At 43.5% G+C, this 144,179-nt stretch overlaps 1 protein-coding gene across 2 annotated transcripts; it reads left to right on the forward strand.

Moving 5' to 3' along the window:
* The first annotated feature begins 26,174 nt into the window (after positions 1-26,174).
* On the forward strand, positions 26,175-95,440 carry fgf7 (fibroblast growth factor 7). Of its 2 annotated transcripts, XM_041175347.1 has the most exons (4): positions 26,175-26,346; positions 27,333-27,548; positions 87,758-87,861; positions 94,539-95,440. In XM_041175347.1, the coding sequence occupies exons 1-4, from the start codon at positions 26,304-26,306 to the stop codon at positions 94,731-94,733; spliced, it is 558 nt and encodes a 185-aa protein (XP_041031281.1). In that variant the 5' UTR covers positions 26,175-26,303; the 3' UTR covers positions 94,734-95,440. The 2 variants fall into 2 exon arrangements, with proteins under 2 accessions (XP_041031281.1, XP_041031280.1); XM_041175346.1 differs by lacking the exon at positions 26,175-26,346 and having other exon boundaries at positions 27,260-27,548.
* The last annotated feature ends 48,739 nt before the right edge of the window (positions 95,441-144,179 follow it).

Genomic DNA, 144,179 nt, shown 5'->3' on the forward strand with positions numbered 1-144,179 from the left:
TGAAGTTCAATGTGGAGAAGTGTGAGGTGATGTATTTTGGTAGAAAGAACATGGACAGACAATATAAAATAAGGGGTGGAATTTTGAAGGGAGTGCAGGAGCAGAACGACTTGGGTGTATATGTATATAGATCATTGAAGGTGGCAGGACAGGTGGAGAGAGCAGTTAATAAAGCATATAGTATCCTGGGCTTTATTAATAGAGGCATAGAGTACAAGAGCAGGGAGGTTATGCTGAATTTATGTAAGCCCTTGTTAGACCTCAGCTGGAATATTGTGTACAGTTCTGGGCACCATATTATAGGGAGGATGTGAACACATTGGACAGAGTGCAGAAGAGGTTTACAAAAATGGTTCCTGGAATGAGAAACTTCAGCTATGAGAATAGATTGGAGAGGTTGGGACTGTTTTCCTTAGAAAGGAGAAGGCTGAGAGGAGACTTGATCGAAGTTTTCAAAATCATTAGGGGGCTGTACCGAGTAGATAGAGAGAAGCTGTTCCCACTCGTAAAAGGATAAAGAACAAGAGGGCACAGATTTAAAGTGATTTGCAAAAGAAGCAAATGTGACATGAGAAAAAACTTTTTCATACAACGAGTGGTTAGGGTCAGGAATGCATTGCCTGGAAGTGTGGTGGAGGCAGGTTCAATCGAGGCATTCAAGAGGGCATTAGATGATAATTTGATTAAAAACAAAGTGCAGGGGTATGGGGAAAAGGCAGGGCAGTGGCATTAGGACATAATGCTCATTGGAGAGCTGGTCCAGACACGACGGCTGAATGGCCTCCTTCTGTGCCATTAAGATACTGTGATCCTGAAGTCAGAAGATCCACTTCCTGGAAGATCCAGAAGAGAGAAGATGGCCCTCCTGGAAGATCCTGAAGTTAGAAGATCCACATTGTAGATGCTCCACTCACCCACTGCTGCATGTGATGTTCCAGAGTCCTGTTGTTGGAGGGCTCTGTCTTCCTTTTTGATCTCTGTGAGGTGCCCCAGGCCTTCTTACAGATAAATCCAACATTTGCATGCCATGCTGCTCCAGATGTATTCTGGATCAGCGTGAAATCCGGTTGGTGATGCAGATGATTGGGTGGCAGGGGGATGATTCCGGTTGGGCCTTCATCTGCATCCCATTAACAGGTTGCAAAATGGTTTCATGCCAGTCTCTGGAGGGAATGGCGGCCCACGTGGGAGTGCACGTTCATGCATCATTTTACCGACTTTTTGCCTCCTGCCGCATTGCCTCCCCCCAGCCCGCCATTAAACCCGCTGGGGGGGCCTGGAAAATTCCGCCCATAGGAAACTACAATGGAACCTTTGATTCAAATTATTACATCAAAAGTTTAGATTCAGCCACAGGAACATACACTTCATCTTTAGTAGTTGTTATGTAGCATGCCGCCATTCAATGAAATAAACAGATTTACTCAGAGGTTAAGAATCCTAGAACAACAATGAGCAGCTCATTTACAGAAACAAGGGGCTGGATTTGATACTCCCTGATGGAGGGTTTGAAGGTCGATAGGGGGAGGGGTGTAAAGTCCAGTGGGTGGCCTTACTGCCTCCTATCCTCCTACTCCAACCTGTCTGAAGTTTTATGGGGGTGGGGGAGGTGATGAAAGGCCTGCCCGCCCTGGGCCCTATTGAGGCCTTTAATTAGTGGACGCTTAAAGACCTCATTCTGCTATCGGCGGTATTTTATCCATGGAAGAGTGAGGCCCACGCCATGCAGGAAGCCTGGCAACTTTAGCTGCGTAGGCTGCGGTTGGGCAAAGGGGGAGGGACCACCCCTTGTGAGCCAACGGAGGCTCCCACCAAAGGTCACCTCTCTCTTTAACCTCCCCCTGGTCTCCTGAACATGGCCCCTTACCTCCCTCACTGAGACCTCCGATCCTGAACTTACTTGGGCTCTATGGCATGCTGGGACTCGCTGTAGTCCCAGCAGTGGCCACTGCTCCTGCTCAGAGGTGCCGTGCCAAATTTTGAGGTGCTGGAGCTCTAAGAAAATATGTTGGACATATCATTTCTAAATCTCCTATTGTTTTCCTATGCATTAATCATTTGAGTCCCTAAACGTCAATAAAACCACGCTTTTTAAGTGAAAAATATTAGTGCCGGTAGGCATTTTATTTCGAACCATGTGGTGTTTTCAATCATTAGTCTTTAGCATAGCTAGAATTTCATTATGCAACAGTTTAATTATTTAATTCAAGCCTTTTAAAAACATGAATTACAGAAAACTTTACTTACTTCTGACTAGGGGATGGGATGGAGAGGAGCCACTGCATTTCTTGATTTATTTTAATAACCTCAGCCTGGGTGTACAGGGCACAATTTCAAAATTTGAAGATGATGCAAGACTTGGAAGTATTGTGAACTGGGAGGAGGATCGTGATAGACTTTAAGAGGATGTAGACAGGCTGGTAGAATGGGCGGACACGTGGCTGGTGAAATTTAATGTAGAGAAGTGTGAAGTGATACATTTTGGTCAGAAGAATGAGGAGAGGTAACATAAAATAGAGGGTACAATTATAAAGGAAATGAAGTAGCACAGGGCCCTGGGCATGTGTATAAAACATTGAAGGTGGCAGGGCAGGTTGAGAAAGCAGTTTATAAATTATACTGAATGCTAGGCTTTATAAATAGGGCACAGAGTACAAAAGCAAGTAAGTTATGGACCTTCCTGGGCAGGATTTCTCCCTCGTCGGGGAGAGGGGGGGGTGTGGGGTGGGCCCAGGAGCAGCTGTGAAATGGACCACCAACTGTGATCGGGCCCTGATCGCAATTTCACGTTGGCTGGCCAATTAACGACCAGCTAAAATGCTCAGCGCTGCTGGGGTTGGGGGGGGGGCGGGAGGAGTGCGAGCGCTTAAGTCTGCACATGCGCGGTGGAGCGCGCACTGAAAGCTCCCTGAAGGCACAGAGTTTCCTCAGGTAGCTGAAGAATTTTAAATACAAAAATAAACATTTTACAAATGATACAAACATGTCCCTACATGTGACTCAGTCACATGAAAGGGGGACATGTAAAAACTGATGTTAAAAATCTTTTTTTGGCTTTTTTTAGTCACCGTTGGAAACCTCATCCCACCTGTGGATCAGGTTTCGTTAAAAAATGCAAAGGCCGCCTGGCCTATTCCCCTGCCCACCAACTGAATGGTTGACCGAGCAGCGAGAAATATGAATCAATTAATTGCTTAAGAGATTAATTGTTGGCTGGGGAGCCGCCACCTCTCGCGTGCATCTGCCAACCGAAAGATCGCGAGAGTGCGCGATGATGTCAGGACGCTCGCCCGATGTCATCGTGCACTATTTCACTCCTGTTCGGGTCGGGCACATGCCCCCCCACCCCCCCAGCCTCCCGTGGGATGAAAACTTCTGCTCTGTAAGAAAACTGGTTCAGCCTCAATGAGAAAGATGTGAAGGCTTTAGAAAGGGCGCAGAAAATATTTACGAGAACGGTTCCAAGGATGAGATGTTTCAGTTATGTGGATAGATTGGCAAAGTTGGGGCTTTTCTCCTTGGAGAAGAAAAGCTCGAGAGGAGATTTCTGCCTCACTTACAAAATCTCGATGGGTCTGGATAGAATAAATGGAGAGAAACTGCTCCCTTCGGCAGAAGTCGAGAACCCTAAGGTGATTTAAAAAAGAACCAAAATCAACATGAGGAAAAACTTCTTTATGCAACAAGTGGTTTGGATCTGGAATGCACTGCCTGCACTGGTGGAGACAGATTCAACTGCGGTTTACAAAAGGGAACTGGATAATTATCTGATGAAAAAAGATTTTACAGAGCTACAGGAAAAAGGTGGAGGGGTCGGACTAGCCGAGTTGCTGTCACAGGGAGCTGACACAGACAATGGGCGGAATTTTCCATTCATGAAACTAAGTGTTGTGGTGGGCAGTTTTGGCAGCATGTCCAGAATAGCGGGAGCTCGTGTCCGATTCATTAATTATGCAAAGGCGCATATCAGTCCAAATCATCTGGCGGGGCGAGAGCTGATTCGTCCACCTGCCGTCAGCTGGCGGGATCAAAGATTCGGGCGCCATATTTAAAGGCAAGTCCAACACACAATCTTACTCCCTCCAGCTGACCAGAGATGGCTGGCAGCCAGAAGTGGAAGGCCGAGAGCATGAGGAAGAAGGCAGCAGACCGTGTCATGCACCAGGACCTCCAGGCCTTGATCAGAGAGGTGCAGGCACAAAGGCATGTGCTCTACCCTGGGAGGCTGCAGGAGGCACAGCAGCCTCACTGGGTGGCCGTCACAGAGCAGTTCAGTGTGGCTGGAAACTGCGCCCGAAATGCCACCAGTGCAGGAAGGGGATGCATGATCTCATCCGCTCCACCAGGGTAAGTCATCGTTCAACTCCCCCCAATATCAAACTATCATCTTGACATCATGGACTCAAGGGCTGCTCTCTTCAGGGATCTCATGTAGCCATTACCAGGTGACACATATCAATGCTTATTCTCTCATTGAGACTTTCACATCACCACCATCCCATCTATCATGTTGTTCACACTCCATCCTCTGGTCCTTCTGGGGAGTGCTCACCACACAGGGGATACATCTCACCCAACCTCTGCCCCATCCCTTCTCATCACATGCCTTTCTTTCTCTTCATACAGGCTAAGTTAGTGCACAACTGGCATGAGAGGTCGCAGACCAGGAGAGGGACAGCCAACATCATTGCCCTCAGTGAGTTTGAGGAGGCTGCAGCCGAGTTGGCTGGGGAGAACAGGGGCCGCTCCTGTGGGGAGGGGGAGATTGGCCTCTCCCACCAACCTGGTACAAATCACAACTCCATCACCTCGTCAAATCCTGACATTCGCAGTGAGTCACATGTAGTCTCATCCAGCTCATGCTCATTAACTGAAACTCTACTTTCTATTTCCTAGCCACCAGCAAATTGAGGCCCCAAAGCCAGTCCAGCACCAGTGTGAGCCCATAGACTTCATTCAAAGTGTAAGCTCCGGAAGAGCCATTACGGCACTCATATGCACCGTCCACCAGCTCAGACATACATTTCGGAGGGGGCACAGCTGTAGATTAGGTTTGGGCTCACTTCTTGGGGAATACCTAACTGACACGTACCCGCAACAGTAGGAGGCAGGGACAGCCAAGTCTCCAGCACTTGGAGGACTACTGGAGACCATCCACCAACTCAGTCTGAGTCAGATGATGAGCCTCTGGAAGCGGCCGCCAAATCAATGCTGGAGATGCAATGACAGGCGGTGGAACATCAGGCAGAGATTTGACAGTCACTCGGCAGACTAGTGCGAACGATGGACGAATCCGTCCACATTCTATCTGATATCATGGCTCTGACATATCAGCACCTTGAGGTCACCCAGGAAGGCTTGCAACTACCATGGAGACCTCGGTCCAGCAGGTCTTGCCAGTTTTGTGCTCAGACCTGCACTCCATGGCCACACATCCTGGTGGGCACTAGCAAGATGTAGGTGACAAGGCACCTTGATCTCCTTCCAGGTGCACCATCTCCTGCAGGAGTCAGGGTAGGACCTTCAGGCACCCACAGGGAGAATGACTGTCAGCTGGACATCCTGGGGGCCTTCTCTCAGGACACTCCAAGGATGTGCAGCCGCTCACAGCCCCCTCTGCCTGTGACCCCATCCACTCCAGCTTCTCAGGCCACCAAGGGCGCTTCTGCCCTAGAGCAGGAGACCCTTATCAGGCTGAGGCCTTCAAGGCCTCAGGTCACCAGGGGATGTTCGCCAAGGTCATTACAGACATCAGGACATAGCAGTCAGCAGGCTGACTCCAGCTCTGCTGTGGATGTCAGGGCTGCACCCAGGCGTAGTGGTAGAGTTAGAAAAGTTAAGACAAATTGATGTCACTCTTGGGTCATGGGTGTGCTAAACATGTAAATACATTGCACTTTTGATGGCCATATGAATGTTCTTGTGAACTGAAGGCGCTCTGATTTTGTACTTTGGAATCCTCTTATTTCGAGGTTTAGACTTCCTCCCACTCTGTGATAGTGTCTCACTGTGAGGTTCACATTCCTGTGATGTAAACCTCAGTTGAACTAGTCTCCGCACCCTTTTGTGATATCAGAGAGATGTGTTTAAATCTTTATTGGAAGTGTATAATGTAAGCATTCCTCAAGGAACACCATTGAATGAGGGCAGCTCATCAGCAATGAATGGCATTTATGTCTCCTCAGTGGTAGTAGCAGAAGAAAAGACATGCACAGGAGGAGGAGATTTCTAGGCATGTCCACATCTCAGTCACAGCAATGTTTGCATCATTAGATGGCAGTGAAGGCTTCAAGTCTTCTCTTGCATTGCTCTTGTTCCAAAATGGACTCTCAGTTCCCAGAGTGAGCTAATAGGGCCCCACAGATCAAAGTAAAGACCATGGTCTGGCGATTCATGAGGCCAGAACATGCAAGTGTGAATGCGGGACTCGTTCTCGCTGCAAATGGGTGGACAAAAGCTGAGTTGAAAGAAAATGGCATTGAGGGCTCGGAGAGATGTAGCCATATTCCCTCACTTAACTTTACACTTCTTGGAACCTGTCAGCAATTAACGTATCATGGGCATGTCTCACACGTCTTCCTTCCTCCATGGCGTGATCACACACATACTGACCCTCAGCCGCCTCCTGAGATTCCTGGGCCTCTGGATCTTCATCCTCCGATGAGCTCTCATCCTCCTCCAGCTCATCCTCTGGCAGGGGTTCACCACTTTGCATTTCCAGATTGCGAGGAGCGCAACACACTGCGATGACGCGGGAAACTCTGTCAGGAGTCTATTGGAGTGAGCCACCTGAGAGGTCCAAGCATCTGAAAAGCATCTTCAGAAGCCCTATAGTCTTCTCTATAAAGGCGCATGTGGAGCTGTGAGCAGCGTTGTATCTTTCTTTGCAACAACTCTGAGGGCGATGCACCGATGTCATCAGCGAGCATTTCAGTGGGTACCCCTTATCCCCAAGCAGCCATCCCTGCAGATGTAATAGTCCCTCGAAAATCTCAGGCACCCGGGAGTGACTCAGGATGTAGGCGTCATTGGCAACTCCCAGGTACCGTGCACAAACGTGCAGTATGTGCTTTCGGTGATCACACACCAGTTATATGTTGATGGAATGATAGCCCTTGTGGTTTATAAACATTAGGGGCTGCTGCCATGGAGCCCGTATAGCCACATGGGTGCAGTCTGTTGCTCCCTGCACACTTGGGAAGCCTGAGATGGCGGCGAAGCCGGTGAATCTCGCAGCCTGGCTATCTTCATCTAGAGCAAACTTGACATATTGAGTGGCCTTTCTGTAAAGGGCATCTGTGACCTCCTTTATGCATCGGTGTGTTGAGGACTGAGAGATGCCACACAGATCCCCTGTTGATCCTTGGAAAGAACCAGAGGCCAAGAAATGGAGTGCTGCGGTCACTACAAAGCCACTGACAGGGGATACCCTCCAACTCCACAAGGTGTCAGGTCTTCATGAAGAATGTGGCATATGTGATGTACCAGAGCTCAGGACAAGCGCAGATGTACACAGCATTGCATCTCACTCATTTGTAAATAGGAGACTCTTCTACGATAAACCCTAGGTCTGGCGAGTCACCTCCATTGTCTGGGTTTCTCCTCCTGACCCTCCTGTTCATGCTCTGGCTCCACTTGACCATGTCCCTCCTGCTGCAGCTGTGTGCGGAGCTGGTTTTCCCTCCTTCACTTCCTCCATTGCTTTAGGACCCTGACAAAGGCAGCATTGAGCCCTGGATCCATGTCTGCTTTTGCCTTCTATCTGAAAGGAAACATTAATGATTCAAGGGGCAAGAAAGTGAAGCTCAGGAAATGACACATTTGGAACCTGTTTCTCCTGACCTACTTGCATGGTGGTTGATGCCGCCTTGTCTCTGAGACACTAGTACACACATCGAGGTGACCAGGTATGTAACAGCTTCAGTCCTGCATGGGATGCTAAAATTTCAGTGAGATGAGTGACCCAATCTAACTGTGTGCTCCAAACTCTGATGTGGCATATTAATGACCAATCAGTTGCTCATGGTCAATGAGTAGATGCCGTTTGGCCCATAAGAATGTCAAATCTGGTGAACACATGACAGGCCTTCATTGATGGAAAGCCATATATGATACAACTGTGCCTCCTTCACTATTGCCTGCATTCACAAATTTTACATTTCCTATGTGTGACTCTTGAGATGCAGCGAAGCCATTGAGTTTTGAGTAGCCCTTTAACAGTGCTAATAAAGCCATTGGCTTTCATCGCAAGGAGGTCTTCCTCCTTTCTTTCTAAGCAGACTCCTGCTTACTCTTGTGGTAACAAAAGGTTAAAAGGCAACCCCAGAAATGCCCCCCTCATGTTCGCCCTACCCCTTCACCGCCATTCCACAGCTTTCCCTCCCCGTTGCCTCCCTCGTGTTCATTAACCCCACAGTGGAGTTCCTCAAGAACAATGTAGGCAGAGAGCAGGAGCAGTCCAACTCTACAACCCCAGCAGAGTGGCATTCATCACAAGACTGGAGGCAGTATTACGGCAGGTAGGCTATGTATGTTCCAGTCACCTCAAAGTTACCAGTGAACTGAGGTCCGACTTGTGCACACCACCCCTTTTCAAACAGTTTTGAGGCTGACATAATTTCCCGCTGGCATGACACAACATTGGAAGGTGTGACGAGATTCTGGCGAGCAGCTGTTTTAATAAGCATTCATGACACGTTAATGAATGCAATTGGTGTTCACACCACTAGCTGGTGGGATAACTGACCCGCCATAAACCCACCTTCGGGAGAATTGCAAGCTGTTTTTACGATGGCGGATCTACAACTTTTTGCCTGCCGCTGGATTCTCCACTCCTGCACGCCACAAAACCCACTGCGGGCAGGATGGGAAAATTCTGCCCAATGTGTTCTTCTGTGCTGTAACCAATCTATGATTCTTGTGTAGATACATTCAAAGAACTTGATAAACACACGAGGAAGAAAGAAGCTGAAGGTTACCCTGATAGTGTGATCAAGAAGGGTGGGAGGAGGCTTGTGTGGAACATAACACCAGCATGGATGAGGTGGGCCAAAAGGCCTGTTCCTGTGTTGTAAATTCCATGTAAAGCTGCCAACAGGGATTACAAGCACTATGCTGAGTTTCGCACCCTCAAGCCATCACTGCCAAGGAATTACTGTTCAGTAGGCAAATGCAGCAGGGTGTTTGTGGATATTGATGCTGCTTTAGATCCAGGGAACCTTGAGCTTCAAAGGCCTTGAAATGCATGTTTACAAGAAAGCTATGTGCAGGGAGTTGTAAGGTCTGTAGTTTTTTTTTACAGTCAGGGAGCTGTGCAGGAAGATTACTGCTGTTGCTGCTGCTGCACAGTGACTCAGAGACATTCAGCAGCAGCAGCATGAGTCCTGGGACCCTGGGCCTGACCTTCCCTCCGCCACGTCTTAACCTCTCCAGGCTCCAGGTTCACAGCCACACCGCGAGCTCCAGACATTCTGATCAACTCCTGCCTGAACTCAAACTCCAAGAACTCATGCCAAACCTGCCCTTGTGCCCCACATAAAACACAGGTAGAATTCACTCAACATGGTCCCTGCACCGGCTGCCTCTGCGTCATAGGTCACGCAGTTGCAAGAGGGTTTCCCTCCAGTTTCAATTATTGCTATCAATGAGCCAAATCCCCCTGCTTGTGTTACTCTGGAAACAAGTAGCTTCAATATTGGAGGCAGTGAGGATTAAATTTAGTCAGACAATTAATGGAAGGATTTTACTGAGATCAGTGGAAAGAAAAATCAAGTGGGGTGTATAGGTGCCAGAGCAGCACTCTGGTACACCCTGGCAGCACTGCCCCCCTGCTCGTGCTGGCATTGCTGGGACTACAGAGCCGTCAGCCAATCCGATTGGCCGGCAAATTTCTAAGGCAAGACTGCCTCCTAAGATAGGGGCAAAATCTCACCTTAAAGCAATTAATGCTGCTCCCAGTGTTAAATTGCTGCAGGGCAGCCATCGGGATAATGGGGCAGGTCTTCCCCATCAACCTTTTAGTTGGGTGGGTGAGTGGGGGTGGGGGTGGTGGTGAGGGCGGCGTGGTGGTGTGCAGGGATCACAGCACCCCCTTAAATCCAGCCCAATATTTTTATTGATTGAAAGTTTTTAAAATGTGCACATAATTTCTGCTGTTTCTATGCCTGTCAATTTCTTAATTTACCATACAAACAGGAGGTCTGGGGAAAATTAATGAGGTTTATTCACACAAAGGGGTCATTGTGCCTTTAGGCTCTAAAATAGCTCTAATACTGTAAACTTTGATCACTTATAATTTAGATTTTTCTCCCTATGAAATCTTTGATGTGCCAATACATGAAATACTTAAAACTAAGATTTAAAGTAATGACATTGACCAAAAGATCTAAAAGGAAAGACAATTTAAAAATATAGCTAAAAATCAAATTGTTTAGGGTATTGATAAAAATTTAAAGATTCAACAAGCAATGTTATCAATCTTTCCTAATCCCCTTTCGTTCCCTTTCTTTATTTCACTTTCTATCATGTTGTGCATTGACATAAGTATTCTAAGTTATACTTCCTGATTCAATCTCAGCATGCCTCTGTAAGGTGATTGGTTAGGAAACACAGATGCTTGCCCTGATCACACAGGTCCCAGGTTCCACGTAGAGTGTAAAAGCAAAATACCACGGATGCTGGAAGTCTGAAACAAAAACAGAAAACGCTCGAAAAGCTCAGCAGGTCTAGCAGCATCTGTGGAGAGAGAAACAGAGTTAATTTTTGAGTCCGTATGACCCTTCAGAGCTCAAGAGAAGTGGAAATGTGATGAGATTTATACTGTTTAAGAGGGGTGGAGCAGGTGAAGCTGGATAGAAGGCCAGCGATATGTGGGGACAAAGAAGAGATTGACAAAGACGTCATGAACTAAAGGACAAAGGGAGTGTTAACAGTAGTAGTAAGGGCTATAAAAGGTGCTGATAGTGGCATAAACCTAAGAAAGCAGAATGTGATAATAGCAGAATAAGGGTAGCATTGTGTGGTGGGGACAGAGGAGGTCTGTCCCGATGATGCCACTTTCCAAAACGGCGCTTCTGACATGTCTTCCTTCTTCTTTAACCGAGGTTTCCCCTTCACTGTGGTTGACAGGGCCCTCAACTGTGTCAGACCTATCTCCCGCGCCTCTACCCTCACACCCTCCCCTCCGTCCCAGAACTATGATAGGGTCCCCCTTGTTCTTACTTTTCACCCCACACACCTCCGCATTCAAAAGATCATCCTGTGCCATTTCCGCCAACTCCAGCATGATGCCACCACCAAACACATCTTTATCTCACTACCCCTTTGTCAGCATTCCATAGGGATCATTCCCTCCGGGACACCCTGGTCCACTCCTTTATTACCCCCAACACCTCATCCCCTTCTCACAGCACCTTCCTATGCAATCACCTGCCCCTTTACCTCCTCCCTCCTTACCATCCAAGGGCCCAAACACTCCTTTCAGGTGAAGCAGCAATTCACTTGCACCTCTTTCAATTCAGTCTACTGCATTTGCTGCTCCAATGTGGTCTCCTCTACACTGGGGAGACCAAATGCAGACTGGGTGACCATTTTGCGGAACACCTCTGGTCTGTCTGCAATCATGACTCAGACCTTCCAGTCGCTTGCCATTTTAACACACCACCCTGCTCTCATGCCCACATGTCCGTCCTTGGCCTGCTGCAACGTTCCAGTGAAGCCCAACGTAAACTGGAGGAACAGCACCTCATCTTCCAATTAGGCACTTGATAGTCTTCCAGACTTAACATTGAGTTCAACAACTTCAGATCATGAACTCTCTTCTCTATCCTCACCCCTTTTTTAAATCCCCTTTTTTCTACATTTTTATTTTTATCAACTAATTTTTATTTTTATTCATTAAACCATTGTTTTATCCCCTTTTTTATCCCCTCTTCTATCCCATTTTCTATCCTTTTCCCCACTCCTGCCCCCTCCCCCCACCCCATCCCCAGAAAGGCCTTCTGTTACTTGTTCCACGTTGTTCTTTCATGCAATGCTACCCTTGTTCTGTTATCATATTTTGCTTTCTTACCTTTACGCCACTATCAGCACCTTTATTTTAGCCCTTATCACTACCATTAACACTCCTTTTGTCCTTTAGTTCATAACATCTTTGTCAATCTCTCCTTTGTCCCCACCTATTGCTGGGCTTCATCTGCTCCATCCCCCCATAAACAGTATAAATCTCATCACATTTCCACTTCTCTTCAGCTCTGAAGAAGGGTCATGTGGACTTGAAACGTTAACTTTGTTTCTCTCTCCACAGATGCTGCTAGGCCTGCTGAGCTTTTCCAGCATTTTCTGTCCATGTAGAGGGTGCTGTGTTGAAATCACCTTCTAATCACAGCAAGTTTGCAAAACCTCATAGAAAGCGTGTAGGCATATAAGTATAATGAATGGTTGGGACTGTTCATTCACCCCTAACTGCAAAATCTGGACCATTATTTATTGTTAAATAAAAGTATTTAACAATTTGGCATGCACTCATGCTGCAAAGTTGGGAGATACGAAACTGAGAAGCTATCGTGCTATCATTGGTAGGAGGGTGTAATTAGAATGGTAAATTTACATAGGTAGTCATACTTTATATGTGACAGCTAAGAATTTGCTAATGGAAAAAAGTGACAATCAAAAGTAAGGCGTTATAAACAAGAAATGAGCACAAATAGCAGATTTTTAACATTTTACAGGTATAAAATAATACTTCTGTTTTTGACAACCCTTGTACTTTGCATCATTATTTCATTGTAAATCAAAATATTAGCAGCTTTAGCTTGTAAATCTTTGCTTTGTGCACTAAGATTTTGATGGCTGATGTATTAAAGCTACTAAACAGATTACTACTATGGGTTTTTATAGTCCAGCAGGTTTACACTTTACCAAGAGGAGTATGGAAAAGGTACAGATTCCGAAGCTTTGGAGCCATTCATAGGAATTGCTTTTAGGCCATTGCAAGTGTACATTTTTCAAAAGGCAAATATATTATCTTAAAGGTGCCATGTCCTGCATATGGCATAGTGGTTATGTTTCTGGACTAGTAATGCAGAGATATGAGTTCAAATCTTGCAATGAAATGTGTTATATTGGATATTGGGTAGTTAATTGGCTAATTCTAATAGTTTAGTATGCTAATCACATACTGTGTGATACATCATAGCCAAGTGGTTATGGTACTGGGTTTGTAACCCCAAGATCAAGAGTTCAAATCTCACAATGGGAAACTATGAAACAGTGTAACTTCATCTGAAACAGATGGAAACGTGTTTGTACTCGAAAGAGTTACATCATCAAATGAAATGATGCAATATCTCATAATTTTGATCTCTTGTACAGCCTCGTGGAAGATGTAAGCCAGAGCAGTAAGATGTGTTCCAATAAAGCTCCTGTTTCCTATATCTGTAGACTGATTAAATATCTTTTATTAGTCTAACAATACCAAGAATATTATATGGTAGCAGTGCATGAAAAATAGTGATGGAGAAGTCTACCATTGCCTGAAAGTTTTGAGAAGGTTGCAGGCCTCAGCCAAGCAGAAGAATGGCGAAAATGTTATTGGCGATTTGCCAGATATTGCACCATGTCGGGCTTCGCTGGAAAGGTGAGTAGTGAGTAGGTTAGTATGCTGCGATGACTGTACAGATGATATCCTTGTCACGCAGGCTAACGATCAGGAGAAAGCCTTGAACAATAAAGTAATCAAAGCATTTGATTCATACGTCAATTTGAAAAAAATACAATTGTTGAGAGGGCTGAATTAAACAAATGCACTCAATGTCATGGGGAAAGTGTTGCTGCATTCATAAATGACCTGTATAGACTTTGAATATGGCTGCTTGAAAGATGAACTGATCAGAGACGAAATCATTGTGGAAGTGTTGGAAGATGCCTTTTCTGACAACTTGCAGTCAAGAGATGATCTAACTTAATTAGCAAAGGCAATCCAATTGAACAGACAAGCTGAGGTCAGGAAACAGAATTGATGTGGTTCAAGGTGACAGGGAGAGCCCCACTCAAAAGCAGCTGACTCAGAAGAGTATGTCAAATATAAAAAAGGAAAAGCTGTCGTAAAAAAGCAGGAGCAACAGGAAGGGCAACCCAATCTAACTGCAACTGATGTGATGGGAAAAACACAGGTGTGAAATCTGCCCTGCCAGAGAGGCTGAATGCCATTGATGTGGAAAGATGGGCCACTTCTGCTGTGTGCCGTAGCAAGAAGCCTGTACAGAATATGCACAAAGGCAAGCCTTTGAAAGGTGGCAAGGTCTATGAGGTAGATGATATCCACGATATTGAGTTGCCTTTCCTTGGAGAGATCCAGAAACTAAGTGGAAGCTACTGGAGTGTCGATATCCTAGTAGAAGGAAACTAGATGCACTCTAAGTTAGACCTGGGTGCAGCAAGTTCGGTTCTTTCTGATGCTGAGCCACGGGTTGGAGAGAAGCTCTTTTCAGCCATCATGCAAAAAACTATACTGGCCAGGAAGGATAGAACTCAAGGTTATAGGAGGACTGAAGACAACCTTCCAATATCTAAAGAAAGAAATCACAGTAACATGTATGTGATTCAGAAGCAGAAGTTGCTCACTTTTAGGCAGGAAGGCCTGTACCAACTTGCATCTGATTTGCAGAGTAGAGGGACTGGAATATGCTGACCAAATCAGCTCAAAAACTTCAGAGCTGAATTCCCACAGCTGCTTGCAGGACTATGAAAGCTGAGGACTGTATACCATGTAACTCGTTGTCTAAAAATGAAGCCAGCGTGTTTGTTTACTACCGGAAAAAATCTTCATCCACTCTTGCCAAAGTAAAGAGGGAAATTATTAACTCTATATTGAAGCAGGGGGCTATTTCACCAGTGACAGAACCAACAAGCTGGTGTTCAGGGATGGTCCTGGTGCCAAGACTCAATGGATCGATCAGAATTTGTGTTGACCTTACACAGCTGAACAAAGCATTTGAACGTGAAGTTCATTCTATGCAGTTTGTGGTCAAGAGCTTAGCTAAATTGGGAAAAAGTTCAACCTTCACAAAGCTAGATGCGAATAATGTTTTTTGGCAACTAGCCCTCGATGAAGAGTCGAAGTTGCTCACAACCTTCATTACTCTGTTTTGGTGGTTTTGCTTCAATAGACTACCCTTTGGCATCACGTCAGTGCTAGCAATCTTACAGAGGACAATATCAAGCATCCTAGGAGGACTAGATTCTATCATATGTCACATGGATGATACCCTGATCCATGGATCCACTCAGACAAAACATGACTCCAGGCTGTGAGCTGTGCTGCGATGCCTAGAGGAAGTAGGACTTACACTCAACAACAAATGCAAATTCTCCCAACAGATTGTCAAGTTCCTTGGCGTACTGTGGATGCATCTGGTTTGAGAGTTGATCCACAGAAGACAAGTGCAATCAAGGAGTTTCTAGCTTCTCAGAACGTGACTGAGCTCCAGGGGTTCATGAGTATTGTAAATCAATTCGGAAAGTTCCTGCCCAACCTAGCTGTAGTCAATGAGTCATTACATTAGCTGTTACAACAGGACAATACATGGTGCTGGGAGGATCCACAATAGAGGTCTTCTGAAAATCAAACCAAAGAGATGCTGATATCACCTGATATTTTAGCTCACTATGACCCAGAACTACCCACTATCATTGCTGCAAATGTATCTTTTACAGGACTGGGAGCAGTACATTTTCAGATACAGACAAATGGAAAGTGCTTATCAGTTTACTATACATCCCACGCACTGACAGAGACTGAACAAAGATATGCAGTGATAGAGAAAATTGCTACATGGGCTTGCGAGAAATTAACAGATTATGTTCTTAGTCTCCACTTGAAGATAGAGACTAATCACAAACTCTTAGTGACACTCTTAAATTCTAAGGAGCTAGCAAAAATGCCTCTATGATTGCAACAATTGAGACTGAGGATGATGTGATTTGATGCAAATAGAGTATGTTCTGTAAAAGCAGCAGAATACACCAGATGCTTTGTCCTGCATTCCAGTGACAAAGCCCAGCAAAGTGATGTAGACCTTGTTGAAGAGGTAGAAATCTTTGCATCGACAACAACCACAACTCTACCAGCAACAAACCAGCAACTAAATGAAATCAGAGATGCATAGAAATCTGATGAAGACTGTGCTCAGGTCAGACAGTACTGCGTCAAAAGGATGGCAAATCTATATGCCTACAATCCCATTCCCAAACAGGACCACGAACAGAGAGGACACCTCAGTATACTTGACGATTTACTCATCTATGATGAAAGGGTGGTCATTCTGAGAGTTCTCAGACTCAACATACTACAATGATTGCACCAAAGACATTTGGGCATCACAAAATAATTCCACCATAGTACCCAGGGAATTTAAATTCAACTAAATAAATAAATGTGGAATAAAAAGCTGGTATCAGGAATGGTGATGTTGCAACTACTGGATTGTAATAAACAGCTACCTGGTTCATTAATGTTCTTTAGAAAAGGAAATCTGCTATGTTCACCCATTCTGGCATATGTGTCTTCAGACATACAGCAATATGGTTGACTCTTAATTTCACCCTGAATTGGCCTAGAAAGCCAGTCAGCTGTCAAGAAGGTGACTCACCACCATCTTCACAGGTCATTTAGAGATGGGCCGTAAAATGCTGCCCTTGATAGCAATGTTCACATCCCGTGAATGGATAAGAAGAATCAATATTCTCTTAAGTTTTATTGAAACTTCATGAACATTTAACATAAATGATATGATTGATATGTGTTTACAAAAAAAATCCCACTGAAGCCTTACCTTTGAGTGAAGCATACAGGTTGATTCTCAAAATTGCATTCCTAGTTCCAAATATTCTTCATGACATACTGGATCATAATTGAATTTAACATTGCTCTAAAAATGAAAATTAAAACTTTTTCCTTTCACTTTTGTGATTTGTATCCTTCTCTGGAATATCTGGCTCATCCAACTGGTGGTCTAATTCTAAGTTTGTTGCATGGAACTTGGAGCCAACATTGAATTTGACAATGTTGTAACAAACTGGTTAAAAATCCAGAAAATTAACACGTTCAGGAAGAAGAAAATAAACCAATGAGGAAGGCCCTTAGCCAATGAGAAGGAAGAAAATGGTTAACATGTAGAAAACAATGTTGACAAATATTGGTGGCAGACTCTACGGTAAGGAACTGGAGTCATACTCCACCGTGCTGAGCCCTGACGATGAGAAAAACTCCTAAAGGAGCTGTCAAACTATAACCTTAGGGCGGAATTGTCCCAGATTTGCACCAAGTGTGGTAGCGGGTGGGAAAAAGAACTTTTTTCCGGTGGGTTTTTGTGTCGTATTGTCCCAATCCCACCTCATTAATCATGTATTCCCAGGAAACACGCCGCTTTGATGGCGATCAGGCTCTTGATTGCCCAGCACGCCGTCACCTCGCCACTTCATCATGCCGGGCGCCATATTTAAAGTGCAGTTGCATGCACACTTCTCAGTGCTTTCAGCCCAGGACTGCTGCCCAGAAGTCATGGCCCAGAAAAGCAAGAAGACTGCAGCCCTTCAGTTTAGTGATGCATCCCTCAAAAGTCGTTTGGACACTAGGGAGGCTTGTCGTGATGTCCTCTAGCCCCACACTGGTCATAGGAGGGCCAGGCAACATCACCAATCCAGCTTCAGAGGTGGTGGTAGCGGCGGTCAGTGCCAATGCCCTGCAAAAGGGGACAGCCACCCAGTGCTGTAAGACGATGAATGGCCTCCTCCATTCAGCCGGGGTAAGTTACTCTTCTCATCACTTCCAACTCACACAATCACAAACCCATAACACATCCACAGGGATCTCACTCACTGCCAGTTCAAGGGACATCACCATTCACTCTCTCGCGCACACCTTCATTGTTCTCATCCCGTCCATGGGACCACTCACCACCCATGCATTCCAGGCATACCTATCATCTGGCCTGGTAAGTGTCCCTCCCACTTACACTCTCACCATCTGTATGCTGGCACACAACAAGAGGGGGAGGTCGCAGACTGGTGGTGGAATGCCTGAAATCAAGATCCTCATGGACTTTGAAAATAGAGTCTTCTAACTGGCCGGTGATGCTGGGATGGGCCCTGTGCTGGCAGTGATGTCAGGGGTGCTCTACCAAGTAAGGATCCAGCAGTGCAATATCCATCAGAAAACCATGCTATGAGTCACTTCCCCGTTCCATGATCCTCTGCCATGCACTAAATATCACTCCTTGCTCTCGCTTGTAGACAGCCAACGGAGTGCACAACAAAGGGCCTCCAATCAAGCCCCAGAGAAACCTCTGAAAAGGAACCTGAAGGCACCTTCACTGAAGACCGATCACAGCGCTCACCCACGCCCTCCACCAATGGAGACCCCCCCCACCAGCGCAGAGACACACACCTCTGTGGGTCCTAGCTTTAGAGTAGCCATGGGATCATAATCCGGTGAGCACATAACACTGTCTGATCCACAGCTGGCGGCAGCAGGGACTTCCCAGGTGTCTGGCACTTGGAGGACTGCTGGAGACCAGAAATCTGCCGAGTCAGATGACGAGCGTCTGGACTCGGTCATATCTCAGTTGTTGGAGCTGCAAAAGCAAGCCTGGGAACATCAGGAAGGGATGTCCACTGCACTCTTCAGATTGAAGGCACGATGCAGGAGTCTACCTGCCTTCAGGCTGAGGTGGTGATAGTGCTGGCATGCCAATGCACTGAGACCAGCACTGGAAGGATGAGGGCCGCCATGGGGAACTTGGTCCAGGACATCAGTCCTGCACTACTGCGCGTGCTGAACTACATTGCTGATGCCATAGTTGGTCTCCAACAGTGTGTATGCGAGAGGGGTGTGGGGCAGCTCGATGTCACTCCAGCTTCCCCTTCTCTTCAAGGAGAAAGCCAAGAGCTGTCGGGCACCCATAGGGAGGAGGACCAGCAGCATGACACCCTGGGGCTATCCACCCAGGTGACTTCAAGAATGTCCATCTGAATCACCTCTTCCTGTGACCCCAGCAGCTCCAGCGTTTCAGGCCGAGGAGAGTGCCACTGCCATACAATGGGACCCAGAAAGCAGGCTGAGGCCCTCCAGACCTTGGCCTTCCAGAGGACGCCTGCCATGGTCTATGGAGTGTCCTCACTGCATGTCATCATCATCCTCCTGGAATCGAACGACTGTTAGGGCCTCCACTATGTCCCCATGACAAGAACCTTATCACAGTGGATATGTGCACTGCCATCAGCCAGACTGGAGTCAAACCTTCACAGATGCAATTCCAAGATCCACAGTGTCTCCTCACAGCATGTTGTCATCATCCTCCACAAATCTAGCAGCTATGAGTGCCTCCTGGCACGCCTCCCTCATCTGGTCAGTGCACTTGCCTCATTGCCTTCATTGGCACCTTTGAGGACCTTCTCACCCTCATCTCCATTGACAAACTCTTCATTGGAGGCGACTTGCAGCTCCTCCATCTCCTCCTCAGCCAGCTCCTCTCCCCAGTGCAGTGCCAGGTTGTAAAGGGCACAACAGGCGACCAGGGTATGTGACACCCTCTGCGGACTGTATTGTAGGGCTCCACGAGACCGGTCCAGGCATTTTCAGCATCCCGATAGTTTGTTCCACCAAGTTGTAAGTTGCGGCATGAGCCTCATTATATCCTCATTCTGCTGCAGTCTGAGGCTGCCACATGGGTGCCATTAGCCACATCCTCTGTGGGTAGCCCTTGTCCCCAAGGAGCCAACCCTGCATCCTCTGTGGACCTTGGAAGACATCAGGGATCCGGGACCTGCTAAGGATGTAGGAGTTGTGGACACTCCCTGGGAACTGTGTGCAGACCTGCAGAATCTGGTTGTGGTGGTCGCACACCAGCTGAACATTCAGCGAGTGGAAGCTCTTGTGGTTGACATAGTTGACTGCTTGTTACCATGGAGATCTGAGTGCCATGTGAGTGCAATCGATGGCACCCTGCACCTGTGGTAAAACTGAACTCTGGGCTTTCCTGATCCCAGGCAAAATGCACAAAGTTGTGTGCCTTCGTGAAGATGACCTCATGGATGCATTTGTGGTGGAGGCTTGCGATATCCCACATAGGTCTCCTGTGGAGCCCTGAAAGGAACCACTGGTGTAAAAATTGAGTGCCACAGTCACTTTCATGGCCATGGGCATTGGATGCCCTCCATGCCCTCACGGCGCCAAATTCTGCAGCAGCTGGCCGGTGTGACCAACCAGTTCCCTAGACATGTGCAATCTTCAGCAACACTGGTTCTCATCCATCTGCAGGAATGAATGGTGGCACCTGTAGACCCTGGGTCTAGCTAGGTGCCACGCAGCAATGGCTCGATGTGGCTCTTCAGCGGCGTGTGCGGGACCCCAGCCACCCCTTCTTCCTGAGGGTGCTGCTCCTCCCTCTACCCAGTCAGGCGCCTCCGTTGCTCTCTTCTCCTGCGTCTCCACCCTCTGTAAGCCACAAGGCACACAGCTAGTTCACCTAGCTCCTTCCTTCTGATGTACTTCTGAAGGATTAAAAAGAGAGAGATGTGTGTGTTAGCTTGGGTGTACTAAGAACCTCTCTTGACTAAGTCTAAAGGCCCCTTGATGCTTTCCAGAGAGCGTTGGCCACCAATTAGATGGCCAGAGTTTAGTGCGCTGTATGGCTGCCCGAAACCCCATCCAACTGCGCCCCCCTCCACCTGACCGATTGGTGGCAGCTTTGCCCACTGGACTGCATGTTGTGCTCTCAGTTCAGGCGCAGGCATTCTCCTAACCCACACTGCAAGGCTGCATTGTTAGCTTGAGCCACGGGGGAGACTGGTCCAAAACTGAATGATGACATTGTGAGGGACTATGAGTATCTCCACCAGTGACTGCTCCATGGCCAGCTTTAGCAAGGAGATTATACAACATGCCCAGTCGTCCAACTGTTCTGCAGTCCACTAAAATGCTCATTAGCTTGCAGTCTGTGTCCGAGGGGTGAAATGTTCAGGAGCATTTGGTGGCACTTGCATGCCTTTGAGTTGCTTGAGTGGGCATATAAGTTAGAGGCCCAACTCTCAGCATGTCAGTGTACTGTGTCTGAACTGTCTCAGCTGCAGGGGAATGGTCACTTTATACAAGGTTTCCTCCTCCCACCCCCCATCCCACATGAGCTTGTGCTCTACCATCAACCGCTGGGCAGCTCTTGCCACCACCCCCCCCCCCCCAAGTCGCCTTGACCGTAGTGCTGCCCTTGCCCTCCCCAAATTGCCTCGACCCTAGTGCAGCCCTGCCCTGCCAACACGCCAATACCACAGTACAGCCCTTGCCCCCACAACTCACCTCAACCACAGTGCAGCCTTTGCTCCCCACCGCACTCCCCTGACTTGCCTCCACCTTGAAGTCCAACAGGTGACCCTGGCGAGTGCTGCGCAACCTTACTGCACACACCTCCGAGTTCCCCTCAAAGTGCAGCTCGCCAAGTGCATGTCTTATATATGCTGTTGTGAAACATGTTGCCGTGCAATCACGCCAACATGCTCGGATGATCCAGGGTGGGGGGATGATTCCGACGGGCTAGGCTTATATTGATATGCAGATGTATTATAGATGTGATTGGCTCCGCGCCTGCTCCCGCCCAGCCTGCCCGCCATAGGAAAAATTCTCCCCCAGGTTTCACGACGTTGTGAAGTGGGTTTTTGGCCTTCTTGCCATATTGTCTGCCCACGCTGCCGAATGTGCCTGAGGCCAGTGGGCACAGAAAATTCTGCCCTCCATGTACACTGTAATCAGATGGAATTTGACTCTGCAATCGTACTGGAACATGTGCGTTGATGTGTAATTGACACTACTTGACATTGACAGGAAAGTAATAGACTATAGACCGTGATGCATTATTAATTTCTAAAAAAGAACAGGAATTACAAAGATATATGCTATGAGCATTGATTCTCCACAAATTAGCATCACAAAGGAAAGAAAGTCCCTTCCTATCATAAACCTTCACAATCAACTTAATGGTGACAGTGAAATTACTTGATTTCTACATTATTATAAATTATTCCTGCTGCCACAATTTATGGTTGTTAACTAACTTCATAGAGGACCTGTTAATGACATAATTTATGGCCCTGCAATGGCACTCAACCTAAGGAGGCCCAGAAAGGGAATTATGAAGCTCCAGATTTTTACTCCAGCAAATAGTGAATAGTTCCTAGAGGCTTTTAAAACTTGTTATCTGTTATGGCACTAATTTTGTGCATTTCTTGCCATCCACATACATTTTTGCATCGCAGGACAAAAAGTTTAAGGATACAAAACTGTTTTGATAGTCAGAAGGGGAGTCATTTATTCAAAAGCAATTACATAGAGTTCTTTCAGAAAATAACATTTTGGGATACAACATTCGAGGTAATTTGAGACGTTATATGTGTTAAGTGTAGCTTAAGAGGAAAAAGTTGACTTTGGACATATGTTTCCCCAAAGCTCTTGATCACTTAGATGTTCCTCAAGCCTGCATCTAATTGATAGAGATTGATTGCCGTGATTAGTCAAATAACTACATTGTCATGTATAATGGGTCTACCAGAATGGTATAAGGCAAACTAGATGCACCTTGGTCTTTTACCATCTAACATATGTGTCCCTACGAAAGCAGTACAATAATGTATCCACTCGGTGTTCCACTGTTTCTGGTCATGATGGATGGGATGGTTGGTTCTATAGTTCATCGGTCAAGAATGTTTGTACATTTAACACACCTACCCTTCCATTTGATCATTAATTTCTTAAGGATCAATACAATACCAATTCCCAAACACACCTGAGTTAGTGTTCCCTTCTTATTTTTAAAATTTTTTTCAGAACAGGCTTCTCAGGCTACTATTTGTCACTCTTAATATTTTTTCCCCTTTTATTTTCTACTCTGTTGGCTTCTGGGTCTGTATTTTCAATTCTGTAAGGCTTGGCTTACTGTAGTAGTGATCTAAGTGTAGATCCTCTGTTCATTTCTCCATGTCTTGCAGTCCTGCACTACCTTTGCAGTTGCTTGTAAGAGTCACCCATTTTCAACTCCAATGAGTAATGGGCAATATGACTAGGGAAAATAATACATTAAATAAAAACAGAAAATACTGGAAAAACTTAGCAGATCTGGCAGCATCTGTGGAGAGAGAAACAAAGTTAACGTTTCGAGTTTGTATGACACTTCTTCAGACCCTTCTTTCTGTTTTTATTTCCGATTTCCAGCATCTGCAGTATTTTGCTTTTAAAAAATACATGAGGTGGTTTCCTGTTGTCTTCCTCATGTGTACTTAAAGGAACAAGTCCTTCGAGGTTCTAGTTCTTCTGCAATCACCAAAAATTCGTTGTTTCTGGGCCATTGGCCAAATTTCATAACCTATGAGCAAGGGACCCTTAGCTGGGCCAGGGGTGACTCACAAAGTGTGGGGATGACTGTGCTACTCTAGCATATTATCAAGAGAAAAACAGAAAATGCTGGAAAACTCAGCAGGTCTGGCAACATCTGGGGAGAGAAACAGAGTTAATGTTTTGAGTCCATGTGACACTTCTTCAGAACTAAAGGGAAGTAGAAATGTGATGGATTTTATACAGTTTAAGTAGGAGCAGATGGAGCAAGATAGAATGTTAGGGATAGGTGGGAGCTAAGGAGACATTTGACAAAGATGTCAAGGACACAGAACAAATGGAGTGTTAATGGGAGCATTAAAGACTACAGGAGGTGCTAATAGTGGCATAAAGGTAAGATAGCAGAATGTGTTAATAGCAGAACAAGGCTCAGTACTCTGTGAAAGCACAACATAAAAACAAGTGACAGATGGCTCTATGGGAGGGGTGGGGGAGGGGGGGGGTTGGAGGAAAAGGATTAAACAAGTAAAAAATAATAATAAAAAACAAATAATTGGATTTTAAAAAGGGTAAAGATGGAGGAGAGAGTTCATGGTCTGAAGTTGTTGAACTCGATGTTAAATCCATTTGGGTGTACAGAAAGAGCGCTGTGATATGTCAAAAATAAAAAAAAACTCTCAAGCTCCTCTTTAAAGGTAAAAAAATTGTAAAGGACAGATCTTAAAAAAAATTCATGTTTGTTGTCTTTTTCCTTATCCAACGTGAAGCACTCAGGCACTGTGCAATATTTGGTGTGTGGTAGCTCAGTGAAGAACCTTGAAAATTCGTCCATTGACTATAGCTGAGTATGAATGTCAATCAGGTGGAAATGAAAGAATATTAGTCCAACATTCAACTATTGGACTGAAAAACATCAATTGTAAGCAGCTAGGTTAAAGAGTACTTAAAATCTTTTAATAGGTTTTGGGAATTCAAAGTCCTCTCTCAAAGAAGGTTATTTTGCAGACTGCTAACTGTTCTACTTAATTCTCCTATTAATAATGTTATAGATTTCAATATTTTAAAAATAAACTTTAGGTCTTTTGCGTCATTACAGCAATAGTTATGTAGTATTTACAACCTGAGATTTGGAGGTGCCACATTCACATAAAGGAAAAATGATGGGTGGAGTGTGAAGTTGTCAAAGAAAATAAAGCTATGTGATATATTAGAAATTAAACAAAGAGTCTAGTGGATTCTGAAACTATGACACCACAGTGTTAGACAGTCCATCAGGAACCATGAATTTTGTTCCCAGTCCTGACAAAAAAAATCACACTCAGATTTCCCCTACAGGGCATGTTTACTGGGTTGGGTTGTTCAAAGAAAGGAGGGAAAATGCGACAGAAAGGGGTCGCTTACCACATTGCTTATAACTACCTTCTAGTAGGTCATGATGGTGTCCCTTGAGATGTTTATGGGCTAGTACACGTCAATTTCTCAATTCAAAGCTCTTCCCCGGGGGAAGAGATAGAAAAATAGGTTAAAATTAAAAATTTTTCACGTGTCAAGTAATGAAATATAATGGAGATAAAAACATTGTGCTAGTCTGTTGGAAACTCTATCTTTTCATAACTATGTAAAACAGGTACTTTTATTAGGCACAACGTGCATGCCAATCTGTTTTCCCAATCATCAATAATTTAGCCTGTTTTTAAAACATTGTATTAATTTGATTAAATGTGCAAAATGAAGAGAAGACTTCATTTTATAAGCATGATTGGGAATTTTACATATTTCAAGTGTATAAAATAACACTTATTAAGAGCAACTTGTCATATTTTAGAAACAATCTGTAGATACTTTTGGTCTTACCAGGAGCCATATATCCATCAAATGAACAGAACACTTCAATGCAATGAACAGTTCCAGGCATTCATTCTTTCGAGGAAAGCCTATAATTCATTTATGACTGCAGCATTTATGAGTTACGGGTCTTTCACATTCATAAAAGAATGCCCATAACTTACTGATACCACTGAGGTAGCCTCTGTTATCGAAATTTCATATTGTTGATGGTCAATCAAAATGATTATAGAACTTTCCCTCAATTTGCAGGATCAATCCAAGTGGTAATAATTGTGCACCTTTAAAAGGTTTTGAACTCAGAAAAAGCAAGCAAAACTTTTTCTCACCAATACCAGAAACCTCCCCACTGAAGTTCATAATTAGGTATTATACAAACTAGTTTCATAGTGCTGATTACAATAAATAGCAAGGTGATATAACTTCCTCAGCTGCTAATTCACTTGGTGGAGCAAAATATTTCACAATTAATGTGGCAAGGCAAACAATAATTGGCCAATTAAAGATTTTCAATTGTTTTAACACAGAAGTTAAATTTTATGCATTTCAACATATTGCAGCCCTTAGTGCTGAGATAACATAAAATTCCCAAAAGCACACTTGAGTATGAAGGAAGACTTTTATTTCTACATACTGTAGATTCATTCTTGAATCTTGTTTGTTCCCCAGATGGGAATATATCTGGAGGAACAGAGCACATTTTTCTACCATGATTGGACCAGATCTGAATTACTGAGCAGAGAATAAAGAATTGTGATATCGTGTGGAAATAAGAAAGACCACTGTGAGTTCATAGCTCCCTCTGATGACCATGTGGACATCTAACAAAGGGAACCTCACTTTTTCTTTGTTCGTGTATTCAACTGACAGCTGACTGGCTAAGATCTAATTACTTCCAAGTGAGGTCAGGGAAAGGCATTTATCGAACAGAACTGCACAACAACAGGCTCAAGATGCCCAGAAAATCCCTCTCGTGTTAACACTTGATTTATGGAAACAATTATGATTCTGTTGGAATCTTCCTGGACCAGGAAATAGTCCACAACGTTGCACAAGCTGATGATGTGAGGGGGGAAAAACAATGCATTTCTTCCATGCACAGTTTGTCTTCAACAAAAACAAAAGTAAGTTTTATACACAAATTGTCTGCTATTATGTTATTTATGCAAAAATATTTTGCCATTAGAATTTTTTGAATTATGCTGGCTCGGATCAAACATGTGTAGTTGACATTGAGGTAGTTCTGAATGTTTCCAGCCGGTCTAGACGTCGAAACAAGAATTCTGTGTGGGAAACATGGGGAGTTCCATGGAAAACATTTGGTTCACCACATAAAAAGAGCGGTGATTACTAATGAATGAATGCATACAAGATGACAAGTGTACAGAAGCTTAGGGAATTGATTATGCAACAGTGCTTAACAGAGTAGTTAAAACAGCAGTGGAGTGCTAGCATGGAACACACACCATGCTACAAACATCACACTTTTTAATCATACAGTAAAATACTGAAACTGCAGCATATAGCAGTTATTGGAAATACAAACTACCTACTGTACTTTTTTGGCTTTATGTTTTTTTAACTAGAAACTGGCAACCAACTAGAACTTTAAAAAAAAACTTTGGAATACACCTCCAAGCTTGTTGCTATGGTTGTAATTTATTTGTAACAGCTGACTGTAATAGCTTGTTAAAGTTAAGTGATACTTCTGCTTGCAGCTTTATTATCGTCAAAGCTCTCTGTACAAAAGGAAGATTCTAATAGCAAGGAAGATCAAGACATTCAAGACCACTGCAAACTGATTTGTTTATAGTGCAAATTGACAGTGCATCAGTTCTCTGAAGAAACCCTGGCTCAGCACCATAAACTTTCTCAGGAAAGCTTACACACATTCTAAACTGCTACTTCCACAAATAAAAAGAGACCCAAGGTCACGGAGTCCAGGCAGAAGCTGAGACCCCAAACTAGCAGCATCCGTCTGATTCATACTTTAAATTGCAGTATGTTGTTCATGAGAACCCAGAGCAGTGCACTATAATGCGCAAATGGATGCAAACATGGATCCTGCCAACTCTGTTGTACAGACTATACTTTCATTGTATCCTTCTAGCAGGGAGTGTGTCTTTTGCTTGCAATGACATGACTCCAGACCAACTAGCTGGAAGCGTGAACTGTTCCTCCAGTCCTGAGCGGCATACCAGAAGTTATGACTACATGGAAGGTGGAGATGTAAGAATAAGGAAACTTTTCTGTCGAACACAGTTTTATCTGAGGATTGATAAAAAGGGCAAAATCAAAGGCACAGCTAATCCCAGCTGCAATTACTGTAAGTAACATTTTAAATAGCCTGGAATGTTACATTGTAAAGGGTTTTAGCATACTCGATGAGTGCATAATTTTAAGTTTACTGGGTCTTATACAGCAAACTGAGAATCTACCCAAAATAATTTATGTACGCTTGAAACATCTGGTGTTCGTTTTTTAAATGTGTAGCTCTTAGCGATATGTAACCAGCATATTTTAGTTCTGCTAATGTATTAAGTTGACAGCTGGTAAACGTTTACAAAAATTATCCCTTTTATTCAAACTGACAAGGAACAGAGATATCAGATAACACTTTAGGCCAAAGTAAAAATCATTAGTGTTATCTGTTTTTCATGTAAGTTGACATTTGAAAAGTAGATTACTGGGAAAGTGGAGCTCTGTGACATTTCCTTACTTCAGCCTGTACAGCTTCGAATGCTAGATCTCCTTAGCGGGAAATTTAAAACAATTTGTACACCAATGCATTGTACCTATATAACTTCAAAAGAGTAGGTCATAACTTATTAGGTACCCTGAATACATTCCATCCAAAATAATTTTATTTTACTCAAATTAAATCAGCGGTCAGAAGTGGCTGTACCAACTGGGAATATGGCTTAAATAACTATTTCTAAACATTATTCTGACATTATTTATAGATGGTAAGCAAATTCTGATTTCTGAGATGGTCACAAAGGCAACATGCCTCAACCATGTCAAAAATACCTCAGTTAAAAAGTGAGTTATTTCTTCCTATTTAATGTTACAATGTTTAAAACTCTCATAAAAGACAATCAGGGGTTATTACTACAATATGTGCAGTACTACCCATTCAGCAGCAAGGAGGTGGTGTGGTTATATGAAAATATAGTTATGTGTCTAAAGACTGTAACTTTTATAATGCCTTACAAGCAAAATGTAACAACTCAAGAGCTCCCATACTGTAATTCATGACCCAGGAGCATTAACCTTTTGTCAAAATTGTCAATACAATAACTGCATCTAAATAATTACTTAAAACGAAGCAACATGATAAACAATGTGACAGTTAATGAAATGTTGCACATTTGCTAGAAGAAAAGAGTGAATATGGGATAATGAGAAAATAAAGCAAAACTGGCCCAGGAATGGACAACATTGATATAGAAAGATGAAATATAAAAGAGGTAAATAAAATAACAGTCCAAGTTCCCCTTGTCCATCACAATACAGAAAAAAATTAAAATTGAAGATTGATAAAATAACCGATTTTTCTTAAAGGGATTTTAAACTAGCCTGTGACAAATCTTTATTAATTTGTGACCCTTGCACTTCTGTCCCATGATATTACAGAATTACAGATTGTTCAATATTTTTGTAACCCTTTACCTTATTACTCTTCTTTCCCCCAGCTAACTTCTTGCATCTGGCCACTTTTGCCAGGCAAGTGGTTGGTTAAATCCATGAAAACTTCGTGTACGTTGTCAGTTCCTTATTCAATCCACTAGGAGACATGATTGAGTATAGCAGGTTAACAAACGCTTCTTCCTCAGCACATTGTTTCCTCTGTTCATTAGACTAAAACACAAAAAAGTCAAACCTGAAAAGAATTGCAAATATTCGATTTTCTGTCTTAGTTGAAAGTCCAGCAAACATCAGCCAAAAATAATTAGCTCTGTCCAACTTAAGTTCATTGTCATTGGAAATTATTTTTAAATTTTGCTCTGCGCCATTGGCAAAAGTAACACTACTAAATTTGCTGAAATTGATGGTTCAGAATCAGTATTGAACTCAGCTGAAAAATAAAGTGGTGCAGCATCACAAACACTGCACAGGTTGCAATGTAATAGCAACTGGATCTCATCAACAATTCTCTGTAGTTACAAATGTCATCAGCATTTGGAGGCTGGTGAGCAGTTCATGTACTGTATGTGGTTTAATTACATATTTGCTCTGCTTTTCTGGCATTCAGATCTGATGAAAGCAGGCATTGTGCTCGTTTCACACACATTACAGCTCTCCCTCATGGCCTATTAGGTAAAGCCATCATTTAGTGTAGCACTAAGCTACAGAGACCTGTGGAGAACCTAGGTTAGATCAATGGTGTATATTAAGTGAGCTGATCTCAGCCAGATCAGTAACAGGGTTGTTAGAATTAGCTTCAGTGCTTATGCTAAGCAAAGAGAAAATCATCAAGAGTTCCTTATTCCGATTCCTAGCCTATGTCTTCTTCTGGAAAGGAAATATTTCTGGCATTGTTTGAGGAATGATCAGCTTTGATGTCTCCTATTAAGACAGCTATACCAAAGGCACGATTTTAACTCTGAGAGTGAACAGGTTTAATTGGGTTAAAAGCTCACCTGAACTGAGCACACATGAAAAACGGTCACTGTGACAAGGAATTGAAGGGCTGCTTGTGGCATATAACTATACTCCAGAAAGACTCTGTCCATTAAATGGGAGGGGAGAGGTAGAAAATCAGCTTAAACTTTTAAAAAATTTGCATTGCTTAGTGCAGTATAACTGGCAGCTACAAGGTTAATTGTATTGCAGTTATTAGGCCCCCTGAAATTATTTCTATTTTCAGTGCAGTGAGATATCCATCAAGCAATAGTCATATCAACAATGTATGTAAGATATAATCATATCAGATGATCAAACTTACAAAAGTCAATTCACTTAGCAGGTGTCTTCAATTTAGAAAGGGAAATATTATTTGAGTTTCTGGATTTAAAGAAATACATTTGCTGCATATGTTTAATGCTGCAACAAACTTTAAAAGAAGAATGCTTGTAGTAAACATTACATACTTGGTTCCTATTCAGGTTTGCAGGCCTTCACATAAATGTTGTTCTCCATTTTAGATGAACAACAACAGGACATAATCAGCAGCAATTGCAGGAAGGAAAAACTGTATTGGGTTACCAGTGCATAAGTCATAGGTTTCCCAATGGCTAATTGGCTCTCCAGTGTGTAGAAAGGAATCATGAATACTGTACTTGAATGTCTGTCTCTAATAGAGTTCCAGGTGTCAATATTGTTTTAGTGAGAAAGCCAGGAACAGGAGATGTAGTGTGAAAGATATGTCCAAGTGGCATTTATTATAGGCTGTTTGGATTGACACAGAAGGCAAAAGCACTGCAGTAGCTGCCCTGGCATAAGCATAAAGATCTGGCTTAAGCGTCAGAAATGTCTGTGCTGCTGCTCCAGTCATAATCTAATGGCTAATGAACAAGCTCTCATTACAGCATGAAGTGGGACATACTCATCAAGTCATCTGCTCAACATAGTTTGTAATTGTATCAAGCTCAGGAACAAGAGAGGCTGCTTCCTTTCAGCTTGCCAAATAGGGTTTCATTGAACAATACAGCATAAAAGGAGGCCATTTGGCCCCTCATGCCTGTGCTAACACATCGGTAGAGCTATCCAATTAACGCCACTTCCCTTTTCTTTCCCCATAGCAGTACATTTTTTTCCCCCCTTTAAGTATTTATCCAATTCTCTTTTGAATGTTACTATTGAATCTGGCTCCACCACCCTTTAAGGGCAGTGCAGTCCAGATCATAAAATTTCATGTGTTAAAAAAAAGGCTGCCTCTAGTCCTTTTGCCAAACACCTTAAATCTGTGATAAAAACAAAAAAATTGCGGATGCTGGAAATCCAAAACAAAAACAGAAATACCTGGAAAAACTCAGCAGGTCTAGCAGCATCGGCAGAGAAGAACAAAGTTGACGTTTCGAGTCCTCATGAACCTTCAACAGAACTAATTAAAAATAGGAGAGGGGTGAAATATAAGCTGGTTTAAGGTGGGGAGGTGGGGGGAGAAGTGGCGGGGTTGGGGGGGGCGGGTGCGGTGGTTGTAGGGACAAGCAAGCAGTGATAGGAGCAGATAACCAAAAGATGTCACAGACAAAAGAACAAAGAGGTGTTGAAGGTGGTGATTTTATCTAAAAGAATGTACTAATTAAGAATGGATAGCAGGACACGCAAGGTACATATAGCTCCAGTGGGGGTGGGGTGAAATAAGACTAAAAGGGCATAAAAGGTATAGATTTAAAAATAATGGAAATAGGTCAGAAAAGAAAAATCTATATAAATTATTGGAAAAAACAAAAGGGAGGGGGAAGAAACGGAAAGGGGGTGGGATGGAGGAGGGAGTTCAAGATCTAAAGTTGTTGAACTCAATATTCAGTTCGGAAGGCTGTAAAGTGCCTAGTCGGAAGATGAGGTACTGTTCCTCCAGTTTGCGTAGAGCTTCACTGGAACAATGCAGCAAGGCGAGGACAGACATGTGGGCAAGAGAGCAGGGTGGAGTGTTAAAACGGCAAGCGACAAGGAGGTCTGGGTCATTCTTGCAGACAGACCGAAGGTGTTCTGCAAAGCGGTCACCCAGTCTGCGTTTGGTCTTTCCAACGTAGAGGAAACCGCATTGGGAGCAACGAATGCAGTAGACTAAGTTGGGGGAAATGCAGGTGAAATGCTGCTTTGCTTGAAAGGAGTGTTTGGGTCCTTGGACGGTGAGGAGAGAGGAAGTGAAGGGGCAGGTGTTGCATATTTTGCATATGAAATCTGTGTCCTCTGGTTACTGACTCATCTAACACTGCAAACAGTTTCTCTTTATTTACCTTATCAAAACCATTCATGATTTTGAACAGCTCCATCAAATCTCCTCTTAGCCTTCTCTGCTCCATGTACAACAACGCTAATGTCTGGTCTCTCTGCATAACTGAATTCTCTGATCCCTGTTATTCTAGTAAATCTCTTCAGTAATTCCTCCCCGGTCTTGACATCCTTCCTAAAGCGTGGTGCCCAGAATTGAACACTATACTCCAGCCTAATGAGTGTTTTAGCAAAACCTCCTTGTTTTTGTATTTTTTTCCTCTGTTAATGAAGCCAAGGATTCCATATGCTTTTTAACAGGCTCTTCAACTAGTCCTGACACCTTCCTGTCAGTTGGGTGCACTGAGCAGAAACTTGAAATTGCCAAAAGTGAGCTAAGCCATTTTTGAGGAATCATACCCAATTAACAGGTTTTGTAGTCATAAATTCTACTTGTTTGCCCCAAAATGGGGAAGATGTACTTATCGAATCACAATGCAATTATTTTTCTACTTAATAGAAATTTGCAATACTTAAAAAATGGAGGTATGTAGGAAGTAGCATGGACCATTTCCTCAACTTAATATTCCTGGCTCTGAAAATACTACACAATTTGTCCATTTACTGTCAAATTCTGTGATTATCTGTCCACAGTGGGTCAGTTGCCATTTGTCTTTCAGCGGGCATTACCATCAGCTAAAAGATCATATTTTTTGATGACATCCATCAAGTTGTTAATAAAGATGATAAACATAAATGGACTGTGCACATTTTCCTGAATAGGTGTTTTCAATTTTTCTATATTCGAGCCATCTTGATAAATCTGAATAAAAGGTAATTATAAGGGTAAGAAAGCAGAGCTAGCTAAAGTAAACTGGGAAAGGCAGGACAGTAAAGATGCAGGGGCAGACTTTTGAGGAGATAGTTAATAACTCACAGCAAGGATTTATGCCAGAAAGAAAAAAACTCTTTGGGCAGGATTTTACCGTTGGCGAGGGGGGGGGGGGGGGGGGGGGGGGGGGGGGGGCGGGGCCCACTCGCTGATGCGTAAAATGACGCAGGATGAAGTCGGGCGGAACTCCCGACATCAGCCCTCCCCATTTAAATTTTCAGGAAGGCGGGGGCACAGCAAAATCAGCTGCGTGCCCGCCGACCTGTCAATGGCCAATTGAGGCCATTGACAGGATCAATTAAGCAATTGAAGGACCTGCCCGTCCAACCATGAGGGGACATGCAAGGGAATTTATTTTTTTCTATTTTTATTATTGTTGAAAGTAGTGCCGATCTCCCTGAGGCAGCACTTAGCCTGAGGGAGATGAGTGCACTCTTTTGTGCGCATGTGCGAAAGAGTGCACTCTCAATTTTAGGGACTTCCCCCTGCCCGCACAGGAAGTGCATAGAGCTTCCCTGCGGACATCACGCTGGGCGGGCCTTATCGGCCCGCCCATGCAAAATGGCAGTGCGCCCCTGATCGCCAGAGCGCCCACCTGCAATTGGGTCAGCTCCACCCGCCCGATGAATGGAAAATTCAGCCCTTTGAGAAGGATGCATCACCCGTGGCTAAATAAGGAAGTTAAGGATAGTACCAATTGAAAGAAACACTGCAAATCTTCAAAGATTAGTGGTAGGTCAGAAGATTGGTCAAATTTTAAGAACCAGCCAAGAATGGCTTAAAAAAAAGAGGGAGTAAGTAGAGTAAGAGAAAAATTTGCTAGTAATATAAAAACAGATGGTAGGAGTTTCTACAAGGATTTAAGTAGGAAAGAAGTAACTAAAGGTAATGTTAGTCCTCTAGAAAGTGAGACTGTGGAATTGATAATGGAAAACATGGAAATGGTGGAGGCATTGAACAGGTATTTTGTGCCAGTTTTCACTGTAGAAGACATAGAAAATTTCCCAAAGGTACTTGAAAATCAAGAGGCAAAAGGGAGTGAGGAACTTTAAACAATCGCCATTACTAGGGAAAAGGTGCTGGGAAAACTATTAGACCTAAAGGCTGACAAGTCCCTAGAACCAGATGGCCTTCATCCTGGGGTCTTAAAATAAGTGGCTGCAGAGATAGATGCGTTGGTTATAATCTTCCAAAATTCCTTAGATTCTGGAAGGGACCCAATGGATTGAAAAATGGCAAATGTAACAACTTTATTTAAGAAAGGAGGGGGCAGAGAGCAGGAAACTGTAGGCTGTCTAGCCTAACATCTATCATAGGTGTTTGGTTGGGTTGTGGTTCCCCGTGGTTAGACCTTTAAGCAATCTCGTAGAAGATACCAAGAAGTCTTTATTAACATTACTGAACTATATACATATTTACAGTAGAGGGTACGGGTATGGAGAGGACCCTGTGCATGTCCTTACATGTTGCTACCTAGCTCTGCACTGCCAACCTAAGCTCTAGCAGAGTTGCCTTATCACCACTGGGCAATACTGTACTCAATCCCAGGTTAACCCTTAATGTGCCAGATTCTTCTACTAAACCTCCCCCAAGTCTTTATCTTGATAGAGACTAACAATAGTTACAGTTTGATTCAAGTCTTATGTTGTCATAAGGCTTGTGTACTTAACTTCAGTATTGCAACTATAACTACTCTAACTCTAAACTACTTTGTGATTAACATTACTATATTAACAGCATGGACTAACAGAGTTCATACCTACCCCATCTCCTTAAAATCAGGGTTTGAGGCAGGCTGGAGGTCTTGTACCCCTGCTACGTCTCATTTGCCATCCAGTCAGGAGAGTGGTTTGATCTAGTGGCTGTTGATCTTGGTGATGGATCACAGGAGCCATGTACAGGCATGGTTTCAAGTGCCTTTTCCACTGGTGAGTGTTGCACCATGCCTGGTCGGTCGGGTTGATGCAGTGGTAGTTTGGTTCCATGGGTGGTGATTAGTTCTCTCTGAGAGGACAGGAGTGCTATCCGTCCAGCTGTCAGTTGCATCCCTTCTTTTTCTCCTGTCTTTACTCGATCATGGAAGCCTTCTGGGGTTGAGGGGGAGATGTCCTGTGGTTGGAGGAAGAGTGTAGAGGTGGCTCACCCTTGTTGAATAGTGTTTGTGTAGAGCTGCTACCTGGCTCTAGCGGACTGTTTTCATTGCTTTGTCAGGTAGTCGCTCAGGCCGTTTATAGGTCATCATCTCAATTGACTGCTGGTGAAGGCAGAGACTCTTCTGGAAGTCATTCTGGCACTGGCATCACCTCCACTGGGGCTGTTATGGTAATGTCCTGTGTTGTGGGTTGGCCTGGCCGTTTTTTCAGTCTGGGGACCTGAAAAAGAGAAGAACATACTTGCTCCACAAAGAGGAAAGAGAGGTTATAAACAAAGTCAACATTGGATTGTTGCTTTGTAGTTGGGCTTTTGGGAGGACAAGTGTTTGGCTGCGAGGGGACCGTGGTTGTCTTCACATCTGCTTCAGTTGAAGTAGGTTGAGAACCATGCAGGCGTCTCTACTGAGGAGACACATAGTTAAATTATTTCACACAACGTACAACTTCTGTGAGCTGTTTGTCGCTGTACCTTAATGGCACTTGAATCATTCCAATGGCCGGGAGTTGGACACCCCTGCACTGTAGCGTGAAGTGTCCATGGGTTCGGACCCAGCGATGTTGGAGCCATGGGTTCTTTGTCCGATAAGACGGTCACTCCAGCGCTAGAATTTAACTTGAAATTGGTTAAATGGTCATTTACTGAGATGTTTGGATTCCAGGAGGAGGAGCCGCATCATCTGATGTCACCCAGGAAGAAGAGCTGTGTCTTCTGGGTCGGTGACTTTTATTTTGTGGATGGCTCTTGGATTGTCAGCGAGGTGCAGGGGGTGCAACTGGCAAAATCTGCTGAAGTGCCCCTGTTGGTGACAATGGAAGCGTTTAGAAGCACTGGCTGGACATTGGTCCTTCTTGTGGGTGCGCTTTGCGCCGCAGTGCTGGCACAGTCGTTCGGCAGGGTGGTTGGGGGTTGGTTTATCCTGGCTCGGGCAGTCTCTGCGCTTCTGTGGCCGGATGTGGTGGACTGAGTTGTGGCCCATGAAATTCTCTCACCTCTAAGAATGGTCTGATGTTGGTCACGCAGCTCGAACAACCTTACTAGCTGGACAGCCTTGTCGAGAGTGAGGTCTTCCTTGGCTTGGAGAAGGACGGAGAGCAAATTGTCCACGACACCCACCATGATTCTGTCTCGGATGAGTTCTGATTTCAGATCTCCATATTCGCATCCTTCTGCCATGCAGTAGAGTTTGTTGATAAGGGGTTCGACAGGCTGCTGGATTCTCCTGTTAAAAATGGCGCATTCCAAGATCTTGTTGGATCGCAGGTTGAAAAAGAGGACAAAAGATTTTAAAACATCTTCAAACTTACCAGATGATTTAACTATGGCTTGTCTGGTGATGATACTTTCGGCAATCGGTCCAATTGAATAAAGTAATGTGTTAACTTGTTCTGCCTCTGACTTTTTATTTAATCCTGCAGCTGTGCTATACCTGAGGAACCTTTTTCTCCAATAACTCCAAATGTGAGATTTGTCTGGGTGACAGGCAAGCACAGTGGGGATGGCAATGAAGAATTGTGATTCATGGTTGAAAAATTTTAAAGTGTGGGTGTCCCTTTAATAGATTGGAGGATTTCAAAATGGCACCACCGGTATTACCGAGGGGAAGATTTTCACGCACTTTGGACTTTTGGCGTGACTTTTAAAATGGCGGCAATGGGCAGGGAAGAGGAGCAAGCTGCAAAATGGCCATGGGTTGGGTAGTGACAGTGGGTCAGTTGAGTGCTGGCAGCTTGCCGCAGGTTGGGCCTTGGTCGTGAGGGCAGAAGTCTCGCTGGCTGGGAGGCCGACAATTTTGCGAGACATTCTGGTTTTTGTTTAAACGGGTGTTTCTGCATGTTTGATGGTTTTGTGTTTTGTGTTGCACTCCGGACCCGGGGTCCATGTGGAGGGGATACTGATTCGGAGGCTGGGCTAGTGACGGATGTGCAACTGAGTTTTCTGCCTGACTGATTTTTAAAAGAAATAGCTCACAGGACTGGTTTCCCTGCAACTTTAAAAAGATTGTATCACACCCAGCAGGCTGCTGGCTGCTAGCTCTGCTTTGTCAAAGCTGCTTCCATAGGGATCCAGTGGAGACTTTAGCTTGGGCTTGACTTCTGCCTATTTTCCTGCTGCTAGGATCTTCTTTCCCTGGAGCTTTTCAGGTGAGTTTTCTCAGTTTCTTGCTTCTTGAGTGAGGTTTTTTTGGAGCAGAAATTTGTTACTGGTGTGCCACAGGGATCAGTACTGGAGCCTCAACTATTTGTAATCTATATCAATGACTTTGATAAAGAGGCCAAATGTATGGTAGCTAAATTTGCTAATGACACCAAGATAGGTAGGAAAGTAAGGTGTTAAGATGAGGTAAAGAAAGAGTCTACAAAGGGATATAGATAGGTTAAGTGGATGGGCAAATATTTGGCAGATGGAGTAGAATTGTGAACTTGTCCACTGTGGCAGGAAGGATAGAAAAGGAGAGAGGTTGCAGAACTTGGCAGTACAGAGGGATCTGGGTGACCTGGTACACGAATCACAAAAACGTAGTATGCAGGTACAGCAAGTGATTAGGAATGCAAATGTAATGTTGGCATTTATTGCGAGGGGAATGGAATATAAAAATAGGGAAGTTTTACTGCAGCTGCACAGTGCCTTGGTGAGACCACATCTGGAATATTGTGTACAGTTTTGGTCTCCTTATTTGAAAAAGGATATAACTGCATTAGAAGCAGTTCAGAGAAGATTCACTCAACTCATTCCTGAGATGAAAGACTTATCTTATGAAGAAAGGTTGAACAGGTTGGAGTTCAGAAGAATGAAAGATGATGTTATTGAAACATGTAAGATCCTGAGGAGGCTTGATAGGGTGGATATACCAGAAGGATTTTTCCTCTGGTGGGGGAGACTAGAACTAGGGCAAACAGTTTAAGAATAAGAGGTCTCCCTTGAAAGATGGAGATTTTTTTTTCTCTCAGTTAGTCTGTGGAATTCTCTTCCCAAGAAAGCATTGGAGGCTGGGTTCTTGAAATTATGCAAGGATGAATTAGATAGATTTTTGATAGACAAGGGAGTTAAGGGTTAGTTGGGGGAAGACGGGAAAGTGCATTTGAGATCACAACCAGATTAACCATGATCTTACCGAATGGTGGAGCAGGCTTGAAGGCTGAATGGCCGATTCCTACTCCTATGTCCAATGTACCTAAGTAAGTAAGTTTCATATCAAGATAGGTCGATTGGCTGATATCTCACAAGAGGTCACCTTGTCAATGAGGCTGGGATTCCATATCCTACAATAAGGGTGTAGAAATGTTGAGGAGTACTATTCCCATTCTCTGTTGCTCTCTGGATGGTGAAATTGAGAGGCATAAGTCATACAATTTGTTCTAAAGTCAGATTGGTGTCCAGACAGCAGATTATCAAGATATATGCATTGAAGTATCTTATCTATTAGTGTAGTTCAATAATAAGTGAATATGCAAAATAGAGAGTTCAATTAGAGGAACACTACCCATTGCATGCGTTCACATATATTGTGAAGTTCACTCTTGTATCTATAGATTACACTGAATTTTCACTTGTGAATGCTACAGATACATTTAAGCTATAAAGGTTTTCCTAAGCTTTAAAAGCTCATAGTATTTAATTACTATTGTTGTAATGTTTTACTGTGTGGTAAATGCTTTTATTGGATACGGATAGTTCAAAAACGTATGGCTCAGTTAATCAAATTACTAGTGCACTAGAAAGAGGCACGAAGGAACACGCGCCCATAGTCCATGTCCAAATGTAGCAAAACCTGGATAATATCCAGGCTTGGGCTGACAAGTGACACATAACATTCATGCCACACAAGTGCTAGGTAATGACCATCTCCAACAATAGAGAATCCAACCATCATTGCTTGACATTCAATGGTGTTACGATCACCGAATCCCCACTATCAACATCCTGGGGTTTACCAGTGACTAGAAACTGAACTGGACCAGCCATAACAAACTGTGGCTGCAAGTGTCTGCACAGGCTAAGAAACCTGTGACGAGTAACTCACCTCCTGACTCCTCAGACCTATCCACCATCGACAAGGCACAAGTCAGGAGTGTGATGGAATATTCTCCACTTGCTTGGATGATTGCAGCTCCAACAACACTCAAGAAGCTTGACACCATCAAGGCAAAGCAGCCTGCTTGATTGGCACCCCATCCACAAACATTCATTTCCTCCACCACTAACGCACAGTGACAACAGTGTATACCATCTACAAAATGCATTGCAGGAACTCACCAAGGCTCCTTAGATAGCACCTTCCAAACCCACGACCACTACCAAATAGAAGGTCAAGGGCAGCAGACACATGAGGACACCACCACCTGGAAGTTCCCCTCCAAGCCACTCACCATCCTAACTTGGAAATAAAGTGCTGTTCCTTCACTGTTGCTGGGTCAAAATCTAACAGCACAGTGGATGTAACTGCACCACATGGACTGCAGCAGTTCAAGAAGGCAGCTCACTACCACCTTCTCAAGGACAATTAGGGATGGGCAATAAATGCTGGCCTAGCCAGCGACGCCCACATACCATGATTGAATTTAAAAAATCATTTAATGTCAAAAATACAGAACAAGGGTTTTTACACAGGCTGAGATTTTTCAGCCTCGTTGGGTGTCATGGTGGGCAGGGGTAGGGACAATATGGCGAGAAAGCCAAAAATAGGTTTCACGCTATTGTGAAACCAGTTTGTGACTGTCTACTCCACCCATCAATGGTGGGCCGTGTTTCCTGCCACCGCATGTCTCACTATATGTCCTGCTCGCTGGAATAATCCCCTGACGCTGGAATATCTGGGCATGTCGGCAGAATTGCATGTCCTCGTATTTCACAACTGTACATAAGTGATGTGCACCTGGTGAGCTGCACTTCAACCAGGACTTTGAGGTTTGCTTGCCTACCTTGCTTCAGGCAGCACTCGGGGTCATCAGCGCCAGGCTTCGTAAGCAGCACCACATCACTTTCAGGGAGGCTCACAGGCAGGTCTCTACCTACCAGACCAGCCAGAAGGCAGGGGTAGCTTTTCAACAGCTACAGGGCTAGACCTTACTTGGGGAAGGGGTGTATCCTAGGATGTGTGTGGGGGCACAAGTTGATCTGTACAAGTGGACTCAAGATGGTGAGGGCTGAGGAGGCAGTCTCCAGAAGAGATGAGGCCAGATGGAGAGAGTGAGTGGTGATGTCCCTTGAGTTGGCAGTGAGTGAGATGCCAGTGAATGTGTGGTGGCCTAGTGAGTGTGTGAGTTTAGTTTGATAATATGTTTTCCTTGTCCTGGATTATCAACCCAAGAAATGGATGAGATCAATCATCCATTTTCTGCACTGGATGGATGACCTCTTGTGTGCAGCATTGGCACTGATTACCTCTACCACTGCCTCCCAAGGCGGAGTGGTGAAACTGATGGGCCTCCTGTGTCAAGAGAGGACATGGCGGTGGACCTCTATGGCGTGCAGAAGGTGTCCCAGGGATGCATCACTGAATCGGGAAGGGGAGGGGGGCTGCAGTCTTCTTGGCTTTTGGGGCTATATCATCACGGAGCAGTCCTGGGCTACAAGCATTGAGAAGTGTGCACACGGCTGCAGTTTAAATATGGCGCGCTGCATGAGGAACCGGTGAGGTAACGGTGTGGCGGGCAAATCAGAGTCTGACTGCCAGCGAGACGGCATGTTTCATGTGACTGTACAATTAATGAGGTTGGAATGGGCCGATGTGCAAAATGACTTTTTTCCCATCCACCGCCCACACTTTCCAATCCCTACTATGATGGGAGGATGGTTGCAGGATAAATACTGGCCACAACACCAGGAAGAACTCCCATGTTTTTCTTTAAATTAGTGCACTGTGAATCTTTTACATTCACCAGAAAGGGCAGGCAGGGGCTCTGTTCAATGTCTCATCTAAAAGGCAACACCTCTGACAATGCAACCCACCTCAGTATTATACTAACTTCAGCTTAGATTCTCTGCTCAACTCTTGGGCAGGATTTTCAGTTAGCCCTTGGGTGGGGATCACAATCGGCTGGGCCCACAATCTCACTGGCTGGTGTGCCAGTTCGGCACCACAGTCTCACCCCAAGCCATTTTAAGGAGGCCAGATCAGGTCGGAATGGCTTGCATGCTTGAAAGCAATTATGGGGCCAAAATAGATCCCTTCGTTTGCTGACTTGGATTTCCAGTTGGCATGTGGGCTTTGCACAACAGGCTGAAACCAAGACCAGTGCTGGCCTCATGGAGGGAAAGAGAGGAATCACAATTAATCCCGCAAGAAATACCCTCCTGCCATCATGGCTGATTGGCCCAGGCTGCTGCCACTTGCTCACCTGTGGAGGGCTTGTCCTTCCATGATCATGGCTGGGCAGCTGCAGCCATTTAAAATTTAAAAACAACTAACCTTTCCTTCCGCCTCCACATTGATACACCCCCTCTCTCTACATTGTGGACCGGCGGATCCCACTTCAGCTGATGTTTCAGTGCTGGAGGGCCTCCCAGAGTGAGCCAGCCCTCTGTCCTTACTTGTATGGTAAACCAGCCAACCTGGCCATTAACTGGCTGACTCATCAAAAATTGAGATGGATGTGTCAGGAACACACGCTGCAGGGTCATGGCCTGGAACTGGCCTTGTCACAGGTTTCCAGCCTCGGGTGGAAATCCTGCCCCTTGAGTGGGTTTTGAGCTCACAGCCTTCTGACTCAGAGATGAGAGTGCAACACTAGGCTATGGCTGACAATAACAAGGTAAGCCTTTGGTGGCAGCTCATGTATTCACCCAATTATATTTAATCAGGCAGATTCATTTTAAGATTGCCAGCTTTTACGCCCCCTTTGGTGGTTACTGGAATAGATAATTGCAAATAATGCTCTAGTTTGCAAAAGTCCACTGAGTTGAATAAATATCATATCCTATCCAAACAAAATAATATTCTGCCATTGAATACTGATTTCTGGTGGCCTTTTTTTTTTAAAGTTGAAAGAATATAATGACCTCCACTTACCGTTATTGATAAATACCTAAACTTTCCAATTGCCTTTATCATATTATTTAATCTGATGTCTCTATTCATGCAGCTGAACATTTTAACCTCAGTAAAAGAATAAGTAAGTACCTGTGGACCTTCTAAAATCAAATGATGAAGTAAAACATTCCTTTTATCTGCCCAATTTGATGCGGCTGAGCAGTTTTCCAGGCAGCTGTTGGTTGCATCTGGGGCTGCTCTTATACAACTATTATTGGGTACCCTTTCCATTGTGGTTTGCTATGTAAACTTTTTTTTCTGCAAAGTTGCTTGTATTCAAACAATTTAAAATGATGGGAATGATTATTTAAAAAGCTAGAAGAGTTTTGTAAATCTCATCGGTTGAACTTGTATTGTTTGATATGACTGCTTCAAGGTGGAGGCGCCCTCTCTCCAAATTTTTTAAATCATTAATTAAAAAATAGATTTAGCAGCCAGGCCACCATTGTGGGGGGTGCAGTTGGGAGGGAGCCCCACTACAAGGTGGCCTTGACGGCTCCTGAGACAAGCAGACAGAGGGCCTCCAGGCCTGCCTGTAGCACTGGTTCCCCACCCACCTCTGCCTGCCAGCAGTTGCCCAACTTGAGGCACCTAGCTGGTCCCTATCAGTGTGGGAACTTCGAGGCTGACTGGAAAATTTGCACATTTGTTATAAACTTTAAATGATGGATACTTAATAATAAGACTATTTGGATGCTAATACTTGCACTTTTAGTTCTTTATAATAGCTGGCAAAACATAATTCAAAGCTATTAGTTTGCAAGACTTGTACTTTGAGACCTAGAAAAAATAAATTCAATATCTTTGCCTGCCAGATAGACACCAGAAAAATGGGAGAGCTTCATAGGGTTCAAACTGTTAAGTCTGTAATTTATAGTACAGGACAAAACATTGTTACAACAGATAATCATCATAGATATGATGCAAAGATACTGAAAACCTTGAAAGAAAAAGCACCCTTTCTTCCTTTCTCTGAGTCAATCCAGATTCCCTGATAAATTGCATGTTCTAAATTCAATTGTAGCATCATAAGTTATCTCAAAATTGTACTTTTCCTTTTTAATTCATGCTATCTAAAATAACACAAATATATATTGAGCTATTGATGCAAGTTTATTGCCTTCTGAATTGAGAGGTTGCGGGGTTAAACCCAACTTCCAGATGTCAGCATATAATTTAGTTGACATTCCAGAAAAGAAAGTGCTGTGATATTGGAGGTGCCGTTCTTAGAATGAGATGTTAAATCCAAGGCTTAGTCTGTGCAGATGAATGTTTAAGAATGGATGGGACTATTCAAATTTTACTTCAGTAGGACATGCAGCTCTTCCAGTGTCCTGGACTAAAACCCCCCTCAACCAACACTACCTTATGTATCTTAATGCAATTTGTGGGATCTTACTATGTGCAAAGTGGCTGCCATGTTTGTCCACACAGTAGTCATTGCATTTCAAAGTAATTAATTGTACATGAGAACATGATAAAGTGCAATATGAGTGCAAGTCTGTTCTTTTCTCAAAGGCTAGGCATTCCAATTTTATAAACACTTAATGGAATATTCAGTTATTTTTGAGAAGAAAGGCCCATACTAAGAAGCAGAAAATAACACTCAAAAGAAAAAAACCTTAAACATCGCAAATGTTTTGATGTTACCTTAAATGTAAATGTCTTAAACAGCAGCTAGTCGTTTCAGAAATCACGCTGGGCATTATCGACATCACATTTGTAATCTTCATGTATTTATTATATTTTCCCATTCAGGCCGAATCCTAATGCCATGTTACTTTCTTCATCTTAGATTGCCATTCTAAGTGCATCTTCTATCAGGAGATGTACTTTCTTGGGCAATGACTTATCCTGACAGTTTTACCTTCACATGAGATAATGACATTCGATCTGAGTGAAGACAAAACAAGTTCAAATGTCTAGCAAAATGATCCTGTGGTTGATATGAAGATTACAAATGTGATGTCAATAATGCCCTGCATGATTTCTAAAACGACTAGCCACTGTTTAAGACACATTTACATTTACGGTAATATCAAAAAGTTTGCAATGTTAGGTTTTTTTTCTTTTATGTATTTGAAAGATTAGTAATGTAATTCTAATGACACCCAATTGGGAGAGTAAATTGAGCAATCCTACTCTCCAAATAGGAACTGCCTTCAAAAGGAGTAGGGATTGGAGAAAGGGTTCCAAAACGATATCAATGATTCTCCATCCACTCCCAGCCTAAAAGCCTAGCTAGGAGCTAGCTGAGAGTGTGGGATCTTTCAATTCACCCTGTGATTGTTTTTTTTAATCTCAATTCAACAGCTTCTTAGAGTAAAGTAGCACATTTGCAGTGAGCTCTGAAAGAAGGCAAAGGGTTGTTCTCTGTTGGCAATGAGTAATAGCAAGTCTTCCACAAATGTGAATACCCATAATTGTAGGTTTACAAGCCATTCATGAAGCATAACAAAACAAAATACATTCTATAACATGGGCAATTACTCAACAGCTTTATTAAAGAGAAGTGTGTTGTTAAATGCTCTTAATCTATTAATAAATCAGCTTCTTATTAGGCCAAGGATTTGTAGAAAATACATCCATTATTCAACATGTCGACAAAAATGACACAACCCCCATAAGAACTCATTCATTACTAACTGTCTCGTGCAACTTTACATGCTCCAGCCTCGATAATTCTGCATAGCTGTAATAATAGTGTCAACTGTTAGCTTCTCATATTGACATACTGTCCTGACCAGTGAATTGGTTAAATAAATGACAGTATCGTCAAGAGCAATTAATGACAACTGCCTTTCTAAACTGCAGCCTCTAACACAACTTAGGCAGAATAAAATCACAGTGATAGCTCCCCAATGGCCTAGCTTATTAAAGCAGCGAATAACTCAGCTGGAAGGACCCCAAGTTGTGCTGAATTTCTTGATCTTAGGGAAGGTGACAGGGGATGTGCTACAATTGGCTTCAATGCCACTAGTTAGGGAGGGGAAATAAGCAAGGCTTCCTATTTTTTCATCATTATTCTTGTGACCTTGCTGGAAGTGCATTGTTGTAGATATGAAGTGAACACAAGTTAAAGTTGAGTTGTGTTGCTCCTGCAGTCAACTAACCTACTGATACATGCTCCTTACCTCACACGTGAAAAATGATCATTCAAACAAAATCAATATGTTTCAGAAAGGAGTAACTGAGGGAACAGAGAGTGGCTTAAAAAGGATTTTAATTAGTTGATGCAAGATACCAGATTCTGATATTTCTAAGCCTTATCCCATCAAGCTAACCGTCACATCTAATCTAGGTTCTGAGAAAGTCCTAGGATGAATATCTTTGATGTAAGAATAGACGTGAATAACATTCCACTCTTTATGGTTAAATGAACCTGCTCAAAAAATAAGCACTTGCAGATGAGCTATTGAGGAAATGAAACCCTTAAGAAAGAGCCTCATTAATTATGTCTAATAAGTATAATCTACTAAAGGCTATGCATTTCAGTAATGATAGAAATTTCATAAACTGTTAAAATGAAATTCAATTTGGTGCTTTAGGAAGTGGAAAGAGCCAACTCATAAAACATAAGAATGTGATCTCTCCTGTCTTCACCCTATTTCAGCCCATCTGCTGCTAACCTTCATCCGTGCCTTTGTTATGTCTGGACCTGACTGTTCCAATGCTCTCATGGCTGGCCTTCTGTTCTTCTGTAAACTTCAGTTCATCCTAAGGTCTGCTGCCCATATACTATTCTGCACCTCTGTGCTCATTGACCCAGATTGGATCTTGGCCCCCAACCGTGCTTCAAATTTAGAATTCTTAACCTTGTGCTTTAAAGCCCTTCAAGGCCTCACCCCTCTCTAACGTAGTAGAGTTCAGGGCTTCAGCCCTTTCACTCCTCTCACACCCCCAAGCTCTCCATTTCTCAAACTCTGGCTTCATGTGCATTCCTGCTTCTCTTCTTGCACATTTAACATCTGTGCTTCCAGCCTTCTTTAATTCTGGGTCTATTTATTCCATACACATCTATGAAATGCCTTGGAGCAATTTTCTACACTGAAGGCTCTATGTAAATGAAAGCTGCCTGCGATGAACACAAGGAGAATAAATCAAATTATTAATGCGTCATGAAGGATATGGTGTCAATTTCTCTGAATAGGGATGTATAGAAGCAAGGATTATGAAAATGTTCAGCATAGAAAGATTAGTTCTTTACAAATACCTTAGCGTGGACTCGACCTAAAGATAATCAAACAAAATTATGGAATATGTATCCATTCTCACATGACCAGTATTATACTCTGTTTTATTGCCCTCTACAGACCTTACACCTCTCCCCCAACACTGGACTGTCAACTACTAAGCAATACTCAATGCCTATCTCTTTAACAGCTAACTGTAGTCAAAAATACATATATATATATCTAGTTGTTCTCTGATTCAGTTAAGCAACAAAGTCTCGACTGCTTTTACTGATTCAAAAGGTGAAATTTTCCATGCCCGTTGGCACAGGCTTCACGGCAGGCCTGAGTGAACAATATGGCGGGAAGGCCAAAAATCAGTTTCACTGCCTCGTGAAACCAGTTTCCAATCGTCCGCTCCGCCCGTCAATGGCAGGCTGTAAGTCCTGCCACCACAGGTCGGGAACTTCATGATAAACATCTGCATTTCATTCTAAGCCCAGCTCACCGGAATCGTTCCCCCCAGGATGGATCATCCGAGCACATCGGCATCATTGCATACCGATATGTTTCACATCAGCATTTATAGCATGTACCTGGTGAGCTGCACTTCGAGGGGAACTCGGAGGTGAGTGCACAGTAACGTGCGCAGCGCTTGCGACGGTCGACTGTTGGACCTCAAGGTTGAGGCACCGCACGTTCAAGTGAGAGCACAGGCAGGTTGCGTTCTCCCAGCTGGCTGACAGTGCGGTGCCAGGGCAAGGGCTGCACTGCAGTTGAGGTGAGTTGGTGGGGAGGGGTGGGGCAACAGCTGCACTGTGGTTGAGGCGAGTTGGGGGTCAGGGGCTGCACTGCAGCTGAAGGAAGTGCACAAGCACGTACAGGGGTGGCAGGGGGAGGGAAGCGGCCAAGCATTAGGGAAACCTTGTATAAAGTGACTATTCCTCCACAGCTGAGACAGTTCAGGTGCAGCCACATTAACATGCTTGGAGTCAGGCCTCTAGCTTATCTGCCCCCTCAAGCAATGCAGAGGCCTAAAAGTGCCACCAAATGCTCCAGAACTTTTCACCCCACGGGCACAGACTACAAACTAATGAGTTTTAGTGGGCTGCAGAACAATTGGATGACTGGGCACATTGTACAATTCCCTTGCAAAAGCTGGCCATGGAGCAGTCATCGGGGGAGGCGCTCATAGCCCTTTGCAATGTCATCATCTCAGTTTTGGACCAGTCTCCCCAGGGTTCAAGCTAACAGTGCAGCCTTGCAGTGTGGGTTAGGAGAATGCCTGTGCCTGAGCTGAGAGCACAGCATGCAGTCCAATGGGCAAGGCTGCAGCCAATTGGTCAGGTGGAGTGGGCCGGAGGTGGGTGGGGTTTCGGGCAGCCATGCAGCGCACTAAACTCTGGCCATCCAATTAGTGGCCAGCATTCTCTGGGATGCATGAAGCGGCCTTCAGACTTAACCAATAGAGGTTCTTAATACAATGAAGCTGACCCACGCGTCTCCCTTTCACACTGCAGGAGGAGTACATCAGGAGCATGGAGCCAGTTGATCTAGCTGTGTGCTTCGTGGCTTACAAAGAGCAGAGACAAAGGAGAAGAGAGTGATGGAGGTGCCTGATCAGACAGAGGGAGAAGCAGCACCCTCAGGAAGAAGGGGCGGCTGGGGCTCCCACGCACACCGCTGAAGAGCCACAGTGAGCCATAGTTGGTCAGCACCTAGCTAGACCCAGGGTCTATAGATGGTGCTTGTCATTCCTGCAGTTGACTGAGAGCCAGTGCATGCCTAGGGAATTGGTCAGTCACATCTGCCACCTGCTGCAGGATTTGGCGCCATTTGGGCATGGAGGGCATCCACTGTCAGTGGCTGTGAAAGTTAATGCGATGCTCAATTTTTACACCAGTGGCTCCTTTCAGGGCACCACAGGTGACCTCTGTGGGATATCGGAAGCTTCCACGCACAAATGCATCCATGAAGTCTTGGATGCCATCTTCATGAAACTTGCATTTTGCCCGGGATCTGGAAAGCCAGGGTGCAAGAGTGCTGGGATTTGCCCAGATCTCAGGCTTTCCACAGGTGTAAGGTGCGATCGACTGCACTCATGTGGTGCTCAGATCTCTGTGGCAACAAGTGGTCAACTACGTCAACCACAAGGGCTTCCATTCACTGAATGTTCAGCTAGTGTGCGACCACCACAAATGCATCCTGCAGTTCTGCACATGGTCCCCAGGGATTGTCCAGGACTCCTGCTTCCTTAGCAGGTCTCAGATCCCTGATGTTTTCCAGGGTCCACGTTGGCTGCAGGGTTGGCTCCTTGGAGACAAGGCTACCCGAGGAGGATGTGGCTGATGACACCCGTATGGTGGCCTTAGAGTGCAGCAGAGAAGGTACAACAAGGCTTATGCTGCAACTCACAACTTGGTGGAGCAAATCATCAGAATGTTGAGAATGAGGTTCCAGTGCCTGGACCAGTCTGGTGGAGCCCTGCAATATAGTCCACAGAGAGTGTCACGCATCGTTGTCACCTGCTGCGCCCTTCACCACCTGGCGCTGCAATGGGGAGAGGAGCTGGCCGAGGAGGAGATGGAGGGGCTGCACATCTCCTCCAATGAGGAGGACGCTGACGAGGATGAGGGTGAGGAGGTCCTTGAAGACGAGGATGGCGAGATAAGGCAGGTGTGCTCCGGAGGCCCTCATAGCTGCTAGATTCATGGATGATGATGACATGCAGTGAGTGACCACAGATCCTCATATTGCATCTATGAATGTTTGACTCCAGTCTGGCTGATGGCAGCACACATAACCTCTGTGATAAGGCTCCTGTTGTGTAGATGCAGCTGATGCCCACAGTCCATTCCAGGTACATTCCAGGAGGATGATGATGGCATGCAGTGGGGACACTCCATGGACCCTCACATGTGAATAAAAGCAAAATACTGCGGATGCTGGAAATCTGAAACAAAAACAAAAATAGCTGGAAAAACTCAACAGGTCTGACAGCATCTGTGGAGTGGAAGACAGAGTTAATGTTTCAAGTCCATATGACTCTTCATCAGAACTGAAGAGAAATAGAAATTAGGTGAAATATAAGCTGTTTAAGGGGGGTGGGACAGGTCTATCCAGCTCCGCCTGTCCCACCCCCCTTAAACAGCTTATATTTCACCTAATTTATATTTCTCTTCAGTTCGGATGAAGAGTCATACAGACTCGAAATGTTAACTCTGTCTTCCACTCCACAGATGCTGTCAGACCTGCTGAGTTTTTCCAGCTAACTTTGTTTTTGCCTCGTATGTGAATGTCTGACTCCTGCCTGGCTGATGGCACCTCGCTTATGCTCTGTAAACAGGGTCATATCATGCAGATGCAGTGGGGGAACTTTAACTGCACCTGATCCTATGGCATCCTTCGTAAGCTGAACCTTTCAGGACCACACTGTCACCGGACACAGATGCTGATGAGATGAGGGTCCAGCCGCACCTCAAAGGTGCTGGGAGCACACAGAGGGAATGATGGAACTCTGTGCCACCAGCCCAGGACATTGTGGCAGCAATGATAAGCTCCATCGCGGTGCAGGCAAGATTGATGTGGCCACTGACAGTGAAGGCACATCATTCTGTTGGGAAGATTGCACAAATTGCTGGGAGGAGGGCCTGGGCTGAGACACCTGCCTTTATCTTGTGCAGAGTCCAAGGTTTCACATCTGAGTGACACAGAACCAGGAGCCATAGGCAAAGAGACATTCTTGGGAGTCTATTAACAAAGTGAACATTATGTACTAGTGATTAACCCCCATGCCCAGGCTGTGCAACTATATCTTCTTAACCTGACTGGGAGGAGGACCTTCTCGTGAACCTGCTCCTGGGCCTGGCCAAGTTAGCCATTAACAGGTCCAGGCAGCGGGCGATCGAGGGGCTTGTCCCACCCGACTGTCTGCCCCTCTTCCGCAGCTGTTTTTGTGGCCAGGTGTCCCTGGAGAGGGAGCATGCGGTGTCAACGGCTCCACCGAGGCCTTCCGTGCTCGGTGGGCACCATGGGGACTGGAGTGTTTCCCTTTAAGGGGCTGCTTTTTACTTTGTGCCTTAATTTGTTAATTTAATTCATTTGTTTTGTAACAAAAGAGTTACATCTTAACCTCGCCGGGAGGGAGGAGGACCTCCTCATGAACCTGCTCCTGGGCTTGGCCAAGTTGGTCATTAACAGGTCCAGGCAGTGGGCGATCGAAGGGGCCGTCCGACCCGACTGTCTGCCCCTCTCCTGCAGCTGTGTTCACAACCGGGTGTCCCTGGAGAGGGAGCACGCAGTGTCTGCCAGCACCATCGAGGTCTTCCGTGCACAGTGGGCACTGCAGGGACCAAGGTGCTTTATAGACCTTTTTGCTCACATTTTAATTTAATATTGGTAAGTTTCCTTTAAATTTTGTCTTTGATTTTGCAGTTTCCCTTTAAGGGGCTGCTTTTTACTTTGTCCCTGATTTTGTTAATATAGTTTATTTGTTTTGACTCAAAAAGAATTACATCTTCTTAACCTTCCTAACCCTGCTGTCTTGGTGCTCCCCCAACATCCACAGCAGAAGTGGAGGCAGCCTGCTGACTGCTACACCCTGTCGTCTGTGATTACCTTGATGGGCTTCCTCTGGAGGGCCGAGACCTGGAGGGCCACAGCCTGCTTTCGGGGTCCTCCTTTGTGGCAGTGGCACCCTCCTTGGCCTGTGGAGCTGGATTTCTGGGGTTACAGGAAAAGGGGATTCGGACAGGCCGGACACTCCCGGAGTCACCTGGATGAATAGCCCTGGGGTGTGCACCTGCTGATCCTCCCCACTATGGGTACCCAAGAGCCCCTGGCTGAGTGGAGCACATTCTTCTTTGTACCTGAATTTTGAAATCAGCATTGTACTCCAAGTTGTTAATCCAGCCCTAAGCTTAAGAACGAGGAGCCAGGTAACTCAGCTGGCTTGATGGCTAGCATATGTTATTATCCCAGCTATGAGAATACTGGACAAGCCTGATATTTGTTAGGATCTGGCTTGAAAAACCAAGAGTAAGGAAATAAGCGCAGGACTCCAAGATTAAATTAAAACACTAAAAGAATCTTTACAAACATGAACAAAATAAACATTGGGCTGAATTTTGCCCTCATTGGGTAGCGGTCATGAAACCAACCGGTGCCCCAATCAGGCCCTGACCGCAATATCATTGGCTGGCTGGCTGGCCAATTAACGGCAGGAGGAGGGCGAGCGTGGAAGTTTGTGCACGCACATGGGTGTGTGCATTGAAAGTTCCTTGAAGGCACGGAGCTGCCTCAGGGAGCTGAAGGTTTATAACAGTACAAATTAAAGATTTAAAAAATAAGGTGAACATGTCCCCTCATGTGACTCTGTCAAATGAGCAGGGACATATTATCATCCCGCCCGTGGGTGAGGTTTCCTCAAAAGTCCAAAGTCTACTTGGCCTTTTTGCCCACTCGCCAACTGAACGGTTGGATAGGCAGTGAAAAATCCGATTTAATTAATTGCTTAAGAACCTTAATAGGCCTCTTCATTGTCGACAGGCACACTGCCGCCTGCCAAGCGAAATATTGCAAGAGTGCTTGATGACATTGGGACACTCGCCTGATGTCATCACGCACTATTTTACTCTCATTTGGGTCAGGCGGGCGCCTGCCCAATGAGAGAGAAATTCTGCCCATAAGCAATAATGACTAAATAGGTACATTGAGCAACTAAAATAGTGATTCTAAACAATATGAGCTGCTACCTTAAACTCAATCCAACAGACTTTGCCAGTTTAACCTTTTTACTGTGGCTTTCATTCTGATAGGCTTTTAAACATACTCCTACCCTGGAAAGCAGCTTCATTTTTTCTGGGTCTGGCTGTACAGGTTACAGCTCAGATCTATGATATCTTCCTACCAATATGACTTCCTGGTTTAAGTATAGGCATCGCTGATGGCTATGCACCATGCCCCACCAGATAGACATAGACATTGTCTTGGCATCTATTCCATAGCTGGACTTCTCCACTCTATGGAGCCACTTGGTCCTACCCAATTCTCCCTCCTTTCCTCTCTAAAATTACAGGACTAAGTTCTCTGGTTAAACACAACAGACTGGATGTCTGCACCCTCCAGATCAGCTTTCTTACACCTACTTTTACTAAAAATAAACAAACCCACCAATTTTCCTTTTAGAGCATCGTTCCATCCTTAACAATTTTCTCCAAAGCAACCTCAGGGCTTTCTTGCTTCTAAAAGTGTCTCAGCTGGGTCAAAAGTTGGAGCATGGCTTCTAAGTACGCACAGGCATATTAAACCAAACCGAAAGTAAACCCCATTTTTACCTTAAACTGAAACCCAAACTCTACATCCCTAACCCTTAATGTGATCCACAATAGAGTCAGATATAACATGTGGATCAGAATAATGCCAACAGCGGAGCGTTCAAACCCTGTTCCGGCTGAGGTAGATTTGGAACCTGCCTCCTTGTCCTGCCCTGTAGTAAAATCATGGCATAAACCATGGTTCCTTGACCCTTGAATAATCCAGATGCTATCTGGAGAAGAAGCAGTTTAGGAGCACCACTCAACCACTTCCAAGTCTGTATGAATGTGCAGGCTGGCCTTGGGCTTCACTGGAGCAGGTGAGGTGCCCTCTTCATGTTCAACTGCTGGCTGTCTGTTTTTCAGGCACAGAACAGGCAACCGTGAGACGAATTTCTCCTTCATGGTTCCCAATCATAATGCTGGAAAGTGCACACTCAGCTCTGATTTCTGCTCCCTCTTCCTGCCAAAACTTGGGGTGCCATGCCAAAACTTTCTGTTTATACTCATGGCCACCTGGGTGAAATACACAAGACCTGACCAGAGTCAGTAAAGTTGAGTGAAAGTTGGGGGATTCTTTTCCAATCTTATTCTACTCAGTCTTTTTGCTATTAGATCAAGTTTTAGGAAGTCCCATGCTTGTATGTGAAAGTTCCCATCAAAAAAACCATGGATGGGATCTTCCAGTTCAGCCTATGGTGGGACCTGTCATGGGTAGGACAGAAAATCTGGCGAGATAGCCAAAAGTCCATTGACTTTTGATGGGATTTTTTGGTCCCGCCAGAAAATCCCAGCCGATATTTTCAAGGCTTAGTATTAACCTGCAAATATTAACATAAGGTGACTGGAAGATTAAATTAAAACACTAAAAGAATCTTTACAAACATGAACAAAATAAATATTTGATTTAGAAATCATTTAAGCTGTTTCTTCAGGGTTTTCACTGATCTTCCCCTGAAAATTTGGTGAATGACTTGGAAATGCCATTCTGCAGAATTTCTACCCCTTGGTGCTGGGCATTTTCCTCCATCCCTCCGTCTAAGAGGATATGGCCCAGTCCAGGAAAATCTTCACAAATGTGAGAGTGCAGAAAAACACAAAACTAAATTCTAGCTGCAAAATTAATTTCCAGGAAGCTCACAAATGTTTCACACTGTAATGATTAGGAACAACATAGCATGCCAACTGCACATTAATTCTCTCACATTCCTCATGTCATGACTAGAGGAGACTCCCTAGCTACAGTTATTTGTAAGTGTGTTTAATGTTTCTTTTATTGTTGTTTAGAGCATGTGTGTATGGTTAAAAAAGTCACATGCTCTTTATATTTACCCCAATTTTCTTTTCTTGCTGGGTCACATATGCTCTATGGCCAAGGGGGTTGGCAGTTATCCCATATCAAGCCTTTGCCAATGCCATTCTTCAGCCAGCCACCAGAAAGTGTGTGAACAAAGCACAGTGGGAAGGTAGCGGGCCTCCACTGGGAACTGCACAGTGTTCCACCACAGGGCATCACTATGCCTGCTTTTAATAACTTTGATATAAATCACAACCTTAATCACATTTCAGGAGTACTGATGAATAATTTGTGTTGTTGTTTGAGTAGAAACGTGCAAATAAACTATATCTATAATCCAAATAACTTCAGAATTTTACTGCTGTAGGTCTTTTGGATAATAGATGACTTGTAGCAAGATACAATATAGTAAATGAAACCCACAACCTTCTGAGCCAGAGGCAAACGTGCTTCAACAGAACAGTGCAGTACTGAGAGACTACTACATTATCGGGGTTGCCACTTTTCTGAAGGGGTGTTGAACCAAAGTCAGCAGAAATTAAAAGATCCCAATGGCATAACACAAAGAAAAGTAAAGAGTTCTCCTGGTGTCTTGGCCAACATTCCTCCTTTATTTAGCACCAAAGATAGACTGTATGGGAAGTTATGCATTTGATCTAAGTGGGGCTTGCCATGCAGAAATTCTTTATAATGTTTGGCTACTTATCAATTACACTTCAAAAAAATTCATTTCGGACATAATTTTTTTAAATTCAGGGGATGTGGGCTTTGCTGGCTGGGCCAACATTTATTGCCCATCCCTAATTGCCCTTGAGAAGGTGGTGATGAGCTGCCTTCTTGAACCGCTGCAGTCCATGTGGTGTAGGTACACCCACTGTGCTGTTAGGGATTTTGACCCAGCGACAATGAAAGAACGGTGATATATTTCCAAGTCAAGATGGTGAGTGACTTGGAGGGGAACCTCCAGGTGGTGTTCCCATCAGGTACTATACAAATGCAATTTCTTTCATTCTTTTAGATTTTTTTTAGAATGCTAAGATTCACATTTTGCCATATAGTCCTCTCAGATGTTTTTTGTTCTTTATAACACTTTCCAGAGTGTGTTTACATTTTCTTGACAGTATTGTTCTCTTCAACCATCAGTGAGTGGTGTTTTTGAAACATATTAGTAGTAGTACATTGTAGTTAACACCATAATAACTCCAGATCCTTTATAGTAAATATATGTCCTAATACAAAGATTCTAAGATTATGCTGAGGTTATTTTCTACTTGAACATCCTGGCAAATGAATTTGGGAGCCGACATATGACTTTTTTGTGCAGTTCTCAGTGAAATAAGTAACCTATTTCACTACACTAAATTCAGACAACTTCTTGAAGGCTTTAAGTACATTAGCTAAAGAGGGCCTAAAATTTGATGGATTTTAGATGCTAAATTTGCACCAATGCCTTCAATATGGTAGGCAGGAAGTGTATGGTCATTACGAGCTGAAAGTGCACCACTTGCCATACTAGTATATACAAAAAAGGATCAACACCTAAAATGCATCAGGCCTTTTGCATATATAAATAAGAAACTAACACCTGCTTCAGCACCCTGTGGAAGACTGGGTTGCTCTGAATCCAGGCTGGCTGATCTATATACTGCCTAACCAGAAGTCCTGAAAGGAACCACTACAGCCACCACCAAAAAGTTCATTTTGAAATAATATACTCACTTGAATGGGGAGGTGAGGCGAGAGTGAACTGCCCTTAACATCAAGGTAACATTTGACCAAGTTTGTGATCAAGGAGTCTTAGCAAAATTGAACTCAATGAGAATCATGGGGAAAATTCTACAGCAGCTGGAGCCACACCTAGCACAAAGGAAAATGGTTGTGGTTGTTGGAGGCCAATCATCTCAGCTCCAGGACATCATTGCGGCAGTGTCCAAGGCCCAACCATCTTTAGCTGCTTCACCAATGACCTTTCTTCAATAATTAGGTCAGAAGTGCTGATATTTGCTGTTGATTGCAGTGTTCAGTCCATTCACAGCTTCTCAGATAATGAAGCAGCCCATGCCCGCAAGCAGCAAAACCCGGAGAACATTCAGGCTTGGGCTAATAAGTAGCAAGTAACACTCATGCCATACCAATTGCCAGGCAATGACCATCTCCAAGAAGAGAGAATCTAACCAACTCTCCTAGACATTCAATGGCAATGCTATCACTGAATCTCCCACTATCAACACCTTGGCAATTACCATTGACCAAAAACTTAACTGAATCAGTCACAGAAATACTGTGGCTACAAGAACAGGTCAGAGGCTGGGAATTCTGTGGTGAGTAACTCACCTCCTGACTCCTCAAAACCTTAGGCATGTGATGAAATACTCTTCACTTGTCTACATGTGTGCAGCTACAACAACACTCAAGAAGCTCAACATCATACAGGACAAAGCAGCTGCTTGATCAGCACCCCATTTGCCACCATAAAAGATCACTCCCTCCAGCACCTGTGCACAGGGGCAGCAGTGTGTACCATCTCCAAGGTGCACTGCAACAACTCATTAATGCTCCTTTGACAGCACCTTCCAAATTCACAACTTCTACCACCTAGAAGAACAAGGGCAGCAGTTGCATTGGAACAGCACCACCTGCAAGCTCCCTTCAAAGTCACACACCATTCTGATTTGGAACTATATCACTGTTCCTTCACCATAACTGGGTAAAGAACACCGTCCTTTATAGCACATCTGGTGTACCTGCACTATATGGATGGTAACAATTCTAGGTGGCTCAACGTCATCTTCTCAAGGGCAATTTGGGATGGGCAGTGAATGCTGAACGTACCAGCATTGCCCAATGAACAAATAATCCCTGGAGGTACAGGAAAGCTCCTCCTGACTCCACATTCAAACTATGGCCACTGCTCCCATTGGGAAGAGTTAAGATTGACTTGCTGTAGTGGGTTAAGAACCTGCAACCTTTTGATGACAGTGCTACTCATTAAACCAAGGTGACACTTTGAAGTCTGATGAAGGGTTCTATTATCAGTGGTAACTTATTCTGAAAATTTATAGCATTTTTGTTTTGATTCTTAGTTTTACTTTAAAAAGAAAGCACACTATTACAAAATAAATTTTATTTTAGAAATTATTCTATGGATTGGTTTCAGTTTTTAATCACACCTTCTCTATCTTCAGGGTGCCCTAAAGTGCTTTTCAGCCAATTAATTACCTTTGAAGCTTAGGCACTGTTGTTACACAGGTAAATATAGCAGCTAATTTGCACAGTAAGGTATAGGTTGAGGGATAAATGTTGGTCAGTCACCCTTCCTTTTCTTTGAATAGCACCATGTGAGAAAGTGTTCCATCTCCCAGAAAACAGATGTCCTAATTTTTTTCCACTCTTGAATCAAGAAAACACCTCTGGATTTTGTTGAGCTCCAGTGACAACTTCAGAGAATATTTACCTCGTATCTGACAATAAACTGTTATCAACTGAGACTTTAATATTCTGTGGATTACAGGATCTATCATGATATTCATAGCATCAGCTTCATCATTCTCTATCCAGGGGGTCTGGTAATTCTGAGAAAACATTACTTCAATAAGGAAGGTACCCATTCCTTCAATGGAAGTAACCAGCTTGTTTCTTCCCAAAGCAATATTTACAGGTCATCAATGTTCCCTATAAGCTGCACAGGTCCAGAGCCATGCAGTAACTGGGAATAAGCTACGCAGGGGACTAACAGGCCATGCAGTGCAAGAGACAGGCCACGCACAGTGAAGGGACATTAGAGGGTACACTGCAGGACATCTTCTGTAAGATGCATTATGGGGCTGGCAAAACTAGTAGCAATATCTGCCAAACCTGTTTCCACTTCCTTTCAGATATGCTGCAATGTCGATTTGTTGCATGGAGTGGCACAAACTGCAACCTGCCTTGTTGGGACTTTTGTAGTATCATCTCCATTGTAATTACCATCAAAATGGGGTTGCGAGTTGGGTTCCTCCCTCACTCATTCGCACACTCATGCCAGTACTTTGGCTTCTTCATCCCCTTTAGCTTTGAAAAAGACTGCCAATGGGTTGAAATGCTTTTTGAGTTCTCCTAAAGGCTTTCAAAAATTTTGCCACCTAATTGTTTTCCATTGTCCAACTGTTGGAACTTTGCTTATATTTGAACTTATTGGTCCTACAAAATATGCTCCCTACAACGATTCAAACCTGCACATCAATTTGAAGACTTTTTTTCAAACAATTGATCCACAAAATTTCAGTGCTATTGGTATGACCATTCTGACTAGATTAGAATCAGATCTTCACGTAGAGGAGAATTTTCTTTTCGGTGTGCGGGGACGGGTCCGCATGCCGACGCATGAAATGACGCAAGGTGACGTTGGGCAGGCATCCCAACGTCACCGCACATCATTCCGATCTTCCATTCGGCAAGTGTGCACCTGAGTCAGCTGCGCACCCGCCGAACTGTTGTGCTCATGTGACACTGTCTCATGAGAGGACATGTCTGAATAATTTTATTGTTTTCCACCTTTAAAACTGAACTTTACCTCCCTGAGGCAGCTCCCTGCCTTAGAGAGATTTCTGCACTCTTTCACGCACATGCATGAAAGAGCACAGGCCCTGACTCTTCCTTCTCCCCCACCCGCACAGGTAGCACTGAGCGCTACCAGGTGTGCGTCACGCTGGGCAGACCTTAACTGGCTTGCCCATATAAAATAGCGCAGGCGATTGGCTCTGTGCCCGCCCACATCCTCTCCCGACTGGCCCGCCCATAGAAATTTACAATCCAGAACAGGTTGTTCAGCCTAACCAATTTATATTGGCATTTATCCTACATACGATCGAGTCCTAATCGTAAGTGACTGTCCTATTCCCATATCCTCTTATACCATTTCTTTCAACCTACCTAACTTTTCTTAAAAGGTAATGTGGGCTGATATTTCTTTAGAACTGCTCTCGCTCAGTCACCATTATTTAATTGTGAGTGCAGCAGAAACCCTCATCATATGATTAAATGGAACTTCCACCATACTTCTGATGAAGTTACTCTGGCGAAGCATGAGCAGCTTTGACAAGAACTAAAATACTTGCCATTGAATCTACTTCCATCTCGAGCCACAGTAGGGCATTCCATAGGTACCCGCAACCAACCACTCAGAAACTGCCCTTAAGTCCATTTTCGGTTTCCTCTTTTCCTCAGTTTCTTCTTTTCTGATTAGTTATTCATCAAATTTTCTACCCTTTTCCTAATTCCATACCCCTCAATCTACTCCAATAGCCTCCTTGTCAAGGGCTTTCTGAAATTTCATATACATCATTTTCACTGCATTTCCCACATCCTCCAAATCCATCATCTCCTCAAAGAGCTCCATCGGGCTCGGCAATCATGAATTTAGAACTAATTTAGTAGGTGAACATCAGTTCCATCATTCCCCAACTAACTCTGACAATATTATGACAACAGAATCAGCCTCCCATTTTTATATTAATATACCTATGTTTTTCAATTTGACTGTGAAAAGCTTGACCTGATCACATTTCTCCAGGAATTCGGTATTAACTTCTAACGCACTAGAAGGAAAATTCTCTAAATTAGATTCAGAAGTTTCCAATTTGCCATTAAAATAGGTGTCAGGCAAGGATTTCAACTCTGTCACTGTTGTTTCTTGGAACTTGGTCCTTTGTATGCAGAAGTTTAATCACTTACTGACAAAGTTTAATGAAGCGTGTAACAAGGATATGAGAAACCCATTGCCTGTTGATGCTCCAAGTTTCCTTGTGCTGGCAACAATCAATAGGTCAACTTCCTGATACCTATGTCCTTGTTGAAGTTATTTCCATCTGCATCCTGTTAAAAATACAACTTTCAGTAACAACAAATCATCAGACTCATCTTGATTTGCTCTTATACACACTCAAGGTTTATTCTGAATTCTACAGTTGTTGTATTGATTTGATTTTTTGTTGATTTTATTTTTGTACAAGTTATTGAAGAGTAAAATTGGTTTATTCACAAGTTAGGAGTAATGCAGAAGACTAAAGAAACAAATTAGCAGGTGACTTTGGAAACTCAGCAATCTAGCTCTCTCTGTCAAGCAATAGTGTGACATTTTAATAGGGGACGACTTGTATATGTTTAAGCCAAATGCTAATGCTTCATACAAGGCAAACTTAGAGAGTTATCTAATTGCTGATGGTTCAGTGGACAAACTTGAACTCTGAAGCTGAGGGAAAATAGGGTTTTATGACTCTTAGATGAGTACTGTATAAAAAATTTAAAAAAGGAAATCAAAGCAAATCACTAAGGGAACATTTTAGTTCTTATCAATATTAATGGAGGTACAGAACAGTCACAAATTAGATTATTTTGCCAGAGGCTATTCTAAATAGCTAGATAAATTTGTTCAAGCTGAAGGAAAACCTCATAAAAGTGCTCTAAACAGCAAAGGTTCTATAAAGAAACATTTGCACTCCATATGTGAGCTCTGGGATCTCCTGACAATCTGTAAACATCTGCGGTTGCAGTTACGTAAAATGTTAATAAAGTACACGCTTGGCAGTGCCCATGGATATAATCCATCCTTTGCTTGCAAGTTTCAGTTACCAGCAAGTTTCTGAGGTCCTAACAGTCTGTGCTAATATGGAGCAGCAAATGTAAAATGGCAGTTAAATTAGCTATTTCTGACCATCTCTACAGATTAGCATTAACTTGGCCACAAGACGCAGAAATAGTTTGTTAGTTACAAATAATCATAAAAAAGGAAACAAATAAAGGACAAATTTGGAAAACAAATTTAGTGAAGACCTAAACCAATAAGTCAGCTCATCACTATTTGTGAGTTAAAGACCATATGTAGACAAAATGTGGTGGCAGTGACTTGCCAGGAACAGATACTGGACAAATGATTTCATTTATGTCTCTCATTGAATGCACATTAAAGGAGAATGCTAACCTCAAATCTGTAACAACTCTCTTAATGGAGAGTTTACTGGAGTCTAAACATTCCTGGGATAATTTCTAGTGTATCTGGTGTAGAAGCCTTCGAACTATTGAATTGCTTTGCTTAGGTGATGAGAATCCAGATCAATAGTATTAAATTATGCACTGTAGGCATAAGACATTCTTTCAGAATTCAACCTCCAAAGAAAATGTAAATTGTTTTCATGCCAGGAAGGAAAACCACCTGGATCAGTGGCCCATTAAAAAAAAACAAGGCTTGACCAAGCATCTAGTATTGTGCTACTCTTCTATAGATTAGGATTTATTCGAGGGTAAATCTCTAGTTCTCTTCCGAGAGAGAAGCAGCACTATAACAGCTGATGGCAAAACTAATGAAGTATAAGCATGAATAGGTATCTCCAAGCATTACCAATCAGAAAGAGGAAGGAAAGGAGACCAATACAAAGCCTAAATTCCTTTTAAATGAATAAGATTATACTTATTTTTCTCACTGATTCATTTACAATTGTACTTATCATGAGTTCTTAACTCAAATCAGGAATGCTCAGTAAAATCACGTAGTTGCACTGGGAAGCTGCTTTGTAGGAACCATCCACATATTGTCTCAAGAAGTTTGTTAGTACAATGACCTTTAACTTTATCACTCTGCCAGGGCCAATCTAATTTGCTGTTTCGTAAAGTTATTTAAACTCTTGTTCTCAAAAGAAACAGATAATTGTATGAATTGATAGGCAGATACATAAGTCCTATGTAAAAAGGAAAAAAGGCCTGGATCCAATGCACATCAACCAGATGATGCCTGTTACTGTCTGCAGTTCATTAGCTTGATGGTGATGAGGACCAATGCCCAATGTTGGGTGTGCCTCAGGCCTCAGCTTTCAGGCTCAGGGTTTGACAATGCATGTGCCTAATAATGGGTGTGCCTGAATTTCTAGGTCACTGTTTGTACAGAAGAACTTGGGTTTGGTTTCACAGTTGTATGCAATTGAATGATTTAGTTATCAGGTATTTGGTTAAATAGTGCCAACTGTAAATAGAAAAAAACTTAAGCAGCTATAATGCTTCTGTAAGCAGATGAGGAGTTTAAGAACAAAAATGAATCATAAAATGAACTGATTACAGTGCTAGCAAAATGGCTGTAAACTATTTAACAAAAAGATGCAGAAGAAAAGGACCAGATTAATGTCTCCCAGAAATATAAATCTCATAACTTTAATGTGAATTCACCATGAGATCAAAATGGGTTGTGTAAAACTGATGTTATGTTGCAATTGGTCATTTGTTGTAATTATTTTCCCACAAATGATCTGCAATTATGAAAATTTACCTGCTAAAATCTAAGTCTGGTGGGCTACACACATCCCGGAGTTTACAGTAGAATTGGGGTACCTTCAGTCAATCTTTAATGTTTATGCTGCGTACTCTCTCAAAATCTGTAGCTTCCTGCCAGTACTGCATTTTCCCAAGTTAGGTGCCTCTTTCAGGGCTAGAAATATTATGAAACAACATGTTTTACCAAGAATGTAGTAAATACTTTAAAATTAAGTGTAATTTCCACTCCCCCCATGGAGAATCACCAGTCTGACCTCCAGCTTTTCAGGAGACACCAGCTATTAGTCTCAGTGGTGACCAACTCTGTAGAAATAACACTAAGGTATCATCTGTGGTTCAGTTGGTAGCACTCTTGCCCCTCTGTCAGAAGATTGTGGGTTCAAGACCTAGTCCAAAGTTTTGAGCACAAAATCCAGGCTGACACTCAAGTGCAGCACTATGCAAGTGCTGTCTTTTGGATGAAACATTAAACCAAAGCCCAGTCTGCCCTTTCAGGCAAATGTAAAAGGTCCCATGGCACTATGCAAGGAAAAGCTTGTAGTTTTTCTTGTGTTCACGCCAGATTAACTGTTCTGATTAACAGCAGATTAACTGTTCATTATCATGTCGCTGTTTGTGGGACCATGCTGAGTTCAAGTTAGCTGCTGTTTTTTTTCTCATTGAGAGCGAATGTGAGGAACTCCAAGTCCTGACAGGCCTCAGGAGTTTTGTGTATACATGGACCAGGAGCGGGTGGCACATGTGCAGTCTGGTGTTTTATAGTTCTTCGAGATGAAGATGCGTCCAGTGCACTTGGATAAAAAATAGCGCAAAAACCCCAATCATGTGACCAGGGAGTGAAGCACCATAATCGAGAAGAGTCCCAGGCAGGGGACAGGGATAGGAAAAAGGGAGATGTCCCAAAGGGAGTCCCAGGCAGGAGACAGGGAGAATGGATAGGGAGAGGTCCCAGTTAAGAAAAAAGAGAGGAGCAAAGAAAGAGGCTTCAAGCAGAAAAGAAGGACTATGTTAGCAGACTTTAAGTAATGGGGGATTGAGAGAAGCCCTCAAGGCAGCAGAATATGCAGCATATTGGTGACTCTATATTGCGTGCCACTGGGGCGAAGGTGTGGCCAAAGAGCTGAAATTGTGCTTGTGAGTTGGTGCCACAGATTTGGAAATCCAGGGAAACAGAGTCTCAAGAGGTGAGATTGACCCACCTGCTAGATGGGCCACCATTGAGGCTGTCTGAGTTACAGTGACTTTTGGAAAGAATTCCAAGTTGAGAGCTTCGAAGGTGAAGACTGGAATCCCTTGTGAGAGAGACAGAGTTCCAATGAGATTGGTTGACTCACAGTTATTGACATCTGGGTGGGGTGTTGAGTAATCTGTGGAATTTGCCTTGGTTGTATCTGCCATATATTGTGCAGTGAGTGTTAGAGTATAAGATAGATATTGTAAATTGTTTTATCTTTCTGACCTTGTATTGTAAAGTTTATTTTTGTTTGTTCAAAATCCATAGGATCTTGTGGCTTTATCTTCTTAGCAGGTGCCTTGGACCTCAAACTTTGTCTACTGAAAACAAAAGTGTCTCTAACTCAAATGATTAAAAATGTCATTTAGAGATCTCTATGGAGCAAATACTGAGTCAAGAAAAGGGCCTCTCAATCTGCTTTGCTCAGAACTGTGAAATTGGATCCCTATTTAAGTTGCTCTGACTCAGCGGTATATCAAGAAAAACAAGTTTTGTGTGGAGCAATGATATTGAACAGTGTGTGTAAGTTGTAAGTCAAGTGCTGTATATGATTACCATTTATAAAGAGGAGGAAAAATCTTCTCCAGGTATTTGGTCATAAATTTCATAACAATTTTGTACTCAGGGTGGACCACTGAAATCACTGTATTTTCCCCTTCTGTTATGAATCAAAGATAAGAGGCATATATTGTCCTTTGTATATGTAAACATGAGTGCTGCAATTTACAATTTGTGTATTGCTGAAAATAGAGACATACTATCAAAGCTTTTTGTCTTGCACTCATCAGGATAACCCACAAGAAATTACCAACAGTAAAGGGGAACACAATTAATACTGCATGAGAATAGTGCTGATTTGTTGGCAAGAGGACTCTGATTGGTGGAGGCATTGCCATGGATAATGCAACATGGAATAGTTAACTGCCCAGCTTGTGTTCAAAATTTAAACCAGGCAGGTCGACTCTGATTGATCAAGGCATTGCCCTGGGGAATGAACCAGGAAATGACTGTTTCCCCAAGGTTTTGTTTTGTTAAAAAAGGCACAATGTGTGGACATAAAAATAAAAACTGCGGACGCTGGAAATGTTCCTTCTGTCTGCAAATTTACACTTTCTCAAAGCAAGTATTACAGTCATAAAAAGTTCAATTGATATGTTTATACAGATGATATGAAGCTATTTAAACAATCAACAGAGGCCTAATAAGTGATATCCATTACAACTATGTCACCAGGTTCGGAGCGAAGTAACCAATTCTGCATCATAAAGTGAAAGTTATTCAAATGGGTAAGGACACATAATAAAGAAGGTTATTGGTTTGAAATATCTATTCTTGGCACAACTTCTTTATTTATGACTCCTTGATTTATGAACAAAAAGAAGATTTCCAACATCCAGCTTAGCCACCACCAAGTGTGCACGTTTGGTTGTAACATTTTAAAGAATCATCATTTCCCATATGGGAAGTTCAGTATATAAAATATCAGAAGTAGTATGAATTTGCTAAATCTTCTCAAGAGTAACCATTCTTGGTAGTATGAAAGTGCTGGCTGTCGTTATATGGGATAGCTATCAAATTACATTTTACCAGAAGGATGAAAGTAAAATGTAGTTTCAGTAAAATCTTCAGGAATCTTGTCACTTTTCCTGTATGTATTCTTAGGGACAATCGAATGAAGAAAGAAAAACAGGCAGGGAAGGAAATGAAATGAATGAAAAGAAGAAATTGCTTTGGAGCAAATCTCAAATATTGGTTGAAATGAGAACAAATAAATTGAGTATGGCAGGGATATCTTTAAATACCATAAAGCTTATCTGGACAACCATTACATAGATGTATATGTTACAAGTGATCAAATTTTGTAGAAAAGGACAAGAATATTGCACGAAAACATTTAGGGCAGAATTTTACGTCCCGGGACAGGTGTGTGCCCAACACAATCAGGTGTAAAATAGCGTGAGCGCATGATGGAGTCGGGTGAGCGTCCTGGAGTCATTGTGAACTCACACACTATTTCGGTTGGTGGGCGCGAGCAAGTACCAGAGCCGCCCCGGCCATTAATTAAGAAGCCACTTAAGGCCATTAAAAAGCTAATTGACGGCAATTTTTCATTGCACGTGTGATTTCGCACTCATCGCAAGGGTTAAACAAACAGGCGGACAACTGACAATTTCAAAAACCTCATCCACAGCGGGATAAAAGGGGTGAGCACCATTGCCAGCACCTGCAGTGGGGAATTCGGTACATAGTTTGCTGCTGGTGACTTATTAGTACTTGGCAGCTTCATCTCTGTTAGGGGCTTCATTGTTAGCAGTTCCAGGCTTTATTTCAGGTCTCCTTGGTATCTCCAAGGACCTCGGAGGACTCAGATTGTGTGGACCCTTCCAGGTCTCAAACAGCCTTCTGTGACCCTTCTGTAATCTGGGGATTGTGGCCTCCACTCGTGGCACTTCCTCTGAGGAGGAAGAGAGGGGCAGAAGGGAGAGGAGGGCAGTCGTCCTAATGCAGTTTCCAGGGGAGGGACCTGTGGGAAGAGAGGCACAGGCACAGGCGGCACAGGGCCATCAGGAAGTCCAAGGTGGAAGGAGCCACAGGGGACGCCACTATCCTGCTGCTAGGGTTTACAGGCGGCAATGCAGCTACCTCAAATATGTCTGAGGTGCAAAGCTGAAGGAGGATCCGCCTCTCAAGGGAGACAGTGACCTCCATTTGTCAGATGATTGGGCCTGAGGTCAGCTCCAACTAACATACCATTAGCTCTGAAGGCCACAGCGGCCCTCAACTTCTATGCTTCCATCTCTTTCCTGGCTTCAGTTTAGGATCTGTGTGGAGTCTCCCAATCAGCTGTCCATAGTTGTGTCAAGCTGGTGACAGAAGCTCCGTTCAGGCGGGTACTGACCTTTGTCCTCATCCTATGGATGAGGCCAGCCGAGTGAATTGAGTCAGAGCCTTCGCAGCGATTGTGGGTTCCCCCACATCCAGGGTGCAATCGACTGCACACATGTGGCCATCAAGGCGCCAGCAGGTCAGCCCGGTGCCTTCATCAACAGGAAGGGATTCCACTCCATGAACGTGCAGATAGTGTGTGACAACAGCATGTAGATTCTGCAAGTCTGTGCAAGGTACCCTGGCAGCTCCCATGACACTTATATCCTGAGACACTCACAGGTGCCGAGGTTCTTCAGTGTTCCAGCCCGACTGGATGAATGGCTGCTGGGTAACAAGGGCTATCCATTGTAAAGGTGGCTTAAGACACCTCTCCACCACCTAAGAACACAGGCAGAGCAGCGTTACAATGCAAGTCATGCCACCGCAAGGGCGGTGACAGAAAGGACCATAGGCCTTTTCAAGATGTGCTTCCAATGCCTGGACCGGTCAGGGGGTGCACTACCTATCCCCCAGGATGGATGTCACTGATAGTGATTGCATGCTGCACTCTTCACAATTTGGCACTGGCAAGGGGAGCCCCACTGGAGTAAGAGGATCTTTATGCAACTGCACAGGCAACAGATGATGAATCCAGTAATGAATAAGAAGAGGAGTATGGTGAGGAGAACCCTTAGGGCACGGAGGCAGACCTCGGTAACTCCAGGGAGGCAGGGACAACAAGGAAGCCTTGATCCAATACTCCTTCAGCAAGGCTGCCAAAGATCAGCTTCAACCTCAAGCCAGAGCTTCCGAGTCCAAACCCGATGTCTGAAATGATCCTTTCATTTGCACCCAACATCCACTCAATGCCTGTGCAATAAAGTATCCAGCATTTGCACCCAATGTCCACTCACATCCAGCATTACATACTGGCGTACTCTGCACCAGAAAGAAAAAATGTGAAGTGTACTCGGCCCATCAGAACCAAAGCAAATTTAATGTTATCATCACATTGTAATCATTATGACATTACAATTACTGGTGTTGATGTGCACACCAGCAGACATATAAACCAAACATAAATGAAGAGAAAATCACCCGTGAACTGTCCCCCTCGTGCTCATGGTGCCTTAAACTTATGTTTGTGAGTGCTATGTCTTGGTGTCCCCCTTCTCCCCTTGCTGGCACCGGCATTGGAGGCAACCTGCTGACTGTGCTGTCTTTTTGGCCTTGATGACCTTGGCAGATGTCCTCTGGCCAGTGGAGCCTGTGCTGGCCCCGCCTGGGAGGGAGCAGCCAGTGCCACGGCTGGCATCTCCCCAGTCACCGCAGCCTCATCAGATGCAATGGTCACTGGCAGAGGGGTGAAGGAGTTGCTGTTGACATCCAGAGCACCCTGACAGGAGCCCGCAGAGACGACAAGCAGCTTGTGCACCAACATGAGGTCGCTCTGGACCTCCCTGCTCACCATGGATGGACAGGCACCTAGCTAGGATTCCGAGTGCCTCATCCATCTCTCACACTGGTACTGACCACCTGAGGTCATTGCCTGTGTGAGGGCTTGCAGGTCTGAGCGCAACCCTAGGAACCCCTGATTCTGTCCCTGGAGCTGCCTCTCCATGAGAGTTGCCACTCTCTCAATGGAGGAGGCAGTGTGCTTGGCTGTGAGAGTCAACACAGTGCTCATGCTTTGCATGGTCTTCTCCACAATGGAGACCATGGCATGCAGACCCTCCTGGATCTCTGCTAGATCCTCCTGCACATGCTGCTGGACATCCAGCATCTGCCAGCTAATGGACAACTCTAGAGGCTCATCATCTGCCTTCAACTGAGCATTGTCTTTGTCCCCAGCATTCCTCTGGCTGCCAGCGCCCTGCGCACTCTCTGCCTCTGGCTGCACCTCAAGCAAGTGTGAAGTGCCCCGACAAAAGTGCACCGACATTCTAGCCACCGATCTACTGCCCACTGAGGTGCTGGTACCTGTGCTGGTGCCTGCTTCAGAGAGTGGGTGTGACACAGGTGCAAGTGAAGCCTGGTGGTCCTCCGGCGTCAGGGGTGGCACTTTGGCGTCCAGAGTGAGTGCCTGCTGGCGAACCTAAAAGGAAGAACATAGACATGTCATTAGTTAAAGTCATCACACTGTCACTGTGCATGCCAGGCACCCTGGTGAGACAATGGAAATCTGATTCATGGTGCCATCGTCTTTCAATGATCAATGGGGATTCCAGGTTTGAGGCTCCCATCAATGAAGAGACTACACTACCGTGAAATTGCAGTTGGCCGATCGCGGGTGGAGGGACGTTTCCCAGCTGCTCCTGGTCCTGCTGACCACGCCCACCTAGCAACCTCAAAATTCAGCCCTTGCTCTCACTCATAAAAGGATAGTATTGTGTGACAGGAACAGAAAGCAGAACAACATCATAGCTGTCATGTTGCGCTTACAATTGGTAATGGCCTTATTCAGATTGTTTATTGTCTGAGTAATACCTACTTATATTTTGCATCCATTGATGTCATGACCACTTGAAAGCACTAAAAAATGAACCTGTTGGCACGTCTGAACACTATCTGATCTCTGTCCAAAAAGCCGTCATCAATATTTGAAAGGAATACCACATAAAAGCCACTGGAACAGTTTCAACCAGCTCAATCTCAAGCATTTCATTGATCAGTCCAAAGATTTTGACAAAGGAGATTATATTCAGTGCAGCTGAGTGTCATATTCAACCAAGCAGTTAAACATTGGCATCGGTTCACAGGCTTGGTTTAATGAAGCCGTATCACAGAATTAGCCATTGTTTTCTTTTAAATTCTTCACTAATCGGTCCAATGGGTACCAAGTGAGAGGAAAGCCTATTTTTACACTATGTCCCAAAATGAAAAGGCCATCATCAGTTCATCTGATATACAAGTCAAAGATCATGAATGTCAGGTAGGCTATAAGGATCATAGAACCATAGGGCAAAATTTTTACTTTGGTGGGTGGGCATGCACCCGACCTGCTTGAGTGTAAAATGACGCGCGTTGATATCGGGCATCCATCCCGACGTCAGCACGCAGTTGAGTGATATTTTGGTCGGCGGGCGTGCACAGGTATCAGCAGCGCGCCCGTCAACAATTAAAAGGCCTGTTAAGGCCGTTAAAGTCTCAGTTAACTTACATTTTTCGCCAACCTTGTGGTCGGTAGGCAGGTGAAAAGGCCAAGCGGCCTTTGCACTTTTTAGGAAACCTCATCTACAGGCGGGGTGAAGTTTCCGAAAGCAAATAAAAATAAAATTTTTAAAATTTAATTAATAACATGTCCCTGCTCATGTGACAGAGTCATATGTGAGGACATGTTTTATAACATTTTTCAATTCTTTATTATTTTTCTTTAAAACTCTTCATCTCCCCGAGGCAGCTCTGTGCCTCAGGGAAATTCTGAAACACGCACTAGCACGCATGTGCGATGTTTGTGCTCGCCCTTCTCCCCCTACCGCACAGGCAGCGCTAAGATGGCTTCCTGACCACCTCCACCGAGCCTGCCCGACAAGGGCTAAATTCTGCCCATAGAGTAGCCAAGGCACAGAAAGAAGCCATTCAGCCCATTGTGTCTGCGCCAGCTGAAAAAGTGACAATTTTAAAAAATTGTTTCTAGTTTTCAAAATTGTTCAGAGGATGGGTTACATCCAACAATTCTGGATAATATGGTGCTATCAAAAACCGTGTCTGTTGAAATGTCATTGAGAGTCAAATATCAAAAGTCCCATTAATCATTTGTGATGTATCTAATGGGATACTATATTTTTCATCTTTCTCAACAATAATCAACTGGATTGCCAAATTTCAGGATTGTGTTTAGCATGGAAAAGGGCTTGGTATATTAAAAATGTTAGGTATAAATTCAGTTCAACTCAAGGGATTAAAATCACTACAGTCTGGGATAGGCTTGGTTGAAGGAGAATATGTGCAAGGTGAAGGTGAGAAACAAACAAATCACCCTGAGGGGAGTGGAGCATGAAGAGAAAGACATTTCCTATAATCAAGACACCCTTCGAAACTCATAACAGCCTAAGGAAGAGACATTAAAATGCAAAGTACTGGATACTGAAACAGACATACCCAAAACCTCTTGGAAATGCACAATGGGTGAAGTATTTCAAGGCAAGGCTGCCCAGCCACCTGGGAGAGATTGCAAGTGACATAGGGAGTGTCAAGGAAGTCTTCAGCAAAGGAAACAGGCTGAAGGCTGCTCCCTCTCCCTGTCTCTCTTCTGGAATAAGCTTGTCACCTGGTTTGAGAAGCCAACTCAGAACTCAGCCAACCAACAGAAACCTATCAGTAAACCAAGATCTCATAATAATTGTGACATCTTCTACATCTGACCACATCCAAGAAAGCAGCTAACTTAAATTGGAGGCAGCGTTTAAAATCTATGCCTCAAGGACAATCAAAGGACACAACCATAAATTCTTTTACCTTTTTATTGCACTCTAACTCTCCTTATTTCTGATACCTATGCATGTATGTGTGTGTGTGTGTGTGTGTGTGTGTGTGTGTGTGTAAGAGAGAGGGCCTCAATGACTGCTGAATGCCTGACATCGCGTTCTTATTATTTTTCTCAGGTTTAGTGGTTAATAAATTTGTCCCTTGACTCTAGAGAACCTTGTTTGATGGGCTCCTTATTGCTCACAGCTTAAATACATTAAATACATTCTGATTTGGAAATGGCATATCCTCGTGAAATGGAAACTTAAATCTTTGTTGTGACCAACCGAGGAGGTTGAATAGAGGGGAACCAGTTCACTCCTCCTCAGCTGGTCATACCAAGTTCAAAACACAAGCACATAATCTTGTTATTTCCCTCCCCTGAGCTACAATGTTATGAATAATGACATTATCAGGTATGGGTAGTATCAGTTAATTCCTGAACACCAGAGGCCACTTACAGGAGTGAATAGTGCCACTGGAATGGAGAAAATATCTACAGCAGAACTGAAATTTATAATATGGTTATTATGGAAAGTAGCACTAATGTCTTTGTTGATGACACGATGTTCTACATAGTGATTAATTGTTACATCTGAAAGACAAGAGAAATATCTGAATTGTGTAAAGGTTGGACAAAGCATGTTTTACATTTAGTGCTGAGAAGATGGATACCAATAAAGACGATACTCAATGTATAGGTGGCTCGTGTGATTGCCATTGGATGGAGAGATTTTAATTCTTAGGCAGCCAGTTTTGGAGTGTGCCATTTGGCTTATTTATAAAGTCCCCTCAACTCTCTCTACAAGTGATGGGAAACTGAGCATGAGTAAGGCCCAGAGGAGAAATTACCGCATCTACTTTTTCCACTGTCACCCAGCAGCAACATACAATAGTAGTAATACACAGAAGGATCCACCAGATGTACAGTGATGTACTCAGTGTAGATCCCACCACTACCACTGAAAAGGGGAGTGATAGGAGGCCAGTGTTAGAGAAACACATCCCCTGTCTGTCTCTCTTCCATGTCAAGGGAGGAAGACCTTGGTGAAGCAGCTTTTAAAGAGGTGATAAGACAATATGTGACAGTTGCTGAAGTGTTGCCTTTGAAGATAGATCTGCAGTCGTCCTGATCACAGAGTGCTCACAAATCCAATATGTTGGATTTGACTCTTGTGGAAACCCAAAGGGAACAATGAGGGAGGGATTCACAGAAATTGTTGATGTTAAACAGGCTTTCCTCACCGATTATTTGTTATATAAGGAGAGATCCTCTGGCATTGCTGAGTAGCGAGGAATGTGCCAGTTGATGTTCAGGTCATCACAAAAATATGCATGTGGCAACACAGCAGGAAATCATATTGCTTGGACCAACATCTGAGGTGGTTCCTGGCGTTCAGTAAGTATCCTATTGTCTTATTCAATGGGATCATGAGTCTTGGGAGGACTACTTAGGTTATACCAGCAAATAACCAACCATCCTTCCTTTTCCTTCAAACAGTTATGTAATTTTGGACTGCCTTAGAATGTAAGTATTATGGGGCATTTTCCCAGGTACCTTAGATGCTAAAGAGCCTCCGAGAGGGTTTTAAGCTGAAACACTGGTTTAGTCTACATTTAGCGCAAAACAGCATCTTGGTAAAGAAGTTGAAGCTTGCAAGAGGGCTGGCTACCTGGAGGATCATTAAGCAGTTGATTGTCACTTAAATTTCTTGCTATCACTCATTAAGAAAATTTCATGACATCTTGGAGGCTAACACTTGACCTAACAACCTCTTCTAACAGCAACCAGCTGATTCACAGTAAATGAATCATTGCACAAGATTTTGTGTGCTACTTAGAGGTAAATCACATTTACTGTTTATTTGCTGAAGATCTGAAACACACTGAGGGACTTTCTGAGATACTTTATCAAGGCTTCACAACACTCAATCAAATTAGTCTGGAAATTCTTTGAGAACTGTACCTAAAAAGAATAAGCGCTGTGTTACTCTACCTTATTAGATGCTTTATGGGAGTCACCAGGAGAAAGGCAGGTGCTTGGTAACAGGCATCTTACGAGAGCTCCCTCTTGGTTTTCAGGAGGAATGGAAGGAGAGCAGAGCAGCATCAGCTGAGAGAGGGACAGGAGGGACATGAGGGAATGGTGAACTTCTTCCCAATGCTGCATCCAGGGACCTGTGTTTCCACTACTTGGTTCGTGAACCTTCTTGAAACATGCCACTGTCTATTAACCAGCACACCATCAATAGAAGTGGATGCATGGAGCCCACACAAAATGCTGTCTGAAAATTGGGTTTATTCAGTGCTTGAGTGCTAAACCTGCAATGTATCTGCATTAGGACCTCCAGGGAAGTTCAAATAATGATAATTAGCAATTAGGACCAAAATTGCATGCTAAAACCAGACTTTCAAATAGCATGTCTTATTAGCACAGCATTTATTTAGCGCCTGTTTTCACACTTTCACCAAAAATAACCCCCATGTGCTTCCTAGGGAACCATGCATTGCTGTACATGGGCATCTTGTTTTTGGTCACATATCATTTTCACATTGAGGAATAATATACTTTTCCATTTGGGAATACAATCCAACTATTTGTTGACGCTAAGGTACCTATATCAACGCAATCAGTCGTCTGTTGTCCACTGCGAAAACTGGCAATTCTAAAAATACTTAGCTGCCTTTCGACCAAATGTTGCTGGTCGCTTTAAAACTTGATATCCTTGTGTGGATGATAAAATAAGTTATCAGTGATATTATTAATAAAGCAATGAACTTAGATGTCTCTTGAGAATGGTGTGGAAATTATCTGGCTGAGACATTTTTGATCATAAGATGTGCTGTGATTGGTCTTACAAATGTTGATGTGCAAGAACCCAATAATAATCTGCTCCATGATTTTGAGCCTATTGGCACTGCTGCCCCATGAAGTCAAGGCCAATGTTGCTGTTAAGCCAGAGATTCTTCATGGAGTAGTTTATGTTCTGTCTCATTAGACTTGTCTGAAGTCTGTAAAACTGGATTGCTATTCATCATTACTGGTAACACAGCGTGACATAGCCTGGAAAGGGCAGTTGATTTATATATATATATATTATTTTTTGCAGACTAATAGAGTTGCTGAAGAGGGACATTCACCAGCCATAAAGTCAGCCAGGTTATCAGTCCTGAATAAGTTTATGATTGTTACAGGGAGATTGCAACATCCTGCCATCATTAAACGTGTGTCCCAAGCTTGCACAAGTTCAAAAAGAAAGTTAGCTATCACTCGTTTAACCCAGGTTAATGAATCCTGCATCAGGCTATAATGGGAAATCAGTTGGCCATTTTGGTACCCCAATAATATGCCTTCCAAACTCCTGGCAACCACTAGCATTAAACTGTTGAGACATCTGTCATCCAGCTGTTTGCCTGCCACCTGATATACAAAACAAAAAGAATGCCATCTGTTATTCAGTTTGTAATATACAGAAGATAAGTAATTTCCTGGGAACAGAATAGAACAAATCATTACTTCATCCTCTCTTCTGATCACAATACCTCTCATTATAAGTGTATTGTAAATCTTGGCCAGCCTATCACATTCTGGCCCCTGTAAACTTGAGGCCATCCAAAACACAACTCCTGTGTCCTAACTCACACCAAAACCCGTTAACTCATCACTCCTGTGCTTGCCAACCTTCGTTGGCTCCCAGTTAAGCAATGTCTTGATTTTACATGTCTCACCGTCATTTCCAAATCCCTTCACGGTCTTGCCCCTCCCCATCTCTGTAACCTCTTCCATTTGCACAACTCTCCAAGATATCTGTGCTTATCTAACTCTGGCCTTTTGAGCATCTTAGATTTTTGTAGTTCCACCACTGGTGCTGTGCCTTCAGTTGCAAAAGGCTCTAAACCCTGGAATCCCATTCCAACCCTCTTTGCCTCTCTACCTTTCTTTCCTTCTTAAGAAACTCCTTAAAACGTACCCCTTGGACTAGGCTTTTGGTCATCTGCCCTACTAGCTCCTTGTTTGGCCTGATGTCAAATGTTGCTTTATAATGCTCCTGTGAAACGCCTTGGAATGTTGTTGTTGTTATAGTATAAAAACTTTACAATTGTCATTTATGCCACTGACCTTTAGGATTGACAGATATTAAGATAAACTCAAATTAAAAATGTCAATTGACACAATAGAAAAGATGTTTATTGTATTAAAATCTAAAATTATAGTTCTCCCAAGTAACTCTCAGCATTACTGCAATCAGTTTGGAGGCTCTGTAAAATTTTAGAAAGCTTTAAGGAACTGCGACACAAAAAGGATCAATGATCCATCCTTCTACCATCCTGGTAATCGCATGATACAATGATAGTGGAGCTGTTGACTAATCATAGCAATCAATTTCTTTATCAATTTGACCCAGACATAATATGAGGAAAGCGCCAGTAGTGAAGAAATCTTGGAACTGTAGGTTTAAGGTCACCTCCTCTTCCCAAGCTTGCTACACTAACCACAGGTCATATATGAAATTACTCATACTGTGAGTAGATTTGATGAAACTTATCTTTTGCAATAGCACAATGCATCCCATTAAAAGTGGATTTCAGTCAAAATGTAACCAGAATATCTTTTCACCATCATTCCTCTTCGAGAAGTACTACTTTGTCTTGATAAACATCTACACAGTTGTTTTGTAGCTAAATCCTGTGACTGTACAATATTCTAATAAAGCACAAGGGATTTAATTACATAATATACATTAAGTTAATTAATTTTTCAGTTATTTTCAATTCTATTAATGATTTTGCATGACTGACAAAGGAGAACTCTTTTTAAAAGTGTAATGTTTTACAATAGAACATTTTCCTACATTCAAGACAATTCCATTAAAATTTAAGTAAGTCTGGTTTATAATTAGGCAATTTTCAAAATTGTAGGTATGCAAGTTGGAAGTTTGTTTTAATGAATGTTTTAGATTTAACATGCCCTTGCTAGCTCACCCAGTAGCACTTCATTAAATTGATTTTTACTGGTATAATATCCAGAAATGTGATTCGTCTCAGGAGTATTATGGCCTGGAATTTCCTGGAACTTTTTGGCGTAAAGAAAGAAAGGGCAGGATTTTTCAGTCATTGTGTGGGGGCGGGCCTGACACGCCGAGATGTAAACTGACATGTGATGCTGTTGGCCGTGTGTCCTGACATCATCGCGCTGCCTTGCGCCTACTAAGGCCATTAAGGAAGTAATTATTGTAACTGTTAATGCGAAAAGACCAAGCGGCCTTCACGATTTTTAGGAAACCTTATCCACGTGAGGTTTCCTAAAGCTTTTATTAATTTATAAAAATAATTCCTATATATAAAAACATGTCCCATCTCATGTGACACAGTCACATGAGGGTACATGTTTATATAACTTTTTCATCCATTTATTCATTACTTACAATAGTGATTCAATCTCCCTGAGACAGCTCCGTGCCTCTGGGAGATTGAGGCGCTCTTTTGCGTGCATGTGTATTACACTGGGCGGGCCTTAATTGGCCCACCCGCATATAATGGCGGTGCAGAGCTGATCGCGGGCAGCGATCAGCTCCTCGACTGCTCCTGCCTAGCCCGCCCGCCAACTGAAAAATTCTGGCCAAAGACTTGTATTTATCTAGCACCTTTCACAACTTCAGGACATCCCAAAGTGCTTTACAGCCAATGGAGTATTTTTGAAGTGCAGTCATTATTTTATACGCAGCAACCTATTTATGCAAGAAAGTTCCCACAAACAAGAACCTTTTTTTCTTTCTTTCTCTTCCCAGACCTAGTGGTGCAATGAGGCAGACAAAGCACATGTTTATAGCTGTTTGCATAGCTAGTTTTTCCTGGAACAGATTGCTAGCCTATCACCAGAGGCTATAGCTTGAGGGGTGTAACTCCACATCAAACATGGATAACCAGCTCTTACTGCGTGTCAAAGATATATAGGAATGATTTTGAAGTTGATAATCAACCTATTTGGTCATGTTATGAACACATCTTTCACGGCCCTCAAGTCCTGGAGCTTCTGATTCAGAGGCAGGAACTCTATCCACTGTGCCTGAAGACCTCCACAAACAGCAATCTAATAATAATTAAATAACCAGATAATGGAGGAACTGTACTGTTTTATTTCAAAGGAAATTTGCACATAGCTGATTTACCCTGGTTTTACACCAAAGCTCCTTGATGGTTTGCATCACTTCTGAAACCTTGGTCACTTATTTATATAACCCCGCTGTCATGCAAAAGGCCAGCTCTCGTGTATTTCCTACAATTATGCCAGTAATGAGCTGTTGCAGATTTAAGTCCAAAAATGTCAGCACAGCAGAACTCAAAATTCATTTCATATAGGTGCAAATGGAGAAGTTACTGCATTTTTCAGGTCCATAGCTTTAATTTCTTTGGGACTGTACATTTTTATAACTGTTGACTGTTCCTTCTTAAAAAATATCATTTTTATTTCCTCTATATTCATGACTTTAACTGTTAAGTAGAAACTGCAGTGTCTGTCTTAGAGTCAAATACCTTCTCAAGTTCCACTCCAATGCACCAGTAACTTATTAAAATGAACATTTAACATGAATACATAAATTGCAAGATCCAGAACATTTTTCATAAAAATGTATTAGTGCACATGTGTAATTTCTAAAGAGCATTGCTCACAAAGTTTCATTCTACCACTTATGTTTTGTATTAACTAAAGCATACTGCAGAATTTTTAGAATCACTTACAGCTTTTTTGTTAAGCGACATGCTGAAATAGAGATTGATGATTGGGTAAGACTTTCAGCCATATTTTACAATAAATAACAACTGCTCCATTTCAGCAATGCAGTTATAAAGGTGAGTCTTTGCAACATGTGATCAAATTGTAGTTACTATTCAAATCTGTTTTTCTAAAAATTAATATTTTTTAAATTCTTTCATGGGGTTTGAGTGTTGAGCATTTGTTGCTTGTCCCTAATTGCCCTTGAGAAAGTGGTGGTGAGCCGCCTTCTTGCTGCAGGTGCAGATAAACCATTTGGGCTACACGAATTGGCTGCACTTATCAAAGGCTAACATGCAGAATAGTGACCAACAAAGATTAGTTTATGAAGGTTGATTATTTAGAAATATATACAATTAAGCAAAATGTTAGCACACAGTCCATGTAGTTTTAACTACCTTTATTAGGACAGGATTAAAGCAATCATGGATGTAAATCTCTATCCAGCCACTTAAAATTTGGAAATTAGAATGCAAGATAATACCACTGATTTTGCACTCGTTTTATACTGTGGTATTGGGAAAAGGTTTGCAAGAAATTTGGGTATAAGTTTCTGTCAGCAAGTTCAGCACAAAAATGCTCCCCCTGACTGTCTGACTCCCCCTGACCCTCCAACTCCCCCCTGACCATGGTGGAGGAGCTGAATAGGTACTTTACGTCAGTCTTCACAGTGGTAGACACGTGTAACATCCCCAAAGTTCAAGAGAGTCGGGGGACAGAGGTGAATATGGTGGCCATTACCAAGGAGAAGGTGCTAGGAAAACTGAAAGGTCTGAAGGTGGATAAATCATCTGGACCAGATGGATTACACCTCAGAGTTCTGAAGGAGATAGTGGAGGCATTAGTGGTGATCTTTCAGGAATGACTGGAGTCAGGGAGGGTCCCAAAGGACTGGAAAATCGCTAATGTAACCACCCTGTTTAAGAAGGGAGGAGGCAAAAGACAGGAAATTACAGGCCGATTAGTCTGACCTCAGTCGTTGGTAAGATTTTAGAGTCCATTATTAGGGATGAAATTTCAGAATACTTAGAAGTGCATGGTAAAATCGGGCAATGTCAGCATGGTTTCATCAGGAGGAGGTCATGCCTGACAAATCTGTTAGAATTCTTTGAGGAGGTAATGAGTAGGTTAGACAAAGGAGAGTAGTTATCTACTTGGACTTCCAGAAGGCCTTTGACAAGGTGCCGCACAGGAGGCTGCTCAGTAAGATAAGAGCCCATGGTGTTAGAGGCAAGGTACTAGCATGGATAGAAGATTGGCTGTCTGGCAGGAGGCAGAGAGTGGGGATAAGGGCGTCCTTCTCAGGATGGCGGTCGGTGACTAGTGGAGTTCCGCAGGGGTCAGTGTTGGAACCACAACTTTTCACTTTATACATTAATGATCTAGATGAAGGAACTGAGGGCATCCTGGCTAAGTTTGCAGATGATACAAAGATAGGTGGAGGGACGTAGTATTGAGGAGGCGGCAAGGCTGCAGAAGGATTTGGACAGGTTAGGAGAATGGGCAAAGAAGTGGCAGATGGAATACAACACGGGGAAGTGTGAGGTCATGCACTTTGGTAGGAAGAATAGAGGCATAGACTATTTTCTAAATAGGGAGAGAATTCAAAAATCTGGAGTGCAAAGGGACTTAAGAGAATCCTGGACTAGGACTCTCAAAGTTAACTTGCAGGTTGAGTTGGTAGTTAGGAAGGCAAATGCAATGATGGCATTTATTTTGAGAGGACTAGATTATAAAAGCAGGGATGTGCTGCTGAGGCTTTTTAAGGCTCTGGTCCGACCACATTTAGAATATTGTGAGCAATTTTGGGCCCTGTATCTCAGGAAGGATGTCCTGGCCCTGGAGAGGGTCCAGAGGAGGTTCACGAGAACGATCCCAGGAATGAAAGGCTTATCATATGAGGAACGTTTGAGGGCTCTGGGTCTATACTTGATGGAGCTTAGAAGGATGAGGGGGGATCTGTGCCTACATCACATGGACTGCAGCGGTTCAAGAAGGTGGCTCACCAGCACCTTCTAAAGGGCAATTTGGGATGTGCAATAAATGCTGGCACCCACAATGTGTGAAAGAATTTTTAAAAAAACTAGTAAAAGGGATTTGTCAACTGCCACAAACATTTAATAATTCTTAAACTAAAAGGTAGCCCTACACATACCATAAGGAGAGCTGTGCAATTTATTTTTCAAACTTGAATTCTAATCAGTTGATTTTTTAGGATGTATTTTTGATTTGCTGTAAACCTTAATTTTATCTGGGAGTATCATTAGTCTGGGAATCACTTAGTTGCATGATGTCACATTTTTCAATCTTAACACCCCAAATAATGTACTTAATCTGGGCATTTGAACTAACCGACCAAATATCGTGGGCCAAGATTTTTAGGTCACAATGAGTTTGGGAATGGAGATGAGTGGGCACTAAAAATAGCTGCTTCCTGTTCCAAGAGTATTTTCCCAGAGACTTCCTGCCCGCAAGCAATAGATAACTAATGGAGCTGGTTAATGCCTACTTAAGGCCCATTGAAGGAGGCCGACTAGGATTTTCCAGTCAGCATCCAGATGCTTGCAGGTTGGCAGGGAACAGTTTAGTTGCCTGAAGGCCAATGTTTCAGGCAAGCTTAGGGGCTGTTCCTGCCAGCCTGGGTCCAGCAGCGGCGGTAGGCCACTCTGTGGAGGGGCTCTTCCTCTCCCTCCTGAAGAGTCCTGCTTCAGACACTATGGGCTGAATTTGTCCCACGTTGGGGGGAAAGTTGAAGGGCAGGCGCGCTTCTGATTGGCGCCCCCGATCGGAGGCACGGCACCATTTTACATGGGTGGGCCAATTAAGGCCCGCCCAGCATGACATCCACACAGAAGTGCTATGTGCTCCCTGTGCGGGCGGGGGGAATCCCAAAATCGAGAGTATGGTCTTTCGTGCATGCACACAAAACAGCGTACTCATCTCCCTGAGGCTAAGTGCTGCCTCAGGGAGATCAGCTTTAAATGTACAAAAGCAAAAAACAGAAAAGTAAAATTTCCCATACATGTCCCCTCATGTGACATGAGTTGGGACATGTCCTTAATTGTCACAAAAACTTTAATAAATTTTTTAAAAACCTACATGAAACCTCATCCCGCCCGTGGATGAGGTTTCTGCTTTTTCTAGTTTGTGCCAGGGCTCTTGGCCTGCCTGCAAACCTTAAGGTTAGATGGGCTGATCCTTTAATTACATAATTGACTCTGTCAATAGCCTCAGTTGGCCATTGATAGGTTGGCGGGTGCACAGCTGATTTCGCTGTGCCCCCGCCTTCCTAAAAATTTAAACGGGGCGCGGTGACATCGGGAGTTCCCCCCAACGTCACTGTGCATCATTTTACGCGTCAGCGAACAGGCCCCACTCCCGCTTGCTGACACATAAAATCCTGCCCCATGAAGTAGGCTTGGTAGTCTTGAGTATATTAACAGCAAGTCTTTGTTAACAACTCATAACTGTATCCATAGGTACAGTACAGGTATGGAGCTGACTCCATCCCAGTTCTTTACACAACTCTGTCCATCTCTAGAATACCCTGGCTCTGGATCACGTGCCTTCTGTAAGGACGGTACTGTATTCAGTCCCACATTAATCCTTAGTGGTGGCCTAGCAGCAAAAGCCATTTCCTACTTTAAACTTGAAAAAATTGGAGAGAGGGCACCTCCATTTTGGGACACCTTCTTACTCACTTACCTGTTATGGCATCCTGATGCTGCTTTCAAGCATTTTACTAGCCCTCCACCTTTAAGAGCCCATCCACTGTTCTTAATTGGATGGTGAGCCCAGCCTTCAGCCACTAATTGACCAACTCAGGGAAAAAGTACAGGTGAATAACTGTTCCCCACACAGTGCGCTAGCTTTTATACACCCTGCCAGTGGGTTTGAAGTTGGGTGTCAGGCGGGGTGGCTGTCATGTAAAATCCTAAAAGCCTTCCTGCCTGCCCTAATACATCTGAAATTTTTACGGGGGCAAGGTGTGAGGTGGAGGGTGTTGTCAGCAATGGGCCTACCTGGCCAATTAATGCCGCTGGTATTTTACCCACTGTAGGGGAGTGGGGAGGGATGCTCATGCCATGCAGGAAGCCTGGCAGCTTTAGGTGCGCAGGTTGGTGTCAGGCAAAGGGAGGGGAATCTCATTTGTGGGCCCCTTGGCCCATCAAAGGCACCACCCCTTGGTCATCTTCCTTTAACTCTTCTCCCTGACCTCATGAACCCGGTCACCCACTCCCCTCACCGAGACCCCTGACCCAGGACTTACTTAGGGTCCTTGGAATGGTAGGACTGCCTATAGTCTCAGCAGTGGCCACCAATCCCAGCAGGCCCTGCAGAGTTGCTGGCCATCCAATTGGCGAGCAGCACTCTAAGGCAGAACTTCCTCCCGAGAAAAGGGCGGAGGGCGGAAGTCTCACCTTAAAGCATTTAACGCTGTTCATGAGCAGGCTCCCACCTAACCTTCTAGCTGGGGACGCGGGTACTCTGTCAACCCGTAAAATCCAGCCCATTGTGAGCTTCTGATCTTTCCATTTGAGCCTGGTGGTGGGGTTCAGAAGCCTGAAGAAAATTCTTGTCCCATATAAATAAATTTGTTCAGTATAATTATGAGCCCTGGTTTATTTGTGTATCCTGAAGGATCCAGACCATTTCCAGCTTTTTTAAACCTAATGAATTATTGGTATTTAAAAATTATATTATGTTACAATATGATACAGATTAAGTATTTCTTACATAATTAAAGAAATTGGGTTAGAAGAACAATTGATCCTTGCTTTAAAATTAATTTTCACTACCATTTCAGTTGTTTTAGTATTTTCACAATCATTGAAACATGACTTAGGTTTTGTCTTTAAATGTATTATTCTGATAGTAAAACATTTCTGGTATTTCACAGCTTAGATATCCACTGCTCTTGAAAGACCTGACTGCAAATGCACATTGTTTCCACATTAACTTTCCCTTGGATTTTACAGCCTCTAGTGGACTGGAAACAGTCCATAACATCTGAGACTGAAGTTTAACAAGTCAGTAAATAAGTCAGTAAATTATTAGCTTTACTCATTTAATGTACAACAAGCAGATGGAGACCAAAATTGGTATAAATTTTTAGCTTAGTAAGCTGCCCTACCATGCACTGCTGGTGTCTAATGCAATTGATTTGGAGAGATCAGGCAATGAGTTTTTGGCCCAATGTAACAGGATATAAGGGGAGATCATTAATAATTTTAATATAGTAAGCATTCTTAAGGGCATTTTCTGCTGATATAATATTTCAAATTTACTACAAAGTCAAGCAAAATCGTAAAAGAGTCATATTTCTGATCACAGTCTAATAAATCACATTGGTCATCAACCAAATTTTGTAAGGCACCTGTTAGAAGTTATACCTTGCTTAAACTTCTGGTAACTTTTTTTCTGTGCATGAGCATTAAGATTATATTGGAATATTTGGAATATGACATATAACATAATGGCCTAATTGAAACAGTTGTGGTTCAATAGAATTAAAGACCTTGGTGTGAGATTTTTTTGAACTTTGGAACCAGCTAGAAACACCATGAAGATCTCTTCTGTTCTCCTACATTCTTATGTTGTTAAGATAGAGGATGGATGAGAGAATTATCATGTTCTGTTCTCTGGCAAAATGAAAGATGTTTACAGATGGTGAGAAAACACACAGAGACCAGAGTAAATGTATGGTAACAGTTAAAATGGAGATCAAATGTTCAGTTAATAATCCTTGACAGTGGGTGTATGGGCAACAATCCAGTCACACTATCTTAAGGCTATGAAACTTGAAGCACAGAGATTCAGTTAATTAAACCTGAAGGCTAATTTAGAAAGTGAAATCTTAATGAGACTTCTATTAAAGACTTAGCAATTTACCCAGCATGTTGCTGAGAGGGATATGGTGATTATCCTATCAATAACACAATATGAAATAAGTTTATTATAATCTCTGTAATGAAGGAAGCATTCTACAATTATTTTGGAGCTGAACAGTTAATCTGTGTAAACACATGTAAGTAACGATATTTATAAAAATTTCCAGACATATAAATCAGTAATTTTTCACAATTTGTTGGTTGTGAATAACTGAGTTCTACAGACACGTATTAAAATTCTAAACTAGATTTCCAAATGGCATTTGATAAAGTTCCACACAAAGGGCTGCTACTTATGCTCAAAGCTGTGCGGATTCGAGATAAACCTTAGAAATGGATAAGAGATTTGTGAAGGGCTGAAAAACAACAGTACTATTAAAAAATTCATGCCAGGATGAGGATTGTTCAATAGGATGCCCCAGGGCTTAATGCTGGGACAACTACTGTTTCCAATTCACATCGATGATTTGGATTCAGAAACTCAGTGCAAATTGGTTGAATATACAGCCAATACCAAACTGAAAGGTGCAATAGAATTAGAGGAGGCAATTCAGAAATTACAAATCAGTTAGTTAAAATACGTAGGTGAGTAGCTGGCAGATAACATTTAATGCAAACCAATGTAAAATACTGCACAAAGAAAGGAAAAAGTTGAGAGACCTACAAGTCTTAACCAATGCAAAGCAAGAAAATCAACATAGCTAAAGCAGTCAGATGAAGCCATAGTAAAACTGTGTAGAGTTCTGGTTGGCTGAATATTACTTGCCAACCCTCAGCAGGAAAACAGGCGGGCAGACCAGTAAATTAGGACACCATGCCATTAGCGGCATGCCTGCCATCAGTCCACCCACAATTTTAGGGGCAGCAGGGGAGGGATCAAGTGGGTTGCCTGTCTGTGGCCCAACTGGGGCCCTTAAGTGAGTTGCCACTCCTGCGGGAGAGGCCTGCACTCAATGTATAGCCCAGCAGGTTTAACCCTGTGGGCTACTGATCAGCGGAAGTGGTGGGACAGTGGACGTGAGAGGGCGGGGTGCCTCCTTCCTGGGCTGCTCATCAAGAGGAGGCTCCCCCCACCATTCTTGCTTCCCCACATCTAGCCTCCCCACTGCTCTGACCAACATGTCCCCCAACTCCCCTTGCTGGGGCCTGTCAGTCTGGTCCTAGTGAGAACTCGTACTTTACCTGAATGTTCAGGTCGGGGGTAATCGTTGAACGCCATCTGCTTGGCCTACCTGGAGCACCAGCAGTGCCCACTACTCCTGCTGGCATTGCCGGTGCATAGAGCTGCTGCCTCTGATTGGCTGGCAGTTCTATGTGGCAGGGCTACCTCCTGGAGATGAACAGTAGTCCTACCTCATGCTAATTGAAGGGCTGTGGCCTGAAAAATTAAAGGGAGCCGAGCCTGTTAAGCGGAGGCAGGCTCAGCTCAAAAATTTATGCTAGGGTGCGGGGACCCCACCCTTAGTGTATAATCCAGCCTCATTTGTGGCATGTTCTGGTTGCTGAGAGACACGGGAGATACGCAGGTCCTCGAAGCAGTGTGAGAACCACAAGGCTGAGACTAAATTACAGGGATTTGAATTTAGATAATGATTTGAAAGATTTGGCCTTTTAATCCTAGAAAATAGGCAACTGAAAGCTTATCACAGAGGGGCATAGAAAATACTAGAAGATATGACAAAACCTAAACTGAAATATCACTTCAAATTCAACTATGATAATAGAACAAGTGGATTACACTTGAAAAACAAATTCTTTGCTCTACATTAAGGTAAATTCAAAAACTAACAATTTGTTTGTTGGCTTTCACTGGTCCCTTTAAGGTCCATTGGTTAGACCACAGAGGCACTGATAAACTGAATGGACCATGTCCAGCAGATGCGCCACTCAATTTCTGACCAATTTCAGACCAGGGTCTTCAATGGGCATTAGGCCTATCTTTAGCATATGCAAGGGTCCTAATTACAGGGCCAGGATCTTTCTCTCATCAGGCGGGCTCGATGGGGGCGGGCGGGAACAATCGGGGCCGGACCGTGATTTCACTCAGGTGTGCCGATTAAGGCTTGCCCAGCGTGAAATGCATGTGGCAGTGCTCAGCGTTACCTGTGTGTGGGGGAGGGGAGGAGGGCTAGAGTGTAAGTTCGCGCATGCATGAAGGAAAAGCTCCCTGAGGCACAGAGCTGCTTAGGGAGCTGAAGAGTTTTGAAAATTAAAAATAAAGATTTAAAAAATGTTAACAAACATGTTCCCTCATGTGACTGTCATGTGGATGAGGTTTCGCAAAAAATGCAAAGGCAACTTAGCCTTTGCCTGCCCACCAACCATAAGGTTGGATAAGCAGTGAAATTTTAATTCAATTGCATTGTTAATGCCCTTAATAGGTCTAATTGTCGAGGGCACGCTGCTGACTCCCGCACGCACCGCTGACTGAAATATCGTGTGAGTGCGCGATGATGTCAGGACGCTTGCCTGGCGTCATCGCGTGTCACTTTACACTAGGTCAGGTCAGGCCTGCACTCGTTCAACGAGCTTTGTATTCTAGCCCAGGGGTCTGTATACAATGGCCACCAGTGATGCTCGAATATCATCCAAGCCAATGTAGCTTTGGACATATTTCACATAGCCTAAGAAAGCGGGATATATATCTACAGTATTAGACTCTTTTTTCCCCCTATTTTGTGTCCAAGAAACATGTAAAACAGAGTAAGACTTGAAAAAAATCAATGTAATTTCATGCAGGACGTGGATTGGCAATGTAATGTGCCAGACATGGATTTGAAGCAAGTGCAGATTAATTGTTGAACTTTCTCTCATTCAAGCATGTTTACAAGACTGCCAAGTTATGGACAGCTATCTCATTATGAAAGGTGACGAAGGTGATGGTCATGTAAATGGAACATTTACAGAGGTGCATAAAAGATCCTTTTCTGAAGCTGGGTTAAGGTATTCAGGAAAAGCAGAAGGGATGTCAGCTCTTCCTTTGGCCCATACTATGCCTATTCTGGGAAAATTTGATTCTAACACAAGCTGTCATTTTTGAAAATAACTTCCATTTCCCACCACTGTTGACATGAAGTTGACAATCATATAAGAAAAGCATGCTAAAATTTTACCAAAAGAATTTGACAGATACCACATCAGTACTAAGAAAAAATAGAAAAGAACGAAACAAGTTGTGTCATGTAATGCAATCACTGTTATGATTATACTAGTTAATATTGAATACAATTAACAGTAGGAGTACTAAAATTTAATATCTTTCTCTTTGATCCTTTAACTATAATGATATTAAATATTTTACATATGACAAACGGTTCTGAATATAAAATGCAGTTCACTCAACCAGAGTACTGTTTATAATTCATATTTTGCTTTTTAACATGTGAACATACAAATTAGGAGCAGGAGTAGGCCACTCGGCTCCTCGAGCCTGCTCCGCCATTCAATAAGATTCTACAATAGAATTTGTCCTTACACCCATACTGGATTCAAATAGTGTGAGAGAAAAGTTAAATTAATGTACAAAAGTCATTTAAAATAACAAAACTTTTGATGTAATCTTGTTTTCAGTGAATTAGTAATGTATCATTTTGAAATTTTAAAAGGCTCATGTTTAAGCTCACAGGCTAACGTGTAGATCATTTATTTTATGGCATATTAGTTTATTACCAATTTTTTGCAAAATATATTCTTTAAATAAATGCCTTGGATTATATGAAACACAACCATGTTGTAAATATCATGTTTCATCTAGGTTACCAACATTTTAGTTTAACAGAAAATGTAATTTTAGTTTAAAAAAAATGTAATTGCCTGCACCATGTCCATAACACATCATTATTTCTGGTTATACTAGGTGAAGCTGTTACATTTACCATGAACCTTATGTGACACAGTCAGGTCAGAGGTGTTTAGGGATCATAAGATATGCTTATTAGAGTTCTTCGAGGACAAACTGTGGGAGGCTAGAGGCTCAACCTATATTTTATTGATCATACTACAAAAATATATTTCAGAAACAAATGTTAGTATGGGGTCCATAATTATGTTTTGCTCTGGAAATTAAAAATCTGCCAGGCATATGTGGAATTCTGTCTGCTGATGATTTTTTTAATAAGATATCCTTGGTATGTAATAACTCTGAACCAAAACTTACAAGCTGAAACTGATTAACAGCAGCTAGGATTGTCTTGCTTCAGTAATTAATAATTTAAAGTGATGTGTGTGAATTGGTTAAAGATGGCATTGTAATCTATTACAGGTATTCTGGAAATCAGAACCGTGGCTGTTGGAGTGGTTGCTATCCGAGGCGTAGAAAGTGACTATTTCCTAGCAATGAGCAAATCTGGAAAATTATATAGCAAGGTAAGCATGTACACAGAACATTGTACTTATTTAATTAACAGTTATATATTTTTCCCATTATTCTTTAACATTCATTTCCTTAAATGGAAAATCCTACAGTCTTGGCGATACAGTGTCATTAGGGACAAAGTTTAATGTATCCAGTTTTCTGATGAAAAAAAGTTAGATTGGAAAGTAGGCTGTGAGGATAACGCAAAGAGGCTGCATAGGGATATAGAAAGATTACGTGAATGGGAAAGAACATTGCAAATGGAATATAGGGCTGAATGTTATGCCGTGGCCTTGTCCTGTGATGTAAAAGTTGGGGGCAAGCCCAACTCTGCATTGCTGGCTTGCTGCACAGCTATTTAATGACCACTAGGCCATCAGTTGGCTCGAGACGGGCCTTCCGCCCCATTGGAGAAGAAGTCCTGTCTCTGAGAGCTGCCAGCCAATCAAATGGAACAATGGCCATTGCGGCAATTGCTGGGGGTCCCCAAAGCAGAGGACCTTTGCTGCATTCCACTCAAATTCAACCAATAGCCAGCAGCCTGGGACTTCTGGCTACCTTGTTCAAACCAGGATTTCAGGCTGCTCTTTGAAGTAATCCAGTCATAGTTGAAGGTTCTTCTCTAGACTCAGTAAGCGTTGACTGCCTCATGTGGGCCAGGTGTACAACTTCATACACCGAAAACTAGTAAAATATTACAGCTTACGTCTAATAGCAAGTCCTGATTGGGATTGAGGATAGCTGGGGGAATTGGGTGGGAGTTGATACTGTCAGGGTAGTTGGTGTTTGTTGGGAGTCTTGGCAGTTGGTGTTTATTGGAATACTTGGTGGTAGTTTTCTTAAAACATAGGGCAGAATTTTTCAAATGGCAGGCGGGCTCAGCAGGAGTGGGTGAGCGTGGCAGTGATCGCTGCCCACACCGCCATCTTATGCGGGCAGGCCAATTAAGGCCCACCCAGCGTAAGATGCGACCGGTAGCCAGCACTACCTGTGCAGGCAGGAGGAGGAGGAAGAGTCAGGGCTTTTCGCCTGCTCGCCAATTGTAAGGTTGGACAGGCAGTGTTAATAGGTAACTCTTTCAAGTACAAACACGTTTCCATCTGTTTTAGATGAAGTTACATTGTTCCATAGTTTGCCATTGTGAGATTTGAACTCTTGAGCTTGGGGTTACAAACTCAGTACCATAACCACTTGGCTATTTAGGCCAAGCCAAGTGTTAATAGGTACTTCAATTAATTTCTAAATGGCCTAAATAGGCCGTTTACATATCGGCGTGCACGCAGCTGATTCTGGCACGCGTCTGCTGAACAAAATATCGTGGGACTGCGCGATGATGTCGGGACGCATGCCCAATCATCGTGCGTCATTTTATGTCTCAGCGTGTCGGGCCCACCCCCACACACCGACTGAAAAATTCTGCCTATAGAAAATTTATAATACAAAAGGATCATGTCTACTATGCTGCCAGTAAAAGAATTATCCAGCCTAATCCTACTTTCCAGTAGCCCTGTAGGTTACCACACTTCGAATGCATATCTAAGTATTTTTTAGATGCAAATGAGGATTTCTTCCTTTGTGACCCTTTCAGGCCCCACCACTCTACATGAAAACATTTCTCCTCAACTGCCCCTCTAATTCTGCTGCCAATTTTTAAAAATCTGTGCCCCTGGTTATTGATCTCTCTACTATAGGTCCTTCTGATCCACTCTATTCAAGCCTCTTGTAATTTTATATACCTCAATTAAATCTCCCTCAGCCTCCTCTGCTCTCATGAAAACAACATCTGCCTATCTTTTCCCATGGCTAAAATTCTCCATTCCTGGCAACATCCTTGTAAATGTCATCTGTCCTCTCTCTAGTACAATAACATTCTCATGTAATGTGGTAACCAGGACTATACACAATACCCTAGTTGTGGCCCAACAATTGTTTTGTGCAGTTGGTGTTTGTTTGGAGGGGCTAGGGCCAGTTGATGTTTTTTGAGGGGAATGGTGGGCAGTTGGTGTATTTTGGGAGACATGGGTGACTGTTTTGAGGGGAGTGCGAGGGTCATATGTTTGAGGGTGCAGTTGAGGGAGAAGGAATGAATTTTAGGGGAGGTGTTGGGGGTCAGAGGTAATTGTTTATTGGGGAAATTTGAAAAAGGGTAAATGTTTGGCAAGGTCAGGCATGACTGTTTTGCCAATTATGCTTTCCTCTATGTGGTAGAGTTCTGATGGAGTGTGTGATGATCTTTCTCTATTTTGGGAGTTGGTGGAAGGAGATGAATGTCAGGCAACAACACATTTAACCCTCTGCTTCAATCAACTAAGCTACCACTGAGGGTATTGTGCAGGCTCCTCAGTCTTCACCATTCACGGATAGTTGACAAGTAGAATCCAGAAACACCACTCTGGAAAAAAACATAGGAACAGAACTTGGCCATTCAATCCCTCAAAACTGTTCCCCATATTAACTTTTAGCTCTGTTGGCTGATGTGGGAAACGATGACGAACACATACAATGTAGGACTTATTAATAGCTTTTTGTGGTGCATTTTCAGATGCAGTAAATTTTTGTAAAGAGCTCTGATCTGAGAGAGATTATTAAGCCACTAATGAGGTTTATAACCAATTGTCAATCCATATTGGTTTAGGTTTGAAACATATAGTAACTCATGATTTTTATACCAAATCTCAATTTATGCTATGGTGGGTTAGGTATGTCTGGTCCTATAAGGAGAGATTGAGTAAACTAGGCCTATATTCCATAGCATTTAGAAGAAAGAGCGGGGATCTCATCGAAACATAAAATTCGTAAGAGGCTTGACAGGTTGTTGTTATACAGATATAAACACCAATCGCTCATAACGGATCATGTAAACACATTGTGGGTTCAATTATTTAGAATGAGAACATTTATACATAGGTGGAAAGCTTGAAGACATCAGCATCAGAAAGTGAAAGCAAAACCAAGAGCGGATCATAAAACATGCTTCCCTTTTAGTGATGTCATGCTGCTATCTCTTAAAGGCATATTACAACAGATAAATGCTGGGAAGATGTTTCCCCTGATTATAAAGTCTAGAACTGGGCTCGCAGTCTGAAAATAAGATGTCAGCCATTTAGGACCAAGATGAGCAGAAATTTCTTTACTCAAAGGGTTGTAAATTCTTTGGAATTCTGCACCCAGAAAGCTGCTCAGTCATTGAGTATATTCTAGACAGAGGTTAATTATTTCTGAACACTAAGGGAATCTAGGGATATGGGAAGGTAGTGTTGGAGGTGGAAGATTAGTCATGATCTTATTGAACGGTGGAGCAGGTTCAAAGGGACGAATAGCTGAATTCTGTTCCTATTTCTTATGTAAATCCAGTAAAGGATTTTGCCACTAAAAGTTGACAAATGTTGTTCTTATTTGCCTTACCCAAGTATCTGCTGTCCTCAAAATGAAAGCAAAGCTGCCCTTTTTCAGGTCTCAGATAACTGTCCCTGTGGGTTGGCTGCACCATTCATTTCTTCTCTTCCCATTTTGTAATACGTGGTTCAGAAATGCAGTGGTATAATGCAAGAATGCTGAACATTGACTGCTCAGGTGATGATGCACTCAGTATTCAACATTCCTTTTGCATCCCATTTTAAGGACGTGTTACTTCTGAACATCCTAACACTCTAAAATGAATGTGGGAATGAGTTAATGACTGCAATCATTCAAACATGAAGTACAGCTTTTGAAACTTGAAAGTTATGTTTTTACATTTCCGCTGATGAACAGTAAGGTACTGCAATAAAATTTAAAAAAAACATTTTAGGCAGCAGATATTGGGGTAAGGCACATAAGGCCAAGTTTATACATGAACAAAAAGAAAATGCTGCTCTGCAGAATAGCCAGCATCTGTGGAGAAACAAACAGTGTTAATGTTTCAGGACTGGAGGAAGTAACAAGTTTCAAGCAAGTATAGAGGCAAGGAAAGGCAGAGAGGGGGGCCTGGACAAGAACAAAGGGAGAGTTTGTGATAGGGCAGAAGGCAGGAGAGATTAAATGAGAAAACGGATGATGGTGCAAGGCAAAAGGAGATGGTAATGGGACAAGCAAAGAAACAAAAAGATGGGTCTAGAGGAGCTATAAATGGTAATAGCAAAATCATTTTCAGCACCTGCTTTCTAAAAAAAAATGGGCTCAGTGTTTATGATCTAAAGTCATTGAAATCAATGTTAAGTCCATAAGATGAGGTGCAGTTGCTCAAACCTGTGTTGTTCTTTATTTGGACAATGTAGGAGTTCAAAGGCACAGTGGTCTGATTGGGAATGGGATATAGAATTAAAATGCTATGCAACCTGTTATAACCTTCCCACTCCCCACACTCCCACATCTCTTTCCCTGCCTCCATACGCCTCTAAAGTCTTCCAGTTCTGATGAAAACTTATGGACCTGAAACCTGGGGTAAGATTTTGTGTTTCGGGTCACAATGGGGTCAACTATGGGTCCCGATCTGCACTGTGATGGGGCAGTTACTCAACAGTGATTTTGCTTTGATTGCCCAATTAGTGGCCAGAGGGTATGCCAGCCATCCAATTAAGGATAGTGGACAGGGGCTGGAAGCCAGAGGACCTGCACCCTTTCAGCAACTTTGAAAAACTGACACAGCAGGGTGGGGGTATGGGGAAGGGCCTCAAAATTTGCTTGGAGTGCTGCAAAATTCAGTCAGCCTCTGATTCCTGGCGTTAATTGGTGTTTTGATTAGATTAACTAGCTACACTCTGGTTCTGGGCGGGTAGGTGTTCCACCCTTGTCCCAAACTGACCTTAAGCACAAAGGCTTGAGAGCAGGATGGTGCAGGTGAAATTACACACCCAACCGCCTCGATCCATTCTTGCCCCCATATTGGGCTGAAAATCCTGATCTTTTACTCTGCTTCACTCTTTATAGATGCAGCTTGACTTGCTGAGCATTTCCAGCATTTTCTATTTTTTATTCTAGATTTCTAACATATGCTTACAACTCTGATTTTCAATTTTAAGACAGAACTTAGGGTGTCTGTCTGTTTAAATCTTTTTTCAAGCAGAACCACATTACCTTTTTCCAGATTTTCATTCCATACATAAGGCAGTTCTTTCCCATTCCAGCATTGACATCTTTAATTAATTTTAACCATAGAAAGCAAGAGATGATACAGCCAATTGAGAATGGTACAGGAATCCAAATGTTTTTGTACACATAAACAACTTAACAGATGCTGACTAGCATATTGATAATAATCTTTTCATTAAAGAGGTAAGTTTAACAATTTAGGTTTTGACAGCAAATTCAAAATGAGGAATCCAGTCACAAAGGAAGAAGTTGGGAATCTTAGCTTGTGATTAACAACAACAACAACAACAGATGGAGAAATTTGTCTTCACAGCACTGCTTCTTGTGGCGCTAAAATGCTTACATTGGTTTCTGGTGGCAAGCAGTCCCAAGGTCCACTACGTGTACAGCGTTCATCACTGAGTTCAATGAAGAACATTGTGCAGGCCATGTACATAGTAACCCGCAGTGCTGTATGCTCCTGGGAATTGGCATAAGTCTGTATAGCTACATGAATGAATTTCTCTCCCTAAATATTTTGATCAAGGAATTCTAAATTCTAATAAACCTGTTACATTTTTCTCATTTATTTTCTTATTACTTACATCAGGAGTAATATTCTCAAAATTGAGTTTTTTTAAGAGGAAAGAGGTCATGTGTTCTGAAGATCTTGTGCAAGTGCAAATATAGTCCTGAAACACTGCAATCTCTCTTAGCAACCAAACTAAACAATAATGTTTGTGGGAGTATGAGGATTACACTGTGTAGCTGGCCCACAGATGTCTTTCTGGTACAACATGCCTCAAACTATTGTTTAATGCTGTTGTGCAGTGACCTTGATTTTGGCTGGAGGAGCTGATCAATGTTTGAATAAACCTGTCATCAAACACAGGTTGCTTCCGTGTATAAAAACTATTTAGTAAGTGCTTTACCCCTTTACATCATGGCAACCATGTGATTAATTTCATTCTGGATTTATACACGGCAGGGGAAAAAGACGTTTGTTATGCTGGATGGAAAAATAGAGATTACATTGCCAAGAATGCGTAGATGGTCTAAATAATGCACTAACCTCATGTTAACCACATTATCAAGGCATTTAAATCCCTCTTTCGTTCATTCATAACTATCATCAGGGGAGGCCTAAGGCTCTCCTTGTGGTACATGGAGAAATATTACTGCTCCTCCTGGACCATCAAAGGAAAGAAGACTACTGAACTTTTTCACCTTCTTAAGTTGCTGAACCTCTTCTAACCCTTTGGCCTAGTGGTTGTAAAGCCTTCCCCATGTGCGCCTTAGTCAAAATTGCAGTAGGGTCCCAATTACAGCATTGGGACCAGACATGCATATGCAAAGAAAGCTTTGGTTGGCTGCTCAGCAAGTTAAAACAGCAAGATTTTACCAGCTTCTGAAGTGGGTAAGTAAATCAGGAGATTTTAACTGCCTATTTGCCTGTTTTCAAAGAGTGGGTAGAGTTAAAATCAACCCCAATTTTTGCTGGAGCCACTTGTATCGTATCAAAATAATGGAATCAATACATGATTGAAGGCTAACTTGTGAATTTCATCATCAATTGAAAATAATGCTAGTTAACGCTTCCATAGTAATAATGTACACTTTTTCTTCAATGTATTCACAGAAAAACTGCAATGAAGACTGCAATTTTAGAGAGCTTATAGAGGAAAATAATTACAATACGTACGCTTCAGCAAAGTGGACGCATAATGGCCAACAAATGTTTGTTGCCTTGAACCAAAAAGGAGTAACCATTAGAGGCAAAAGGACAAAGAAAGAAAGTAAATCATCTCATTTCCTTCCTATGGCAATATCATAATGAAGTACACACGATGAGAACATCAATTCCACAAATAAAAGATGTTCCATCTCTGCACATGTATCACTGAAATCCTAACCACACAAGCTAAAATACTACTGACATCTGGAACAAGCTGGGCTTGCGCTTTGCTATAAAAACATACTTATAATTTTGCACGACTGTATTCTATGCAACCCAATGTTACAACAGATGTAAAAGGTGAATTTTTAAAATTTATTCCTAAACTCATATCTAAGAAACATTTGAATGAAAGTAGTATGACTGATTATCTAATCAAATGTGTAAAGAGGTGCAAGTAGTTTGTACATAGAACCTTTCCTTAAATAATACTTTTGGGGATAATGGTACTTCATACTTAAACAGTACTATATACATTTTCTAGATAATCTATGTTACATTAAGACACCTTGCATTCAAACTGATACATTTATTCCTTGAGAAAGCACTGTGGACTATTGTTGAATTAAATATCATCTAATATATGAATCTAGTGATGAATGTGTAGCTTTCCATACAGCATTTAATTTTTGTATTTCAATATTTTTAAAGAGAAAAATTGTAGTTACTGTAGTATTTTTGATTTTCACAAGATGGAGAGTGTTTAAATATCTTGTGGACAATCACAAATTTTGCCATGTTGTAAATGACTTGTGAAAATAATGATTCTACAGTGTTGGCAGTGCTGCTCAGCTCAATAAAAATTAATGCTTTGTATATGGATTTTTCCAGATCATTCATTTTAAAGTTGTGAAAAGTATGGATCACCACGTTAGTATTAGATTCTCTCTATGTAAAGGAACTACAGAGCCAATTGACATTTGGAAAACAAAATATGGCAAGTTTTCAATTTAAATCTACTGGATCTAGGTTTGAAATAGAATGCAACTGCTCCTTTTGGTAAATGAATGAGCACTGAAATCATTTTTCAACCTTATTTCATCTCTCAAGCTCATTAAACTGCAAATTATTCTATTTTAAATTTTTGATAAGGTGTTACAGCATTCCTATAGCTAAGAGCAGAAGAAACCAATTCCCACTCAGCAATGATCTGCTCATGAAGACCATTGCAAACCATTATAAACCATTGGCTGCCAACCTGTGAGTTTGTTTCCAATAAAAATAATACTTGTTCAAGAGGTTTAAGTACACTAATGTTCCTTTTGAAGGATGTGAGCTACATAGCACATTTACACCTTCAATACGTACTGCTGAATGGTGGAATTTGACAAATCTAATCCTAAAAGTAAAGAAATATCTGTTCACATATACCTATAAATTGTTTACATTTGCTTTCAATACAATTCCAGTCTCAGCTGTATACAATATATTGCTAGAAATGATAAAATTGTAATTTAGAAGGCCCAACTGTACTGCAGTCAGGAAATAATGTGACTGATGAAAATTAAAATTGGTTGTGTGGTTACAGACTTCACTACTAAAACTGTTAATAGCAGAAAAAAGAGAGTCAGATTTGCTGGCATGAAACCTTGGGGAATAAAGGAATTCAGCAGAAGAAATTGGTATTTTTTAAAAGGTTACTTAGGGGGTAGAAATTTGTCTCAAACAATGAAGCAAAACGGTTGATATTGGATCAACTTTCCATTATGTCCAGCACCTGATTTTTAGCTCCATTGTAGTCAATGGAACTGAACATGAGGCACTGTGCACAATGTGTTGCCTATTCAATATCATCTGTTTTATGCCACCACACAAGAACAACTTCTACCCCAAGCAACCTTTTACCAACTCCCAATCTCCTCAACTGTTTTCCTTTATTCTCTAATATTTTGTGTTTCAGGAGATTCAGTGCCTCTCATACATGCCCATTTTTTAAGCTAGTCTAAACAGTTAGCATTGCTAAGTTATTCTCACCTCAAATGCCAAGCATGAGAAAATTACAAGCTTTTTTATCTCAAAGATTGAGACTATCTGTGTATCTGACCGAGTTTCCAGCTCCTTATTTCCCTCTCCCATCTGTGACTATCCAAATTTTTCCCTTCACTACAACAATAGATCATAACAAAGCTCTCCCCCTTCTCTGCCTAGCCCTCTCAAACTGATCTCGCCCATTGGAGCTACATTATGGTCCCTTGATTTTGATTCAACCTGGCTGTATAACTACTTCTATTTGTCTCAGTGCTCATTAATAAGTCATTAATAGCTCTTTTGCACAAATAGCATCTCAATGCCCCTTCAATACAGAGATCACTCGCCTCTTCCAAAAGTTCATCCTCGAACCTTTGGTCCTCAAGCCACATTATGGACTCCTAATTTGAATAGACTTAGATGCTTAATATGCTGAGCACTCTACATTTTTGCTGGCTCCCAAAGCCTTTGAACATGCTTACTTGAATTGGCATGCGCTGGACATCTCTGAGGCATTATTGGACTCAAGCTTTCATGAGCAAAAAGAGAGGGGCAGATTCAGTCCATTCATTTTCTGCTAGCTCACAAAGCATTCATGTCTGGCGAGCATCATAGAGCACGTTTAATTGTCCCTGATCTTCCTGTTTTGAGTTGGACCAATGCCACCCTCTGGTGGCATCTAATTAAGGAATGACACTTGATAATTTAGCAGGTGCATGATTAACCTTACAAGATATCATATGGAGGTAAAAAGGCAGTAAAAGACAAACCTTCCAGTCAAGGACATTGATACCACTACTGAGGTACATGGACTTGTGCTAGAACCATGTGAACCACCACTGAATGAAATGGGTTACAGAAGAATGGCCATCATCTGGAAGCATACTGTGTGTTTTGTTCAAACTTGTACAATGTTTATGAAATTATAGCAATAGATGTTGCTTTGGATAAAAAAAATGATAGTTTCCCATTAACTAGGTAGTTCCAGTGATGGTTGACAATCTCACCCAAAATCCTCCCATTGTTAATTGACTCCTGCTTCTTGTAGTTCAGAGTGTATAGAAATAGGACGCAGGGATTTCTGACTTCTTGTCCAAGTTTTCAGATTCAGATAGTGCCCAATCCCACGCTGGTTCATTTGAAATACAATCTATTCTATGGGTCATTTTTTATACTTCCTACAGTGATACACATTGCCTTACATTCATTTGTATTGAAAATCCATTTACCATGTGATAGCACATCGCTTTACATTTGTTTGTACCCCTGGATACCATTAATCTGAGTTTCACTAGTAATCACCTGGCCAAATAACTTGCAGCAACAGTACATTAAGGTTTAATTTTGCAATAAGTATGTGTTCTTCATATTATTTATAAATAGTATATAATTTGTAACATAGTCTGTCATTTTGTCAAGCAACACAAGAATTATTAAGTCTGGAGACAACAGCCTTTACTTCATCTTTAGAATAAAATACAGTATAACTAATAAGTGTTGGTTTTACTTTCTTCCTTTAAAGAGTCCAGAGCAATCCAGAAAACAACCAGTGATTTATGACTGTTGAGCTGTGACTTGAATTGCACATACTTCACTAAGAATAACTGTAAGGCAGAGGTGGTAACGTAGTAGTGATGTCACTAGACTAGCAATCCAGAGGCCCTGGCTAATGCTTTGGGGGGCATGAGTTCAAATCCCACCATGGCAGCTAGTGGAATTTAAATCCAATTAATAAATCTGGAATTAAAAGCTAGTATCAGTAATGTTGATTGCAATAAAAGCTCATCCGATTCACTAATGCCCCTTTAGGGAAGGAAATCTGCTGCCTTTACCTGGCATGTGACTCCAGTTGACTTTTAATTGGCCTCTGAAATGGACTAGCAAGCCACTCAATTGTATCAAACTGCTACAGGAAAGTCAATAACAAAAGAAACCAGATGGCTTAGGCACCAGAAACGACAACAGCACACCCGCCCTGTTCACCCTGCAAAGTCCTGAGAGAGGCGTCCCACAGGCTAGTCAAGCAATACCCTGACATAGTCACACTCATGGAATCATACCCTCCAGACAATATCCCAGGCACCACCATCACCATCCCTGGATATAGCCTGTCCTCCCAACAGGACAGACCCACCAGAGGTGGTGGCACAGTCATAGAGGTCTACAGCACAGAAAAAGGCCCTTCAACCAGTCAAACAAATACCTAACTATTCAAATCCCATTTTCCAGCACTAGGCCCATAGCCTTGTACGCCATGGCATCGCATGTGCACATCCAAATACTTCTTAAATGTTAATGAGGAAATAGTGGTATACAGTCGGAAGGGAGTTTCCCAAGGAGTCCTCAACACTATGACCCTGTGAAATCTCATGGCATCAGATCAAACATGGGCAAGGAAACCTCTTGCTGATCACTACATACTGTGCCCCCTCAGCTGATGAATCCATGTTGACACCACTTGGAAGAAGAACTGAGGGTGGCAAGGGCCAGAATGTATGTTGGGTGGGGGACTTCAATGTCCAACACCAAGAGTGGCTCAGTAGCACCATTACTGACTGAGCTGGTTGAGTCCTCAAGGACATAGCTGCTAGACTGGGGCTGTGGCAGGCGGTGAGGAAACCAACAAGAGGGAAAAACATACTTGACCTTGTCCTCACTGTTTCATCGTGTGTTTGGGGTCTAGACGGGGTTCTTTGGAGCTTGTCTATTCTCCCAAAGTAAGCTGCTGAGTCTATAGTTTGTTAAAAACATTACTCTTAATTTACAGCTACCATGTTCATATTGGGAACTCTATGCAAGGTTAGAATTTCTCCTTCCAATAGATCTCTGTTACTCATTCATATGGTGTTACATCATCACTACATCAGCATCATGTACTTCTGATGTTAACCCTTCACTCTACATCTCCCCACCAAGTCTTTATCGCAATTATATACACCCTCCTACACTCACCAACCTACCTGTCACATATGCTTCTGTCCACAACAGTATCATTAGGAGTGACCACATCGTGTTGTATGGCACTACCACAGTACTAAATGGGATAAACCTGGACATCCATGAGGCATTGTGGGCCATCAACAGCAGCAAAATTGTATATTCAACACAATCTCCCACTCTACCATTGCCATCAAATTGGGGGATCAACCCTGGTTCAACAAAACTTGCAGGGGAGAATACCAGGAGCACCAGGAGGCATATCTGAATATGAGGTGTCAATCTGGTGAAGCAACAGCACAGGACTACTTCCACACTAAACACTGGAAGCAGCATGCGACAGACAGAGCTAAGTGATCCTACAACCAACAGATCAGATTAAAACTCTGCAGTCCTGCCACATCTAGTTGTGAATGGTGATGGACAATTAAACTACTAACTGGAGGAGAGGTTCCACAAATATCCCCAACCTCAATGATGGTGGAGCCCAGCACATCAGTGTAAAAGACAAGACTGAAGTCTTTGCAACCATCTGTAGCCAGAAGTGTTGTGTAGATGATCCATCTCAGCCTCCTTCTAAGGTCCCCAACATCACAGATGCTAGTTTTAGCCAATTTGATTCAGTCCATGTGATATCAAGAAATGGCTGATGGCATCGAATGCTGAAAAGTCTATGGGCCTTGAAAACATTCCAGTAATAGTACTGAAGACTTGGGCTTCAGAATTATCCTTGCTCCTAGCCAACACTGATGATTCAACACTGGCATTTATCTGAAGATGTGGAAAATTGTCCAGATGTGTCCTGTCCACAAAAACAGGACAAATCCAACCCAACCAATTACCACCCATCACTCCACTCTTCATCATCAGCAAAGTGATGAAGGGGTCATCAACAATGCTTTAAGCTGCACCTAGTCAGCAATAACCTGCTTACTGACACTCAGTTTGGTTCTGCCAGGCCACTCAGTTCCTGACCTCATTAGACCTTTAGTCTAAACACAGACAAAAGAGCTGAACCCAAGAGGTGAGGTGAGAGTGACTGCCATTGACAACAAGGCAGCATTTGACCGAGTGTGGTATCAAGGAGCCCCTAGCCAAACTGGAGTCAATACGAATCGGGGGAAAACTCTGCATTGGTTGGAGTCATACCTTGCACAAATGAAGATGGTTGTGGCTATGGAGTTCAATCATTTCAGTCCTGGGACATCATTGCAGGAGTTCCTCAGAGTAGTGTCCTTGGCCCATCCATCTTCAGCTGTTTCATCATTGACATTCCCTCCATCATATGGTCAGAAGAGGGGGGAATGTTCGCTGATTACACAATGTTCAACACCATTCGTGACTCCTCAGATACCGAAGCAGTCTGTCTCCATATGCAGCAAGATCCAGACAACATTCAGGCTTGGGCTGATAAGTGACAGGTAACATTCGTGTCATAAAAATGCCAGGTAATGATCATCTCCAACAAGAGAAAATCTAACCATCTCCCCTTGCCATTCAAGAGCATTATCATCGCTGAATGCCCCAGTATCAATGTCCTGGGGGTTCTATTGAGCATAAACCAAACTGGACCAGCCATATAAACATGGTGGTTACAAGGGCAGGTCAGAGGCTGGGAATTCTGCAGTGAGCAATTCACCTCCTGATCCCCCAAAGCCTGTCCACCATCTACAAGGCACAAGTCAGGAATGTGATGGAATACTCTCCAATTGCCTGGTTGAGTGCAGCTCCAACAACATTGAAGATGTTTGACACCATGCAGGATAAAGCATCACACTTGACTGGCACCCCATCCACCACTTTTAACATTCACAGCCTCCACCACTGATGCACAGTGGCAGCAGTGTGTACCATCCACAAGATGTACTGCAGCAACTCACCAAGGCTTCTTTGACAGCACCTTCCAAACCCGTGACCTCTACCATCTAGAAGGACAACAGCAGCAGATGCATGGGAATGCTACCACCTGAAAATTCCCTACCAAGCCACACATCATCCTGACTTGGAACTATATTGCTGTTTCTTCACTGTCACTGGGTCAAAATCCTGGAACTCCCTTCCTAATAGCCCTTTGGGTGTACCTACAACACATGGACTGCAGTGGTTTAAGAAGGTGACACACCACCACCTTCTCAAGGGCAATTAGAAGTGGGCAATAAATGCTGGCCTAGCCAGTGACGCCAACATCCCATGAAAGAATAATTTTTTAAAAATTAACATAACTGATTAAAGCCATTGACCAAACTACAGACATGAATGCCAATCTCCCACACTTATAATCAACCACAAATACATAATTCAATCCGGCAAATCAATCTTCTTTTGTTCTAGTCTGCTACCTTCATGATCCACCAATACCACAGTAAGCACGCTCACTCCCCAGTTCACAGTTAACCACAATGTGAAGATATTGACAACAACAACTTGAATTTATATAGCACCATTAACATAGGAAAAAATTCCAAGGCGTTTTACAGGGTTGTTATGAAATAAAGTTTGACACATAACCACGTAAGATGAAGCTAAGACAAATGGCCAAGAGATTGATCAATGAGGTAGGATTTAAGGAGTGCCTTAAAGGAGGAGGCAGATATATAGGCAGAGGGGTTTAAGGAGGGATTTTCAGGCCTTAGGGCCTAGGCAGTTGAAAGCACATCTGCCAATGGTGGAACAATGAAAATCTGGGGTGCACAAGAGGCCAGAATTGGAGGAGTGTGGAGATCTTGGAGGGTTGTCAATAAAGAAATTAACTTCTATACCTTGGTCCTCTAACATAAATAGTTTCCAGATTAATCATCACAAACATCACTGCCCCAAGGATTTATTTTAGAAATGCAAAATAGTTCCTTTAAAAAAGGATGAACAAGAAGGGGAAATATGGCAACAGCAAAATAGTGAAGGTGGGAGCAAATCTGGGATGAGGAATATGCCCAAAAATTGACAATTGGTAATATTATTGGTGACACAAAAGACCATCTTCCATGAAGGTTTGGGCAGATATTAGGTTCTCCGATATCGGGATCAAATTGGGATTCCAACCCCTCACCGTGTGGGCAACAGTCATCCTGTGGTGGTTTTCCCTGAATCTGCTCATTATTGGCCAGAGGGTGGGCTTGCCATCCAATTAACACACCCTCTCAGCAATTTTTAAAACTTTTAAATTAAAAATGGCCACAAGTGCTGAACCACCTTCATGGAGGGGGAGCCCCTCCACAGAGCTGCTTGTGGCTGCAGCTGTGACCAAGTAGATGGGGAGGCCCTGAAAGGCAGCCTGGAAGGCTGGTCCCTCAGTCTGCTACCAGTCCAGGCCACCTCCAGGCAGCTGGTCTGGTTCCCAATGCTGCAGGAGACAAAATGTCTGCCCTTAATCACTATCAGAAATCGGCAGAGCAGGATTACTGCCTCTCCAGTATTATAAGCAACGACCCTGCCATCGTTTCCAGATTGCATCATTGGATTTAAAAGACCTGCCGTAGCTAAGTGGGGCCTTTTAGAATTTTATATGTTTCAATCAGATCCCCTTTCATTCTAGTGAATACAGGCCCAGTCAAACCAGTCTCTCCTCATACGACAGTCCTGTCATTCCCAGTATCAGCCTAGTGAACCTTCGCTGCACTCCTCTATGGCAAGTATATCCTTTCTTAGGTAGGGAGGGCAAAACTCCATGCAATACTCCAGGGCCTGAATCTTCTGGTCGGTGTGCGGGAGCGAGCCCTGCTTGCTGACGTGTAAAATGGTCATGCGTGCGTCCCGGTGTCACCCACTCAGTGCCCCAACAGGGAGAATATTCTCCCCCAGGTGTGTTCTCACCTAGGCCTTGTATAACTGCAATAAGACATCCCTATTTCTGAACTCAAATCCCTTTGCAATGAAGGCCAGCATACCATTGGGCTTCCTAATTGCTTGCTGCACCTGCCTGTTTACTTTCATTGACTTGTGAACAAGGACATCCAGATCCCTTTGTACATCCACATTTCCCAATATAATCACCATTTAAATAATACTCTGCCTTTTTGTTTTTCATACCAAAGTGTATAACTTCACATTTATCCACTTTATACTGCATCTGCCGTGTGTTTGCCCATGCATACAACTTGTCTAAATCGCCCTGAAGCCTTCGTGCATCCTCTTCACAACTCACAACCTCACCCAGTTTTGTGTCAAATCTTTTTTTTCAACTTTTGTTGAAAAGGAAAATGAGAGGAGCCGGGAGTTGAAGAGGAGCGCAAGAGGAGCCGGGAGTTGAAGAGGATCGCGAGAGGTGCCGGGAGTTAAAGAGGAGCTGGGAGAGCAGAGGTGACTGAGGGAGTTTGGTGAGGAAAGAATGAGGTGATCCTTTGAGTACTGTGAGTACGGTCAGCTAAGTATTTACTACTTTTATTGCTTATAGTTTTTAAGGTCTTATTTTGTGGTTCATTGTAAGGGCTATATTCTGTAACAATGAAGAACAGGGAAGAAGGGCCCTAGAGCATTTGATAGTATTTGATATTAAGTATCTTCCAAAAGATTTAATTTAAAGGGGCAAATCATGGCAAGAGAGCTCAAAGCTGTGGCATGCTCCTCCTGCTCTATGTGGGAAGCCGGGAACATTTCCAGTGGCCGGGGCCAGCATGTGTGCAGGAAGTGTTTCCAGCTGCAGCTCCTGGAAGCCCAGGTTTCAGAGCTGGAGCGGCAGATGGGGACACTATGGAGCATCTGTGAGGCGGAGAATATCGTGGATAGCATGTATAGAGCGGTGGTCACACTGCAGGCTAAGAGTCCACAGGCAGGAAGGGAATGGGTAACCACCAGGCAGAGCAAAAGGACTAGGCAGGCAGTGCAGGATTCTCCTGTGGCTATTCCCCTGCAAAACAGATATACCGCTCTGGATACTGTTGAGGGGAATGGCCTCTCAGGGGACAGTAGAAACAGCCAAATTCGTTGCACCACGGTTAGCTCTACTGCACAGGGGAGGAGTAAAAAGCAAGGGAATGCAATAGTTATTTGAGATTCAATTGTAAGGGGAACAGATAGGCGTTTCTGTGGCCGCAACGAGACTCCAGGATGGTATGTTGCCTCCCTGGTGCTAGGGTCAAGGATTTCTCAAAGCAACTACAGGACATTCTGAAGGGGGAGGGTGAACAGCCAGTGGTCGTGATACACATTGGTACAAAATGGGATGAGGTCCTAAAGACAGGATATAGGGAGTTAGGAAGTAAGTTGAAAAGTAGGACCTCAAAGGTAATGATCTCAGGATTACTACCAGTGCCACGTGCTAGTCAGAGTAGAAATAGTAGGATATATTGGATGAATACGTGGCTGAAGAGATGGCGTGAGGGGGAGTGTTTCAGATTCCTGGGACATTGGGACCGGTTCTGGGGGAGGTGGGATCAGTACAAACTGGACGGGTTACACCTGGGCAGGACTGGGACTGATGTCCTACGGGAAATATTTGCTAGAGTGGTTGAGGAGGGTTTATATTAAAATGGCAGGGGGATGGAAACCTACGCAAGGAGTCAGAGGAAGGGGAATCAAGGACAAGAACAAAAGACAGAAAGGGGAACAAGAAAAGTGATAGGCAGAGAAATCAAGGGCAAGAATCAAACAGGGTCTCAGTGAAAAGTAGTAGGAGTGGGACAAGTAATGTTAAAAAGACAAGCCTTAAGGCTTGGTGCCTTAACACAAGGAGCATTCGCAATAAAGTGGATGAATTAACCACGCAGATAGATGTAAACAGGTATGATATAGTCGGGATTACGGAGACTTGGCTGCAGGGTGACCAGGGATGGGAACTGAACATCCAGAGGTATTCAGTATTTAGGAAGGACGCACAAAAAGGAAAAGGCAGTGGAGTTGCATTGCTGGTTAAAGAGGAAATTAACGCAATAGTGAGGAAAGATATTAGCTCCGACGATGTGGAATCTGTATGGGTAGAGCTGAAAAACACTAAGGGTCAAAAAACGTTAGTGGGGGTTGTATATAGACCCCCAAACTGTAGTGGTGATGTTGGGAATGGCATTAAATAGGAAATTAGAGATGCATGCAATAAAGGAACATCTATAATTATGGGTGACTTCAATATGCATATAGATTGAGCAAATCAAATTAGTAACAATACTGTAGAGGAGGAATTCCTGGAATGTATACGGGATGGTTTTCTGGACTAATACATTGAGGAACCGACTAGAGAACAGGCCATCCTAGATTGGGTATTGTGAAATGAGAAAGGAATAATTGGCAATCTAGTTGTGCGAGGCCCCTTGGGGATGAACGACTATAATATGATAGAATTCTTCATCAAGATAGAGAGTGATGTGGTTGATTCTGAGACTAGGGTCCTGAATCTTAATAAAGGAAACTATGATGGTATGAGGCGCAAGTTGGCTATGATGGATTGGGAAACGTTACTTAAAGGGATGACGGTGGATAGGCATTGGCAAACATTCAAAGAGCGCATGGGTGAACTGCAACAATTGTTTATTCTTGTCTGGCACAAAAGTAATACAGGAAAGGTGGCCAAACCATGGCTTACAAGGGAAATTAGAGATAGTATTAGATCCAAGGAAGAGGCATACACATTGGCCAGAAAAAACAACAGACCTGAGGACTGGGAGCACTTTAGAATTCAGCAGAGGAGGACCAGGGGATTGATAAAGAAGGGGATAATAGAGTATGAGAGTAAGCTTGCGGGAAACATAAAAACTGACTGTAAAAGTTTCTATAGGTATGTGAAGAAAGAAAACTTGGTGAAGACAAATGTAGGTGCCTTATAGTCAGAAACAGGGGAATTTATAATGGGGAACAAAGAAATGGCTGACCAACTAAATACGTACTTTGATTCTGTCTTCACAAAGGAGGACACAAATAACATACCAGAAATGTTGGGGATCACAGAGTTTAGTGAGAGGGAGGAACTGAAAGAAATCAGTCTTAGTAGGGAAATGGTGCTGGGGAAATTGATGGGATTGAAGGCCGATAAATCCATAGGGCCTGAAAATCTACATCTCAGAGTACTTAAGGAAGTGGCCCTAGAAATAGTGGATGCGTTGGTGGTCATCTTCCGAGATTCTATAGACTCTGGAACAGTTCCTACAGATTGGAGGGTAGCTAATGTAACCCCACTATTTAAAAAGAGAGGTAGAGAGAAAACGGAATTATAGACCAGTCAGCCTGAAGTTAGTAGTGGGGAAAATTCTAGAGTCTATTATAAAAGATTTAATAGCTGAGCATTTGGAAAACAGTGGCAGAATCGGACAGAGTCAGCATGGATTTACGAAAAGGAAATCATACTTGACAAATCTACTGGAATTTTTCCAGGATGTAACTAGTAGAGTTGATGAGGGGGAGCAAGTGGATGTGGTTTATTTGGACTTTCAGAAGGCTTTCGACAAAGTTCCACATAAAAGATTGGCGTGTAAAGTTAAAGCGCATGGGATTGGGGGTAGTATATTGAGATAGAAAACTGGTTGGCAGACAGGAAACAAAGAGTAGAAATAAATGGCTCTTTTTCCAAATGGCAGGCAGTGACTAGTGGGGTACCGCAGGGATTGGTGCTGGGACCCCAGCCATTCATAATATATATTGATTTAGATGAGGGAACTAAATGTAATATCTCCAAATTTGCAGATGACACAAAGCTAGATGGAAGGGTGGGCTGTGAGGAGATGCAGAGATGCTTCAGTGTGATTTGGACAAGCTGAGTGAGTGGGCAAATGCATGGCAGATGTAATATAAGTGAATAAATGTGAGGTTATCCACTCTGGTAGCAAAAACAGGAAGGCAGATTATTATCTGAATGGCTATAAATTGAGAGAGGGGAATGTGCAAAGAGACCTTGGTGTCCTCATACACCAGTCGCTGAAGGTAATCATGTAGGTGCAGCAGGCGGTAAAGAAGGCAAATGGTATGTTGGCCTTCATAGCGAGAGGATTCGAGTACAGAGGAGCAGGGGTGTCTTGCTGCAATTATACAGGGTCTTGGTGAGACCACACCTGGAATATTGTGTGCAGTTTTGGTCTCCTTATCTGAGGAAGGATGTTCTTTCTAAAGTGGGAGTGCAGCGAAGGTTTACCAGACTGATTCCTGGGATGGCGTGACTGACATACGAGGAGAGATTGAGTCGGTTAGGATTATATTCGCTGGAGTTCAGAAGAATGAGGGGGGATCTCATAGAAACCTATAAAATTCTGACAGGATTAGATAGGGTAGATGCAGGATGAGTGTTCCCAATGGTGGGGAAGTCCAGAACCAGGGGTCACAGTCTGAGGATACTGGGTAGACCATTTGAGATGAGGAGAAATTTCTTGACCCAGTGAGTGGTGAGCCTGTAGAAAGTGGTTGAGGCCAAAACATTGTATGTTTTCAAGGAGTTAGATGTAGCTTTTGGGGCAAAAGGGATCAAAGAATACGGGGGGAAAGCAGGAGCAGGCTACTGAGTTGGATGATCAGCCACGATCATAATGAATGGCGGAGCAGGCTCGAAGGGCCAAGTGGCCTACTCCTGCTCCTATTTTCTATGTATGTTTCTATGTGTCATCAGCAAGCTTGGAAATATTGCATTTGCTTTCCTCATCCAAGTCATTTATATATATCATGAATAGCTGGGGCCCAAGCACTGATCCCTGCAGTACACCACTAGTCACCGCCTGCCATCCGGAAAAAGACCCATTTATTCCCACTCTCTGTTTCCGGTCTGTCAACCAATTCTCAATCCATGCCAGTATATTACCCCTGATCCTATGTGCTTTAATTTTGGCCACTAGACTCTTATGTAGGACCTTAACAAAAGTGTTCTTGAAATCCAATTACACCACATCCATTGGTTCTCCCTTATCTATTCTACTAGTTACATCCTCAAAAAACTCCAGTAGATTAGTTAAGTATGATTTCTCTTTCATAAACTCATGCTGATTTTGCCTAAACCTGTTCATGCTTTCCAAGTGCTCTGTTACCATGTCTTTTATAATAGACTCTAGCATTTTCCCCACTACTGATGTTAGGCTAACTGGTCTATAATTCTCTGTTATTTCTCTCCCGCTTTTTTTAAATAATGGGGTTACATTTGCCACCCTCCAATCTGTAGGAACTGCTCCAGAGTCTATAGAATTTTGGAAGATGGCCACCAATGCATCCAATATTTCAGGGCCACTTCCTTTAGTACTCTGGGATGTAGATTATCAGGCACTGGGGATTTTTCAGCCTTTAACCTCATTAATTTCTCTAGTACCATTTTTTTTTACTAATACTGATTTTCTTCAATTCCTCCCTCTCACTAGACCCTTAGTTCCCTAACATTTCTGGGACATTACTTGCGTCCTCTTTTGTGAAGACAGAACCAAAATATGTGTTCAATTCATCTGCCATTTCTTTGTTCCCCATTATAATTTCCCCCCTTTCTGACTGTAATGGGCCTACATTTGTCTTTGCTAATCTTGTTCTCTTCACATATTTATAGAAGCTTTTACAGTCAGTTTTTATGTTCCCTGCAAGTTTATTCTCATACTCCATTTTCCCCTTCTTGATCAATCTTTTTGTACCCTTATGCCGAATTCTAAACTGCTTCCAATCCTCAGGCTTGCTGCTTTTTCTGACAATTTTATATGTCTCCTCTTTGGATCTAATACTATCCCTAATTTCTTTTGTAATCCATGGTTGTGCCACCTTTCCTGTTTTATTTTTGCACCAAACGGGAATTAATAATTGTTGTAATTCATGCATATGTTCCTTAAGTACTAGCCATTGCCTATCCACCATCAACCCTTTCAGTAAGGTTCCCCAATCCATCATTGCCAACTTGTGCCTCATACCCTTGTAGTTCCCTTTATTTAGATTCAGGACCCTAGCTTCAGATTCAACTTCTTCACTCTCCACCTTAAACAACAATTCTATCATTTTATGGTTGCTCTTCCCACAACAAGATTGATTAATTAATCCTTTCTCATTGCACAATTCCCAGTCTAGGATAGCCTTTTCTCGAGTTGGTTCCTCAATGTATTGGTCTAAAAAACCATCAAGTATACACTCCAGAAAATCCTCCTCCAATGTATTATTGCTAGTTTGGTTTGTCCACTCTTATATGTAGATTAAAGTCACCCATGGTTACAGTTGTACCCTTAATGCATGCGTCTCTAATTTCCTGTTTAATGCCTTCTCTTACATCTCTGTTACTGTTTGGGGGCCTATAGACAACCGCCACCAATGTTTTCTGCCCCTTGGTGTTTCTTATCTCCACCTAAACAGATTCTACATCATGAGTTTCCGAGCCAATATCCTTCCTCACTATTGCATTGGTTTCTTACTTTACTAACAGTGCTACCCCACCTCCTTTCTTCATTTGTCTGTCCTTCCTAAATATTGAATACCCCTGCATGTTCAGTTCCCATCCTTGGTCACCTTGCACTCTGCAGCCATGTCTCCACAAATGCAGCCATATCATTACCGTTCATATCTATTTGCACTGTTAATTCAACTACCTTATTGCGAATGCTCCGCACGTTAAGATACAATGCCTTTAGACTTGTCTTTTTAACCTTGTTGGTCATTTTTGCTTTATTTTGCACTATGACCCCATTTGTTTTTCACCATTGTTTCTTCTGCCTTCCACTTTTGCTTCTTACTTTTCTAGTCTTTCGTTTCTATCCTTGTTTCTCCCTCCTCTGTCTCCCTGCTCAGATTCCCATCCTCCTGCCATTCTAGTTTAAACCCTCCGCGACAGCACTAGCAAACAGCCCCTTGAGGATATTGGTCCCGGTCCTGTCCAGATGCAACCCATCCTGTTTGTACTGATCCCACCTTCCCCAGAACCGGTCCTAATGTCCCAGGAGTCTGAACCCCTCCCCTCTACACCATTTCCTCAGCCCACGTGTTCATCCGTTTTATCCTGTTATTTCTACTTTCACTAGCACATGACACTGGTAGTAATCCTGAGATTATTACCTCTGAGGTTCTACTTTTTAATTTACACCCTAACTCCCTATATTCAGCTTGTGGGACCTCATCCCTTTTTTTAACCTGTGTCATTGGTACCAATATGTACCGCAACCACTGGCTGTTCGTCCCCCCCCCCCTTCAGAATGCCCTGAAGCCTCTCCAAGACATCCTTGGCCCTGGAACCAGGGAGGCAACATATCATTCTGGAGTCTCATTTGCGGCTGCAGAAAGGCCTGTCTGCTCCCCTTACTATTGAATCCCTTATCAATAAAGCCCTGCCACTCTTCTTCCTCCCCTCTTGTGTAGCAGAGCCACCCGTGGTGCCATGGACTTGGGTCCTGCTGCTTTCCCTGCCTATGGTGATGTCTGAGAAGCCTAACACTTCTCTGTTCCTCCTTTCCCTGTAAAATACAAAGGTACACTGGGATTGGGGATAGGGGATGGCAGCTCCACAACCACATGTATTAAGACAAGTGAACAAACAGTAGGAACAGAACAAAAATAAAAGCATTAAAATAATCCAAAACCCTTTTTTGTTTCTTCACTTGTCACATCGCCATTCTCTTTTGCCTTCCCCTAACATCCCTTTTATCATTTAATCACTCCTATAAAAGATCTCCTCTTTTATTCTTCACTTGAAGCCTGTTACATCTCTATCCTTTGCCAGTTCTAATAAAAGGTCATTGACATGAAAATGTTAACATAGGGGTGAATTTTTCCTATAGCAGGCAGGCTGTTCGAGAGCGGGTGGGCGCAGAGCCGATCGCCGCCTGCGATCGGCTGCACACCACCATTTTACACGGGCGGGCCAATTAAGGCCCACCCAGTGTGATGCGTGGCTGGGAGCACTCTGCGCGGGGGGGGGGGGGGGGGGGGGGGGGGGGGAGGGAGAATCGGGGCAGCAATCTCCCTGAGGCACAGAGTTGATAACACAATGTTTTTATAAATAAAGTTAAAAATTATTTAAACATGTCCTCTCATGTGACAGTGTCACGTGAGGTGGGTCACGTTTGTGAATTTTGCAAAAATTATTTCATTATTTTATAAAATCTATCCCACCCGTGGATGAAGTTTCCTGAAAAATGCGAAGGCTGTTTGGGCTCTTTGTCTGCCCACCAACTTTAATTACTTTTTTAATGACCTTAATAGGCCAATGACAGTTCGGCGGGCACACAGCTGCCTCTGGTGGGTACCTGCCAAACGAAATATCGAAATGACGATCGATGACGTTTGGACGCAAGCTCGGTGTCATCACGCGTCGGCAAGTTGGGCCCACCTCCGCATGCTGGCAGCAATATTCTGCCCATAATTTCTCTCTCTCCACAGATACTGCCTGACTGGCTGAGTATTCTAACATTTTTTGTCTTATTCAATAAAATAAAAAGGCTGATTTAACAAAAAAGTGTTTCTCTAAAGTCTTCCACTTTAACTTTTGGGTTCTTTAAATCGATTTCTACCTTTTTGGTACTAACATGTCTAATATAGGTTTGGTTAAGTTTGGGTTGAATTGAGACAACAATATGGTGAGTGATGACAGGGAGGTAGGTTTTAGGGGCGGGTGTGGGGGGGGGGTCAGGGTTGGTCAGCAACAAGGGACAGGGTATGGTTCTCAGCTGTGTGCCCCCTCTTCCTGATGCTGGGTCCCTCAATCAGGTACTGAGTGTCCTTGAGTGAGGAACTACCCCCCCACCACCGCCCCTCACAAGCAAACATGCAAGGTTTGCTTGTCTTGCTCTCCACATGGTGAGCCGCCGTCCATCTCTGGGTTAGTACCAGCGGCAGTGAGATGAGACCCTTAAGTGGCCATTAATTGCCTACATAAGGGCCTTAATTTGTGACAGGGCAGGAAGGCCGTCCAAGGGCCTTCCCATGATGGATTGAATAGGGTGGAGGAGGGAAGTTGGTGGTGTCTCCACCTGCCACCTTCCCACCAATTAAATGGCCCCCACCACTAAACTCACCATGCGGAAAGCCACAGGATGCTGCCGACTGTGGAAAACCAGGCAGGCAAAAAGTAGATGGGAATCCTGCAGAATAAAGAACTCTCTCATTTTCAATCCTTCATGCCCAAAATTGGGTGATATATAACTCAGAGGGCGGAATTTTATGGCCCTTCCTGCCAGCGGGATTTTCCAGTCCGGCTGAATTCAATAGATGTGGCTCGCCGCAGTTTACGTCCCCGTCCCCGCTATGACGTGGCCCTAAAATTCTGCCTAGAGACTCTGGCCTCAAATGCTTTAATCACTTATAAAAATTCTCAGCATAATTGTTACCAAACTCAGATCAGCATGAGAAACAAGTTCTACTTCTGTCCAATTAAGTTCACAAAGAAAAGAACAATGATTAATTAATTGGGACTGCCAAAGTCAGAAACTCTTGGTTCCATACTAAGCTCTAGAAACTCCTCCTGCCACCTGAAACTGCTGCCAAAAATACAGTTCATGAACTTTTACAAATGTAACTGATGGTTCCCTCTCAATTAAAATGCCTGAAGTTTAGAACTATGCTGCTCCAGTGAAAGGGATGCCCGTTACCACACAAATTAGACCAAATGACCATAATATCACATTTCCTTGAGCTTTCTCTGACCTCCTGCTGCATACACCATCAACATAGTGAGTCGAAGTTCAATTGTTTCCTTCTCTGATTGAAAAATATCCCCAGGATTTCCCAATAAACACCATAATACTGCACTGGCAATGATTATTGCTACAACCAAGGAATCCTCAACTGTTACAGATGCCAGGCAATTCAATCCAATCTTGCCCCAAATTGTTAATATGTTCCAGCAGGATTAAAAATATGTACATGAACATCTGTTGTCTGGAAGCATTTCAGAATTCATTAGGAAAATGATTTTAAGGAACTCTGCATCAACTAGTCTGTTACTAGTAGGGGTAGACAGCACATTAAGAACATAAGAAATAGCAGCAGGAGTAGGCCATTTGACCAACTGAAACTACTCTGTCATTCAATGCAACCATGGCTGATCATACACCTTAGCTCCATCTTTCCGCATTCTCCCCATATTTCTTTATTCCCTCCAAAAATCTATTGATCTCGATCATGAATATACTCGATAACTGAGCATCCACAGCCCTCTGTATTACTGAATTCCAAAGATCTATAACCCTTTGAGTGAAGAATGTTCTCATCTCAGTTCTAAATAGCTAATCCCTTATTCTGAGACTGGGACCCCTCGTTTTAGAATGTGCAGCCAATATATCCCAGCATCTACCCTATCAAGCCAGTTATGAATTTTATGCTTCACTGAGATCACCTCCCATTCTTCTAAATTCTAGGGAATTTAAGCCGTGTCTATGCAATCTCTTCATATAGTACAATCCCCTTATCCTAGGAATCAGTCCAGCTCACCTGCATTTCTTTCCTTCCAAGGCAAGTCCTTAGCCAAGGACACCAAAAGTATGCACAGTACTCCAGGTTTGCTCTCACCAAGGCCTTATATAACTGTGGCAAGATTTCTTCGCTCTTATACTCCAATCCCTTTACAATAAAGGCTAACATAACAAATGATTTCCCTAATTGCTTGCTGTACCTGCACATTAACTTTTGGCGATTCATGTACAAGGACACACAGGTCCCTCTGAATACCAACATTTTCTAGACACTTACCAGTTAAAAAATATTCCGCTTTTCTTTTTTTCCTTCCAAAGTTGGTAAATTCACAGTTCCCCACATTATTTTCCATCTGCCATGTTCTTGCTCACTGACTTGACCTTTCTATATTCCTTTGCATTCTCTTTTCAGCTTACATACCCACCCAGCTTTGTCAGCAATTGGTCTCCTCATCTAAGTCATTGATATAGATTGCAAACAGCTGAGGCCCAAGCATGAATCCTTATGGTACCCAATAATTACAGCATGCCAAACCAAAAATGACCTATTTATTCCTACTCTCTGTTTTCTGTCTAGTAACTAACCCTCAGTCCATTCTAATATATTACCCTCAATCCCATGAGCCCTAATTTAATATAATAACCTCTGATTTGCTTATGGACAAGATATTAAGTTCATCTAAAAATAAAACTGTATTCTGGAGCTCCTGGATTTCACTATGATCCAGGGCAGACGTGTTTGCGGCTTGAGGAGCTTCAACTCAGAGTCATTGAGCTGAAGGCTAAGCTGCAGACACTGCGGAACATCAGGAAGGGGGAAAGTTACCTGGACACGTTGTACCAGGAGACAGTCACATCCCTTTGGAAAGGATCTTCTGATTTGGTCAGTGGTCAGGGACAGGAGGGTGTGACTGAGAGTGAGTTAGGTAAGGGGACCCAGAGGGCAAGAGTGCAGGAACCTCAGTCTCTGGAATTGTCTAACAGGTTTGTGGTTCTTTCAGCTTGTTTGGATGAGAGGTTGGGACTTCAGGGTGGATGAGCTAACTGACCATGGCACCATGGTATAGGAAGCGATTCAAATGGGAAGAGCAAAAAGGAATGTAGTGGTGGTAGGGGACAGTATAATGAGGGGGATTGACACAGTTCTTGGCAGCCGAGAGCTAGAGTCCAGACAGCTGTGTTGCTTGCCTCATGTCAGGATTTGGGATATCTGCTCAGAGTTGGAAAGGAACTTACAGTGGAAGGGGGACAATCCAGTCGTCATGGTCCATGTAGATACCAATGAGCTAGGTTGGACGAGGAAGGAGGTTCTGCATAATTACTATGAGGAGCTAGGCACTAAATTAAGCAGCAGAAACTCAGGTAATAATCTCTGGTTCATTAATAAAGCCACATGCAAATTGGCATAGGGAAAATAAGATTAGAGAAATGAATAAAAACAGAATTACCTGGACAAACTCAGCAGGTCTGGCAGCATCGGCGGAGAAGAAAAGAGTTGACGTATCGAGTCCTCATGACCCTTCAACAGAACTGATCTTTCTTTACAAGGAGGGAAATATAAGCTGGTTTAAGGTGGGGGGGGGGGGGGGAGGGGGGGGGGGGTGTTACGATAGGAGCAGATCATCAAAAGATGTCACAGACAAAAGAACACAGAGGTGTTGAAGTTGGTGATATTATCTAAACGAATGTGCTAATTAAGAATGATGGTAGGGCACTCCAGGCTCTAGTGGGGGTGGGGGAGCATAAAAGATTTAAAAATAATGGAAATAGATGGGAAAAGAAAAATCTATATAAATTATTGGTGAAAAAACAAAGAAAGAAAAAAAAGGGGGAAGAAACAGAAAGGGGGTGGGGTTGGAGGAAGGAGCTCAAGACCTAAAGTTGTTGAATTCAATATTCAGTCCGGAAGGCTGTAAAGTGCCTAGTCGAAAGATGAGGTGTTGTTCCTCCAGTTTGCGTTGGGCTTCACTGGAACAATGCAGCAGGCCAAGGACAGACATGTGGGCAAGAGACCAGGGTGGAGTGTTAAAATGGCAAGCGACAGGGAGGTTTGGGTCATTCTTGCGGACAGACCGCAGGTGTTCTGCAAAGCGGTCGCCCAGTTTACGTTTGGTCTCTCCAATGTACAGGAGACCGCATTGGGAGCAACGAATACAGTAGACTAAGTTGGGGGAAATGCAAGTGAAATGCTGCTTCACTTGAAAGGAGTGTTTGAGCCCTTGGACGGTGAGGAGAGAGGAAGTGAAGGGGCAGGTGTTACATCTTTTGCGTGGGCATGGGAGGTGCCATAGGTGGGGGTTGAGGAGTAGGGGGTGATGGAGGAGTGGATGAGGGTGTCCCGGAGGGAACGATCCCTACGGAATGCCGACACGGGGGTGCCCACGTCTGTCCTTGGCCTGCTGCATTGTTCCAGTGAAGCCCAACGCAAACTGGAGGAACAGCATCTCATCTTCCGACTGGGCACTTTACAACCTGCTGGACTGAATACTGAATTCAACAACTTTAGGTCTTGAACTCCCTCCTCCATCCCCACCCCCTTTCTGTTTCTTCACCCCTTTTGTTTTCTTTTTTTTTCTCCAATAATTTATATAGATTTTTCTTTTCCCACCTATTTCCATTATTTTTAAATCTTTTATGCTCCCCCACCCCCACTAGAGCTATACCTGGAGTGCCCTACCATCCATTCTTAATTAGCACATTCGTTTAGATTAAATCACCAACTTGAACACTTGTATTCTTTTGTCTGTGACATCTTTTGATGATCTGCTCCTATCCTAACAACCGCCCCCCCTCCACTTCTCTCCCCGCCTGCCCCCCTGCCCCCCCCCACTATCTTAAACCAGCTTATATTTCTCTCTCCTTGTAAAGAAAGATCAGTTCTGTTGAAGGGTCATGAGGACTCGAAACATCAACTCTTTTCTTCTCCGCCGATGCTGCCAGACCTGCTGAGTTTGTCCAGGTAATTCTGTTTTTGTTTTGGATTTCCAGCATCTGCAGTTTTTTGTTTTTATATATATATATATTTATTAGAGAAATGAATGCTTGGCTCAAAGGCTGGTGTGGAAGAAGTGGGTTCCGGTTCATGGGGCACTGGCACCCGTACTGGGCAAATTGGGTGCTGCACCATTGGGACGGTCATCATCTGAACTGTGCTGGGGCTGGTGTTCTAGCGAGCCACATAGCTAGGGAAATAGGGAAGGTTTTAAACTAAATAAATGGGAGCAAGGGATCAAACCTGGGAAGATGCGGTGAATCAAAAAGCAGAAATAAGGCAAGACAGAAAGGTATTAATAAGGGAAATGATAAACTGAATGTGACAGGAAGGGATAAATGGTACAAATCTGAGAGTAAATCAGAAGTCAAGGCTAGATGTTACAAAAGTAGTAACAGGACAAAACTAAAGGCTCTGTATCTGAATGCATGTTGCATTCAAAACAAAACAGATGAACTGATAGCGCAAATAGAAATAAATAACTATGACCCGATAGCCACCACAGAGACAGGGTTGCAGGATGACATAGATTGGGACCTGAATATTGAGGGGTCCCTGACATTGCGGAAGGACAGGAAACTAGGAAAAGGTAGAGGAGTGACTCTGTTAATTAATGATGATATTAGCACATTAGAGAGGGATGACCTAAATTCAGGGAACCAGGATGTAGGAGCGGTTTGGGTAGAGATTGAGAAATGATAAAGGCAAAAAAGTCACTTCTGGGGTGGTGTCTGGGCCCCTAACAGTACGTATCCACATGGTAGGGACAAATATAAAGGAAGAAATAATAGGAACTTGTCAGAAAGGTGCAATGATAATCATGAGAGATTTTAATCTACATATAGGCTGGAAAAACTCAAACGAGCAAAGGTAACCTAGATGAGGAATTCCTGGTATGTTTTCTGGGTAGTTTCTCAGAACAACACTTTCTGGAGCCAACCAGACAGCAGGATATTCTAGACCTGGGGCAGAATTTTCTGCTTGGCGTGCGGGCCCCCCCCCACCTCCCCACCTCCCCCCGACATGTAAAATGACACGCGGTGACATCGGGTGTGCATTCTGACGTTACCACGCGTCATTCCGATCTTTCATTCGACAGGTGTATGCCAGAGTCAGCTGCGTGCCTGCCAAACTGTCAAAGACCTGTTAAGTCCATTAATAAACTGATTAACCTAATTGTCAGGGCTGTCCGTCCAACCTTAAGGTTGGCAGGGGGGCAGGCAAAGAGCCCAGGCAGCCTTCGCATTTTTCATGAAGCCTCCTCCAAGGGCAGGATGAGGTTTCATGAAGAGTGTATTAAATTAATAAATATTTGTTAAACATTTGATAAACGTGTCCCAGCTCATGTGACGCTGTCACATGAGGGGACAGGTGTAAATGATTTTTAACTTTTTTTATTTTGATACTTCAAATTGAATATAATCTCCCTGAGGCAGCTCTGTGCCTCAGGGATTTCTGCGCTCTTGAGTGAAGGCCCTGACTCTCCATGCTCCCCCCACCCACACAGTAGCGCTGAGCGCTACCAGGTGCGCATCACGCTGGGTGGGCCTTAATTGGCCCGCCCATGTAAAATGGCGGCGCGCAGGCGATCGCAGGTGGCGATTGGCTCCGCGCCCACCCATGCCCACTCCCAACCAGCCTACCCAACAGGGAGAAAATTTTCTCCCTGTTATTGTGCAATGAAATAAGATTCATTGATGATCTCATAGTGATGGTGCTCCTAGGTAGCAGCAATCATATCATAGAATTTTACATTCAGTTTGAGGGAGAGAATAGTGGGTCCAGGAAGAGTATTTTAAACTTAAATAAGGGTAATTATGAGCGCATGAAAGCAGAGCTAGCTAAAGTGAACTGGCAAATTAGGTTAAGAAATAGGTCAATAGAGATGCAGTGCCAGACATTTAAGGGGATATTTCAGAATACACAGAATAGATGCATCCCAAAAGAAAGAAAAATTCCAAGGGAGGACCCACCATCCGTGGTTAACTAAAAAACTTAAAGGTAGTATCAAGGTTTAAATAAAAGCATATAATTGTGCAAAGATTGGCGGCAGGTCAGAAGATTGGACAGGATATAAAAAACAGCAAAGAATAACCAAAAGAATGATAAGGAGGAAGTGCATGAAAAAGCTAGCTAGAAATAAAAAGATAGTTAGTAAGAGTTTCTATAACAAAAGAGTTAAACTATAGAAAGTAAGTCTGGGGAATGAATAATGGGAAATGAGATGGGAGGTGAACAGAACATGTATTTTGCATCAATCTTCACTATAGAGGATCCAGCTAACATCCCAGAAATAGCTGTAAATCTGGAAATGGAAGGGAGGGAGGAACTCAAGAAAATTACAATCACCAGGGAAGTGGTACTGAGCAAATTGTTGCAACTGCGGACTGACATGTCCCCAGGTTATGATGAACTAAAGAAAGTGGCTAGTGAGATAGTTGATGCGTTTGTTTAATTTTCCAAAATTCCTTAGATTTGGGGACAATCCCATTAGGTTGGAAAATAGTGAATACAACTCCTTTAATCAAAAAGGGAGACAGAAAGCAGGAATCTACAGGCTGGTTAGCTTAACATCTGTTATGGGGAAAATGTTGGAAGGTATTAATAAAGATGTGATAACAGGGCACTTAGAAAAATTCAAGGTAATCAGGCAGTATCAACATAGTTTTGAGAGTGGGAAATCAGGTTTAACCAACTTATTGGAGTTCTTTGAAGAAGTAACATGTGCTGTGGGTAAAGGGGTACCATTGGATGTGCTGCACTTAGGCTTCTGGAAGGCATTTGATAAGGTGCCATGTTAAAGGTTATTGCGGAAAATAAAAGCTCATGGTGTAGGGGGTAACATGTCAGCATGGATAAAAGATTGGCTAGCTAACAGGAAACAGTGTAGGCGTAAATGGATCATTTTCTGGTTGGCAAGATGTGACGAGTGGTGTGCCACAAGGATGCATGCTGGGGCCCGAACTTTTTACAATTTATATAAATGATTTGGATGAAGAGAATAAAGGTATGGTTGCTAAATTTGCTGATGACACAAAGATAGGTAGGAAAGTAAATTGTGAAGGGGGCAAATGGAGGCTACAAAGGGTCAAGTGAATGGGCAAAGATCTGGCAGACGGAGTGTAATGTGGGAAGATGTGAAGTTGTCCATTTTGACAGGAAGAATAAAAAGGAAGCATATTAGCTAAATGGTGAGAGATCGCAGAGCTCAGAGACGCAGAATGATCTGGGCATCCTAGGGCATGAATCGCAAATGGTTAGTATGCAGGTGCAGCAAGTAATTAGGAAAGCTAATAGAATGTTATCATTTATTGCATGGGGAATTGAATATAAAAGTAGGGTGACTACACTTCAGTTATACAGGGCATTGGTGAGACCATGTCAGGTCAGCCATGATCTTATTGAATGACGGAGCAGGATCGGTGGGCCGAGTGGCCTACTTCTGATCCTGATTTGTAGGTTCGTATGTATTCCAATAAGTTTAATTCAGGCAAGGCAGTATTGAACAGGCCACTGTTCTGTGATAAGTGGAGGCTGAGTTATTGTCTGAGATGTGCAATGTGCAGTTCATCTTCTATTTCTGTAGCAGGAACAAAGGCTGTAGTTATAGTCTCTGGCTAATTCCTGTAAGACCAGATTTATCAACAATATCTGGAAATCCAGCAAAGATATTCATACTAAGAATAAAACAAGCACAGTGTAACACTGAAACTATAACTTGTTTGCTGATTGGTCCAGGACAGTAACAAAAGGACTCGTTGAGTGGAGCATTACTTGAGCAGAGCAGGAAGGTCTCCTACAATGGGAATTGAGATAAGGGAATGTGGACTGGAAGGAGTAACAGGTAGGTCTCTTTCACACACATATACTTGTGCCCAACACACCCGAGCATGAAATAAAGCGTGTTGATGTCGGCCGAGTGTGCTAACGTCAACGCGCACTCTCGCGATATTTCGGTAGGCAGGCACGCAATGAAGACAAAGGCACACCCGCCTTTAATTAAGTGGCCAGTTAAGGCCCTTGAGACACTAATTGTCTCAGACTTTATGTAGCCCGTGCAATTTTCAGGCCATCGCAGGCTGTTCTGCCCAACGGACAGGCGGGCAAGTCACAATTTCAAAAACCTCATCCATGGGCAGGATAAAAGAGGGGTCAGTAGACTTGCAAATGTGAGTAGTTGGTAGTTTAGGATATAACTTGCTGCTTGTGTGAACAGGACATCTTCATTTTGCTTCAGAGTTGCATTGACAGAAAGAAAAGGCTTCAGTTCAGGACTCATTGTTGTTTTCCAGGCCCCCGGATGGACGAGACCAGCCAGGCAGAGCGAGCCAGAGGCTTTGCAGCGATTGCTGGGTTCCCCACGTCCAGGGCGCAATCGACTGCAACATGTGGCCTTCAAGGCGCCAAGGGATGAGCCGGGTACCTTCATCAGCAGGAAGGGATTCCACTCCATGAATGTGCAGATAGTGTGTGACCACAGGATGCAGATTCGGCAAATCTGTGCAAGGTACCCTGGCAGCTCCCATGACGCTTACATCCTGAATCACACCGAGGCTCTTCAGTGCTCCAGCCCGGCTGGATGGATGGCTGCTGGGTGACAAGGGCTCCCCCCTCAAAAGGTGGCTCATGACGCCTCTCTGCCATCCAAGAACAGAAGCCGAGCAGCAGTACAACAGGAGCCAAGCCTCCTCAAGGGTAGCGGTAGAGAGAACCATAGATGCGCTTCCAATACCTGGATCGTTCAGGGGCGCACTCCAACACCCCCCGGATCATGTGTTACTGATAGTGGTTGCAAGCTACACTCTCCACAATCTGGCACTGGAAAGGGGGAGCGCAGTGGAGGAAGAAGATCTTGACGCAGCTGTGCAGGTAACAGACGATGAGTCCAGTAGTGAGACCGAGGTCGAGCATGGTCAGGAGAACGCTGAAGGTATAGACGCTGACCTGGGCAACCTCCAGAGAGGCAAGAACACCCAGGACACTTTGATCCAATGCTCCTTCAGCTAGCCTACCAAATAAGAACCACCAACACATGCTAGGGCTGCAGGCTCCATACTCAATCCCTAACAGGACCAACAACATAAACTTTACTGAAATGGCACGTGGTGTAAGGAGAAGCATGTCTGTCATGACATCATGGCTTACCCTGCACCTGCAGAACAAATGAAGCACCCAGAGGCAAGTTGCACAAAAACAAATTTAATTGGTGCCTGGCAAACATTCTACAAACTAACATTGACAGGTGTTTTCCATCAAATCAATAATCACTGAACAGAAAAACGAGGGAAATAAATAACACACGTGATCAGGCCATGTTATAACTAAGGTGCTTTAAGTTTTTGCTTGCGGGTGCTATGTCCAGGTGCTCCCCCTTCACTGGCATCAACATTAATTGGGTACAGCTTGCCCATTCTGCAGTCCTGTTGGCCTTGATGACTTTGGCCCATGGAGCCGGTGCTGGCCCTGCCTAGGAAGGAGCGACAAGTGGCACGGCTGGCATCTCCCCAGTTGCTGCAGCCTCATCGGTGGCCACAGTCACTGGCAGAGGGCGGAGGAGCTGCTGCCCTCATCCGGAGTGCCCTGAGAGGAGCCTGCAGAGATGACAGGCAGCTCATGTGCCAATGTGAAGTCGCTCTGGACCTCCCTGCTCACCACTGACGGACGAGCACTTAGCTGGGATACTGGGTGCCCAGTCCATCTCCCACACTGACGTTGACCACCTGAGGTCATTGCCGGCATGAGTGCTCGCAGGTTCACGCGCATCCCCAGGAACCCGATTCAGTTCCAGGGGGAGTCTCTCCATGAGAGTCGCCACTGTCTCCGTGGAAGATGCACTGCGCTCGGCCAATGCAGTGCTCAAGCTCCGCAAGGACTCCTCCACAACAGAGATAATGGCACACATTCCCTCATGTATCTCCACTAGATCCTCTTGCATACTCTGCTGGATGTCCAGCATCTGCTGCCTCATGGGCGATTCCAGAGGCACATCATCAGCCATGACTGAGCATTGTCCCCAGCCATCTTCCAACTGCTGGATCCCTACGCACTCTCTGACTCTCCCTGTGCCACAAGCGAGTGTGAAGGGCGAATATCTAAATACTTCTTAAATGTTACGAGAGTTTCCGATTCAACCACCCTTTCAGGCAGTGAGTTCCGGATTCCCACCACCCTCTGGATGAAAAAATTTCTCCTCAGCTCCCTTCTTAACCTTCTACCTCTTACCTTGAATCTATGCCCCATGTTTATTGGCCCCTCTACTAATGGAAAAAGTGCCTTCCTATCCACCCTATCTACGCCCCTCATAATCTTATACACCTCTATCAGGTCCCCTCTCAACCTTCGCTGCTCCAAGTAAAACAACCCTAGCCTATCCAATCTTTCCTTATAGCTCATCCCAGTAAATCTCCTCTGCACCCTCTCCAGTGCAATTACATCCTTCCTATAATGTAGTGACCAAAACTGCATGCAGTGCTCCAGTTGTGGCCTGACCAGCGTTTTATACAGTTCCAGCATAACCTCCCTGCTCTTGTATTCTACGCCTCAGCTAATTAAGTCAAGTATCCAATGTGCCTTCTTACACCTTTTCTACCTGACCTGCTACCTTCAGGGACCTGTGGATATGCACACCAAGGTTCCTCTTCAGTATTTTCCAGGATCCTACCATTCATGGTGTAATCCCTTGCCTTGTTAGCTCTCCCCGAGTGTATTACCTCGCCCTTCTCCAGATTGAATTCCATTTGCCACTGCTCTACCTACCTGACCAGTCCATTGATATCCTCCTGCAGTTTATAGCTATCCTCCTCACTATTTACCATCCTACCAATTTTTGTGTCATCCGCGAACTTCTTGATCATACCTCCTACATTTAAGTCCAAATCATTTATGTACACCACAAACAACAAGGGCCCCAGCACTGAGTCCTGCGGAACCCCACTGGAAACAGACTTCCAGTCACAGAAGCATCCCTTTACCATCACCCTCTGTTTCCTGCCTCTCAGCCGATTTTGGATCCAACTTGCCACTTGGCCTTGGATCCCATGGGCTCTTACTTTCTTTACCAGTCCATCATGAGGGACCTTATCAAAAGCCTTGCTAAAATCCATGTAGACCATATCAAATGTATTACCCTCATCAACACTCCTGGTTACCTCCGCAAAAAATTCAATCAAATTTGTCAAACAACACTAATTTGTTTTATTCTCTCTCTTTTTGTGGTTCTTATCTCTTGACAAGAGCATTACTTGCTTCACAATGGCTACCCCTAAGAACCTGAAGTAGACCGACTTCAGCGTGTGTTGCATGCACACTTTAAGGTTTGAAGATATTTCAGAGAATTCAATTACTTCCTTTAACCAGAATATGGATAAGTATGAGGCACAAATTAGGTAACTGGCTTTTTTTTTTAAACCCATCTGCTCAGCCAACAGATTGACAACATTAAAGAACTGGACGACAGGTTTGACACCAGCAACTGCCTGCCTGAAGCAGCTAGATCTGAAGAAACCACACCCAGTGCCTTAATCCAATTACCTCCAAAAAATAGGAACTAACTCAGAAAAAGATAGGACAAGTGGGAAGAAGGTCCGTGCCAAGATTGACAGTCAGCTAAGGCAGTGTGGTCTTACCATCGGAGACTCCAATGTTTGACACATGGTTGGGATGCAATGTAAAGGTAATATATTGTCCCATGTAGTTCCAAATGCAGAGGTAAAAGATCTCCAGGACAGAGTGGACAACCTTACAAAATGTGAGAAAGCTGGAAGCTGTTGCATTTCAAATAGGTGCAAGTGATATCATGGATAGGAATTTGATCATTTTACAGAAGAAGTACAAAGACCTGATCAATGCATCGGATAAATGAGAAGGGTGTGAATCTCAAGGCTACTGCAAGCAATGGGAAGTTATTTCAAGATTAACCTTAGCGTTTGTTTTAAGATAACTTCATAGATAACTGGAATATTTTCTAAGAAAAAATGTCAGGTTTTTAGGAGAGATAACCTCCATCTTAGTCTTAAATGGCCTCAGAAGTTAGCTGGCAATTTTGAGGCTTCCATTAGCAAATATTTAAACTCGTTAAGTTTGAAGTTAGAATTGACAATTTTGTGTCTGAATCTTCTTGACTGATAATCTTTATGAATCATGCACCATTTTGTAGCCAGGGGGCAAGGATGAAAAGAAAAAATAATTTGAACTCAATTAACAGATTGACCTCTAAAATAGTGGCACTTCAATCCTATGCCCCTTGAGAGAATTCAGACATCATGGCTAGGATCTTACAGCCCCTCCAGCCTGGTGGGATATTACAGTCCCACTAAATTGAATGGAGATTTAAGTGGCTCACCACATCTGCCGGGGGGAGACATGCCATGGTGGGGCCGTAAAATCCTGGCCCATATGTATTTCAGAAATGTGGCTTGATACAGATGATTGAGCAGAATGCCAACTCAAAAGTTATAAGTGACAGAAGAAAAGAGGCATTGCCCTATTTATTGAAGTTAACCTAATTGTTCTGGTAAGAGATGATATTGTCAATGGTAAAAAATCTATGTGGTACAATTAATTCAAGCTGGTGGCCTTGATTTAAATATTAGTATTGCTTATGCATCTCCAGGACAACAACCCTTTGGGTCAGAAATTGTTATAACATCTGGATCAGACCATGTTTGTATTATACGAGATTTCAAATTAACTTGAATAAAATGGGCTGATGGTAATCCATCAAGTATGGTAGATAAATTAGCTGAAACATTTATGAATACACAACGATTGACCTTTAACCCAACATGTTAGTGAAATGACTAGGGGTTCTCAAATTTTTGACCTAGTTGTTAGTATTGCCCTTTATCTTTATCGCAACCCCTTGTAGGGGAACTCCTAGGTAGCTGTGAGCATAATGGCAGGAGATTTAATCTTATTAACCAAGTAAAGGCTATCAACGTATAATGTTGGTTGATGAATTCAGCAGGTCTAATTTGAATAAATTGGCTTAAGACTTGGAAGAAGTTAATTAGACAACCTAATTAGATAGGAAAATGGGTAGTTTTTAAAATCATTCTCAAGCAAAATGAAGACATGTTTGTTCCAAAGGTTATTAAAAATGCACTTGGCAAAACTGAACTAAAATGGTTGAGCAGAAATGTGCAAGCATTAATTAGGCTGTAACAAAAATATTTCTACAGACTAAAAGAAGGCAACTCAAAAGAAAGTACAGATGTGTGTGACAAGCTGTAAACAGGAAAATGAGAATATTGTAATAAAACAGAAAGATATCTTTAATAGAATAAAGCATCTTAAATTAGATCGGGCTGTGAGTCTGGATGGCATCCACTCAAGGGTGATTAAGGAACTGGAACTGGTGATTTGTAAGACCTTTGTCCTTAACTTTAACAGCTCACTGGAGTCTGGAATCATTCCCTTTGATTGGAAAGTTGCCTATGTGGCGCACATTTTCAAAAAGGGATTGTAAGGGATGCTCTCTATGATCTCTTGGATAGGGACAGTGTCATCAGAGACACTCAAAATGGCTTCTGGAAAAGGAGGCTGTTTCTAACCTATCTGATAGAATCCTTCCTCTGAGGAGATTACATGATGGTAGGGAAAAGTAGGGAAGTCTTGCTACAGCTGTACAGGGCATTGATGAGACTGCACCTGGAGTAGTGTGTTCAATTTTGGTCTCCTTTAAGGAGTGATATACTTGCATTGGAAGCAGTTCAGGGTAAGCTCACGAAGCTGATTCCAGGGATGAAGGGGTTGTCTTGGGAGGAAAGGTTGAACAGGTTGGGCCTGTACTCATTAGAGTTTAGAAAAATGAGAGGTGATCTTAATGAAACATATAAGACTGTGAAGGAGCTTGACAGAGTAGATCCTGGGAAGTTGTTTCCTCTCGTTGGGTAATCTAAAACTAGGGAGCAGAGTTTCAAAATAAGGGGCCTCCCATTTAAGATGGAGATGAGGAGGAATTTCTTCTCTGAGGATCATTAGACTTTGCAATTCTCTTCTACAGAGAGCCGTGGATCCTGGGTCATTGAATATATTCAAGGCTAAGTTAGATTTTTGATTGACAATGGAGTTAACGTTTATGGGTGTCAGCCAGGAAAGTGGAATTAAGGCCACAATTAGGTCAGTCATGATCTTATTGAACGGCAGAACAGGTGTGATGGCCTGAATGGCCTTCTCCTGCTCATATTTCTTATGATCTTATGGCAAGCAGCTGTTAAATTGTGCTTGTGTGAATGCCAAATTGTGAAGCTCCATGCATCACAGTCCCATGGGGAAGGTTCTTGCAGTAAATTCTACATGTTAATTTAAGATGGGGCTTCTTGTATTGAACAGAATAGTTCACCAATATTATTTCAGAAAAAGAATAAAAATAATAGTATTTTGAGAAAATATGGAAGAATGCCACTTGATGTGAATCTTATCATACAGAATTGGATGATTAGGAATAATTCCTTGGATTGTACTTTTAGTATAATTTGGAACCTAGCCAGTATAGAACTACAGACTTGGTTTATATTTGTATCCCATAGCATGCTTTCAAAGCCAACGTATTGAAGTACTGCAGCATAATTTTAGGCGCCTATAGATATAAATGCTTTTACCACCTGTTAAACAGCTTCCAAGATTATTTCTGGTAAACAGTCGTTACAGCCAATTGTCCAAGTAAGTATACCTGGGAGTTATTTTCTAAATTTGCATACAGACGCTAGGCTGAAAGGTTAATTCTTGTATTGGAAGTGCCTGTCTGCTGCTTTTACAACATAAAATCTTTCCATGGTGCCCTTAGGTGAATAAATGGAAATTGGCATCCCTAATGTCTGTTGCTGCCCATTCAATTTCTAGGGCATACCATGTGGAGAACATTATCTGCATTTAAAACAGTTCCCTTTTTGTGGACAAAAATAACACATCTTTAGTTGCGCTACATATAGTAGTGTGAGACAGCATAGAGGAATATACTTAATCTAGCCCTTTGTTACTTAAGTGCTAAATAGGGATGGTGTTTCCCTCAAGACAGTGTGCTTTAGAGGCAAACTTACCTAATCTAACAGTTGCAACGTCAGCAGCTAACATGTTGTGAACAGTTGCAATACAAAGCAGCTGTCGAACCTTTGCTTTTATTTCTCACATTATGCAGCCAATTGTGTTGTGATTGATGTCGATGGTAAGCAAAAAACACAACTTTCCTATGACAGCATCTTGCCCAATCCAGTTGCTGATATGAGCTACTGTTGCCCATGAGTATTGATTTTACCAACATGAACCTTCCCACCACAATTATTTCAAAATTAATTGCCTTGCAGTGTTAAATTTGTGACGTTCAGATTTGCATGAAGAAATATAGAACAATGGAACTATAATTTCTTTTTTCCAAAAACAATATGCAATATGCTGGAGGAAAGATTTCCTTATACAATTGTCCAACTAATCCTTTGTGGATACCCATTCTGGTCATTAAAATCTTCTTCCAACACAATCCGGAAAATGTATAAATGCTACAGTTATTTTGCATAAAACATAATTTAATTAATTGAGCTGTTGGGAATTTAGCATATTTTCAAATGGAGTATTTTAATAAAATTCTTGGGTTTATATCTACTAAATCTGCCAGTACATTACTTGTGCAGATATCAGGATTTATGAGGATTTACTGAGAATTATTTTAAAGGTTATAATGCCACTCTTGCCTTTGTGTCTGGTGGACCCTTACAGTTGTATACTATATGTCAGTTGGTAAATTCCTTGATTCATTGTCAGAGCCTATTTGAAATAGCTGTTTGTGCTCAATCACTCCCCAATGATAAAATAAGATCATTTTTATGAAGGATAAATATACACATAAAGGATTAATTCCTCCCCTTTTGCTCAAGTGTGGGTTGTTCAATCCTCCCCTCCCACCCCCAAGTGGGTCATATGTTACTTCTGTAGGCTGAATATGCATTTTTAAAGTCTATAGAAGTCTGCCATAGATTTAATTTACATAGTATTTTTTCTTTAAATAGAAGACAACGATAAAGGTTTTCAGTGTAATGCTACACCTATCAAATGCAAACATGTAGCAGAACTGTTGGCATGATGCCTAGCACTTGGAATTATTGGTGAAATTAGACCTTGTACTAGATGATGCAGCTCACATCTGGATCAAAATAAAGCACCAGAAATAAAGCCAAACACAGGAGCATGAACTTTCAAGTTACCTGATATAAATATTGTCCGAATGAACGTTTTGCCACAGCGCCAAGTCACGCTAAGCTTTCCTTAGCACGAAATCTGAAAATTCAGTCTTGCTGCAGCTGGCTGCAGGATCTGCAATATGCTACTTGTACTATCACACAAAGTGAAATACTTGTGACCTGAAAATGCTAAGTACACAATTTTAGGGTTTTGCAGCTTTTCAGCAAAAAAATATTAATGAGTTACAAAGCTACTACTGAAGTGGCATGAAACAAGATGAGGCATATGGTACTAATATTTCTACATACCATTTTAGAGTGCCAGGGGAATAGCACGTTTAAAGTATAATGAAATAAGAGATACACTTGCCAGTACGAAGACTGACATTTTTCTAATCAGATGGTCTCAGGTTCAGATCCATAATTACACTATAAGAGATAAATTTCATTGGTCCTCCCCTAGCTGATACGAACAAACAACAAGGAGGCCATTTGGCCCTGAGCCTGCTCTGCCATTTAATAAGATCATGGCTGATCTGATAGTAACCTCAAATCTGCATCTTGCCTTCCCCCGATAACTATCACCCCCTTGCTTACCAAGAATCTATCCACCTGTGCCTTAAAAATATTCAAAGTCCCTGCTTCCACCACCTTTTTAGAAGGGGAGTTCCAAAGACTCATGACCCTCAAGAGAAAAAATTCGCCTCATCTCAGTTTTAAATTATTTTTAAACAGTGACCCCTAGTTCTAGACTCTCCCACAAGAGGAAACATCCTGTCCACATCCACCCTGTCAAATCCCCCCAGGATCTTATACGTTTCAAAAAAGTCACCTTTTACTCTTTTAAACTCCAGTAGATACAAGCCTGGCCTGTCCAACATTTCCTTATAAGACAACACACCCATTCCAGGTATTATCTGGTAAATCTTCTCTGAACTGCTTCCAACGCATTTACATCCTTCCTTAGGTAAGGTGACCAATACTGTATACAGTACGCCAGATGTGGTCTCACTAGTGCCCTGTATAACTGAAGCATAACCTCCCTACTTTTGTATTCAATTCCCCTCACAATAAATGATAACATTCTATTAGCTTTCCTAATTTCTTGCTGTACCTGCATACTAGCCTTTTGCGATTCATACACTAAGACACCCAGATCCCTCTGCATCTGTGAGCTCTGAAAACTCTCACCATTTAGATAATATGTCTCTTTTATTCTTCCTGCCAAAATGGACAATTTCACATTTGCCCACATTATACTCCATTTGCCAGATCTTTGCCCACTCACTTAACCTAATTATATCTTTTTTGTAGCCTCCTTATATCCTCTTCACAAATTACTTTCCTATCAATCTTTGTGTCATCAGCAAATTTGGCAACCATCCCATCCATCCCTTCATCCAAGTCATTATATAAATTGTAAACAGTTGAGGTCCCAGCACTGATCCCTGTGGTACACCACCCATTACATCTTGTCAACCTGAAAAAGATCCATTTATGTCTACTCTGTGCTTCCTGTTAGCCAGCCAATTTTCTATCCATGCTAATATGTTACCCCAATACCCTGAGCTTTTACTTTTAGCAATAACTTTTGACATGTCACTTTATCAAATGCCTTCTGGAAATCTAAGTATAGTACATCCACCAGTTCCCCTTTATCCACAGCACGTTACTTCCTGAAAGAACTCCAATAAGTTGGTTAAACATGATTTCCCTTTCACAAAACCATGTTGACTCTGCCTAATTACGTTGAATTTATCCAAGTGCCCTGCTATAGCTTCTTTAATAATAGCTTCTAACATTTTCACTATGACAAATGTTAACCATCTGACCTGTAGCTTTCCACTTTCTGTCTCCCTCCCTTTTTTAATAACGGAGTTACTTTTGCTATCTTTCAATCTAATGAAGTTTTTCCTGTATCTAGGGAGTTTCGGAAAATTAAAACCAATGCATCAATTATCTCACTTGCCACTTCTTTTAAGATCCTAGGATGAAGTTCATCAGGACCTGGGCACTTGTCAGCCTGCAGCTCCAACAATTTACTTAGTACCAGTTCTTTGGTGATTGTAATTTTCCTGAGTGCTTCCCTCCCTTCCATTTCCTGATTTATAGCTGCTTCTGGGATGTTGCTTGTATCCTCTGTGGTGAAGACTGATACAAAATACCTAGAAATATAGAAACTAGGAGCAAGAGTAGGCCATTTGGTCCTTCGAGCCTGCTCCACCATTCAATATGATCATGGCTGATCCTTTATCTCAAAGCCATATTCCCGCTTTCTCTCCATACCCCCTGATGCTCATAATGTCTAAAAAATTTATCAATTTCTTTCTTGAATATGCTCAGTGACCCGGCCACCTCAGCCTTCTGTAGTACAGAATTCCACAGGTTGACCACCCTCAGTGAAGAAATTTTTCCTCATCAGTCCTAAATGGCCTGATCAGTATCCTGAGACCGTGGCCCCTGGTTCTAGACTCCACAAACAAGGGAAACATCCTCCCTGCATCTAGTCTGTCTAGCCCTGTTAGAATTTTATACGTTTCAATCAGATCCCTGCTCATTCTTCTAAACTCTAGTGAATACGGGCCCAGTCAAACCAATCTCTCATACGACAGTCCTGCCATCCCTGGTATCTGCCAAGTGAACCTGTTCAATTCATCTGCCATTTCCTTAGTTTCCCCATTACCAATTCTCCAGACTCACTTTTTATAGGACCAACGCTCACTTTGTTTACTCATTTCTTTATATATTTATAGAAGCTTTTACTGTTTTTATATTTCTGGCTAGCTTTCTCTTGTACTAATTTTTCCCCTCCTTATTAATCTTTTTGTCATCCTTCACTGTTTCGCATATTCTGTCCAATCCTCTGGCCTTTCACCTATATTTGCACAATTATATACCTTTTCTTTGATACTATCTTTAACCTTTCTAGTTAACAACAGATAGTGTGCCTGTTCCTTAGACCTTTTCTTACTCATTGGAATGTATCTATGTATTCTATGTATTCTGAAATATCTCCTTAATGTTTTCTGCTGCATCTCTGTTGACCTATGCCTTAACCTAATTTGCTAATTCACGTTAGCCAGCTCTGCTTTCATGCCCTCATAATTGCACTTATTTAAGTTTAAAAACATAGGGTGGAATCATCCCAGATTTGCACTAGCTGCGGTAGCGAGCAGGTAAAATGCTTTACCCACTGGCTGCAATGTTGGGTTTTCACGCTGTATCGTTCCAAACCCTCCACATTATTTAGGCACTCCCAGGAAACATACCATTTCCATGGTGGGCGGGCTCTCATTCACCTGCCCACCATCATCCCACCGCTGCTTCATGCCAGGTGCCATATTTAAAGTCCAGCCACAAGCACACATCTCAGTGCTTCCAGACCACCACTGCTGCATGGGAGACATGGCCCTGAAACTGAAGAAGACTGCAGCACCCAGGTTCAGCAACGTTTCCCTCAAGCACCTTTTGGTTGTCGTGGAGGCCTGCCGGGATGTCCTCTACCACTGCTCTGGCTGCAGGATGGGCAGCAACAACATTAAGCTGGCTTGGGAGGTGGTGGCAGCGGTGGTCAGCGCCAATGCCCTTCAAAAGACGACAGCAACCCAGTGCCACAAGAGGATGAATGATCTCTGTTCCGCCAGCGTAAGTCACTCTTCACATCACTCTCAACTCACACACTCACAAACCCATCACACAATCTCAGGACCCTCACTCTCTGCCGGTTCAAGGCACATCACCATTCATTCTCTCACACTCACCATCATTGTCCTCAACCCGTCTATCGGACCACTCAACACCCACATAGGCCAGGCATTCTTATCATCTGGCTTGGCAAATGTCCTGCTTACACTTTCCCTATCTCTATTCATGCAGGACAAGCTGGCAAACAAGAGGGAGGTCACAGACCAGTGGTGGAAAGCCTGAAATCAAGGTCCTCACAGGTTTTGAAAACAGTCATCCAGCTGGCTAGTGAGGATCCGAACTGTTCCTGTGCTGATGGGCAGGTCGGCAGTGCTGTACCAAGTGAGGATCCAGCAGTGCAACATCCATCAGACAACCATGCTGTAAGTGAAGTGTTCTGTTTCACAAGCCACTGCCAAGCATTAATTATCTCTCCTTGCTTTTGTAGGCACATCTGCCAAACAGCCCTACGATCCAGGGCCTCTAATCAAGCTGGGAAGAAACTTCTGAAGAGGAATGTGGAAATCCCGTCACAGTGCTCACCCACACCTTCCACCAGCACAGAGACCACAACTCAGTGGGGCCTAGCTTTAGAATAGCCCAGGATCACAATCTGGTGAGCACATGGCACCATCCGATCCACAATGGGTGGAGGCAGGGGCTTCCCAAATTTCTGGCATGCGGAGGACCGCTGGAGACCATAAATTTACTGAGTCCGAGTCAGATGGTGAGCTGCTGGACTCAGTCATGTTACAGTTGCCGGACCTGCAAAAGCAGGTCCCGGAACATCAGGAAGGGATGTCCACTACACTCCTCAGATTGCAAGGCACGATGGAGGAGTCCGTCCACCTTCAGTCTGAGGTGATAGTGACAGCATACCAAAACCGGCATGCCAACGCACCGAGATCAACACTGGTAGGATGGCGGCTGCCATGGAGACCTTGGTCCAGGATGTTGCTCCTGCACGGGCTCAGCTCCAACACTGATGCCATAGTTGGCCTCCAACAGTGTGTACACCAGAGGGGCGCCAGGCAGCTCAATCTCACTCCAGCTTCCCCTGCTCCTCAAGGAGTCAGCCTGGGACCCCCGCGCACCCATAGGGACAAGGATTAGTAGGTGCACACTCCTGGCCCATCCATCCCGGTGACTCCAAGAGTGTCTGGCCCATCCGACTCCTCTTCCTGTTGACCTCAGCAGCTCCAGCTCCACAGGCCAAGGAGGGTGCCACTGCCACACAGCAGGACCCTGAAAGCAGGCCGGGGCCCTCTAAGTCTCGGTCCTCCAGAAGACGCCCACCAAGATCATCACAGGCAGGACATCGCAGTCCGCAGGCTGCCTCCACTTGCGCTGTGGATCCCTGGGGAGCACCAAGACATAGGAAAATTAAGGAGAATTATTTGCAAGCCTGGGCATGGGTGATAATCACTTGTACATACTGTTCACTATTGTCAATAAACTGCCAAGAGTGTCTCCCTGTCTATGGTTCCTTCTTCTGATGAGTAGTGTTCTTGTCACTCAGATGTGAAACATTTCTGCACAAGGTAAAAGCAGGTGTCTCAGTCCAGGGCCACTTCCCTGTGCTCTGTGCAGCCTTCAGACCAAAGTGATGGTCTGGCCTCATATTCCCTAGAAAATTACTGATGCCTGAACCTTGGTGGTGCTTATCATTGCTGCCAGAATATAATGGGCAGGCACCACAGACTTTTCTGATTCTCTTGGTGTGCTCTCAGCACATTTGAGGGGCTGGCCCCCATCTCTTCAGCATCTGTAACCAGTGATGCTGTACTCCTGAAGGGCTCAGGTGTTGAAGGCAGACAAAGGATCAGATGCTTCTAAAGTTTCATGGCTGTGTCTCCATGATATGACCCTGATCACAGAGAGCATGCGACCTGCCCTCAGACAGACATGAGTCAGACATTCTCAGGGGTTATGTGAAGATTTATGGAGTGTCCTCACTGCACATTGTCATCATCCTCCTGCAATCAAATGATTATTGGGGCCTCCATTGTGTCTCCATGACAGGAGCATTCTCAGAGAATATTCACGCTGCCATAAGCCAGACTGGAGTCAAACATTCACAGGTGCAACGTGAGGATCTATGGGGTCACCTCACTGCATGTCATCATCATCCTCCACAAATCTAGTGGCTATAAGAGCCTCTCAAGTGCACCAGTCTCATTTAGCCAATGCAAGGGCCTCATCCCCATCCCCAAGGACCTCCTCACCCTCTTCACCGTCAGCGTTCTCCTCATCAGAGACGTGCAGCTCTTCCATCTCCCTCTCAGCCAGCTCATCTCCCAATTGGACTGCCAGGTTGTAAAGGGTGCGGCAAGCAACGACGATGTGTGACACCCTCTGCAGACTGTATTGCAGGGCTCCAACAGACTTGTCCAGGCACCAGAACCTCATCTTCAGCATCCCGATGGTCTGCCTCACCAAGTTGCGAGCTGCAGCATGAGCCTCATTATACCATCTCTCTACTGCAGTCTGAGGTTGCCGTATGGTGTCATCAGCCATGGCCTCTGCTTGTTTGTCGCTACAACCACACCAACCCCCTCCACCTCTCTGTCTCTCTATCTCTCCGCCCCCCACACACACACCTTAAACCAGCTTATATTTCAGCTCTTTCCTGGACTCGAACTCAAGTTCTGTCGAAGGGTCATGAGGACTCGAAACGTCAACTCTTTTCTTCTCCGCCGATGCTGCCAGACCTGCTGAGTTTTTCCAGGTAATTCTGTTTTTGTTAAGGGCTTTCAAGTGATTGACAGTTAATTGCCACTAAGGCAGTTTCCTGTTTAACTAGGCTATTCAACTTAAAGGCTTCCAGTTCTAGGTCAGAATCTGACTCTGACTCCAAAATTGAACTTGAAAAATATTTACCAGTTGAATTCCCACTTTGAACCAAATTCCCAAATATACTCACTCAGCCTTTGTCTCACTCAGGCCGAAGTCTCCTCTCTGTGATCGTGCGCCTCTTACTGACTAATAAATGAAATACCGAATTATGAGTTTGTTCATTAGGTAGCCTAACTACATGGTTTCCCAAACGTTTTATTCCCCCAAAATTGATCTGGGTTTTCACTGCCTTTACCAGGAGGTCACTGCCGATAAGGTGGTAAAGTGTGAGTAACCTGGGGCAAGGGAGAAAGAGAGCAGGACACCCGGCTCCATCGGCATCTCAACAACTCTCCCCCACCCAGCTCCATTGGTGTCCCAGGACAGGGGCTCAGTCCCTGCAGAATGAGGGAGAGGCCCAAGCTCCAGGTCCAGGTGCAGCCTTCGGTTGTCGAGACACTGCTCTGGATTGGTTTGGGGTGAGACAGAGTGGGAAAGGAAAGTGAGAGAGAGAGACAGAGTGGGAAGGGAGACAGAGAGAAAGATGTCTCTCTCTCTCACTCTCCTTTCCCACTCTGTCTCACCCCAGACAAACTCAGAGCAGTGTCTCAACAACCGAAGACTTTGGTCATCTCTCGGTCCAAGGCTGGAAAGGGGGATGCAGTTGACGATGAAGATCTTGACGCACTGGATGAGGCTGCACATGATGAATCTAGCAGTGGCTCAGAGGATGAGGAAGCACAGGGTGATGATGAGGGGCAGCACGTCGACCCGCTACTACACCAAGTAGACAAGGACACCTGGGACAATTTAATCCAATGGACCTTCAGCTAGCTCCACACACATCAATTAGCAGCATTGCGTGGCGCTTCCATATGTGGCACTTAGGTGCTACGTCTTCCACCTCATCAGCTGCAACTAAGGCCTTAGTACAAAAACATCAATGTCCACTCAAACACTCATGAAATGTCTGTGAAACATACAAATGCAGCACAAAGGAAACACTCTCAGCCATGGTCAGAAAAGTGGACTTTATTCAGTCCAAAATAAAACACAAACGTCGCTCATACGTTTTTCCCTAATCTAGGGTCAACACAAAATCACCATTGACATACCTGTGGAGTGCCTAATGTGCATTATGCTTTTGTTTGCGGGTGCTATGTCTAGGTGCCACCCCATCGCGCGCAGTGGGATTGTGAGACAGCCTGTTGACTCTGCTGTCCTGTTGGCCTCGATGACCTTGGCGGGCATCCTCTGGCTCGTGGAGCCTGTGATGGTCTCGCCTGGGAGGGTGTGGCCTGTTCCAGAACTGGCACCTCTCTAGTTGTCACAGCCTCAACGGATGCAACGGTCACTGACAGATGGGCGGAGGAGCTGCTGCCCTCATCTGGAGCGCCCTGAGAGGAGCTCACAGCAACGACTGGCAGCTGCTGTGCCAACGTGAGGTCACATTGGAACTCCCTGCTCACCACAGATGCATGGGCACCGAGTGGCGACACTTGGTGCCCAGAACATCTCCACATTGGGAATGACCATCTGTGGCCATTACCGCTGTGAGGGCTTGCAGGTCAGAGCGTATCCCAATCAGAAGAGTCTCAATCCAACTGAAGCTCCTCTCCATGAGAGTCGCCAATCTCTCAGCGGAGGAAACCTGAAGCTCTGTCCTGAGGTTCATGCCTTCACTGACACTCTGCCTGGACGACTCCACCACAGAGACCAACTGAAGCGCACCCTCATGCAACCCTGCCAGATGCTCCCGTGGATCCTGCCGCTTGTCCTGCAGCTACTGCATTGGTGACATCTCCAGAGGCACAACATCACTGCCGGATTCAGCCTGTGGCTGGTCCCCTGCAGTCCTCCAGCTGCTGGCACCATCCGCACTCTCTGTCCATGCCATCTCCTCCAGCGATTGTGAAGTGCCCTCTCCACTGTGCCCCAGGACACTAGCCGACGTTATATTCCCCACCGAAGTGTTTGTCACTGCGCTGGTGCCTGGCTGGCTGAAATGATGTGCTGCAAGTTACAAGTCTTGGCCCTCAGGTGTGGAAGGGGGGCTCCAGACATGTTGGAGGCGGCCACGCGGTGGTGATGCTGAAATTAACAACAAGGACAGTGCATCAGTTCGCGTTCAGTCAGTAACACCTTTCATCCCTTTCCCCCCCAGCCTCATAAGTCGCTCACCCTTCAAGAACCTAAGGAGATGAACATTGGTGCGGTGGTAAATAGTCAAGAGGAGGCCCAAACATTACACGCACATACAGACAGGCTGGTCAGATAGCCTAAGGAATGCCACATGGTATGTTATGTGGATAAGCACTTGGGCAAGACAAGCAAGGTATGGGAATACATGAGTAATGTTAGGACCGTGGGAAGCCACGACAATTAAAGGGACTTTGCTGGGCTGACCCGTTAAGGTAGCAGAACAGGAACATAAGGCGTTTAACAAGGTTGAAGTCAGACATGCCTTCATTAGACGAGGAATAGAATGTAATGAAAAGGGAGGTCATGTTGCAAGTGCAGAAAATGCTGTCGAGGCCACATCTACACTCCTGCGTCCAGTTGTGACCTGCGCTTCATGGGAGGGATGGGATTGGAGTGGGGAGAGTGTAGAGGCTCCTGACCTGGATGCATGCTGGCCTGGAGAGTTGAAGTGATGAGGAAACATTCATACACTTGCGACATTTGCCGCGGAGCACAGGAGATTGACAGGTTACATTATTGATGTTCATACCATTATGAGGGTGGACACGAGGCAACATTTCCCCTTGGCGCAGGGATGACTAACATGGTGCCATTTATTTAAGTTCAGTGCCATGAGGTTGACAGGTGAGGTGCTGAGCACTTTTTGGACAGAGTAATGTGGGATGCACTGGCTGAAAGGGTGGTGGAGGTACAAACCCTCCTAAGATGCAATAAGTCTTTGGATGTGCAGCAGCGATGCCATGGCATGTTAGGCCATGGGGATAGTGGTCACAAATGGGATAAGGCAACTTTGGAAGGTGCTAGAGACGCCCATCCTCAAGGGGCTGAGGGACCTTTGTGTATGACCCACACGTCTGACTGTATCAGCCTGTATTTGAGCAGTGTTACTGCATTAACAATTGCAGCAATCATCAGTGCTTTGGATGGTGGGGAGAAAGAGTGGATGGGACTGTGGACCTCAAATACCTGCCCGCTTCACCCCAGCCTCACGGACACCTGTCACCCTGGCCGCCTGCCTCCTCCCCAGCTCCAAGGCCTGCTCCTCATAGGTGGTGAGGCGCTGGAGCAGGGCGTGCGCACCACCAGTCCACTGGCGCTCCCTCATATTATGCTTTGTTTTTGCCTGTAGAACAGAGAAGAGCATTTATTGGGGCTGATCGCTCATGTACTCTGCACGTGCACGCCGCACCCCAACCACAGTGGCCATCTGAGGCCTCCAGCGGCTCCTGTCCACACTACTGGTGATCAATCCCCAGAAGATAGTATGGCTGGTCCCAACCCCCTCCCCCAACGGCCACCTTGGACACATTCGGCGTCTATCACTTTGAATAGCACACGGGCCCATGGCAAGGAGGCACAACTAGGTGTGGCGCTGAGGCCAGCAGATGGCTCTTGGCCAAGAACCTTGAGGCTCCCCTTCCACCATCTCATTGTCATCAATAAGACATGTGTTGGCGTTCTGAGTATGTGTCTAGCGGCCTCCCCTGCAGGTTGCCCCCAGACTACTCAAATGTGACAAACACCAACATATGCTGCAGGGAGAACCCATCTTCTCCTCAGCCACTAAGGCTGATGTAAGCATGGTCACTATCTGTTTGTCCACCCAGTGTGCGCCAAATGCCCAATGCAGTAACGACACTGAGACGTGGGAGGAGGGGAGGGGGAGGGGGAGGAGGGGAGGGGGAGGGGGAGTGGGGCTGCTGCTCAAGGGCTAAGGCTGCCTGCCGGGTCAAATGGCCAAGGCTGACATGGTACTCACCCTTCCAGAGCGCAACAAATCATTGAAGCGCTTGCAGCACTGCGTACTGGTGTGCTGCACATCGTCATGGGAGCTTACAGCTATCGCCACCTCCTGCCGCGCCTGCCTGATGATGTGGGAGGCACTCTCCTCCCATCCTCCGGATACAAAATATCCTGACGGTTGGACATCTCTTGGAGGAGATCAGCAAGGCAGGCATCTGATAACCGAAGGGCACAGTGGCACCCCCCGCTGGCCTATCCTGCAGCCTGCCCCCCCTCCTCCTCCTCTGCCCTCAAACCATGTCCTTCCCTATGAGTGGCCATGGTGAACTGCCTCAAGGAGGCTGCCTGGCCACTCTACACAGACTGCTGGATCCCCATTGGAACCGGCAGTCTGAACACGCCCGCTGCCGATTCGATTTTCCCGTTGTATACAGGAGTCGGGAAACAGGACCTAGCAGGGGAAATGTTTTTTGGCCATCCATAAACTGTGTCCAGTCCATCCTTGATTTTGCAGGAGTTTTGCCTGAGTGCTTGTGGAGCTTCAAGGAGGTCACTAGCATTTGGTCAACAGTCCTCCCATTGAATCTGGAGGATGAGGCGGAGACATTGCTAGTGGACTTTCCCTAGCACTCTTAGGTGTCATTAACACACAATCACATTTCGCTGCAGTGCAGGAACGTGGTGATGAGAAATGGTCTGTACACTAGGACTTTTGTTGACTTGCAGGGGTCTTTGTTGTAGCTTGTAGAAGGCTGAACTGGCACAGCCGATCTAGTTTTGGATACCCTTGTCAATGATGGCCTTTTGAGAGAGGTAGCTGCCGAGGTATGGGAAGTGCTCAACATATTCCAGAGTCTCTCTGTCATGAAGCTATTATAATGTATATATTTTGGAAAATATTTTTCTTTTAAAATAGAGGTTTAGTCTGGGTACTTTGATGTGTACTACTTTTGATATGTAAGAGCGATAGTGTGCATTTGCATTTTTTTGAATAGAGCATTCAAGAAGTAGGGTAAAAAGTGACACCTATCTAGCAGATACCAAGCAATATGTTTAACAAAAACAAAAATTGCTGGAAAAACTCAGCAGGTCTGACAGCATCTGTGGAAAGGAAAGCAGAGTTAACGTTTCGAGTCCGTGTGACTCTTCATCAGAACTAAAGAGGAATAAGAAATGTGGTGAAATATAAACTGTTTAAAGGGGGTGGGACAGGTGGAGCTGAATAGAGGGCCAGTGATAGGTGAAGGCAAAGGAGAGGTTGCCAAAGGTGTCATAAGCAAAAGGATGAAGTGGTGTTGACAGTGGTGATATTAGCTAAAGGATGTGCTAATGCTGACATTCAGGGTAGAAAGCAGGATGAGCAAGTGACAGATGGCCCTAGTGGGGGTGGGGAGGGATCAGAATAGGCTAAAAGGTGGAGATAAAACAATGGATGGAAATAAATTTAAAAAATAATAATAGAAATAGGTGGGAAAAGAAAAAAAAATATAAAAAAAATAATAATTATTAGAAAAAAGGGATCAAAAAGGGGGTGAGGATGGAGGAGACAGTTCATGATCTGAAGTTGTTGAACTTAATGTTAAGTCCGGAAGGCTGTAAAGTGCCTAGTTGGAAGATGAGGTGCTGTTCCTCCAGTTTGCATTGAGCTTCACTGGAACATTGCAGCAGGCCAAGGACAGACATGTGGGCATAAGAGCCGGGTGGAGTGTTGAAATGGCAAGCGACAGGGAGGTCTGGGTAATGCTTGCGGACAGACCGAAGGTGTTCCGCAAAGCGATCACCCAGTCTGGGTTTGGTCTCTCCAATGTAGAGGAGACTGCATTGGGAGCAGTGAATGCAGTAGACTAAATTGAGGGAAGTGCAAGTAAAGTGCTGCTTCACCTGAAAGGAGTGTTTGGGCCCTTGGACGGTGCGGAGGGGGGAAGTAAAAGGACAGGTGTTGCACCTTCTGCGGTTGCATGGGAAGGTGCCGTGGAAGGAGGCTGAGGTGTATGGGGTGATGGAAGAGTGGACCAGAATGTCCTGGAGGGAGCAGCCCCTACAGAATGCCGACAGGGGCAGTGAAGGGAAGATGTGTTTGGTGGTGGCATCATGCTGGAGTTGGTGGAAATGGCGGAGGTTGATCCTTTGAATGCGGAGGCTGGTGGGGTGATAAGTGAGGACAAGGGGGATCCTATCATGGTTCTGGGAGGGAGAGGAAGGTGTGAAGGTGGATGCGCAGGAGATGGGCCAGACATGGTTGAGGGCCCTGTCAACCACTGTGGGTGGAAACCCTCGGTTAAGGAAGAAGGAAGACATGTCAGAAGAACTGTTTTGGAAAGTGGCATCATCGGAACAGATGTCAGGGAAGCGAAGGAACTGAGAGAATGGGATGGAGTCCTTACAGGAAGCGGGGTGTGAGGAGCTGTAGTCGAGGTAGCTGTGGGAGTCGGTAGGCTTGTAATGGATATTGGTGGACAGTCTATCACCAGAGATTGAGACAGAGAGGTCAAGGAAGGGAAGGGAAGTGTCAGAGATGGACCATGTGAAAATGATGGAGGGGTGGAAATTGGAATATGCAATATGTTTGTATTACTAATCAAATTGGTAGTATGAAAGGGATTTTATTGTTAGAGAGGTTTAGTTCAGAGGTTGGTGATACAATGAGAACTTACATTCAATGGGTTGTGCTAGGTATAACTTCAGCAGTGTTGTGTGTGCAGTGTAGAGGCAATGTGAGATCAAAAGACAGCTGTAAGCCTCTAACTGTCTCCACAGGAACCAAAGTGAAAAGAACCTCATTTTGAATTTGTGAGGTGAAAATGCTTTGCCTGGTGCCTGGTTAAGTCTATGGGTTGCTGTTGCCTTAATGGAGATTAGTTTGTGAATTTGTTAAAAGTTATGATCATAGTCATTTGTAGCTTTATGTATATACATTTTAACTTGTGTAAATTAATAAAATGTTTCACTTAGTTTAATGTAAAACCTCAAGAACTAGTGGTCTGATTACTGAATTTAGAGTCGCACCTCAAACATAACACTTAAAATTATAGGTTATGATAGTTGCTTAAAGTTTCCCTCTGGGGTTTTTAAATAACTTAGCTATAACAACTGCATTGGTCATAACACTCTCCTTCAAAATAAGTGGGAGGTGGAATATGTGACTGTCCAGGTCTGGGTTGGTATATGAGTTTTTTTTGACAACATACAAGGACAGGCTGAGTCTCTAATATGCAAAATAGGAGAGATCGAGAGTAGCTTGCAAATCTGGTGCAGAGTGAGCAACAACACTACAGTCATCCGCAAACTGAAGGTCATGGATGCCTATGGTAGTCAATTTAGTTTTGGCACAGAGGTGACTGAAGTTAAATAGTTTTGAAGTGACTTTTTGAAATGTAATCACTGTTGTAATGTATGAAATACAGCAACCAACTTGTGCCCAGCAAGTTCCCACATTTGACAATGACCGGATAATCTGTTTCTTCGATGTTGGTTGAGGGATAATTATTGGCCAGTACACCAGGGAGAAACCTCCATGCTATTTTTCAAAAGGGCCACATGGGTTTTTTTACGTCCACCTGAGAGGGCAAACTGGGCCTTGGTTTAACGTCTTATCCAAAAGATGGCACCTCCGACAGTGCAGCACTCTCTCAGAACTGCACTAGAGTGTCAGCTTTGATTTTTGTCCTCAAGTCCTGGAAATTGAACGCACAACATTCTGACTCAGAGGTGAATGTGCTACCAACTGAGCCACAGCTCACACTGAGACACACTTGGTTGCTTGTAGGGCGTGCTCTATGTAGGGAGAAGGGTGGGGATTGGTAATGGGGTGGGGTGGAGAAAGATGTGAAGTAGTGGCCTTTGCATGCGCCTGTTAGATGGGTAGACTGGTGGAACCTACATGAACCTCACAATGATGATGGCATCCCAGGCGGCTAGTGCCTTGACCGCAAAAATGTTCCACTTCCTCCTGCTTGGAATCATCTTAAGAGACTCTGTACTCTATGCCGAGTTCCTCCTGCAGATCCAAACCTTACTGCCATGCATTGTTGTGAAGAATGTACCTTCAGCATTCCTATGCCTTGCTCAATGAAATATCCGGTTCTTTCACTGTATTGCTTATTAAACTCATTGGTTAGGCTTCTCACAAGTGTCATCAGCCATGGTTGAAGAGGTTAGCCATTGTCTCCAAAAAAAAAGGTGGTAATTTGCATTGAAATATGAAGAGATCAGCGAGGGTGTACTGGTACAGGATGAAAGCGTCAGGGCAGCTGTCTGGGAATCTTCCTCACATCTGCATAAATATCTTTTTGGTGGTTTCATACTAGTTGCCAATTGATGGAGTAGGAGCCCTTGCAGTTGATGAATACCCCTTGGTGATCGAGAGGGGGTGCAGAGGGTCTGGTGGTGGGCAGTTGCCACATGAGTGTGGTTGATGATGCTCTGCACCTACAAGAAGCCAACTAGATTCACAAAGCTGAGTGCCTGCTCATTTTTACTGACATCATCAGTGGCAAAGTTGACATAAATGCCTGAACTGGCAAACAAGACCGTCTTATGCATTTTGAAGCTGTTGATGTCAGATCCTGTAAGTGTTTCTCGGAGACCCTGGGAAGAAACTGAAGGAAAAGAAGTTGAGGGCAGAGGTGACTTTGACAGCCACTGGTAACGCATGGTCCTCATCTGACATCCAAAGTAAATCAGCATAAGTGAGACCCAGAGGCTGGGAATTCTGTGATAAGTAACTCACTTCCTGACTTCCCAAAGC

This window comes from Carcharodon carcharias, chromosome 26 (genome assembly GCF_017639515.1).
Source record: "Carcharodon carcharias isolate sCarCar2 chromosome 26, sCarCar2.pri, whole genome shotgun sequence".
Classification (NCBI taxonomy): domain Eukaryota; kingdom Metazoa; phylum Chordata; class Chondrichthyes; order Lamniformes; family Lamnidae; genus Carcharodon; species Carcharodon carcharias.

What these genes read in the sequence shown, in the direction of transcription:
- fgf7 (XM_041175346.1), top strand. Translation starts at nt 27,260, where the DNA reads ATGCGCAAATGGATGCAAACATGGATCCTGCCAACTCTGTTGTACAGA. An exon ending in TAATCCCAGCTGCAATTACT is followed by an intron (nt 27,549 to 87,757) that starts GTAAGTAACATT and finishes AATCTATTACAG; the next exon opens with GTATTCTGGAAATCAGAACC. An exon ending in CTGGAAAATTATATAGCAAG is followed by an intron (nt 87,862 to 94,538) that starts GTAAGCATGTAC and finishes ATGTATTCACAG; the next exon opens with AAAAACTGCAATGAAGACTG.